General features: G+C 37.4%; 2 protein-coding genes across 2 annotated transcripts; one reads left to right on the forward strand and one right to left on the reverse strand.

The window, feature by feature from the left end:
* Positions 1 to 13,559: 13,559 nt before the first annotated feature.
* Positions 13,560 to 91,844, reverse strand: LOC306885727 (ephrin-A3-like; the record flags this gene model as incomplete). Its single annotated transcript, XM_079442460.1, has 5 exons — positions 91,719 to 91,844; positions 21,602 to 21,903; positions 18,665 to 18,730; positions 16,837 to 16,908; positions 13,560 to 13,678 (listed from the first exon to the last, which is right to left on the reverse strand). Exons 1-5 carry the CDS (start codon positions 91,826 to 91,828, stop codon positions 13,560 to 13,562), a joined length of 669 nt encoding a protein of 222 aa, XP_079298586.1. The 5' UTR covers positions 91,829 to 91,844.
* A 30,135-nt stretch (positions 91,845 to 121,979) lies between these two features.
* On the forward strand, positions 121,980 to 124,644 carry LOC306885723 (1-phosphatidylinositol phosphodiesterase; the record flags this gene model as incomplete). The annotated part of the gene is made up of 3 exons (XM_079442455.1): positions 121,980 to 122,035; positions 122,388 to 122,958; positions 124,120 to 124,644. The coding sequence occupies 3 exons, from the start codon at positions 121,980 to 121,982 to the stop codon at positions 124,393 to 124,395; spliced, it is 903 nt and encodes a 300-aa protein (XP_079298581.1). The 3' UTR covers positions 124,396 to 124,644.
* Positions 124,645 to 144,179: the final 19,535 nt, after the last annotated feature.

Below are 144,179 nucleotides of genomic sequence, written 5' to 3' on the forward strand. Positions count from 1 at the left end.
ATGAGTGCTGGGGAGTTATAATAACCTAAAGCAACAACATTACCAACTTAAAGGGATAGTCAACTCCAAAAAAAATATTCTGTTGTCATTTACTTACCCTCATGTCTTTCCAAACTTGTATGACTTTCTTCATAACCAGAATGTTGGTAACCAAACAGATTTTGTTCCTATTGACTTCCATTGTATCAACAAAAATACAATTTAAGTCAATGGGAACCCAAACTGTGCAATTTCAAAAAACAAAGTCATACAGGTTTACGACAACACAAGATTGAGTAAATGACAATTTAGATTTTTGGGTGGACTATCCCTTTAAATTTATTCATAAGTAGTATAAAGGTGCATTAGTGAAATTTATATTGTAATTAATGCAGCAATGAAGCTCAGCTCACACAGAAGTAGCTCTCAAAATTTCTGCTGGTTAGCGTATAGCAAATCCACGTGACCAACTAAAATACATCGCAAAATTAGCAATTAATATTCAAAAACGGGTAAATGGTAAGGTAAACGGTCTAGAGTGATGTCCGGTTCATGAACGAATCACTCTTTTGAACTGGTTCTTTTTGGTGAACTAATAGTTAAACTGAACTGTGTGAAACAGTTCGCAACTCAAGCAGCACAGATCTACAAGTTACTCAATCAAATTCACTTTTCGACGTGCCTGACAGTCACTCCAACTCAAAATGAGCCAATATACTAGCGTACATTATCCTATGGTGCTGGTTTTTGCCTCATTCAGCACTCCAGTTACAGAAAACACTGAAGAAACTATGGATTAGAGGTGATAATGTTGTTCAGTTTCTTGAACACACCAAATGTTTCGCTTCATAAGACCTCAATACATCATCAGAAATCACGAGTATTAATTTTGTCTTGCCTGTATATGCTTTTTTTTGACTCTCAAGTGCTAGTAGCCACTGACTTGCATTTTATGAATCACCAAGGACCACAGTTTCAGCTGAAAATCTTCTTTACTGTTCAACTGAAGAAAAAATGTCACCTACATCTTGGATGGGCGAGTAAATGAACACCAAATAATTTTTTTTTCAGGTAAACTATCCCTTTAAGTAACAGCGTAGAACAAAAAACTGCTAATTGCTAAAACTTTTTTTTTTTTTTTTTGTAATCAACTTTTTTAATAGTAGCTTTTCCACCTTATTTAAAAGCGGGCACAGCCATTTGTAACAAATGTGAGAGTCTTCTAGTGCGACAGTACAAGACGAATGTGGATGAATGTGAGTCTTCTCATTCTCTTGCAGTTATTTTAGCTGTACAAAAGACCATTATGCTGCTAGATATTGCAAACTGATATTTATCATCATATTATTTTAATTTCTTATCACAACAAAAGCACACTGGTTTGCAGCACAAAGCTTTTTGCCATTTACTGCACTTTTCTGTTCTTCTACCAATTCATCTCTAGTGCCTAATGAACTGTAAGTCTCACACATTCACAAAAAATAGCATACTTCCATGTGTCAAAATAAAGTGGATATTTTTGCTGGTTTTTCTAAATGTCAGTGTAACTGCTTTAAATTATAACTATATTTAAGCTTGACAAGCTGCAGTTTTGAAGTAGCTCTTCAACACTGGTTAGCATGTGTGCTTAGAGAGCAAAATGTGGACAAATGTTTACAGGGGTATGTGGGTTTCCAGAGGCTTGTGTGTGTGTTTACTGGGGTGTGTACATGTTTGTGTGTTTATAGCGGTGTGTGAGAGTTTGTGGGTGTGGATCGTTGCGTAAATTCAGCCCCAGCTGTTGAGCGCAGTACAGATGCGGAAACAAAAATAGGGTATTACGACTAAATATAGGGTAAAAGATGGAGAGAGAAGGAGAGCAGGGTGAAAGCAGAAGAGAAGAGGGATGGAGAGAGAAGAAGGGATGACTAAAAAAGAACAAAGACACTGAAGGATGGTAAAGGATTAACAGCAGAACGAGGATTAACAGACGTTTAAGGGATAGAGAATGAAGAAGAATGACAAGATGAAATGAGACAGAAAGGGTAAAAGTAATTCTTAAGCACTAAGCAAACAAAATGGATATTAACACTTACTGAGAAGGGCCGTCAGATTAAGAGAGCGATGACAAGCACTAAAAAAAGATCAAAGTTTACAAGAGGCATGCACGTCCTTCTGATGGATTATTTTCTGTGATTACGCAAGAGATGTTACTCTACGGTTTTCCGTGAAACAAGGCTTTGCAGATATAATGTTGTAGCATCTTATTCTTCACAAATATATGCTTTGTAAAGGAAATGGAGGCGTTTAGCAGACGGGTGTAGAGCTTCTCTGTAATTTATGGCCAAATGAAAATGTATAGTGCAAAGATTATGGCCTGTATAATGTATAGTATAGTATAGTAACCACACCCATTTTAAACTTGTATACTTGTATATTTTGGGCTCAAGGAAACCAGATCCTATTTGAAGACTTTTGTAAACAAAACCACAAAAAAATACATTTTTAAAATTTTCTGGAGAAAGTCCAGACTTACAACAGTTTTTAATGAAACCTGAGATGGTTCTGTCCCTCCTTAAACAATCCAAGTAATCAAAACTTTAAAGGCCATCAAGATGCTGTAAAATGAAACCATATAAATCAATCAGTTTGAGTAGGGTAAACACATAAGCTCAAATGTGCGTAACATATATTATGTGCTCTATATGTATATGCATGCCAATCATCATTTATAAATGAATAAATGTCTAAATTAAATCTGTTCATCATATAAAGACTCTCTGCACAAGACACCACAATGATGCACTATGGGAATGTTTTTCCTTTGTATTTTTTTAAAGTTTTGCGTATAGAAGGCAACATTGTCAAAACGATTCCTGTTCACAAGGACAGCAAAAACCAGTAAAACACTGTATTATTCATGCCAGGCCAGAAGTTGGCAATGTCACTTTGTGTTGTATAAAAACTCGAGTATACCTTTACATTGAAGCGAATGACGTCTAGCAAATTTCTACCAAATTCACATTTTTGTAGTTTACATGTAGACAATATTGATACTGTTTTCAAAAACTTGCACTTAGAAAGACGTTTTCAAAGTTTTAAGCACCCCAAAAGCCATTGTCATGTACATGAATGACCAAAACGCAAAAAAAAATTTCATTTTAGTTGAAAATGGTGTTGTGTAAATGGCCCACAACACCATTAGTTTTACAATGTCTTTATGATCTTTTTAGATTTTCACACTTTCAATAGATGCACAGAAAACTCTCATTAAAAATATTTTATTTTTTGTTTCAAAGATGAACGAAAGTTTTAGAGAGTTTGAAGTGACATGGAGATGAGGGTCCCACTTTATATTAGGTGGCCTTAACTACTGTGTATTTAATTAATTACTGTGCAATTAATCACTTGATACAATGCACTTATTGTGTACATACATGTTTTTACATTGAACAATTTTAAAAATACCTGTATGTCGTTAAATCTGTAATTAATTTCTGTAATTACATTTATAATTACACTGTTGACCTATCCCTTACACCTTAACCCACCCTTAAACCTACCTATACCACCAAACCTGTTCCTAACCTTACCCGTATACCACCTCAATAGCAGTAAAAGTGTTTTACAATACAATATGACCACAATTGTGCATATTCTTTAATGTAAGTACATAGTAGTTAAGGCCACCTAATATAAAGTGTGACCGGGATGAGTTACTAATGAAAGAATTGTGTGGGTTTCTGGGTAAACTAACCTTTAAAGAACAATAAGCCATAAGAAAATAATGAAAAATGTGACACACCCAAAGTACACCAAATGTTCTGCCAAATTATGGACAAAATCAGTTATTTTGATCACAAAGGTATCATTCATGTTCATAGCACAAACATATTAAAGTTTAATACTAAGTTGTAAAAAGGTAGACTTTTTCCTCTCTGCACTCTCTGTTTTTTCTTGCAGTAAATTTAGCTCAGTCTCTCATCATAGAAGTTCATTTCTTTTGTTTCTTATGCTTGTCAGCTTGCTGGGCCATGCGAATCACAGAGGCCTGGCTGGGCCCCAAATTAGCGCTTGCTGAAAAACCCTTGAGGAACCAGGAGCTTCACGCTGCTCCCGCTCATGCACACTGACACTTTCCCCACCTCCAGCCGTGCTGCTTTTCAAAAACAAAGACTCTAATTGCGGGATGTGTTTCGACCCGTCTGCGCGCCAGCAGCGACTCAACCTCATAGCGGCCAGCAGCAATTTTGGACTTTTCAACTTGAATTGAAGTAGTTTGTGGTGTGGCCAAGTAAGTGAGAAGTAAATTATTCAGAACCGAGCTAGTTCCACCTCAGCTAAAGTTTGGATCACCCCTGTTTAGTTTATGAGAACGATGTGCAAGAACAGTCCAAGAAATAAAAACATACGCACAGCATCCAAAAGTCTGAGACCACCGATAAACATCTGTCTTTTGCAAAACCTGATGATCATGTGTCTGCAAAAGAGTGCTAATTTCTTCATCACATTTTAAATTCTTCAAAATCCTAATACACATTCACAATTTAAAATATAAAAAAATCCCAGATTTTTCATGTGGTCTCAGACTTTTGAACCCCACTAAGTAACATACTAAGTGCTTGAACGTGAAATATTAAAGGCACAAACATTATTCCCCAGAAAAAGTTCCAGTAAGATTATCTCATACTGACATGCTCAATGTTATCAGCCCTTTTAGACGTTTTGTTATATGTCTTTATTATCCAACACCCTGTCTGACTGATCTTGCAACACAGGCCCAAACCTGCTGGCCTGAAACGATTCTCTGAGTGTGTGTTCAGTTCAGTTCTAACTGCACTGTGACACTTTCATGATAAGCCTTTTTGTTTCCATCCTGCCAGTCGGCTTTGGTTTAGCATTTCTTTTCTTTTGTTAACTTACTTTACAAGAATTGCCAAGTAGTTCATGCTACTGAATAGGGGATATTTCACCTTCCAGTATAGAAAACATCTTAATCCCTTTCTCAGTTTCACTCTGGTCACATAATCGTGATTGAAAGAAAGCTTCCCACGAGCCATCTGAAATATGACAACAACAACAAACAAAGAATAAGGTTCTTCTTCACTTAAAATATTAATGGATCTGCATCTCTCACCTCTGAGCTGTGGGGGAAGGTGAAGATGCAAAAATAGATGAATATAAATCACAGATTTCATCTCTAGAACAAATGTTCACTCCACATATAGGAACAGTATGTGATATTCAGTGCCCACTCGGTTTCAAACAATACCTATTAAAAAAATGCATATTAAAAATGTTGCTCGCTCACTTTAAAAATACTAAGCGACACATAAATACAATATACAGTGGGATCAAAATATCTGAGACCAATAACTTAGACCAAGTATAACAGTAGTTGTTCCACCTTTGCTTTATTGACAGCAAGCTGTTTCTTTGGTTTCTTTTTTTTATTTCTAGGATTAAATCAGATTTTGTAGCCCAGATTTTCAATAAGGTCTTAGACCTTTGGACGCCACTGTATGTCTGGCATTTCATGTCTTTGAGTGCTTACCGAGTATGAGATATATGTCAACCAACTTACATAAATGTAAAGAAAATTTTTGTGGTGGGTCATGCGGTCGTCCACTATCTACGGCAAATAAATACATGGAAATTATATCACAAGCATCTGATGTGTTGGTTTGTACTCTTAAGCTTATTGCGTAATACACATTGTTGTTAAGCATTTGGACAGTGGTTTATATAACAGCCCTTGCCAAGGGCTTTTGAGTGGGAGACTGTATGATATGGCGCACCCTGTGGGCAAAAGGGCTGACCTGAATTTAATCAGTAAACACACACTGGAAACATATAATGTGGAATACATAGCAGCTCAACATTACATGTGTTAAAACATTTTACTTTTATTGTTCAATAGATTACTGTACATTAACCTATGGAAAAGATCCATGTCAACTCTGCAAGCTGGAAACTTCAATATCCTGTGCGAAATAGATTTTTTTACAATAATATAAGCCTAATAAAGAATTCCTCTGTCTGAATTATTCCACAGGAGAATGTGGGAAGACACTCTCTAGAACACCTTTAACCATCAATATTTGTATTGTATAATATATCTATCACACATATACTGTAGCCTATCTGATGGCTTTAAATAGTAGATTGCACCACAAATCTAGTCAAAAACCTTTTTACTCTAGAAATAAATTAATCAGAGCTGACTGCGAACAGAGCATTTCTATGATGGCAATAGCAGCACAAAAACAGTTTTGCTGCATAGAGTAGAAGTACAAGACTATAATGGCCTTTGCTAGAGCGATGGCTGTTGAATGGTGTTACAAGACAAGTATTCTGATATGATCCTCCTTCAGTGCAAGACTTTGAGGGTTTTTCGTCTCTTTTATCGTCTGGCAGAAGCAAATCAGAGTATCAGATTAAGTCAGATTTCTTGGACAAGTAATAGCACACATCTTCAACATGCTGCTCAGTTTCAAAAATGTAATACTTTAGGTCATCTAAAAAAATCCCCTAACCCTAAGAGCAAGCTTTTAAAAATAGAGACTTTTATATAATCAATTTATGATCAGGTTGTTGCTCAAATGATTGCTTATTAAACTGGAAAATGTTAAACTCACATCATTTTGGGAATAGAGTATATTAAATGAATGCATCCAATCACATTTCTTTTTAAAACTTTTTGATAACTGCTTATCCTCATTTAAAACCAAAATGGTGAAATGGTGAAAATGATAGATAGTTTCATCTTAACTATAATTACATTAAACACTCATATAGCTAGATCTGAATTAATGGGATAATCTATGCCATCGTTATATACATATCACCAAAACCTACTGCAAAATAGCTCTGTTAAAGCATTTAGATACTATAGATGTGACATAAAGCTGCTTTGAAATTAATTGTATAATGAAAAGTGCTATACAAATACATTTGACTTGACTTGTGTTTCCAGATTTCCAGATTTAAGGGCTGGCAGCTCATAAAGAGCCCAATAACTTTGCTTTGACACATTTCACATTCTAATTCCATAGACATTTTCTTTAAAAGCCAAAAACAACTTACAAGACTCGACATAATTGTTGCAACTAAGGCTCATTCCTTAAATTACCCATCAACACACTTCCAGTAAAAAAAAAGAAAAAAAAAAAGGGATTGTTTTTACAAGGAAACATCTGAGTGTATTTTGATGACCTGAATACATTTCTGTGAAGTTCTGAGGAAACGAGAGAGAGAGAATGAAAAGTAACAGCAGGAGAGTGATAAAAAAGATTTAGAGTTGATGAGAAAAAGATGACAAACAGATCAGGATGCAACAGAGGGAGGGAAAGAGATAGAGAGAAAAAGAGAAATAGAGAGACAGATCATGAGATCTGGCAAGTTTCTGGGCTGCATCTGTATCTGTGACGAGTCCAGACGGTGTAGCTAGACTGGGGAATCACCCGACCCCACACACACACACACACACACAGATGGTTTATCTCTGCACTAATTATGCTGAAAATGTCGAATGAACCCAAAGTGACTGCTAAACAAAACGTCCCACTTCCAATTTATGACTTTGTCTTCTTTCAATCAAACTAACAGTTCAGCAGTGATATGAGAACACTAAACAATCAACGGTTGTTTGGTGCGCACCCGAGTGTGATTGCTGTATTCACACCTGCCCAAAAGATCCGCACCAAGGGAGGAAACGAACTTGAGTTTGATTCAGTCGAACCACACAAGACAGGTGTGAATACACCCAAAGTTTCACACATTCTTTATTTTAGGTTCAGCAACCATCTTTTTTTTAATCAAGAATCATGGGTAACAATTTCAGTGAGGTAACAGTAGTTATTGTAACAGGCATCATGAATGAACAATTTACAATTTTAGAGCATTTATTATTCTATATTTATGTTAACTGGTAAATATACTATTGTTCATTCATGTTAGTCCATTAACTAATGTTAAAAATGCATTTGTAATAAAATTTACAAAATACAAATAAAAATCTATCTATCTATCTATCTATCTATCTATCTATCTATCTATCTATCTATCTATCTATCTATCTATCTATCTATCTATCTATCTTCAACAGAGATGAGCAAATACAAAAATTCTTTACCTTGAAAAATAGTATATTTATATACTGTATAAAAAACAGATAAAATTATGATTGATTATCATTATCCTATGATAAATGACCACATATAATTCAAAAATTGTCTAGCGTTAAAAAAAAAAAAAATCCAAGTGCCCTGAAGTTATGATATCTTTGTACGAACAACAAATTGAAAATTAGGATCAATTAAATTTTTTTTTCCCCTCCGCTGAAACTTTTTGTGTGACCTGTTGCTTTAAGGATGATTTGATTTACAATGTGATCAAAACTTCTATCAGACCACAAATCAGACCACATACCGTAATTCTAGAAGTGATTCATATTGTGTTCCTCAAGTTCCTCATCTTTAAGCTCATAATGAGCGAGACAGGGAGGAGCACTGGAACACCTGATCCTGGGCTGCAGTTTGGAGCCAAGTGTCAGCCAGAGGGAATTTAATACTGACACTTTCAGATGGAGTGATCTAGGAGAGAGAATGGGGTTTATCTTCACCTCAGGAACATGCCAGCAGCTACATTCAAACAGATTTACACCTTACAGCTTCAATAAGTGATTTATATTCTCACAGAGAACTGCTTAAGACTAAATAGTCTTGGATTTTCAGAAAATGTGTTCACTCTAAATCCATTTTGTAGGTTGTTTCGCTGAAGTCAAATTCCACAAGACGTCTTCATGAGGATACCAGTCAATTAGCATGCAATACGAACACTTTGAAACTTGTCGTACCCCTCGCTACCAAAAATCAGGCCACACAAATGATTAGCTAAAACTCTGAGTCAGGCTTAGCTCTTTCTGAATACAACAATAGGACAATAACAGAGGGAATTAGCAAGTTAGCATTAAGCTCTGCAAAAACAACTAACAGGCTGCCTTTAAAAACAGCTCATAAGCGAACAACAATAAAGTTCAACTCTTTGTTCCCTAAACCTTGTCTGACTGAAAATGGTTGGCAAAACAAATCTAGCATTATGGTTTTATCTTAGCTCACTACACAATAGTGCCAATATTGCCAACAATCATTGTGGTACATTGTCATTAGCATTTAACATTAACTGACGAACAAAGCATTGCCAAAGTCAATATGGGCAAAATCTGGAAGCCATCTTGGTGTAATTAGGGCTGCTGCTCCAAACTGGACCTTGCTCCATATCTAAATGAACAACAGGATCCCTGTTAGTGGCCATTGGTAGTTGCACCATCTGTCCAAGTGATACAGTCTGCAGCAAGCGATACAATGGTGACATTGTACCATTTAATGTCAGACATAATTAGTATTATTGTTGTTAATGGTACAAGATAATTGGGAGCTGGAGGCCGCAGATGAACCTGACACCCTCTGGTGGTGCACCACAGGCTAATGAAGCTCTCCGTGCCCGGGACCGATGCCAGGCCAAAGACTGAAATCATCAGCTCATTCATGGCTGCTGATTGCACAACCAGACTTTTAGTTTCAGGAGTGAAGTTTTGAAGGGTATTGAAACGCACTATTGAAAGTTAATGGTAAACCAAATTGAATGGGTCAAAAGATGAAAATTCTGTCATGATTGACTCACCCTTGTGTTGTTCCAAACCCATATGCAGTTTTTTCCCCCGCAGTGATACACAAAATGAGAATTTAGTAGAGTCTTCACACAGTTCTTTTTTAAACATGAAAAAAGGTGTCAACAAAAATCAATGCCAAATGCCTCGCTTCACTCATATTTCCATGTGCACCTGATATTTGATTCGACAGCTACAGTAGATGGATTTTGACTTAAATTCTGATCTATTCCTCACAAATAGCCATCGCGTGACTTTGAATGGGTTGTGTGGAATATTTTTGTAATGGTGCGTTTTAGAGTTCACATTCATTAGATGGAAACTGGTCAGGATATGCTGCAAAAATTCATTTTGTGCTCCACAAAAACAATTACAGTATAAGCAGAGGATGAGTACTGGCAAATAATGTCAGAATTTCACTATTCCTTTAACACTTTATGAACTTTTTAACAGTAGAATTGATTGATGGTGTAAATGGTTATGTATTAAACTGTTTTATCATTATACCTGCATTCTACATTTTATTTATAATTGACAAATTACATAAAAAACGTTTTCTTTCATATAGCTTGAAATTAAAATATTAAAAATGCATATTTATGAAATTTTACTACATTTGAATATTAAATGTGTTCATATATAAATTATAAAATTGAACAAACATTTAATATTAAAAATATTTCATTATAAATACAAAAGTTTAACCCCCTGCCCCCCAACCAATTTCAAGTGTTTAGTCAGTGAAAATCATTCCCTCTGCAACTTATCCTTTCATATATTTTGACTTTTTATTCTTACTATTTAATGAATTCCTGCTAACTCTGCAAGACAAAGCACTCACAATGACGAGATGCCACCACAATCTGGGAGGTCGAGGAGCAGCATATGTGTCGCCTGAAGGAAGTCAGCTGTGAGCTCCTTTACACAAATTGCTTAAAGGCATTTCACCACGATTTTCCCTCAACATCAGCAACAAGTAATGCTATTACACAGATTCTGTCTGGTCATGCTTACAGGCCTCAGAACAGGCATCTCATCAACATTACAACTATTAACAAATTGGATCATCCACACAAATACACAGCCAATAATGGCTTCAATGAAATGCGCAACCATGTTATTAGTTAAAATGGTTAATTGCACAATTACTATGTGCAGCCGAGTTGGATCAAAACGGGCATGTTTGATGTGAGATTTAATCTTGCTTACCCTTGATCACCCTTGAATCGCGAGGGTCTTGATTATCTTCGCTTGTACGTGGAGTGTCCTTGGAACTGAACAACACTTAACAGCGGAGACAGAGAACGACATAATGAAAAAAGCACAGACAGATGTGCACAAACATGTTTTGCTCCGAGGCATTCTCTCCTTAGATGGAAGGGCCGAAATTGAGAAGAACAACTGCATCTTCCCAGGACTGTCAGTGGAGTGTTTTATGTTGTGTTTGTGACTATGTGTGTGTTCTCTAATGATGGGCACCTTGAAGGTTTTGATTTGAGTGTCGTAAGAGAAGTAGCGTTCATAGGTGCAGGTGTTTCTGAGGTCAGATTCTCATCAGGAACCTTTTACCTGAGGAGACAGACGAGTGTTTGGTCTAGCTGAATGTGAATGAGTACGTTTGGGTGTGAAACAGAGAAGATTAAATAACAGACAGAGACAAAGAGCAGAACACAGATGGAGAGATAAAAAACGAGACAGATGTACCTTCTAGAGACTCAGTTGTGAGGACTAAATTCTAATTAAAGTAAAAGCTTACACAAGAAACATCTTACATAATTGCTATTCTACCAATAAAAGTAACTAATTATGCTAAATAATTACTTTGAACAACAAGCACTGAGTTGTTTTATTGGAAATAGAAAAACAATTATATATACAGTAAATTATATATACAGTATGTTACCTTATTTTATATCTCAGGATATACAATTTTATATTATTTGAATATTTTATAGCCGCCCGTCACTACAGGTCAGATTCAATCCAAGTTGCCACTCAAGTAGCAAATGTGGATTGACAACCAGCGAAAGGAGTGGCTACAAATAGTAATGAAACAAAACTCTAAAAGCACAAACTAAATATTTGGATGAGTCAGTCAGTGCATACTCATTTACACGAAACATCATGTCATGCCGATTACGATTCAGAAATTCTCTGCAGGCAACCTGCGGACAATAAGAAAAACAGTAAGACTGTTAAAATAAGAATGGTTTATTAAGTTTCATTCTGGTAATTGTCATTCATGATTCGTTTACATGTTTGTAATCATTCTAAGGTAAACACGATTGGTACTGTTGTTTCCAACAATGATAAATGCTTTCGTTCTCGCGCGCCCCATTCTCACCAGCTGAAACTCTCACGCAAGCTTGAGTATTTAAATCCTACAAATGTGTATCTAAATGCATATGAAAATGCCAAAACGCGCACGCTTTCATACGATCGCCTGTAAAGTGCACACTCATAAGACACATACGCAGACACATTTACATAGACATTCACTCTTGACATTGTCTGCAGCCGTCTGAGGAATGCTTATTCATTCCATTACTGCACTGAAGCCCCACCCCTTTTGAGAAACCCCTCCCTAAACACCCTCCCAGCCCCGTCCACCAATATAGACTACAACAATCTCACACTGTCCTATAATAATGGCTCTCCTTTTGAAGATAATGCACCTATTTCAACAGAGGATTTTTTTTTTGTAACTACTGTATGAGCTGTGACTCAATTTGCTGGCACATGAACAGAAATAAAGGCCATGAAACAAAGAAAAACAAACAAAATAATTTGGCATTAGCAAAGATGAGGAAAGATCCCTCAAGAAAGCAGACAAAAACTCACAAGGTCTCAAAAAAGTATCAAGTGATCAATAAATAACTCAATAAATTAAGTATATAAAGTAAAATACTCAAAGAGCAGTTAAATATGTATCGTACGGTAAAAACTAATTCTGCATCGCAATTCTTTGATATAAAACAGCGAATTGCAGTTTACGACTCGACCGCTCTTACAAAAGTGGCCACTATGCTAATCAGTGGCAATCCAGTACCTTCCCATGATGACATGTACGTACTATAGCAAATATCTATCTATCATCTACCGTTCATTCGGTTCGATTCTCTTTTGTTATGTGCGCTGCTTGATTTTTTCGGTCACACAATGTACAAAAGTGATGATCTCTGACCGATAATGTGTCTCTAATTTCCAAGTTCAGCAATGGAACTAGGAAACTAGATGGAAAGTGTTTGCATTACAGCTCGCAGACGAGACTCTAGCTTGGCAACTAGCAGAAACAGCAGCCGTGCCTTTCTGTGATCGATTCATAAGCCTAACACCTGAACTTAGTGACTGGCAAATGAGTTTTATTGATCTCTGCTGCAACACTATCAATGACTGACACATATCGCAGTCACATAGGTATGGGTTGTGACAGAATGTTAAGACAGGATCAAAGGTCTCCAATACTCCTCGAGTCCCTCAGCTGGGATCCAGCGCTCAAAGCACTGGCCACTGTGATGCTCGTCATATCCATTTGAGCTCATGTCAATCCCAAAATGTCCACCTCAAGAGCTGCCCCAGTCTGGATAGGTTCATTGAAGATGAGAACCGACGTAGCTAGAGGTAGAGACCTCACTGTCTAACCGGATTCGCTTTTTTTTGTTGTTGTTTGAGAAGAGTGGACGTTCCATCACAAAGGCAAATTCTGAAATCGATGCATGTCTTCCTTATTCGTAAGGTTCAAAATTGTGGAGACAAAGGCCACTATTTGGGTGCGGTAGATCTACAATTAGCTCCCACGTTTAGGGCTCAACTAGTGGTTAATCTGTTCTGATTGGATAATCTCCCGCACAGGTTAAATGAAAGGCGATCTTTTTCTCGGAGCGCTCGGGACTGCTGGCTCAGAAATGTCAGAGAGAAGGAGAGACGGTTGCTAGGACACGAGGAGAGCAGCGAGGAGAAGCGTCGCCACAGTGATTAACAGTCGGTCTCCAGACGGACTGCTGCCGCTGACGCTCTTCTCCAGTTTAGGGATCTCAGGGTTAAACTCATCTGAGAGAGAGGAAGACAGATCAAAGAAAGAAAGGAAGAAAGAAGTTAGTGAGCATCTCAAACCTTTTTTATACTGATAAAAAGTTTATAAAACTATATAAGTTGCCTCAGAGTAAAATATAAAAAAATATATAAAAGTTAATACATTAAGTGCAGCTGTTTATTTCTATTTCCATCATGTTAGGCTAATCATATCAGCATGTTATTCAAGAGAAAGGTTGGAAGTTATTGAAAACAAAAGAGTGAGGGAATGAGAATGTGATGGGAACATCACTCTAGGCTGGAATCAAACCTGCATACCTCACATGAGCACCATGGCTCAGTGTCAAGAACACATGCATTTACCATTAAGCAACAGCAACTAAAGGAAAAAAAGTTGTACCTAAAAGTTAGACGTTGACATAGATGCTAAATTATCACCTACTAAACATCAGCAAACGACAAAAGGGAGCAGGGGAAATAATGATTCCTCTTTGAGTAATGTCATTACCTACAGCAACTGTAATGGTTTCCCCACAGCCTTCTCCAAATATAAAGAAGATAAAACTCATCCATTCATTTTCTGTATTATTACTGGCCCCAAAGCTCTATAACATTCTACAAGGGTTATTGATGATGAAAATAATCACTTAGAAAGAGAGAGACAGAGAAAGGAGGAAATAAAAGCAGCAGTGAGGAGGAGAGATAGAGAGAGAGAAATCTTATCTATTAAAACAGGAGATATAATTGTAGAGAGAAGACTGGGAAGGATATCAGACAGAAATAAACAAACAATGTGTGACATTTCTTATCTGCAGCAGACGCGAGTGAACATAGACACACAGCTCAATGGACGTATCAGCGGAGCCATGTCAACACATCATGGAAATGTCTGCGATTTATCATTGTTGATGCTCGCAGGTAAAAATCCAACTGGACTAGTTCTGCTCTCTGTGTGACAATGTAGGACGTGTTTCTGGATCAACATCTTTTGGTGGGCCTGGAACAACTTTGGTGTCAAACAAATATAGTCTTATACCCTTGTGGTTCTCAGCTAGTTTTGCTTAAGGACACAGAGTTAGCGTTGGACAACATGTGCTGATCCAACACTGTACCAGAATTGTTTAAATTGCAAAAGTAAACAAAAGTGTTCTAGCTGTGAATACAAACTACACTGTAAAAAATGATTGTAATTTTTTTTTTAAGGTCATATTTATTACATTGTACGCCTTTTATCGGGATAGGACTGGTTATGTTAATTCAGCAGAAAATGGCTGATGGATTGACTCATCTAATTTTTTGTAAAAAGGTTTACATTTTTACTGCATTTTTCACAGCTGCCAGTTTTATTTTGTAAAAACAACAGTATTTATTTAAAGTGTAAGAATTTCAGTTGAAAAACTGCAATATTGCTAAATGCATGTTCTATGCATCTGAGAGAATTGTCACTATATAAAATACATAAAATAAAAAAACTATGGAAAAATGCACATTGGTGTCCATCCAGCATTTTTGTATGCAATATCACAAGATTTGCACAAAAATTAGGAAAACTGGCTACTGAAATATATTTCAACTTCCATGACCACACAACAATATGCAAAATCAATAATGTGGCATAGGCTGTATAGGAAAATGTGCTATTTTATCAATAAAATAGCAGAAGCATAATTTACCAGTGTAAAACCGTAATTAATTGGGCTCACAACGATGGTCAACAGGGTGAAAAAATAGACTAAAACCTCTACTGGATTCCTGGTCTGATTACACTCACTAGGGCATCTTCTTTTGTTTCTTGGACAGTCCTGGCCAGTATTTCTAAACTCTCTAAAATGTCTGGGTTTTGCTATTGTTTTCATACTTGCTGAAAGTAATGACTGAAAAGTTGTTTGAAAAATAGTGTGCAGTCTTTTTACATACTTGACCAATGGAGGTGTCCAAGAAGGTGGGATCTACAGAGAATGAACAAAGCAATACAAATATGTGCAAATATAATGTATGAGGATTGTATAGAGCATATCAATAAAAAAAACAAAACAAAAAAAACAAAGCCAAAACCCATACATTTGCTGCAATTTAGATATCCCAATCAGGCCATGTCTGGGCAAAAGAAGCAGTATGGTCACCCAACCACTGGCTAATCATTTATAGATATGTCTACAGTAGCCTTTTAGCCAAATAAAGAGGAAAAAGCAAACAAATTCTTTAACTGTTAGCTGTTTCACCTTTTTGGCTGAAACTAGCACATAACTTCTTTCCCTGTGATTTGGCAAGCTGAAATAAGAAACATCAGGTCTCCTGGGTCTCTAAGCTGTGTTAAACTTTGGAAGTCTTTTCAGAATAGTGATTAGCCATTTCTTTTTGACATCCGTAACCCCATTTTATCATATCCATTTCATCGAGGATAATCCCTGAGTGGAACGCACTATATAATGTGTGCAGCGCACAGACTTAAGCAGAATGAATGTTTTAATGCAGCGTCAGCACAAATGATGGTATTATGGAGCTGTTGACAGAAAACAAAGTAAAACTTGCTCTCAAGAGTGCTACACATGCCATTTTTTTTTTCTTATAATAGGGGGGTTGACCTGTCAGCAATGTGTTTTTTTATTATATATACGGTTTGGGAAAGCTAACAGGATGTTGACAGCTTGAGAAGTACAGTAGGAGGGTCTGCGTACAAACAGAGGGTCATTTGTTCATGTGGTTTATGTGTTTGATAAATGGATACAAGAATCAGTTTCCATTTGAACGGCCTGTGCATTACAAACTCACACTCACACACACACACACACACACACACACACACACACACACACAGAGACCTACTGCTAGAGTGCTTTTGGATGCCTGGGGTGGTGTAAAGTGCGAGCTATGCGTTTTAGCAAGGGCATGTTGGCGTTGAGCCAAGCTGTGCATCCCGCAGTGTGTCCCGATGGTCCTTCCTGTGAACCTGATGTGAACTTGGGTTTCTGGGTATTCGCTTGACGTACATTTCAGATGCATTCATAATGCGTCTCACTGCACATTTACAGCTCGATTTCTCAGAATAAAAATAATATTTGAGTGAGCATGAGGAAGCATGCATTCATTTGTTTGTTATTGGCCACCCCCTAGTCACAGGACGTTATAAAGCCAATGTGTGTGCAGGCTTCACGTGTTTGTGTGTGTTTACTTACCAATGTCATGCAGTTTGGGTCTGACAGTGTAGTCAGGTGGACTCTGGTTTGAGTCGTCATCTGCATTAGAGACTGGAGAGAAAACACATGATCTGAGTGTAGACAGTGGCCCCAAAGACCATTTGGACACTTAAGGTATTTTTCACCGCAAAATGAAAATTTGCTTAACATTTACTCAACTTCAGGCCATTCAAGATATACATGAATTTGTTTCTTTATCATAGCATTACATCACTTGTTCACCAATCGATTCTCAGCAGTGAATGGGTACTGTCAGAATGAGAGATTAAACAGCTGATAAAAACATCACAATAATCCACAAGTAATCCCACAACTCCAGTCCATCAATTAACCTTGTGAAATAAAGCTGCGTTTGTAATAAACAAATTCAAAGGAGTCCTCTATTCGTAATATTGCTCTCTCCAGTGGAAGTCATTTAATCTGAATCAGGAGAAAAATAATGTACAAATCAAGCACGTTTTACATGTGAAAAACAGTCCTAAATCAGTTCTAAACAAATATGCCAGTGGGTTTTGATGGTTTGAGAGCAACAGGGGATGCACTTTTTTCCACTGGAGGAAGCGTTATTACGAATTACAGTCAGAAGCAATTGTTTAATATTAAAAAGCCTTAATGATGGATTTGTTTATTTCAAACAAGTAGACTTCACCAGACATCAATTGCTTGACTGGAATCATGTGGATTATTGTGATGTTTTTATCAGATGTTTGGACACTCATTCTGACGGAACCCATTCACTACAAAGGATTCATTTGTGAGCAAGTGATGTAATGATAAATTTCTTCAAATCTCTTTTGATAACGAAACTGTTCAGGTCACACTTTATTTTAAGGTCCAATTTTCGCTATTAATTAACTATTAACTGCGACTTTTGCCTTAATAAACTCCTAATTACTGTTTAGTAAGGCAGTTGTTAAGTTTTGGGGGTTGTAGAATATGGTCATGCAGGATATGTTCTTTATAAGTACTAATAAATAGCCAATATGCATGCTAATAAGCAACTTGTTAGTGTGAATTGGTCCCTATAATAAAGTGTTACCAATTGAAATTTTTGGATGAACAATTCTTTTAAAAATTAATGAATGTCCTCGTATTAAATAAAACAACAACAATAAAATCATGGTAAATTGCAGAAGCTCGAACAAGTGATGCGTAAACTGTATTAAGATAATAAATTAGATGCACTTTGCATTAAAAAAGTATTATAAATAAATAAATACATGCATTAATGAATATTTGTGACACTCATATAGAGGGAATTAGGGTAAAGATTTAAAACTTTCAGTCTATGCATTATTTGCATTTTTTCATGTATAGTGTTTTTATAATACTCCAAAATAAAAAGCTGCTATGGCATAGCATGCTTTTGTTTATTGCAAAATGCATATATTGAGTTTACATTTTTAAATTGAATTTACAATATCCCTTATTTATACACATCACTCATTCAAACTTGAAATGATAATTATGTACAGTATGTAAACACAAAGCATTTACAAAAACACACACGTAACTGAGAATTATCAGTGATTAATATAAATAAACTTGTGTTGAAGAGATGAATGAGTTATGATATCCAAGTAAAAGAGAGCTAAGAGTGACAAGACAAATTGAAAGAGAGAGAAGCAGGGGATGATAGGAGCACTCCACACATGGCTGTGATCAAAGCGGCCACAGAACGTGTTCAAGCATTAAGTTCTGAAAATAGTTTGCTCACACACAAACACACATTAAACCCATCATCATGACCTTCACTTGTGGTTTGCATGCTTTTTGTTTCTATGTGTGTGTGTGTGATGTTGCTCACCTGTAGAACAGCAGACAAAAACCCGCAGTCTTAAACAGCTGTGTCCGTGGTGATGGATTGGTGAAGCTGCAAAAACACATGACAGCACAAACATTAACCTACTGCCACCTACTGGACAATAACATGCACTGACATCACCTTCGGGATCTGGATGTAACACTAACTTACTACCTACTACCTCAAATTGTTCCAACCTGTACGAGTCTCTTTCTTCTGTTGAACCCAAAAAGAAGATATTTTAAAGAATGTTGTTAACCAAACACTTGCTGGTAGCCATTGACTTCAATAGTATATTTCCCTACTATTTAAGTCAATGGCTACCAGAAACATTTAGGCACAACTTCAGTGTAAATGATGACAAAATGATGACAAATTGAGGGTAAATGATGACAGAAATATTTTGTTACCATTTCCGTCCCTACTCTGACCATTAGAATTAAACAAGTTGTTTTTGCTACTGTACCTTTAAATCTTCCTTACGTAAATGAGCACAGAATAACTAACTTTGCACAAGAAACGAGTAGCTATTTTGAAATAAACGCTTTATTTCAAAAGAGCAAAGCAAATTATATAGTCCCTTTAAGGTATCCAAGGCAAAGCTCCTTCTGCTGAGATAAAAAAAAAAAAAAAAAAAAACGAACTAAATAACATTGATCTAAACAGATATGGTGTACGTTTATTAAATTATCCATTTCCACAAGCTTCAGATACCATCTGTGATTGATGAATTGGCCCCAAATGAACTCCCCTGAGCTCAAACAAAGATAACATTTCCTGTTTTCAGGTTGATGAACATATGGGCCATGTTATTATAGAAATGTTTTAGTGCGATACCATTTTTCAATACCAAATAGTTGTCATGCTATCGCTAATAACCTGCCTACAGACCGCACTAATGAAGACGACTATTAGCATTAGGTGGGACATGCATCAGAAAATCATCATTAGCAATGCTCTATTAACACTCGGTTTATAGCCTGCATTAAAAAAGTTTTCAATCAAAACGGGTGCGCTCTAATTGTTAGCAATTGACCCAAATGCCAGAAAGACTGATGATCGGCGGCCGCCCATAACGTCCGTATCCCGATAACAAGCTCCTCTGAATGACGAAGCCATCCCTTTTTCACCAACAAGGCAGTTTTGAGTGCAAATGGACTGCTGGGAGAGATGCATTTGAGCCTGTCCTCAGGAGCTTTCTTTTATTCTCAGTTGTGATTTGGTAAAACGAATAAAACATGGTTGTGTTTGAAATAACTCTCCACCTTGCTTCAAAACACCGCTTCGTAACAATAAAGCCTTTTAAAGACGATCACTGGAGTCGCAAATTGTTTTCTTCACAAGTTTCTTTTGTTAACCGCATCTGTATGACTTATCTGTAACCCTGCACATAATGATGCTCACGCAGAAAGTTCTCACTTCTTTTATTCTCAACTCAAAAAACTCCATGACAGGAAGGGCCATGATTGGCTCGGCCACATCATGAAAGGGAGGATCCTGCCAAGGCACTTCTGCTAACAATGTCCCCTTGAACAAAGCACTAAACCTCCATCTGCTCAGCAGTATGCCTTTCCCTGTGTAATAACCTTTTCTGTCAGTGGAGTTTAGATAAAGTAAGCTTACTGCAACCTAGAACTTGCCAGCTAAAGAACACTTTTAAAGGATTATTATGTTAAATACAAGTTAAGCTCTATGGACAGCATCTGTGGCATGCTGTCAATGACAACAGAAATAATTTTGACTTGCACCTGAGTTTGTTGACAGAAATCCATTTGTAATTGTGCAACGTTTGCCCTAGAGACTTTCATTGTTAGCTTGTTTTTACAAACTGAGGAGCAAGTCTGAAGTATTTTCTGTGGTAGCGTGCAACCAGCGTTTCATCCACATACTCTTATGCAAATGTTGGGATGCTGCATAAAAAATTGTGAATGGAAAAATTAATTTTTCTTCTTTTTGCAGAATGTGCAGACTTGCTCGAGTATAAACTGTTATTTAGTTCGAAAACAATCCTCGTAAACTTTAACTGAAACACAATTACTGAATAAATTCCCAGATGTGTGTCAAAAATATCATGTGACTGATTAATTTAATCATAATTGGCTATAGTTTCACCTTCCAGAATGTTCTAGCATGCTGCTGTTTAAGGCATGAAGCATCTGCTGAAGATTGCTAGCAAAAATATAATTCTTCAATGTGTGATTTAATACGTTTAATAAAAATGGCTTCCCCACTGGCTCTAAATTGCATTTCTATTTTGAGCAAATTTCCCCAAAATGGGTGATTCTCTTGAAAGCAATGGAAAAGCTGCTTTACTTGCAAAACATTTTTGCAAAATTCCATTTTTTTTTTCTCACACAAATTATTATTTTTTCTTGGATGGACACTTAAGTACTTATGTTATTTATTTAGCTTAATTTGTTACGTTTAAGTTGAACTTAGTTATTTTCGTATTTGACTGGTCATGTGAACATACTAGCAGGTTTATATTATAATTATTAACTAAAAGTATAAAAAACTGAAATTAAATAAAATGTTAAACTTATTTTACTTCAAGTATTTGTCAAAGCATGATTAAGTTGATGCACTAAAATAACAATAACTAAAATAAAAATGAATAAAAACAATAACAAAAAAAAAGACAAAACACACTAAAACTTTAACAAAAATAATAATAAAAATGGAAAATACCAAAAATAAAAACTAATTTTAAATACTAAAAAACGATAATAGTATGTCAATGACACTATAATAACATTACATACGAACCTCCATGAGTCCATTTAATTTTTATTTTTTTTTAATTATCATTCCTTTTTGTAATCAACAGAACCTTAATACATCAGTGAACTTTTTGAGGTTTGTGACTCTGATACTCTGTCGATGAAACCTAAAAACTAACTAACTAACTAACTAACTAACTAACTAGCGTCAAATACTCACATATATAGTAGTACTCATGACCCACGTTGAATTCATAGCCTAGTGAGAAGGCGCTATAGCGCTGGAATTTCTCAGAGAACTTAATTGGCGCGTGGGGGGCGTGCGGCCGGTTGCACTCCCAGCGCTTGAAGCCCATCTGTGGGTCACAGGTGCGATAGCCTCGGTAACTGACCATGTAGAGAACGTACTGCTCAGCCACGCCACGCTCTAGCGCCCCCCGCTGACTCTGGTTGTAGTGTGGACAGTAGATGTCTAGGTAGTCGTTAACGCTGACCTGTACGGTGTAGCCCTCTCTCCGCAAGCTGAAAGAGAGAGAGAGGAAGGAAGGGGAAAAGAGAAAAACACAAAATATTGTTATAAGATTACAGTGTCTTTGCTATTCGAGTGGCATCAGTGTCATATTCTTTGGATTTTCTTATGGACACATAGGAAAATGGAAGAACAGGGAATATTTATCTCATTGGCCTTTTTAAAACGTATAAGTCCTGCTTGAACGGAAAAGCAGTTATATTTCAATGCTTTGCCACAGCACATTAAACCAGATCATTTTTCATGCTTAATGCATGCGAGGCACTGATCAAACAACAGGGGGCAGTGTTTCATTTCATGGCGGCCCTTCTCATTTGACTCCCTTTGTCTCGCACAAGCTCACACAGAAAAAAACGTGCTAATACACACACTCGCACGCTTCTAGGTCAGGTCCCGCAGGAGATTATTATTCAATTACAAAACGAGGATCAGAAATGTCACCCACTCCCTTCTCCGTTCCTCTTCCGCTAACCCATTTCTCCTCGGTTTCTGTCTTTCTTCACACTTCCTTTCTATTTTTTTTGTCTACACACTTTCTCTACTACTACACATGCAAGCTGTTTTTTTGCTTTCTAAAGTGCACATTATTCACGTGTCCTCTTTATAGCTCCGCTCCTCCTCTTTTACTCACTGCTTTCTTTTTTCCTACAGCTTTTTCCCCTCTTTTTTAATCAGTGTCTTTCTTAGCCTTTTATCAATACACAACAGATGGCAATCACATCCTTGATTAGGGCTTTCTCTCTCTCTTGCTCTCACACACGCAGACTGAATGAAAGATTTTTGTCATGCAGTGTGTTTTGGGGAGGGATGCTTCAAAGCTGCTATATTTAGGGAGAGGGAGCTGGCAGGGAGTGGAAAAGAGAAAGATAAAGGGAGAAGATGAAAGAGTGAGGAAAGATGAAATGAGAGTGCAGGAAAACAAAGGATGAGATGGGTATAGAGAGGCGCAGAATTGGGACGCTGATGTACTTGACACTCCTGAAGATGATGATGTTGAGAGGTGTGTGTGTGTGTGTGTGTGTGTGTGTGTGTGTTGGTCAGGTTTTATCTACACTGCAGAGACCAAATGTCCCCAAAAGGGGAATAAAGACTAAAATGTCAGTGTGAGCACCAGCCAATAGCTCCCATGAGGAAAATCGCTTAATAAAGATACTAAAATTATGTCTCAGGATGCATCTCATAGGGTTGGTTGGTTGATTGAATATCTAGACAAACAAAATTTAGAAAAAGACTTTTGATTTGTTGAACATTACATAATTCCAAACCTTCATTTGTTATTTCATAGCTGCAATGACTTTATTATGATTCTAAAATGTGAAAAATTGCCATGGTAAAGATTAAAAATGAATGAGCAGATGTGTCTACACTTTTGACTGGTAGTAAGAGCTAGGTTTGACCTAAGTTAAGGCTATTTTGCTAGCTTCCACTGAATTACACTTCTCTCCAAATCTCTGCCCTCTAATGACATGTCATCAAACTCAAACACATAAAAGGCAGCGAGTGTTTCTGATTGGCTAAAAATGGAGGGTCATTCACTTGACTCGTCATTTTGCCAAGTCTACAGCTGTTACAGAAATAAGTGTGATTTAACTATACAACTACGTGTGGTACATAAAAAAAGCAAAAATATGTATATGAGAGCCAAAACGGCATTTATTGTCTGAATTTCCTGAAAAAATGGAACGATTTGTTCGGTACACACACATACTGAACCGAAAGGTGTTGGAATGTTTGAAAACAGTATACCGTCGCACAGTCTTTTCGAACTTCTTTTTGCCTCCAAACGAAGAACAAAAACAAACTTAGTTTGAAGTACATCGGGGCCTTAACGCCTCAGTTCTGATGGCAGCGTGAAGCGTGAGTGAGCGCGATCATCCCTTCCTCTTTATTGCTAGTTTTAACGTGAAATAAACATGAATTAACATCTTACCCCTCATGTAATTGCTCACTTAGCGTTTTAACCACGGAAAGACGTCATTAAAACAGCTTGTAAACAAAATGTCACGTAGCATTTCATTTACCTCAGGCAAGTCATCAGTGTCTACAGCTCGTTATTTGCTAGAGAAATGACAATATTAGAGTACGTCATATTTTACTTTACCTGTTATTGATTTTTTCATTTATGTTTAAATAAATCTTTTATAAAACAAGTTATGACAGCCACTCTGTAAATTAAGTCTATTTCAACAACAAATAGAAATGGTTTAATTTAGAAGTTAATTTAAGTTAAGTTTTTGAGTGTTGATTATTATAGTTCAAAATAAATAGTAATTGAATTTAAGTTTGGGCTCTGTTAAGGGCTCCCTATTGTTTAGGGCAGAAACTGAGGCAGATTTTTATCCCTTAGAAAAATGTAATTATAAATGAATTTATTTAAAGAAAGAGCAGTTTGTTCAGTAAAACATCATTTAATTAAAAACAAACAAAAACAAAAACAAACAAACAATGTATTGTTTAGTTTTTTTCCTCCTGCTGTACTGAAACCATACTGAACTGTGATGTCAAAACCATATAAAAATATCATATAAAAACAAAAGCCTATGAGATGCTGGTAATTTTTCTTAAAACATGATTACTCTCTATGAAAACTGAAGCATTAAAAATGACAAAACTATCATAAAAAAAGGTCCATATGAGTCAGTCTAGCGTGTTGTTAACAGCAGTGACCGGATGAACGAGAACTCAAGATCTGGATCAGCCGATTCATTGAAAAGAATAAATTTGAGTCACCACTTCTTTCAAAAACTCACATGAACACTTACAGGAGAGCCAAGAAAGATGTCAAGGTTTCAACAGAACAATTTAAATTTGCCTGTTCCTCACACAAAGCTATCATGAAACTTTAGAAGACTTGTACAAGTCCACTTTTATGTTACTTTCCCATCCATTTTGAAGCTTGAAAGCTTCAGTTCCCTGTAATTACATGAAAGAGCGACCAGCACAATTCTTTAAAATTGTTGCATGGAAGAAAAAGAAGTGTTCCAAATAGGCACAACATGAAGGTGAGCAAATGACAAAATTTTCCTTTTTGGGTGAACTATCCATTTACATATGTGTGTGCAGTTCCTGCAATAAAAATAACCTCATGTGCATGTGTTCCTGGAGAAGTACAATACATTACAGTATCATTGTGTCTCACATCAGTGGGTGTATGCTCTTCAGTGTACATGCTCTATAGGTGAAGTTTTACGCAACTATATGTCTGCTCCATGACACCCACGTATTGATGGAGAGAGAGAGAGAGAGAGAGAGAGATGGAGCGCTCTCCAGGGATGTGCACATGTATTGAAGTGTGAAAACGGAGTAATGGTTTTCCCTCTTCCTCTCTTTTCTCACTTTCCCATTCTGCTGTCTCATCATCATTCTCTTTTCAGTGGGAAGGAAAACCTTGTTAGTTAGAAGGCAAAGCGTGAGGGAGGGAGAGATAGAGAAAGGCAGTAGATGAGGAATAAAAGTGATAGATAGAAGCAACGTAGCCAGCTAATAATCGTCTCAGTATACAATAAACAGCCGTCAGCATAAAATGCTTCAGGGCTAAAGTCTTCACACTAACCACTAAAGCAAATCTTCAATTTACACACTTTATTCACTGAGACACATGACAGATATATTCAAGTGGCATGACTTTTTTTTTTCGTTTTTTAATTGTGGGACTTTTTAATTTTTTGTTCATCTTTTATCCTTTTTTTTTTTTTTTTTTTTACTTTTCATTGTTTTCTAACATGATAAAATAAAATAAAAGAATAAAATAAAATAAAATTCCTGGTCATATTATTTTAGGTTTTTTTTTTTTTTTTTTTTTTTTTTAAAGATACAGTACAATGACATACGTAGAATAACAGAAAACTATTGGGAAGCATTGTAAAAAGAAATATAATTCAAACCTGGCACCTTATTGTTGATATTCATTACCCTGCTGTCTGTCTGTTAAATTACACTGTGGTTCACAAACAAGTACCACATACAATTACATGCTATACAACTACCAATTACAGTACAAACATGCTTCATACAGCTGAATGATTAGCTATACACTCCATCCCAAACTATTTCATTTAGCCCACGCCAGGCTCCACACATCATTATATGTTTTTATCACACAACTGCAGCTCTGTGCACAGTTTGCTTCTGAGCTTTAAACATTGCAAAAATGGTATCTGACGCAGTCTTGGCTGGCTATTACTGTGATGGATTCCCTGTAAAAGGTTAAAGCTATAACACAGAAAATTCACTCCCGGGGGCAATCCACGAATGATTCACATGGGTGGATAGAGAGACAGCGTGAGAGAGACAGTGAGATACAGAGACAGAGAGAGAGAGAGAGAGGGAGATTCTCAAGTATCTACCGTACATAATCTAAAGAATCCAAAAAAAGACTTACATCTTCAGTGATAATGGTTGAAATGTGAGAACCGCCTCTTTTGTGCTAAAACGCTTTGGGTATAAAGCCAAACACTCTGTTCAAATGTGCTTTTAACTGCACATAAATGTGTTTCTAAGTGTCGGCATTCACACTTAAAACGATCTGTAGCAACAAAGTGGCCCTAAATCATTCATTTTCAATGAGGGCTGGTGATTTGAGTGATAACAGCATTGTCAATTTAGTGTGGTTGATCTGAACTGTGTTTAACTATATGCAAATGGGTAGTGATGCAATGCAGTTACTACCAATGGTAAAAAAAACAAAAAAAACAACAACTTGTGACTACCAGTGAGAAATTAAAAGTATTACTTTTAAATTGACTTGTTCTGTCTTTACCAGTATTACAATGCCTAGAAGATGCCTAGAAGCATAACTTGAGTTCATATTCATTTGGTTTATGAAACAATATCATTATGCATTGCTGCAAATGTATAAATGGCATAAACATGTTTTGCCCTCCGGAATGTTAAGTTTTGGAAGCATTTGTTGTTCAAATGGAAAAAACATCTTGACATCTGCTAAAATAATAACAATAAATCATATATTTACAGCAATGTATCCTATTTGTGAGGACAACCAACAATACTGCGACCTCACGATAAAGCACCTGTCATTGCGATTGGCCCTTTCTTTCAAGTTAACCCAATGATTTTTCTCAGAACATTGTCAGATGGCTGGAATATCAAGGACGTTCTTCTTTTCTGCATTTACAATGCTCCTCTTCAGCAGGTTAAAGATTGCCTGTTGACACTATCTAGACTGTATTCACACATTATTCAGAAGACAGGGCTTTAGAGAACTGAAATAGAGGCACATACTATTGCTCACATTGGCCACTTAAATAAGTGAATAAGTATAGTTTCCTCATAATATCCACCCACACTCAACAGACTGAAAGTGTACGAGTATGTGACCTTTTCATGTTTGTTTGTGTGGACGATAGCTCGGGTTTCTAATCTCGACACGCTTCGTTCTAAAGAAATGGATGCAAAGCTTTTCATAGAGGCCATGGAAATACACATCTCCCACCCTCAACTTCTTCACCTTTTTTCCTCTTAGTGAAACTGAAAAGATCTGTGTACTCAGAGACGGCTTTTCAATAGGATGCATTTCAATTCATATCCAGCTGATTTTGTATCTTGTATTTATTTTGAAAAAGGACATAACGCATCTTATGCTGAATGGTGGATTTGTATAAAGAATGGGAAAATAAATCTTTTATAAGCACATACTGTATAAACAAGTAACAAACATCTTATGCACACATAAATCAATATAATACCAATTCTTGTAAACTAGAGATGTCATTATGAGAACAATTACATGCTAATCAATTGTATCAAACATTTATAAGTTTGTAAATTATTCATGCTTGAGAGACGTCTCATACCCAGCTGAGCTCTTACAGTAGCGCACATACACGCGTCGCTCTCCAAGAGCTTTATTTGGCAGACAAATTACAGTAGACCCACTTGTGTCTGTTCAAAGAGCATAGAGTGAGCAGCGCAGTCTTTGAAGTGAACAATGCGATGGGGAGCCGCCACTCTCTTCAGGAAGTCTGACACACGGAGGTGTTAGCTCTCACTTTCCTCTCCTCTTCTAGAGTGAGCGAGGAGGGGATAGAGAGACTGCCTGATTCAGATATTAAAGACAAGGCATTATGATGATGCTAAACTCTGCACCCTGAACAATGTGATTGCAAGGGATACACTAATATTAAAATGTTATTTTAATAACTGCTGATATGACTGATTGTATGCTAAAATTCTATACTATTTTGAAACTTTATATCGGAACGTTATCTGAATCAGCCGATAAAGGCTTGAAATGTAAACATCCGCATCGGCTGACTTGAAAACATTTTTGCCGATATGCCTTGCCAATATGACGGATAACTCACATGTGCTCAGAGTGTGCTAGCAATAAGATCACGTCAGCAGTGTGGTCATTCTTGAAGCTAAGGGGGCGCTGTTGGCCTACTTGTGATAAAATAAAAGTAAAGTACACAAATAACATTAAGATACTTTTGTTTCTGAATAAATAAAGCAGCAACTGATGTAAAAAAATCAGGAGTTTTGATTTAAAGGTCGGACGCTATAATGTACATGAATAAAATCACAAGCATGACACTTGTAAATTAAATAATTCAATGTTTACTGATTAAAAAAAAACTTTAATAATGTTTATTAGTTCTAACAAGCATGTTTTTGCTCAAAACTAACCAAAATTATATATTTATATGCAAATTGTTATTTGTGTGTATTTGGGTGTTATTTTAAAACAAAAAGGAAATATATATCGGTATTGGCATCGGTAATCGGCAAAAATGATTTGAAAATATTGGCATATCGGATATTGGCAAAAATCTAATATTGTGCATCTCTGTTAAAAATAAAACAACAAGGCATCACATCATTATAATGTACCGTATGAAAATCAGATATTAATTTTTAAATTCGTTGAAATTACAATAAATTAAATTGCTAGTATTTATTTTAAATGTACATATTTACAGATTTAAAGACTACATAAGCATTCGATGCAGGGAAAAATTAGCAAACATATGTGACCCTGGACCACAAAACGTCATAAGTGTAAATTTTTCGAATTCAAATCCTAATTGAAAATCTCGAATTTGAGGGTAAAAAAAAATAAAAAAAAATAAAATAAAATCACCTTTACATTTCTCCAAATGAAGCGCTTAGCAATGCATATTACTAATCAAAAATTAAGTTATATATTTACAGTAGGAAATTTACAAAATATCTTCACGGAACATGATCTTTTCTTAATGTCCTAATGATTTTTGGCATAAAAGAAAAATATATCATTTTGACCCATACAATGTATTTTTGGCTATTGCTATAAATATATCCCAGCGACTTAAGACAGGTTTTGTGGTCCAGGGTCACATATTTAAATGGGCAATATTGACAGATATTTCCAATATAGACAATAAATCAAAAACAAAACCTCTAATATTAGCTAATGACCATTATCATATCAATATATTGTGCATCCATAGTGAATGTCAAAGTCACATAGGAAATTGTTAATCATATTTTACCCAAAAATAAAAAGAATTCCCATATAAATTAATGAATTAAAAAATAAATAAATGAATTAAACAAGGAAATGAGGAAAATTACAGAAGACATATAATCTCTTATTTTTTTCTTCTGATATTGTGGCTTGAATTCGTTTTTGTGAGATTCCACAGTAAATGAATTGTTGAATTTCATACTCATTTCATAGTGAGGCGACATGAAATATTAGGCCTTGGTGGTCACATGGGAGAAGAAGATTTGAATCTGGCCTGCGTTGTAATCTGACTATTTCCCCCTAAATTAAAAATTCAGCTTAATGATGCTAGTGGCACAGAAATTACACACTCAACCTTTTAGAAAGTGTTTAAAACTACAGATTAACATGATTTAAACTAATGCGAAGTAATTCACACATATCTAATGTGCTTATACGTAAATGTCTTTGTTCATACACACACACGCACTTCCACGAATGGGTACGTCATTGTAAGGCCTCTATCCCCCATGAATATTTGACTGTATCATAAAAATAACCAACCTTTTAAAATAACTGTTCAAACCCCCCTGAGCTAGAGCAATCAACCAGATAGCTTGTGTCATTATTTACACTTTGTACACAATAACAATTTTGCATGCATACGCTCATACACACTGGTCTGATAGTGCTGTGGTGCGAGTCAGATGAGCCAGAGCGCGACTGCATGAGGGCAGGACACTGTGGCTGCCGTTAGACCAAATAAATAAAAAATTTACAACCATCTCCGACTCTCTCTCTCTCTGTCTGTCTGTCGTCACCTCCCTCTCTCTTAGCTCTGGAGAGAATGTGCATCTAACTTATATAACTCCCATTACATCAAACTGTCTCCCAAAGGCATTCTGGGAATAGAGGTGGGATCTGTCTGCTGGAAAGATGGTGCTATCAGGTTCACATCAAATAAGGCCCCCATCAGAAGGTCAGTGTCCTTCATCAAGTGAGCGGAGAGGGGGAGAGGCTATTTGTCTTAATGGCTCTTCAGAGGTAAGAAATGTCAGAGGGTGCAACTGTTCCTCTTAGTTCCCAGCTAAACTGGTAATGGCGCTGTAAATTAGCCATGGTTTGAAAGCTAGACACCTACAACTTTGAAAGTACGAGGTGTTTTTGGCTAGTTTGTAACTAGGACGGCTGGAGATACGAGGCTTCTGAAGACCCTGTGAAATCAAGTGAGAGCTTTGTAGCTTGATTGCAATGTTGGGAGTTAAATGCGAATCCTGTCCTATTATTGGAGATTTCTTTGGACGTATTGGGACGCCATCCAGGGATGCTTTGTTTTACATATCCCTGAGGATTCATTTGCTCTCTCTGTATGCTAACGAAGCTGTGGCATAACTAGGTTTCATGCCAAAAGTTAAGTGTGTGTTAGAAAATACCATGGAGAGACAAATGCGGTTAGTATGTGTGCTTTAGATTTAAAAGATTAAGTTTAGATTAAGAGTTTTTCTTGTAATTGGATCAGTATCTCTCATAAATGCAATTTTATTTCCCAAATTTATGACATTCCTATAGTTTCAACTTTATATATCACAATGTGACTGTATATACAATTACTTGTTAATGAATTATTAAAATTAATAAATTCAATAGTTTGAAGTCATTTTCTTGATGCTTAATATTTTTATGGAAAAAGTGATTAATTTTTTCAGGATTCTTTGATGAATCGAAAGATAACAAGAACAGAATTTATTTGAAATAGATTTATTTTGTAACAGTGTACTCATCACTGTCATTTTGATCAATTTATTGCTTGCTTAGAGATTTAAAATATTAATTTGCTAAAAAGTAGTGTATATACATAATATTTTTTACCTCACAAATGCAATTTTATTTCTTTTAAATTTAATTTAATTGTAGTTGTGATAGGTTCTATAAATTGACTTCACATCTAAAAATGCTGACTTTATATCTCACAACTGCAACTTTTACATTGTTTTGACTTTTTCACAAATGCACCTTGGTAGCCTATAACTTTTCTCTAAATTCTACCTATACATATATATACAGTGCCCTCCAAAAGTATTGGAACAGTAAAGACAAAATTGCTCTGTTGGCTGTGGAGTCAAGACATTTACAAATATGATTAAAAGATGAATATGAGACAAAACTACAGAAAGTTGTTTTTTATTATTGGGTGATTCAACTCATAGATGTTTTACCAGCTAAGAAGTTCAGCACTTTTAGAGTTTCATCTCTCTGTCTGATGTGAGCATAAGTATTAGAACAGTTGCCTCACAGGTCTTTCTAAGTGATCAGCTGTGTCCTGTTGCACTAATTCTTCAGATATTAAAAGCAGGGGATGTGTCGTATCAGTTATATCCATTACTTCTGCATTCTGAATCTTGCATTAGATGATGACACACACAAACCAGGATGAAGATGAGGGAGCTGACTTTGAGAGAAAAGCAAGCAATTTGGATGCTAAAAGAAAAGAGGAAGTCAGTTAGAGCTCTAGCAAAAACAAAGGGCATGGAGAAATCAAGAGTTTGGAAACCACCAGCGACACTAGCAACCAACAACTACCTGATCGGCTGAGAAAACAACAGTAGTTGATGACAGACAAATCATAAAAACGGTGAAAATGAACCCTAAAAGACGTGTCTGTAAAATCACCAACAACTTCCAGAAAGCTAGGGTGATGCTCTGACAATCTACTGTCCTCAGGAGACTTTGACAGAATTACAGATGCTACACAGCAAGATGCAAACCTCTGACCAGCACCAAAAATAGAAAGGCAAGATTAGAGTTTGCAACAAAGCACAAAGGTGAGCCAGAAGAGTTATGGAACTGTGTTTATGGACCGATGAGACAAAGATGAACCTTTATCTAAGTGATGGGAAAGCAAACATGTGGAGAAAAAAGGGAACTGCAATGATCCCAAGCATACAGCCTCATCTGTAAAGCATGGTGGAGGTGGAGGTGGTGTCATGGCATGGGCATGCATGGCTGTCTCTGGAACAGGTCCTCTCAACTTCACTGATGACTTAATGTATGATGACAGTAGCAGAAGGAATTTGGAAGGGTACAAAACCATCTTGCCTACCAATATTCAAGAAAATGCCACCAGATTCATTGGGAAGTGCTTCATATTGCATCAGGACAATGACCCAAAACACCCTGCCAGTTCAGTCAAGGAATTTATAAGGGCAAAGAAACGGAAAGTCTTAGATTGCCCAAGTCAATCTCCAGATTTAAATCCGATTGAACATGAATTTCACCAGCTGAAGAGGAGAGTAAAGGCAGAAACTCCCCAAAACAAGCAACAATTGGAATTGGCTGCATTAAAGGCTGGGAAAAGTATTTCAAAGAATGAGACCAAGAGTCTGGTGATGTCTATGGGTCACAGACTCACTGCTGTGATTGTGCGCAAGGGATCTGCAACTAAATAATAGCTTTTAATCTTTCATATCTGCCTTATGTTCAACTGTCCCAATACTTATGCTCACATCAATGAGTGGGATGAACTCTAAAAGTGCTGTTATTTTTATTTGGTAAAACGTGTGTTGAAACGGCAAATAATAAAATGTGACATTCTGTAGTTTTGTCTCATATTCATCTTTTAATCATATTTGCAAATGTCTTGACTCCACAGCCAACAGAGCAATTTTGTCTTTACTGTTCCAATACTTATGGAGGGCACTGTATGTATGTATATGAATATATATATATGTATATGTATATGAATATATATATATATATATATATATATATATATATATATATATATGTGTGTGTGTATATGTGTATATCTTACACAATGTGACTTTATTTTATATTTTAAACTCTCACAATCACTCTTATTCTATTTAGTTTCCGCTCTACATTACAAAAAAAGTGACACGATTTTAGAATAAAACCCTTCTGCAGAATTAGCATTTGACATGCAAGCCTCATTTCTGCGAGAACAACACTGAAGAAACAAAAGCAAACAGAACACTGGCGGAATCCCTTCGAATCACATTTGCGATGATTAATGCAACATACTGCTTTCCTGTGTCGATGTGTGTGAGTGGGAGCCGACAGTGAATCCTTGTCTGGTGTGCTGTCATCCACCCACACCCTAGGGTGAACCTCAGGGGCCGGAGCGTTACTTGCCAGGAGCATTAGTGCTAGGATTTCACAATGAATCAAGCTACTAAACCATAAATGGTCCATAAATTCAGCTGTATCAGGCAGGAAGTAAACCTTGTCGCTCGCATGGGCCGTTTTATACGAGCAGCTGCTGCAATGCGCAATATGTTTGTTTGCTCGTGGCAAATGACTGCCGCCCCCTGAGCGCATACGTTCACATCAAACAGCAGCCTCTGTGCACGCTGGGCGTTTGGGATATATTTGGATGACAATTACAGTTTGAGAAAGCACGCATGCACCTGTGTGTATAGACATTTATATATATACACACACCCTAGGATCCAACAAATGGGTTATTAGTTCAGGAGCCAATAGAAACCCCACAGCAATTCCAGTTCAGTCTCTGCCCAAGGGCTAATCAGCAAGTAACTCCAGTAGCAAAAGCCTTGCTAGAGACCCTTGAGAAGCTCACCAGCGGTTCCTGCCTGTTTGAGTGAAGAATCACACGGGTGATACTCCACGCAGAAACACATGTAATCCGGGTGCTTTGTGTTTGTATGGCTACTTCTGAAGCACTGTATCAGGCAGGAAGACATAAATCAAGGTGTTAGTGGGTTGTTGAGTTAGTGTTGTGCTGGGCTTGGTGTCTTCATACCCCCCCCCCCCCCATCTGTCTGCTCAGCTCCACTGTCGGGATCTTGCTTTGGGTGTCTGTGTAAGTATAACATCATCTGCTTGAATTTAAAGAAATAGTTCAACTCAAAAATAAGCATCGTGCCATCATTTACTCACCCTCATGTGGTTCCAAACCTGTATGACTTTAGCTCTTTCGCGGAAGTTCAAAGGCAGCAGATGAGGGAAAACATTTGCATTACAAAAAGTCAAATCATACAGGTTTGGAACCACACGAGAGTGAGTGTGTGATGACAATGTTCATTTTTGGGTGAACTGTCCCTTTAAGAAATACAGGTACATTAGATGTGTCTGTTACTTAATGCCACAGTATAAACTATAAATACACAAATAAATTAAAAAGAAGACTGTTGTAGATTTTTAGATACGTTGCACAAATACACTTTCTGCGAGTTTCTTTGTTTTGCCTGCCACAGCTGTTTCTTCCTCATTTTCAACTTTTGCACAAAAGAACAAATGATAATCCTCCTCACATGTGCTAAACACACACACACACACGATGTGTGAAAGCATCGTTAGCTCATCTAATCAGTGTTAATTACTCTACTTACCGACAGTCCCACCTGTCAAACAATAGTCTTGTCAAAAACCTAATGAGCTGCCTACCTAGACAACATCATAGTGCTCACGACGTAAAGGCTGTTCCAAATGGCACCATCTAAGACAGTGGTGCTCAGCTGCTTTTGACATCCAAAATAGTTTTTTTTGTTTTGTTTTGGTTACTATCACTTTGTCTCTACTGTACTGTCAAAAGGCAAAAATGCAGAAATATTTATAAAAGGCAAAGAAAAAAAATTCTATGTTCTTCAGGATTAAGAATATTTTATAGTTTACATTGGTTGCACTAATATACCTGTTGCTGTTCTGACTGACCATAACCCACTCACTGTTTTGTCCTGTATGTACAACATGAACCAGTTTCTCGTGCATTGGTCGCTGCTTGTGCACAATTATAACCTAGAGATTTTTCATAAGGAAGGTGCAGAAAGCATTGTGGCTGATGGGACCCTGATGCCCCTTTTTCTTTTGGCCAGAATGTAAGGCAGCATCATGTCCATATCCATTCTTGATAGATGAAACAATCCCAAAATGCACTGCATATTTGTGAATGTGAAAAGTGAATGTAAAATACTACTACTACTGCTACTAATAAATTAATGAATTAATTAAATACCAAAAACTATGACAAAAAATGGATTTTCACTCCACATTTGTTTATAAGAGTATCATGTTGTTGGCTACAGCTACTGCACTGCAGCATTTAACCAATATCAAACAAATGGAATAAATAGTGAGTCGAGTCTCCATAGTGCTTTATGTGAGGAGCGCTATTTGTGTGCTGACTTGCTGCCTATGTAGAGCGTTCCAATTCAGTCATTTATGAGCATGCCCTTATGGAATCTAAACACACAGAAATAGAACAGCCATCGTTTACGCAATGGAATATTTAGTATAATTATGCTATGGCTTTGTCTGCTGATAAGAATGAAGTGCAACTGGCTTCATTTAACATTCTAACATGATAAAATCTCATTTTCCCAAGAAAAAAAAAATCTGAGAAAATTCAGCAGATACTTATGAGATTTCATTTTAGTTGGATGCTTCCCTAAAAGACACCTGCCAATGTACTAGATAGCAGACAGCAAGGTAGCTCACTGGGATTTGGAACAGAGCTAATGACACCAAGTTAAAGAAAGGCTCCTTCTGTGAGAAGTGTGTTGTGTTTGCCTCTGGCTACACTGATATATACATAGGTGTTCGTTTCAGCCACAGGAAGCTGTTTTCTTGAGCGTTTGTATATGTCTGTGAGTTGGCATGCAGGTTAACCTTTCCCGTTCTCTCACTTTATGTGTGTGTGTGTGTGTGTGTGTGTGAGCCTGCAGTCGACACTCAATCTGTGGGACCTGCAGAATGTGAAATAGTGATCTAAAAATACCCAGACTGCCCAGTGTGCACTGAGGATACTATGGTTTGATGTGCCTAATCTCCCTTTCCTAACTCCGCTATACTGCTTCTCAAAGAGAGAGATAGAGAGAGAGGCGCTGACCCGGCCCAACACAGCCATCTCATTACACCGGGGAATACGGAACACAGCAGAGGGACAGGGTGAGAGAGAGAAAGTGACAAAGAGAGATACAGGAACACAGGGAAACAGCAACTGGGAAAAGACAGAAGGGGGAAGATGAAGGGATTCAGGGATAAGACCAGGGATGGATGGAAATGAGGAAGTCAGAGGTAAAAAAGAGCTGTGTGTGTCCAGATATGGACAACATGGAAGGAAAGGTGAAGAAAAAGAGAGAAAAAGGAGGAAAGTGAAAGATAATGGTCCTATTTAGACATACTGTTTAAACACAGCAGAGCTGCAGAAAGGGAATTTCAGAAAAGATCCTTTTATTAAACATATAATGCAAAAAAATGATAAATGTATTACTTGTTCCAGATATTAAATTTTTTCTTTCTAAAGAACACTCTGAATTTGATGAAACAATAAAAGAAAAGAAAAAGAAGAAAAAAACAAGAAAAAGTTTAATATACAATTAAAAAATTATTATAACAAATAATACATGTAAAAAAAGTTTTGAATCAGAAAGATTTATTTATTTTTTAAAGAAGTCTCATAGTTGTCTCAAGGCTGTTTTTATTTGAACAAAAATACAGTAAAAACTGTAATATTAGAAAATATTGTTACAATTTAAAATAACTTTTCAATTTTAATATACTTTTAAATGTAGCTTAATTTATTCCTGTGACAAAGCTGACTTTTCAGCAGCCGTTACTCAAGTCAGTGTCACATGATCCTTCAGAAATCAATCTGATTGGCTGATTTGGTACTCAGTGACATTTTGTTTTACATAAAATGGATTTTAAAAGTATTTTGAATGCATTAATCATGCATTGTATAATCTCATGATAATTGTTATAATACATTTATAATACTTATCTATTTATTGGCATACCTTAAGAAAGCATAATGAATTATTAACACACAAGACAAAACTTCAAATATTATAATGCATTTTAACTTTGGTTACAATCATTTATGAAAAGAACAGCATCACAATGCACATTATGAATACCTTCATAATGCACTATACATAAAGGCTTTAAGTTTAAATGTTGCTAAACAGTATTTCTCTAAAATAGTATCAGTTTAAGGCATCCTTTCTCAATAAGCGTATTGAAGTACTGAACTGTAACGAGGGAAAGTGTCACATAAGAGAAGGCAATGCTTCTGTAAAAGGGTCAGCGGTCAATGATGTTCAGAATTGGTCCAAAAAGCAGCTTGGTCATACAGGTGGAAACGGTCGGACTCAACATTTTAAGAACCGAGAACTCATTCACTCAGACATCAGCGCTTTCGCCCACGATTCAATATAAACCAAAAGCCTGTCAGAGAGCCGGTTTTGAGGGTGAACGCACTTCTTGTAAATAAAAGCTGCAGCTCTCCTGTCAGGGAGCAGCTTTACAACAACCACTTTGCTTGTATAAATGCCACATCGGCACATCAATGGTCTGTTGGACATGGAGACATGGCAGAAAGAGGAAAAGTGAGGGTGGTTTTAAGTTTTCAGAGACAACAAAAGAGACAAAAACTCTGCAGAAGAGTGAAGCGAGCAAGGATAAGAACAGAAAACACAAAAACGATGAAGACCGAGAGAGCGAGGGTGAGGAGGGGAATGTTAATAATGAACGTGTGTGCCATGTAATGGCCATGACCTTCACCAAGAGAGATCCTACCAGCATGGTGAGATCTTCAGCGCAGGTGTATGGAGCGATTATATTGCAGAGAGGGAGAAGGAAAGAAGATGGAAGGAGCGAGAGGAAAAGAAGCCAGATCTACTCCTGTATGCAGGAGGGTGCATGAAGTCTAAAGGAGACTGTCTGGGCAGTGATGCATGCAGAGTCACCCCCTGTTTGAGGTTACGTGTCTTACGTTAGATAACACCCATCCATTTTAATGCATGTGAGGGAGGGAAGGAGAGCTCTGAGCCTGTAAATTGAAACATTAAAACTGAAAGGCAGTCAAATGTAACACACTAAATGCTGTGAGCTGGACAACATGTAATTTCTCTCCAGTGCCACGCTGCTTTCTTGCTTATAGACTTAATTGGTCAAGATCAGCCTTATGACACTTCATGTTTCAAACAGTTTATGGTCCAAAAGGTCACACTCGGTGAGCACCAAACGTGAATGGAAATTGACTTTGGTGAATAAATAAAGCAATTTCCAGCCAGATGGAATACAAATAATGGCTTAAGTGTTTTTTTTTTTTTTAAATCTGACATAAACGTTGACAAAATCACAACAAATATACAAAAGCAAAACTAAGGTGATTGATTTTTAGTGTAGTTTAGCCAAGCATGTTCAATGTGTGAACAAAAAGTCAATGTGTGCTTAATGAATTGCATATTTTCCAAGGCAAATAAAATACAATAATATTGGTGGAAATATATATTTACACACACACACACACACGTATACATATATATATATATATATATATATATACACACATACACGTATGCATATACATCTTTAGTAGACCATTTGTATCTTCTGAGTAATAAATGTAGGGAAAACGCAGACAGAATTGAGGAATCTAGTCATAAAAACAGAATTTACTGTAAAACTTGGAATGTCACGGTTTTGCCAAATTTTGGGTGGATACATTAAAAGTAGGTCAGTACACTTAAATCAAAATGCAACATTGACTAGTGTATGTGAATATTATGCTGTAAAAATACCATTTAAATATGAATCCTTTATGTTCTGCGTATCTCTGTGTGAATGATTGATGCAGACACATGGGTTTATTTACTAAACACATACTGTGAAGAGCAAGTGACACTAGCAATGTTTTCAGCCTCGGCTGTCTCAATATATGCGTATATGAACACATGAACATCATCTCTAGAACTGCTCTGAGTCACTCCATGAGCATTTTACGCTTATTTTAAGTAAAACGACAGAAATATTACTTAAAGGGCATGCACATGCACTTTTATAAGTTGTTTGAACTAAAATGTGTTTTTTTAATCTTGTTAAATCATTTCCCCTTTCTCAAATTGAGCTGATCTCAGATGCCTGTCTGTGTGACGATTTTAACCAAACTATGTTACAGACTTTTCATTAAGACCCTAAAGAATCATATCAACTTGTGGAAAAGGGGCATCCGATGACCCATTTAATGTAATGATAGCACTACTTCTAATAATACAATTATGATCAAAACATTATTTTGAAAGGAATAATTAGCAGAATAATTATTTACCAGAAAAATTTAAATACACAACACTGTATTTCTGGACAGAAAGAAATAAAATAGTAATAAATTAGTATTTTTCTTCTAAAATCAATTAAATAGAGATGCTTTTGATTATTAGAAAATGAATGGAAAACAGAATTTGGTAAAAAATAAAACTTGAATTTGAGAAAAATATTACATTTACGTTTTTTTTTCCATCTCAACTTTTAATAAATTGCTGTTTAAATGTTATAAGTTTCATGATTTCAATTAATTAGACAGGCCTTTTGATACGTAAAATTAAATAACCATTAAAACAGAGGAATTAAAACAGAAAAAATTAAATCCAAATGGAAATTAAAATGGAATTTGGAAAATAGTAAAGCTGATTGTTTTAAAGCTATGTTAAAGCTAATATATATATATAAATATATTATAATACAGCATTAATTTATACCTGACAATTAAACATTTTTTAAATTGCAACTATTTATTTTTAACACTGAGACAAAAATAGGCTTCTATACTTTAATAATCTTATTTTTATAACCAAAACTTCACTGGAAAAAAAGGGGGGCAACTTACCCAGGTCTCCCCGATAAAGGACAATTTGAGGTTAAATCATTCAAAAACACTTTGGTATAATCAGAAAAGGCATGATTTGGATGGATATGGTGGCGATCTGGAGTCCATGCTGAACTGTACTCGGTCTTGGCCGACCTTGTTCAAACCTAGTTCTCACTTCCAAGTCAGTCTGAGGATTAAAAAAAGGACTGAATCCATGAAGGGAGGTGGTGGTAATTTGCATTTTCCAGGTGTGCAGAGACGATTGGAAATGATTGTTTGCTAGTTTAGATGAGGAAAGCAGTGGTTTAACGTCTGGGGTTGTTTGTGATGAGCTGAGTGAATGGGAGCAGCTGCCCAGGCGAGCAGACATCATCTGTGCCAGCGGACGCGCTAACGCCAGGTTTTTACAGAGCTTCATGACCGAGTGATTGTGAGGACAGGACATTGACTCAAAGTCGCTACAGTTTTTGGAAATTATAATTTTTTTCAAGTGCTTCTATCCATTTATGTCCCAAACTGGCATTCCAGATATAAAGCGATTGATATGAATAGTCACAAAAACTTGTGATTTGTCGATAGGCCTTATCAGTACCTCTTCTTCCAAGCAGTGGAATAGTGCACTAAAACTGAAATATGCTTTCCATTCCCTAATGTACCATAATACATGCCACAGAGGGTGTATGTTTGTTATTGATTTCATCAACTTTGAATGGCTTTTTAATGCAACAATTTTTTCTTGCACTCCAAGCCTTATTACTGAGTATTACCACAACAGAAAAGCAGGCATCACGTAATTTATTAAGGTGAGAGCCACTCTTTTCTGAAACAAATTGAGAGTAATGTAAACCAGCGCTTTATTTAATTGCTTTGTGCTGGGTGCCGGTATCCATCGACTGCAAGAAAATTACTAGAACATTTCTATATTTTTATATTTAAAGCAATAGTTCATCTTAAAATTAACATTCAACCATTATTTACTCACCCTCATGTTATTCCAAAACTGTAAGCCGAATGAATAAAAATGAGATAATTTGAACAACTTTCACGCAGGTCTTTTCAATATAACAACAATTCATAGCTATCACGGCTGTTAATTTCTAAAAAACTATTAGCAACCCTAACTAAGAACCATAAATGTACCCAATATGACAGTCCTATATTCCTGTATACCCCTTTGAAGTCATGATGAAAAGACTTTAGTTGAAGTAATTATTCCAGCGAGGTCAACAGGTTCAATGAAAAGAACCAGCTCAAAAGAATGATTCACTCATTGATCCAGTTCTTCAGTTTGACTCATTGACTCAATTACAGTGGTATTTAGTTAATTAGTCACAACTTTGATCTGTTCCTCACACAAAGACTTTTACAGCACGAGTCTCACTTTGGTGTCTTGTCATTGTTATTCTTAAAAAATGATCCTATAGTGATTCACAGACAGAACAACAACATACAGGTTTGGAACTACATGTGAGTAATAAATCACTGAATCTTCTACTGGTTTTTGGTAAACTCTTCCTTTACACGTGACACTTGAAAGACACCCACGCTCTCTCTCAGCACCTAATTCATGGGTCATTGCTGGCTCAGTGTTTGACAGCTGTCACCCTTCCCTTCAGGTGCATCATAACGCTCCAGATGATGAGAGAGAGAGAGAAAGAATGACAGGGATATGGCAAAAAGAAAGATGCAGAGAGGTGTGCATGTGCAGCTGGAGGGATGAAGATAGAGGAGGAGGAGGTAGAGATCCAGGCCTCTCTGTCACTCCGTGCGGTCATCTTTCCGCTCTCTTGTTTTCTTCATCCTTCCATCCTGTGCCAGTAACCTTCACCGGGAGGCCACAGCAGAGATGATGAATGGAATCAGAGACAGGAGAGAGGACAAAGATTAGGATGAGAGAGACAGATGAAAAATGACAAACTCATGGGGAGGAAAACAGAAAGAGAGAGAGAACAAGAAAGAGCAGGATAAAGCTAAACATAGGGTTCAAAATAAACTATTTTATGCAAAACAAATTATCTATCTATCTATAATTTGCTTTTATATTGTTTTACATGGAATATTTCATGTCGTTTCTCATTTCAAAACACACATGTTGTATTAATACATTTCATGCCCAGTTTATTTATTTGTACTCACTTTTCATTAGGCTTGTATGTACTGAATGCAACATTTCATTATATACTCTATTTTTTTTGTAATACTGAATTGCTTCATACTGTGTGCGATATTTTATTTCATAGTGCATTTCAATTCATATTTTATGAGGTTATTCTTTTAAGGCATATTTCAGGCAGTAATTCACATCCTTTTTCATGTTACATTAAACATTGTATTCCATTTATTTACCACAGCTTCATTTTATGTCATATTTTATAGTCTCATTATATGTTTAATATAGTCTGCTAAATCACTCCATATATTTATATATATATGACCCTGGACCACAAAACCAGTCATAAGGGTCAATTTTTTGAAATTGAAATTTATACATCATCTGAAAGCTGAATAAATAAGCTTTCCATGCTTTCTACGGTTTGTTATGATAGGACAATATTTGGCCGAGATACAACTATATGAATATCTGGAATCTGAGGGTGCAAAAAAATCAAAATACTGAGAAAATAGCCTTTAAAGTTGTTCAAAAGAAGTTCTTAGCAATGCATATTACTAATCAAAAATTTACGTTAGCATATTTACAGTAGGAAATTTACAAAATATGTTCATACAACATGATCTTCACTTAATATCCTAATGATTTTTGGCATAAAAGAAAAATCGGTAATTTTGACCCATACAATGTATTTTTGACTATGGCTACAAATATACCCCAGCAACTTAAGACTGGTTTTGTGGTCCAGGGTCACATATACAAATACATATATACATATATATACATATACATATAGATATAGATATATATATATACATAAACACACAAATTTTATTATATGTGTATACCACAAATTTTATTATGTGTGTGTGTTTTATATATTCATTGTATTGAAGGAAAAATACAAATATTTTTATATTTATGGGATTATTTTTCAACTCTATATAGGCCAAGGTGGAAAAAAGCCAATTTGACGACAGCTGGTAAAGTTGAAAAAAGAGCATCAGAAATAGAGAGAGACAGGAGAAATATGGGAAAAGAGTATAAGGTGTAATGAGATGGGAAGAGCGGGTGAGAGGGCAGAGGGTGAAAGAGAAGATAGAGGGAGAGAGAGTGAAGGTGACTGAGACACTGAAGGGTGATTCTCCATGAGCCTGGTGGACGTCTGATGATGACCAACACCAGATAATAACACTCACTCACACACACACAGCATGCCCTCTGAGCTTCTGCTTCCTCACATAGAGAACAATTTTGGTTTTAAAGGAATAGTTCACCTCAAAATGTAATCTCTGTCGATCCTAATCCACACGACTTTCTTCTGTAGAGCACAAAAGATGATGTTAGGCAGAATATTCATGCACTTTTCTTTTCATACAATGAAAAGTGAGCCAAGACGGGCACTGTCGAGTGACAAAAAAGCACTATGCCATTTTCCAATGGAAGATATTATTGGCTCACCCTTAAGGGTTATATTTCACCCCCTAAAAACATTAAACATTTTTTAGGACCGCTCAGATTTGATCTTGGAAAAAAAAAAAAAAAAAAAAAAAAAATTATGTGATTAAAACAAGTCTTATATATTTATATTGTGTGTGTGTGTGTGTGTGTATATATATATATATATATATATATAATTTATATTATATAAAAATATAGTATAATGTATATATATTTAATATATACTTATATTAAATATTGAAAAATATTACTTTTTAAAAAAGTGCTACATATTGTGGTTCCCTTAATGTGTAGTTTTAGACTTTTTCATGACCATTTTCCACATTCTATTCTATTGAATCATAAATCTGTCTCTCCAACTCTCTCATTACTTCTACATGTAAATGAATCCTGTTATGACTGGCTAAACTCCATGTACTGGCATAGCTCTTATTGTTGTTCATCAGGGTCAGCCAAGTGGTGGAATTCCAAATAAGTGTTGATGTGTAAATGTGGGTAGTATGTTCATGTGTTTACAGTTCTGTTGCCAATACCTTGCCAATTTCTGAATGAGTAGTTTCTTTAGTCATTCATCAAGCTCACGTTCGAACCCTATACACAAAGGGCACACATTAAGGTGCTGTTGTTTTGCTAGCTTTAGCTCATTATAAAAACCTTTATTGCATGAGTTCTTCACAGCACTGTCAACTTTAATCTCACACATTTCACTTTCGTATAGTTCTTATATAGTAGAACTCTTGCAATTAGCCAGCGACTGCATGCCAAAGTAGTAAACAGCATATTCCCAACAGAAATGGGAACAATAGTTGCCAAATTCGCTCCAGCATTCCCAGAAAACCACACGTCGAAATAATTCTGAAAGCAAAGGCCCGTGCCTTCAGTCGTCCGTCCCCCTCTCTCGCTCTGCAGACGAGTGGAATGACAGACAGAGAAAGGCAGCAGGCCTCCTCCCCAGAGAGAGGGAATGCATTCATCCGTACTGATCTTAAAACAACAGCCTCCTCCTCTTCTCGCTCTCCTTTTCACCCCTTGCTCTCTTCCTCCTTCCCTTGACAACACACCCTCTCCCTCTCTCTTACATGATTGGTTCGCCCTCCATGCGTTTCCCTTTTTCTCCCCACCAGCCCGTGTATCGCCCGTGTCTTTCACCTCGTGTTCCGCTCCTCATTTCATTCTTTCTCTTCATCCATGCTGACTTGTATTCCGTGCCATTTCCTCCCTCCACCAATCCTTTCCAGCTGCTTCTCTGGATTTCTGCTAAGCTCTTCCTGCTGTCCTCTCACCTTGAATCAATTGTTGCTTTTCGACATCATTTTATTGGATTGCATGAACTGTATTAAATCATATTGTATAAATCACAAAGGGGTCCATATATTACAAACAATGTTAATGTCAAACTAACTTTTTGTCATACAGTTCCTGTCAAATGCTAGTGGACTGGTCATAAATATTTAATGCTGTCTATTTTGCACCATTTCATTAAAACGCTTTTGTATCAGTGACAATGACATTGCTTAGGGCTTTTCCCACTGAATCTTAGAAAACATGTCAAGAACTTTTTCTGACAAAAATTGCTTAAAGAAGCCCATTTTTAGGGCCATTCAGATTTAGTTTATGAAAAAAAAGTTGAGCAATGTATTAAAATAAAATACAACATGATATATGTTGCACTTTAATATATGATTAATTAAAAATGAGCAATTTTATTGTTCTACAATCAGAATAATTGTTGAGAAAAATGAGGCGGGGGTTTTTTTTGGGAGGGGGGGGGGGGGGGGCTTTTAATATAACCCTCAAGTATAACCATGACATTTTCTTGACCAGTTTGGTGAGATTTACCCAGAAAACAGTGCATGCCATTGTCATTCAAGGAAGCATGCATTAGCCAGTCTCTCACCACCTGTTATAAAACATTGAAAATGTGTTCATTATGTTGGAAATGTGTCTCCAAATGGAGTTCTGCAGTTATGACATTTAAAAATGCATTTCCTAGTTACATTTATGATGGGTAAATTTTCCACTGAGGTAAAAGTCACTGAGCTTTAGTTTTTTTGCATTGGGATTTAAAGCCTACATTTTGCTGGAACCTTGTATCGCTGCTAGTTGCTGCCTGTATTTAATTGATTTTAGTAGTAAAAATGGTTAACATTCAACAATTAAAAACTAGCTTTAGTAAATGGTATTTTCAGAGCCTTTTTGAAAAAGAATGTGAACGAATAGCAGGAGAGTTTCATGAAAGTATGTTTTAGTCTACATGAAACAGTGAGGATGTGTGTTTGATACAGTATGTTCATGCACGGCAAGAGAGAATTTTTAAGTCTGCCAAGTCTAAATATTTTTAAAAGTTTATAATAAACTTCTCTTTTCTACTAAGTCCCCTCTGCGGAGAGCACTCTCGTCTTATCTGTCTCCAGAATTCATTTGGGAAATTTTCAAAACATTTTAACATACGAAACAAGGAGGAACTAAATCAAGTGGGGCTTTTTAGTAGCTTTTAAGACCAAGGCCAGAATTAAATAGAAAAGGTAGGGGAATAAAAAATCATAACAGAAATTTACACATTAAAACATGCCCATGGGCTGATATGGTGGATAGTGGCATCCATGCTGAAATCTATAAAAATGAGCCTAGATAAACTCTACAAAAAGCAATCAGAAGATAAAGAGATTGAACCGGAGGTGGCGATGGAAGAAGCGCACATCAACGTGCTCCGGGTCTGCCGAAAATGAACAAAAGATTAGCTAATTTACATGAGCAACCCCATGGCTTTAGAGACCACGGCGTTTGAGGTTTTCAGAACAAGTGTGCAAATTGAGCAGCTGTGAGGTTTTGCAGCCACCGTCTACGTGAGAATCTAGAGGTGACACAGGCAAGATATGATTGATGTGAAAGCAGGCAGGGTTTGCGCTGCTGCTCTCTCTGAATAATTAATTAAAACCCCACATACAAAAGCAAAATGATGTCAAAGGTGCGCTTCTGTTTTCTGCTTCCTTTGAACCCCGCTTGGTTTGCCAGTTCTCTTTTTCCTCCTTCACCTCACTCCATCGCCCTCCCTCACCTGTCTTTTGCTTTTTTCTCTACCGATTTCCCTCCGATCAAACTCAATCAGCGGCCTGCATGCTCTGCGCCGGCTGTTATTGTAGCTCACAGGTGCGATGGAACCCCCGCTCAGTGGGTCTGACCTCCTCTGCGTTCTCCTCCACTCTTCTAGAGCCAAATAAAGACATTTTCTTTCCTTCTCTCCTCGTCTGCTCTCATGCTTTCACTCTGTCCGGCCCTTCCAACACCAGACAACCATGTCACGTTGCTAACATGCTGCGGACAAGACCCTGAAATGATTTTGTGCCGCACCGCAAGTGTGCTATATACAAGTGGAAAGTAAACTCCATCAAAAAACACCCTGTAATGAATAGATGCCTCCAGCTGGGGTAAAAACCCGAAATGTGAAAACCAAAAAGAATACAGTATGCACAGGGTGGTGATGGCGCAGTGGATAAGACACATGCCTTTGGTGTGAGAGACCCGGGTTCGAATCCACTGTGAGACACCAATGTGTCCCTGAGCAAGACACTTAACCCCTAGTTGCTCCAGAGGCGTGCAACCTCTGACATATACAGCAATTGTAAGTCGCTTTGGATAAAATCGTCAGCTAAATGAATAAATGTAAATGTAAATGTATGCAGGTGTAGCTATTGTTCAACACAGAAAATGTAAAAATGCAGTGGGAAGACAAAAATTAAATACATTAACAACAATAATATTTTCTTCACTACACTGTGGCAATATTCTCATGACACAATCTGCTGTTTTTATATTTATTTACTTTTCACCTGAATATTTTGGGAAAAACATGACTTAAATGTAGGCAAAACATCCTAACAATTATGTCAATGCACATTATTTCTATTCAAATAAAAAACAAAAACTCCGAACAAAGCTATAATATAATTGCACGAGCCACCTTCCATATATACAGCATACACCTTCCATACAACAGCAGAGAACCTATTTATTATTGTCACACTATACATCTTGGATATCTCCAAAATGGGACAAATGGCACATAAAAACAAAACCATCTGTAGTTGGTCACTTTACATGTCTGTTCCTGTTTAAGTGGCCTGTTCCTAACCACAATAAGCTGCAATGAAGACCAGATTGTATGCCGTTTGGTCAAATGTCTAATTCCCATCGATATTAAAGTTCACTTCAAAGGGCTGCTCCTAAGGCATTTCCAACCTTTTCCCTCTGTAATGATCCATGATTTGTAAAATGTCTGCCTTATTGCTTCCAATTTCTCTACTAACAAATTCAGTGTTATTCTTTGGTGTAATACTAATATTCTCCCTCGCACACACTCTTCCCTGAAGACACCTCTTCTCCAGATGCACATTGACCCTGCTGCTCTAGGGCTGGTAGGAGGGCTTGTTCCTCAGAGTCGCTCCAATGAACATGACTGACATAAACCACAAAGACTGTAGGAAGGAGACGAGCGGGAGAGAGAGAGACTGAACAAGCGAGACCTGAGATATTAAACGCTGTAGTTGAGAGAGAGAGCTAGAGCAGAGTGGGTGTAATTTATGAACAATAGCGTTCCTCAAATTCCATTCTAATTAGAGCTCTATTTACAGTGCTGCTGATTCTTACAGCTGTACGAGTGAAATATGCCATAAACAACACACAGGTCATTAAAACTGCACACACACACACACACACACAACTCATTGACAGTGATACTAGATACCCATACAAACACTATAGACACTGAGCAAGATAAATATAGAGTGAGGAAGAGATAGATGGAACGACAGAAAGTATGAACAAATACAGAACAATACAACAACAGATAGACAGACAAGATAGAACAATTTATAGAATGGCAGAAAGACAAATAGTTAGAACTAGAGAATGACAAATGCATAGACAAAATGATACATAGAATGAGAGAACAACAGAGAAGGACAGAATGATCGATAGATGGTTAGATAGAACAACAATATGACAGATAGAACGATAGACAGAACAATCAATAGATGGATTGATAGAACAATAGAGATAGAACGCGAGAATGACAAATAGAATGATGGATTTATAGAAGGATAGACAGAAGGATAGATAGGATGAGAGAACGATAAATGAAAGAACAATAATACAACAGAACAAAAGACAGACAGCCAGAATGACAGAACGATAGACAGATAGATAAACACAGAATAAGAAATCAACTAATAGAGAGAGAATGAATGATAGGATAGACATAATGAGAGAATGACAGAAGGAAAGAACAATAATATGAGAAACGATCGATAGACAGATAGACAGACAGACAGATAGGTAGAATAAGAAAACGAAAAATAGCGAGAGAATGATTGAAGGATAGATAGAACAAGAGAATGACAGAAGGATAGAACAATAATATGACAGAACGATCAATAAATATAGACAGAAAGATAGATAGATGTTCTCAATTAATGCACCCTTAATGGGGACAAAAAAAATGTATTTACTGAACCAAACAGACATGACAACATATGAACTAAACTGACAATGTCGTGTGTGTGTGTGTGCGCGTGTGTGAGAGAGAGAGAGAGAGAGAGATGGAGAGATGGTGAAATCCACCTTGTCAATGCTGCAGTGTAAGTTTATTACAGTAAGATTAACGGCGGTTCAGGAGGCTAATGCCTACTAATACATCAGCACTGTTTTAGCACAACCCAACACTCTCCCAGTCAATACAGAGCCTGAGAAATGGAGAGAGGGCAGCCAACCACAACCACAGAAACAGGCAAAGGAGAAAGACAGGTGTGAGAGCAATTGGAAAAAATAGGTAGAGAACAACATAGTATGGCACAGTACAGTAGTGTATAGGAGTCAAGCTGTCAAGCTCCAAAAAACATAAGAAATATCATAAAAATACGACATGCGCTATACTATTTCTACAGCCATATGATAGCTTTATGTGAGGAGCAGACAACAGTCGACCACATTATGTCTTCCGCTCCGCCATTCAAATCTAGCGCATTAATTATACATGCCAGAGCGTCTTTGCTTACATAAGTGAAGCACATTGATCGTTCTAGACACTATATCAGGAGAAGAGGAGACAGCACAAAGTACTTGTAGGTTTGAATATGAAAAACTGAAAGAGATTTAAAAATGAATCTGTCATTTACAAACATACCCCATTTTTTTATGAACATATCTGCTAAATGATTCTGTAGTATACTATAGTTTAGCATAGAAAATTGCATAGTATCTAGTGAATATAGTCAACTTCATTCCTGTCAAGAACCAAATTGTGCTCATAAAATGACTACAAATACAACTCTTAAGGCACAGTTTTAAACACGGCCGTGAATCAAGTACACATTGTTGCATACTAATAAGACATTAATGGAGTTTGTTCATTTCCACAGTGCAAAGCCCGTAGAGCCTGAGCGGTGCATTGAATCCGGATAGGAAATGGGAGCCAGTTCCAGCTGGCTGGACACAGTTGAGTTCTGTATTGATTTTCAGGGGGAGTTTGAAGCCCTCAGACACCCCCCGCACAGTAATCCTGGCTCAGGAAAGCATCTACCATCAGTGGGCCACTGAAGTGTGTGTGTGAGCACGGGGCCCGTGGGATCTCTGACCACAAACATGGGGAGCTCACTCACCATCTGCATGGGTTGCTGGGAAGATTTCTCAGCTTTCTGTCAAAAATGTTCCGCACAAATTGAATAGTCCAGTTACAACGTTTCCCGCTCTGCTCCCTGGATACTGGGAAGCAAGCACTAAGAATCATTCAGCCAAAAGCCCTATTTGGATGGGATTAGTTTTCAGGACACATGTCTGTAAAGCAATAGTTACTGTTGACATCTGTTTAATGTCAATTCATACAGGATAAGCAATGGGGGTAGAAAATCAAAACTAAAGCATACAAAATTTATTTAGCTGTGCCAATTAGCTATGCTAAATATCAAATCAATACTGTATATACAGTATCTAGGGAGCTCGATTTGAAATTGAGTAGAACTTCAAGCAAAAAGTAACAGAATTTTTGATTTTAGTAATATTGTATGTCACTTAAAGGACGAACAATCGGTTTAGGAGCTTTTCCAGTTTTTCTAGTATGCAATTACAAACATTTCCATCGTTTTTGGTCTCTTTTTATTTTCTGGAAAAACTGTTCTGAATCGCTTTAGTTTTTTCCCCTTCACCATGAATGTTTGTGTGATATTTATTTAGCTAAATTCGAACAAAAATACCACTAATAATGCCCAAGTCTTTTCTAAATCTGTGTCGCTCTTTGATATGCTATTGGTCATATCAAAGCCCTATTTTTTCATATTTTTTCTAGTTCGACAACTTTTAAATAACCGAGGGTCAAAGTCATACACTATGCACCATCTTTTCAATATAAAAAACAAAACACTTTACATTCAAATATAGATCACCTAGAAATGACAATTCTGTCTTAATTTACTGACCCTTATGTTGTTTTAAACCTGTATGACTGACTTTACTGTGTTTAACACAAAGGCCCGATTTCAAAGACAGGGTTTAGCCTAAGCAAGGATTAGGCCATAGTTCAATTAGGACATTTAAGTAATTTTTATAAACATGCTTTAGAAAAAAAGCATTACTGGTGTGCATCTTAAGACAAAAAAAAAAAAACACTGGCATGATTTAAGATCAGTTAGTGTAAGCTTCTTTCAGTTGAAACAGCTCAGATTTACATTTTAGACTAGGACTAGGCCTAAGCCTTGTCTGTGAAACCGGGGGTAAAGATATTTTGGAAAAGGTTTTAACTGTTTACTGGACCACACCGACTTCCATTTTATAGACAAAAATGATTGAGACATTTTTCAAAATATCGTCTTTTGTGTCCTGATGTTTTGGAATGACATAAGGGAAATTCAAGTTTTGGGAGTAGTATCCCTTTTAAGTCCAAACGTGAAATGCGTACTCTCATCGTTCCATTTTCTGGTGTTAATTCAGATATGACTACTATTATCTTTTCAGGTCATTTTATAGAAGGACAAAATGTCTTGAAAATCACTGACATGGTCAATTTGCCCAGAAAAGCTCTGATAATTATTGCATTACCCCATGTTCTATAAAACTAATCTGGTCCGAATAAGACTGAAGATCAATTTCAGCTTAATTTTAGCTTTTAGCTAAAGCTTTAAAGTGATGAAGAGCTGCCTTAGATGATGACAGACGTGACCTGTGAAAGGACTGACAAGAAATAAAAGAACAAACCACAGACTTTTCTTAGCCACGATCATCATTGCATCACTGAGTTAGCAAACAGACAGAAATGGGTCATTGTAATGTACTTTATCAAGAGACTCCAGGCAGCTCCTCCTTTCCCTCTCTATTTTCTGCAGCTGATTTTAGTACATCTGTTTTCATTTGAAAGCACAACCACTTAATATCAATGATTATTAAGGTAAAGCTAAGAACACATCTTTGAGTGTTGCTAATATGAAGCAGTGTGAACAGAAAAGGCCTTTTTCTTAGAGCGCGGCCTAATACAATCTTGGTTTTATCTTGATGTAATGATACGCAGTAGACCCAAAGAGCACCAAATATAATTCTTCCAAGAAGAGCCCTGCGGGGATACTTTCTCAGCATATAGTTCAAACCCATGCTTCTGCCGAGGTTTTTTCACCCTCTCAGCGTCATAACTGCTCTGCACTATTCCTGCACTGGTTTGGCTTCGCTTCCCACACAGAACATGTTCTCACACTTGATTTCAGGGGAGTGAGAGAAGCGTTTGCAATAATTTAGGCTTGTATATGAATGCTCCATATATGAGTTTGTGCCCTTCTTGATGAATAAAATAAAAAAGGTATAGTTTTATCTAATGGTATGATTCAGAGAATAAGGAGTCCTGTGATCAAATCTCAGAGTTTTTTTTTTTAAGATATAAAATAGATTAAATACATAAAAAAAATAAGTAAATAAATAAAATGGGTCAAAAGGTCAAAATGTGCTGCATCTGCTGCATGGTGAAATTAACATTACCGTATATTTTTCCTTTTGGCTTCAAGCTGGTGAGGAGAGAGCAATGGAGACAGAAGATCTAGCACAGGGTTGCACAGAAAAAGGACATTTCATGTTCAGCAATTCACCTCTACTTTAAAATAAATCAATAAAAATACTACTACTAATAGTAAAATCATATGGCTGATAATATTCTGTGAAAAACAATGCATCAATTAAATATCCCATTCACAAAAGTCTTGCTGACTGAATAAAGCACACTGATTTTGTCATTATCTTCACCACTATAAAAAATATTTGGGGATGCCACAAGTCTATTATTTTTTATGGACACCCCTCCAGGGATCTTTTTGAATTCTTTAAAATGATACGATACATGTAGACTAAGATTCAGATTCACAGCACTTAGGTGTTTGTTATTCCTTTGTATTCTGTCTTCGATCACCCGTTGTTTCAATTTTCCGCCTCTTTAGTTTAAGATCACCCCCTACACTCTAAATTAAATCTATTTCATTTGAATCCAAATAGTTTCATTCGGCATGACAATGAATTTCTTTCTTTTCGTCGGCAAGCCGTGAACGCAAACAAACAAATTGAGCAAGGAAACAACGAGTGAGAACAATAAGTGGTAATTATGAGGAATAATTACGCAGCTAATCCGATGAATAAGTGTATGACAATTAGCGTGGGGAGATGAATGGCTGCGTTGAGTTAGCGTCGTGCGGCCCCGCTGCGAGGTAGGTCATGACAGGTGGCTGGTGAAACAGGCCTGTCATTACAGCACACCTCCGTACCTCTCTCGGGAGGGGGCAGATTACTGGTAAAATCACACCACATTTGTTTGCAGTGTGAAAACAGCTAGCAGCGAACAGGTTAGCGGAGAACGTGTGACTGAGCACGGAAAAAAACAGGTTTTCGTGCATGTTAATGATGAGGGTATCCACTTCCAGCCAAGAGAGATCCGCATCAATATGGATGATCCATATGGTTCAAACTATATCAACATCAACATGATGACTTAACTTAATTTCTGAAAATAACTACTGACAATGAGGCGTATTTCATTAAACTATCAGTGTCAGTGCCTGTTTTTTCCTTTACAACCAAGCCACAAAAACAAACAATCAGGTTGTGACGCTCAGGGAAATATCAACGTAGCTACACCACCAAAGACATAAAATCTCACCGAACGCCCACTGTGACCTGTAAACAAATGAGTGAATTTATTGCACACTCTGCCAAAGACAAATTCAACGAAAACAAAGCTTGCCATGGGAAAAGACAGCTAACTTTAGCAGACCGCTAAAATAAGCAAAACATCACAAAACAAAGGTGGCGAGCAGATGGGCGGTTTGAGTGCTACATAATAGATCAAGCTAGCTCACAGAGCAGCAATGAAATGCACAATAAAGCCACTCTTACCCTCAATGTTCCTACCCTCGACAAGCCAGCGAACTCTAGCTATCTTACTAGTCTCAAGGGCCTCTGGTGCAGTTTAACCACTGTTAACAATGCTAGCACAAACACGAGTCTCAAATTAATCTTAGAAATTCATTTTTGTTGTTAACGTTAAGACTTTATGCTTGCTCTTGTGTCTTGTATAGATGTAGGGCAACTGCAAGCAGGAAGATAAAACGTTGCCGGCTCCCCTGCCATCCTGAGCACAAATGGCTCTATGCTTCCTTTAGTGCCTCTAAAAAGACAAGAGGCAGCGCTCCAGTAGGTTGGCAGACCTTTATGTTGTGTCAGCCAATGAGGGTGAGATGCAAAATGCTATAGGTGACAAAATTTTTGCCAAAGCTAGGGGTTGCCAATTGCATGCAATGATTATGCCAACAGGGAAAACCCTGTGCCCCCTGTAGTCAGATCAATGTCAGAAATGCAGAGGAAAGGATATCCAGTTGGCGTGAGATTAATGTTGCCTTCTTGGAAGTTTCTGCTTAGAGTTCAAAACTTGTTTGCAGTGTTCAAGAGACTAGTAACTACTGCCAATATGGCTCATTAAACTACACTGCCAGTGGCTACATACTTCTTTATGTAGCTAAATGAGTAGTATTTTCATTTTATAAATCAAAAATGAAACTGCGAAAAGCTTGTGAAGTGACTCTCAGAGTTCAATGTGGACTAACCTCATATATCGAGATGGAAACCGTGTCATTCATTCACAGACACACAGACTTATAGTGACATGTACTGACTGACTGTTGTCATGTTTATTTCCTCTGAGTGACAGACTGATTCATTTATACAGAGCAAAAATGCCCAGAGCTTGTCAACATTAATTTTATTTTGATCTTAATGTGATATCAATTTATTGGCCAACCCTAGTGCAAGTACCAGTGGTAGTAAGTTGCCATTTCCTAGGTCACCTCCAGATGGGACTAAACCAGGGGTGTCCAAACTCGGTCCTGGAGGGCCGGTGTCCTGCAGAGTTTAGCTCCAACTTGCCTCAATACACCTGCATGGAAGCTTCTAGTATGCCTAGTAAGACCTTGATTAGCTGCTTCAGGTGTGTTTAATTAGGGTCGGAGCTAAACTCTGCAGGACACCGGCCCTGGACTAAACTTCCAAAGTTTTTGTTGGCAGCTCAGATATTTGTAAGATTAACCCTTACCATGCCATTGATGGAAATTTCCAGCTTTTTTTCACTGGTGTACAGTAGGAGGTACTATTATGCATCAAGTGAAGTGACATATTGCCAAGTATGGTGACCCATACTCGGAATTCGTGCTCTGCATTTAACCCATCCAACATGCACACACACACAGCAGTGAACACACACACACCGTGAACACACACCCGGAGCAGTGGGGAGCCAATGTTGCGGCGCCCGGGGAGCAGTTGGGAGTTCGGTGCCTTGCTCAAGGGTCTCACCTCAGTCATGGTATTGAGGGTGGAGAGAGTGTTGGTTATTCACTCCCACCTACAATCCCTGCCGGACCTGAGACTCGAACCCACAACCTTCAGGTTTCAAGTCCAACTCTCTATCCATTAGGCTACGACTTCCCCAAGATCAACTGAAAGAGTATTAAACAATTGACTGTAGATCCAAAGCCATGTCTTCAACGCTCATGATATTGTTAAACTTTGTTACAACTCTGAGTGAGAACCGCTTTAGACGACTCAGCGTGTGCGGCAGTAAACTGAACGAATCATTCAAACTGATTCGTGAACCGATTCACTGGTTTGCCATCTGGTTTGATCAAGCCTTCAAACAGAATTGACTCAGAAGAATGAATCATTCACGAATGGGCATCGCTCATTGCCCAGAGAAAAGTAGATTGCGCGTTTGGAATAAACTGAAGGATTTTTTAAAAGATAAAGTACCGAGAGGAGCATCGCCCACAGTAAAGAAGTAAAAGTACCGTTTTTCCACTAAAACGTACTTGAGTAAAAGTACCCATTTTTAAATATACTCTAAAAGTATTAGTTACCCAGCAAATTTACTCAAGTAAATGTAACTCGTTACTACCCACCTCATGTTCAGATATTCACACAACAAAATATTCTGGGTCCCATTAAACTTTTGTGAAAATGTTCAAAAATGCTGATGGTGGTTGTCAACTTAAAAAACAAAACAACAACAAAAAAACACACTGGTGGGGAAAGAGTTATTTATTAAAAGTGTTTGACTGGCGCCGATAGCCTTGTGGGCAGCATGCCGACATACAGTGCCGCTGCGCTACGGGTGCAAGTTCGAATCCCAACTTGAGGACCTTTCCCGATCCCGCCCTCCTCTCTCTCTCCCACTTCACCTCCTGTTAGCTCTGATCTGTCCTATGAAAATGCAGAAAATGCCAAAAGTAAATCTAAAAAAAAAAAAAAAAAAAAGTCTGACTTTCCTCATTGGAAAACAAAAGATATCATGATGAAATATGCGGAGCAAGCTTTTCCCTGCACTTGCACTGAAAGAGGACCGGATATTTCAAGCTATAAAAGGAGCTAAGTATCATAAAAGTGGTCCATACAATTTGCAGACTACATTTAAAGTACATTTAAAGCCAATAGGTCAAAATTTAAGTACGTGTATATTGACTATTTTGAAAAAGAGAGTCAATCAAACGACTTTAGAACATAATGAGGGATATATTATATAGGTTGGTTGTTAGCTGCCAACATTGTCCTGTTATCTTGAATATCAAGGTTAACAGGGTTAATTGGTTCTACTGCATCCTACAACTTTTGGTCACACTGTGTTAGATTGAAGTGATGGGTCCACTGGGTCATGTTTTTTTTTGGCACAGACTAGCTACTTTCATGGCCGTCAATTAGATACCATTAAAGATGCAGAGATTGTGTGGACTATTACCAGTTCATGCTTCTCAAATGTGCTATGCTATGCTCTACCAGAGTGTGTAATTAGAGGAAGCGCTTCAGTCCACAGATTTTTCTTTCCTAGATGCACAGCGAGCCGCTCAGCATGTTGTCGGTTTATTCATACAGGAATTAAGCAATGCTGTCTTTTATACTCCTCAGCTTGCCTTGTTCTCTGCATGGACATGCATTACAATTCTTGCTTGTAACCTCCTCCTTCCTCTGCCGCTATGGCCGTGATTCTTTGATCAGTGAATAGCACCGTGATGGGTACATTTCACAGCTGGCTCGATTCTTAATTCTGCCATAATTCTTTCAGTAACGTTGTTGTTTTGGTTGATCAACCCTCTCTGGAGTTTCTCTAATAAGCATTCAATAGTCTGCCTTGAAATACAGATTCTCTCAAACTAGCATGAAAAAGAAACTGCCTGCTTAATACAAATATCATCACAGACCAATGGCACACATTAGGTCTCATTCACTAACCGTGTGTATGCACATACTTTGGAAGCATAACCTGTGTGTGCAACGTTTTACAGTTTAGCTGAAATATTTTGTTCAAAATTCTGGACAAAATTTCAAGGCAACTCAAACCACATGTATGCAAAAGGGTCTAAAAGGTCTAAAGGGCTTATATACACATTCAGCAATGGAAGGTATCAGAAGGCTGACAGTCTGAATCCCCAGCAACCCTTGACCATTTTGCCCTTGAACACCCCAGGACGAAATCCATCTATCAGACACAGTCTACTTAACTCTGTATGCTCTAAAGAAAGTCGACTACTGTTCTTATTAAGGATATCAAAAGAACCAGTACTTAAGTACCAAGTGGGTTTTTTCAGTGGTATCATAGAGCATTTTTCACAGTTCGCAGTGATTGGAGCAGTTTTTGTTGTATGTCGTGGGTTTCATGATAATGGAGATGGATTGAAACGCGATCGAAAGAGTAGGGGTGTAAGAAAATATCGATACACCTGAGTATCGCGATATTTTGTTTGGCAATACTGTATCGATTCTCAAAAACGGAATATCGATATTTAAAAAAAAAAAAAAAAATCATACAGGATTCCTGGCAGCTGTTTCGTTTTGAGTTCATATCCTGACCGCTAGAGAGCAGTCTTCATCTCTGAACTTAAACAGTGACAGGAAATACTAGCATTAGAGCACACCACTAATGTTAGAATTAATATAGTTCGTTGCCAGTAATGGAGGATGAAAGAATTGTTCCAGCTCTCGTTTCGGTGTACAAAGCTGAAGTGTGGCGTTATTTGGGCTTTTGTGGTAACGTCCGCTCCGGGACCGTGGCGCGGGTGCCACCTCGGTCCCTCCGCTTGCCGCGTCCCGTGTAAAAAGCCTTTGCGCGGGGCGCGGCGGGCAGCAGGGTCGCTGCTGCAGCTTTCTCTCGTGTTGGGGGCGTTTTGTGCAGTTGGGGTGGTGCTCGTGTCGCGGTCTCGGCGATTCCACGTGGAACATAAATACAAAATGGAAAAACCTGTGAAATCCAAGTTGAAAGGTTCTGAGAATGCTCAACATCTGTATTTATTTTATTGTTTTACAATTGTTTTGTTTTCTTTAAGTCTCCAGCAAGCACTTTATTTTTCATTAATACTAAGCAGATGTAATTTTTTGTTCAGATCAAAATGTTATGACATTGTATATTACAATTGTAAACTTAAACTGTGAACCTTTAAAGCAGGGTCTAAAAATATATATGGTCATTTTTATAAAATACATTTTATACATACATTTAACTAAATGATCCTGAGCAAGCACTTTCATTTTTCCCCCTTGACTCGTACTGCACAAAAAGTGGTTCAATAATGTTGAATGTTACAGGGACTGATTATTGTAAATGCAGATCCAAGTGTGTTCTGGTTAAACAATTTTTATTTATTGCTAAGGTTTGCATAAGTGGTGTGCTCTTAATGACAGCTTTCCTAAAAATATATCCTATTCCTAAATTAAGAAATATCCCAATATATCACCTTGCTTACAGTATCGCGATGTATCGCAATATATCTTATCGCAACCCCTGTATCGTGATGCATATCGTATCGCCAGATTCTTGCCAATACACAGCCCTACGAAAGAGCATCTGACTAAATCTCCTATGACAACTTTCAGTGGTACATATCAATTAGGGATGTAACGATTACCGGTTTGACGATAAATCATGATAAAATTCCCCACGGTTAGTATTACCGTTTCATATTTTATTTATCATTAAAACTGTATTTTATTACCACGATTTGAACAACTCACGATAAATATTGTCCAGAATAAAGCACAGTTTTAATTAACATTCTCACGCACACACAGCCTGCAGAGTAGTTTTCCTTTGAGTGAAAACAGGGCGGAAAAGCTGGGAGGTTTTAAAAGAGTGCTGAGGGAATTATACAAATTAATATATTAATTAATTATATGAATATACCTCTGAAGGTTCTGACTGTCTTCAGAAACGATTCGATGGCATTTTGCTCCATGTAATACCTAAAGCAGCGTTTCCCAATCCCAGTCCTCGTGTCCCCCTCCCACCCCCATATTTTGTATGCATCTCTTATCACGTAAAATGTTTTGTTCTATTCAACCGTAAGTGGGAAGTGGACATCACCAGATATTCTGCCATGATTCCAGTTCGAAGTATATATTCCATTCAAAGGTCATTAAAGTGTGCGAGACGTGAATTTAAATTGTATTTATTTACAGAGGTATATGATGTTACACTCTTGTTGCTTGTCTGTGTCCGCAGTGCACAGGACGCTGACCTAAAGGAAGTGTTCATAATCGCAATACTGCATTGTCCACGGAGTTTACGGGAAACAGTTGTAATTCAGCTTTTCCATAAGCGCCACTTAGTGTCAGAGAGTGGATTTACAGAGGCCTATATTTACATCCAGCCTGAGTGCAGTTTCTGTCTGGCCAAAAATGGGCCGAATTTGCATGCCCTGCTGTAAATTTTGACCGGTTGATGAAAAAGAAGCTTATGTGGATTCTACACATTTAAACAATTCAGATAAGTTATCTAGAATTATTTATGGAACAGATAAAATACATATAATCATTTATTAATCAATTATCATTTTGACTTAACCTTTTCTTAAAAAGGCTGAAATGTGAGGTTTATATTTTTATGAAACTTTTTCAAGGCTTTATTTGAACATTTAAGTTCGATATTTCAACATGCTATTAAACTGTTGTCAGTCAAGTTATCATTTAAAATCCGAATATGATCGGTAATGTTATTGTTTTAGTTGTTTGTTGATTTTTAAATATAAAACTTAGTGAAGTGATTTATGTGTTGGTACTTTTTGAACATCTCCAGCACATTTTAACAAAACCGATAACCGTAAATTAATAATAACCGATAATACTGATAACCTTGATAATTTGTCACTATAATCGTGATAAGATATTTTCATACCGTTTTTCATAGAAAAAGTTGTGTACCCGCTATTATACAATATTTAAGGGTATTCTATTCATTAGGTTATCAATATAGGATGTGTCGTTGTCATTCATAACATTTCCATTCAAAACCGGTATCAAATTTAATACGTTTTCACACACAGGCCTGTTGAAATCTTAATTGTTACATGCCAGTTTGACATAGCCCACACTCACCTCGCTTGCTTGACTCTATATTTTTACTAAAGCTGTGTACATTATTTTGAAAAGTGTATAAAGCAAAAACAAAAGTGCAAAAAAAAAAAAAAAAAGTTATGTAGGCTAAATGTCTATTTTTTCCAGTTATTTAGTGGAGTAGTTTTGCACATCCCTATCAACTACTGTAATATTCATACTGTGAGAATCCCAGCTACAATTAAGCATTTGACAGCAGCTTTAATGCAAAATGACTCTCTGTGCATTTGGGAGAAACATTTTGTAAGGGAATTGAACCCATGACCTTGCTGTCCTACGCATAGCAGTCAACTTCAACATGAACTTGTAACAAAGTTATAATAGTGAATATGGATGATGATATGTTCACCAAATAGTTTGGATCCCCTCGGCGCACATTTCCTTACTTTGAGTGCAGTCTTGGCATCTTGCGGGAGCTAGAGTAGGGAAAATGAATGTAATTACAGTTAAACTGCGGCGCCCCACTATTCCAAAAGCGCCACGAGCAGCTAAAATTATTCTAGGCGGCCTGAAGCATCACGGACGCTGCGGCGTGAGTTATTGTTGCAGTGTCACTCAGGCCCGTGGAACGCCGATGGGATCTCAGGGGTGAGCGCTCTTATTCAAGTCTGCTCTCTGCTCATGTCCGCCTTTGAGTCATGAAGAAAGCCCCCCGCCCCCACCTGACGTCCTCCCATCAGCAATTCCGGGCCACTTTTCCTCACACAGTAAGAGCCTGGGCTTTATTAGCATGGCGATGGTGCCCCTGGGCCCTGGCGCTTTTAGAGAAACGGTGGGCAGCGCTAATTCAATTCCGCTCCATTCAGCACTAATAGCTGCCACTGTTTGGAAGGAGTTGAAGAGAAAGAGAGGGATATGAGGGAGGGAGAGAGGTTATTATAGCATACCAGATAATGCGTCTTGTAGTTTCACAGCCACGATCTCACCTTTCGTTCTCCCTGCTTGACTGTGTCACTATCGGAGACTTTCAGGCTTCATCCGTGAAACTGTAATTGTCCTTCGTTCGCTACATTTTTTTTTTTGCCTATATATGACTTAACAACAACAAAAATCTGAAAAAAAAAAAAAAAAAAAAGAATCAGAACACCAAAATAACTTGCCTAACAATTTGGGCAGTGAATAAACAAATAATGGAAGCAAACCAAGAAAATGGCCTTCCAGACTTATTTTAGCATCTCACCTATCGCAAGTTTGCTTTATGATGCTTTCAAGTGAGCTGCTTGGTTTAGAGATAATAATACATTTTAATAAAACCAGTCTTAATCAAGTTTTAAGTGCAAAGTCCCATCTACAGAGTATTTTCTGGAGGTGGATTCAGTTTTATTGTGCAAAGGCAGTGAGGCATATTACAATGCATAATATAGTGCATTTGTTATGCTAGATGCAATGTTCTTCCCTTTGTTATGAGAGAGCTCTCAAATGGCTTTCTTGTGGGCAGGGAGGCTTTTAAAACATTAATCAAAAAGCATCAAGCATAAGGTTAGGATACAGTCACACTGGAAGGCAGAGCGGAGCATTTCAAGTGTTACAATTAGCTTTGCAAATATCTCATCTGTTCAATTGAGTCTTTTAGCTCTCCATCTCTTCCACAATCATAAATGAGTCTGGAATAGCCAATCATCAAAACGTTCCCACTCTCAAACACTAACCCTTTGCCTCTCTTTCCTGACTTTTTCCCTCTTTTATTGTCTAAATATTCTTAAACCTGAAACGTCTGAAATACAAAACAATCAGAAAAATCTTTTTTTTCTTCTTTATTGAACAGTTTATTGAAACTTTAGACATATATACATATACATATACATATACACATATATATATATATATATATATATATATATATATATATATATACACATACATACATACATACATTATAATGTATGTATGTATGTATGTATGTATGTATATATATATATATATATATATACATACATATACATATATATATATATATATATATATATATATACATACACACATACATTATAATGTATGTATGTATGTATGTATGTATATATATATATATATATATATATATATATATATATATATACAGTATATTAAAATTTTAAATGCGTTAATATTTTTTTAACGCAAATTAATCATTTGATAAGGGTTGTTATTTTGAAGATACAGTCACGGGAAAAATTACAGAGCCGTGGGTTGCGGTTTTTTTGGGCTACTTTTATAATATACCACGGCCGCCCAAAGTGTATATACACACACGTGATCGCAAAAGGAAGTTATTACAAACACTTGATGGTGGTTTAAAGTGAGTTCTGAGTAAAAGTGTACTATTAATCTCATAAATTCTTATGTAGCATGATGCTAATGTTAGCTCTAAAGCACCAGCAGAACAGGCCCAATTCTCCTTCATAATGCATTTTGTCATAACATTTTCTTGCAACCTTACATGAAGTATTTTGTTGTATTTATTTAGAAATACTTTTGATAATAGTTGGGTAAATGTGTTCTGAGATTGAAGCGATGTGGCTTGGTAAACGTTTTATTGCCAGTATAAAGGCTGATAATGGCTGAATAAAAACAAAAGAATAATAAGGATTATGTCTCATATCTGGCAGAGGTGTGAAAGGTTCTGTTTCCTTAAACTAGTTTGTCATATATATAATTTTTTGTTTATTGTATATATATAAATAAATCTAAAACAAAGTGTGCACGTGTCTTTCATGGTTCATATAGTATCATTTTTGAGAGGAAAATTATTTTTTCTGTAAAAGCTTTAATGAAAACTTCTGTAAAATTGTTATAGCACTTTATTTCAATTAAGGTTTTACTGTAATTTTAAGTTTTTTTTGGCAGCCGTAGCCGTAGTTTTTTTTACAATTTTTAATTTTTTATTTTTTTTACAGTGTGGGTTAAAGCAGGTTAGTGCCACTAAAAGTCATTTTACCATCAATCAGACGACAGAAGGCGGGTACAAAAGATTTTTCAAGTTTTGATCTTGTTTATAATTCAGAGGCCTTAGAAATGTGCAAATCAAATGTGATAAAGTAGGCTTTACAGGGTTAATTTTTTAACTACAATAGTCAAGTCAAGTCACCTTACTTATATAGCGCTTTTTACAATGCAAATTGTGTCAAAGCACTGCACAATATCAAAAAAAGGAAAATAAAGTGTCAATAAGTTTGAATAGTGTCTTTGCAATAAGGTCGGCGATATCGCTGGAAATGAAGCGTCCCCAACTAAGCAAGCCAGAGGCGACAGCGGCAAGGAACCAAAACTCCATCGGTGACAGAATAGAGAAAAAAAAAAAAAAAAAAACAATAGTTCAAGCATACGTGTTGATTGTTTCTAAATGGTACATTCAATATTGGACAAAATACTGAGATGAAGATGTCATTTGCGTGTCTGTCTGTATGAAAGCTGTATGGCTTTCTTCTTGGGGAAAAAAAATAATTGTGTGTCCCTGGAAAAATAAAGCCATACGGGTGTGGAATGGCATGAAGGAGATAAATGATGACTGAATTTTCACATATGGGTGAACTGTTCCTTGGAAACCCTCAAAGAATTTTCATGACAGAGGAGCTACAAGTCTCTCTCTCTCATTACGAGATCTTGTCAAATCAGACTTTTTTTTCTGATTAGTGTCTGAATGTGGTCAGGCATGTGGTCACCTTGCTGTCTGTCTTCAGACTTGTGAAAGTGTCAGTGGTGGCAGCTAGCATGCTGTGTTGTTACTGCCTTCTCTTCCATCACTGTATCCCCATCAACCCTCATTACTACACTACCTGGATTTCTAGGACAGATGCCATGTTTACTGAAGGTTGCCAGGTGTACACTAGTTGTCATTTTCCCTATCCTCTTCAACTTGGTGCTGCACCTTTTTATGCTTCCTCTTTTTTAACATCTCTCAAATGTAATGAGTATAGATTATGGTTTAGATTAGTTTCTTAGCAGTTTAACTCTTTTTAAGCTTGTTAAATTCTACAAAACGTACAAGCCTATTTATCTTTCTGCAGTTAAGAAGCTTTTATTCAAGCAAGCTTACGACCTATATACAGAATAAATTATGTAATAATGCTGTTAGGATTATTTTTACGTCTCAGTTCCAGCTGAAAGGCACTGCAGCTCCAAAGACTGGAGAAGAAAAGTTTAGAAATGCCAGTAAACAAAGAGTAGCATTCTGCACGACCTGTGCTGTGGCAAAAAGCAAATGTCTAATCCAATCAATTAATTAACTAATCCTCTTAATCTTATTATTCTTATTTATGCTCTCACAGCCCATTGACTTTCAGGGAGATAAATGCAGCTCAATTAAATCGGGATTTCATTTTACTATGTCAAGGAAAGTCGATCTGGCTAGTCTACAGTATAATATAGAGCAAATCTCACCCAAAAAATAAATAAATAAAAATAAAAAATACACTGACATTATACAGTTTTATTCTATTGATATTTACGCAGGAGCACAGTTTTCTCATGTGCCTGTACTGGTGCAGATATAAAAATAAAGAGCTCATATATGCTGTACATATATGCTAATGAATCAATAATGTCAATGCACCCAAGATATTGAGCTTTAGCCTTCACCACTCTGTGTCTACTTAACAACCTGTCCATCAAATCTCCAGCAAGGTCTCAGCTCACCCGTCCTCGAGAATATTGAGGAATATCAATCACGCCAGATCAGCACATACTCCTCTCCGGATAGTTCGCATGAAGACCGGGACAGAGCACAACCAATCAATCTGGGGACCACTGGATGGGGCCAAATCGTGACATCATGTGCAGATGCCACACTAACGTGCCACAGCCAGACGCGGCTGTTTTGGGATGAGAACCCTCCTTCGGTACTTATCCTCTCTGTCACAGCAAAGATGGCCGTCCGTGTCTGTTCCTGACTGTAATTTGGAATTAATGGGATGGTAAAACTTTTAATTCAAAAGCGCTGCCTTGGGGACAAAAGCATTTGCATACAAATTAACACAATTTCCTGTTTGTTCCATTTGCAAATGCAGGAAAGGAGATGCTTAACGAGCATGAGAGTGTGTTTATGTATGTGCAGGGGGCGGTGCTTGGCAGCTCAAGCTGAGCGGCATGCGAACGCCCAACGGAGCACTTCAAAAACAAAAAGAAAGCGAGTCTGAGCTATCAGGCCAGGGCAGGAGGTGAGCCGAGCTCATCCCTGAAGAGATGCGGATCCTAGGGGAGAACTTTTTACTGGTGACCTTTCCCTCCACTGCTCACACCTGAACACAACAGGAGGGATGGCTGTTTGTGCTTCCATCCCATTTTGAATACAATTATAGACCGTGACTCTGGGGTGGTGCGGTGGAAGTCAATGGTGCCAACCCAAGGGTAGAGGACGCGGTGTCAAATCGCTCTATAAGAAATCAAAACATTAAGTGGCAGCATTAATATTCCTGCATCATTAGCGGTTTGGTGTTGAAGTTTGCCCTTCTCTAAACATCTGTGGGTCTGTCCTCCTTCCAACAGCCTCAGAAAGCTGCAATGAAATCAATCACAACACAAAGTGGCTCTTCCTTCAATTGAAGTTGTCTACAAAAATATATTCTATATGTGTGTGTGTGTGTGTGTGTGTGTGTGTGTGTTTTTGTATAATGACACAGGTATGACACAGGTATTACAAGGTGAAGGTGACTTATGAAGACATTGCTCCATGTCCCCACTTTTCAAAATGCTTATAAATCATACAGAGTGTAGGGCAATAGCACATACAGTTTACCATTACGCCTATGGGATGTCCCCACTTTTCACAAAAACAAACGTGTGTGTGTGTGTGTGTGTGTGTGTGTGTATGTGTATATCTCAACACATCAGTCTAACGCTTTTTGTTCTCTTATGCTCACCAAGGCTTTAAAAGAATTGCTGCTCAAGAAACATTTCTTATTACCAAAAACAGTGATGAAGATGCTGCTCACTGGCTCACTGAGAGCTCAATGACATTTAATAAAATTTCTCCAATAATTGTTTCACTTGAGGGCAAAAATTAAGCACTCTGAATGTGCTTTGTGTCATTTTCTTCAAGAAAGAGGACCTGAGGGACCACGAGAACTGAGCACTTTTAAAAGACTGAGCCCTTAACTTAAAAATACACGGAAGGGGACTGACTCTGAATTTTGAGTAAAATGAATGCTTCCTTTCCGACAGAAGGGCACACACCCAGTTAAGGCTATACAGACACACAATGAACAAGAGCTGAAGGGTTCACCAAACTTTTGCAATTTTAAAAGAGTTTCCTCAAATTCCATACAAGTTGCAAGATCATTACATTTCGCTCTACAAATCATGTCATCTTTCCATTGTTTTCTGGTCTGGTTTAATCACCACAAGACTACATAAAGTCCATACTACATCCATAAATACAGATGGCACTAAAAGAAGAACTCTCTAAACTGCTTACACTCATATAGCAGATACTCTAATTAAGTCCAGTGTGGTTACATTGGCCTGTCATGATTGATGATCTCACAGAATTGAGGGCGAGCCGAAATATGATCTCAACATTCAGCCATTTAAAGGAACAGTTCACCCAGAAATCATTTACTCACCCTCACATTGTTTTAAACCTATACGAACCCTATGAATTTTATGGTTGACAGAAGGAAATTATACAGTTAGAGAGAGTAAACGCAAACAAATTTTATTTAGGGGGAAATATCCCTTTAAATCACTCAACCTTCATTAATGAGACACCCCGTCCAGAAACCATAAAGGTGACGCTGCACTTTTAGTAGAGACAGAAAGCAACTGAAAGATGTGCCACCAGGGAGCCATATTTCAAACAGCGATGCAGTTTCTCCTTTGAGAAGCTCACAGGCCCTCCGTAACTCGCCACAACTGTTAGCAATACCTCACACACAAACGTGTCTCTTCTTTCTGTGCTCAATTACAAAGGCTTGTATTCGCCGCCTGTAATGAAAGATGAGCCGCTCCTTTGTCTTCTCGCTGCCAGTTTGGCCGATAATTCAATCGTTTCATTATTTAAATAATCGAGTGTTTGTGTCAACATAGAAATTGTGCTCGTCTCTCTCTTTTTGCATAATCACCCGCTGTGTTTAGATATGCTAACTCAGGCGAAGAGAGTCAGGCGATAACACGCTTTATCATTCCCATGCTCCTTCTCTCTACAAAATTAAAGGGTTAGCAAGACTTTTCTTTTTTTGCTGGAATAGCCAAAGTGGGAGATTGGATATTGCTTGCTAAGTGAATTAGGTTAATTTCCACTCAGAACTAAAAAAAGAAAGAAAATTACAGGGGTCATTTCCTGGCTGCTCCTGCCATTCACATTTCAATCATACAACTCACAATGCTTCTACATCCTCCTCTCAAGTTCAGCTCTGTCCAACAACCTCATTAATTACATCTGAAAAAGATGCCTAAAGTCTCAGAGTATTTGTCTGATGTTTTGATTTCCTTAGCAGTAACGAAGAAAACACAAAAGATCTAACAATATTTCTTGACAAAAAAAGTAAAATATTTTGATTCAATCCAGTCAAAGTACCGTATATTGGGACTGGCCTGACTGAGATAAACTGGACCATGTTTGATAAATGCATCAAATTGATCATACTGTGTTAGGGGTGTAATGGTACACAAACATGACAGTTCAGTGTGTAACTTGGTTTTGACTTATTCGGTATGGTTTGGTTAAAAAAAAACTTTTGTAAATTGCACATAATGCAGATTTTAAATTAACTTCTAAATTCAAAAATTTCTATTTGTTGTTGAAATATATTTTCGAACAGTGGCTTTCCTAACTTGTTTCATAAATTTATTTAAACGTACATTAAATAATTAAGACGTCACTAACAGGTAAAGTAAAATAATGAGTATATAGTCTAATATTTTGCGAAATGCTCTTCTCTAGACTTAGCAAACTAACAAACTCTGGTCACTTGATGACTTGCTTGAGGTAAATGAAATGTAAATTGATTACAAGATGTTTTACTGACGTCTTTCCGCAGCTGAAACACTGATTGAGGGATTAAATGAGATATTAATTCATGTTTATTTTGTGTTAAAACTACTAGTAGTACTGGCTGCCATTTGAGCTGAGACGTTTATACATCGATCTGTTGCACCACATCGAAGAGCGCCAAAACAGCATTATTTGAATTTCCTAGAAAAAAAAGTGTCATAATTTGTAAAATGAGACTGTGTTTCTTATCAAAAGTAACAATATATAAAACAGTAAGTTTCCAATGAAGTCCCACTCATGCAGTGGTTAAAACAATGCAGTATTTATTGAGTACACCTGCGCACCGAACCGAAAGACCTGTACTGAAAATTTTTGCTATGAATACCTGTACCATTACACCCCTATCCTGTATATAGAATCTATTATAAATAATTGTACTTTTAATAGTTGTTTTTTTTTAAGTACATTTGCCAAAAAGTTTCAAAAACTGTAACTAAAGAAAACAACAAAAGTAGAAACGAACAGTGAACCACACACCATCCCGTAATCTCAGCCAGTCCCCGTGGCAAACTGAGCCGGAAAGCCCAAGCGGAGGAGTCTGCAGTTACCGTGCAGATCACATTGCACATTCACCTCCTGAAACACAAGGCCTGATTAAATCTATACTTAATTGGATCAAATCTAGTCGTGATGGAGCGTTCCCCCTTGCGTTTAACCTGCAGTCCTCTGTGAAGTGGGGAGTGGGAGGTTGAGTAAGACTGGGGAATTAAGAGCTGGAAATGAATACCAATGATAGCTAATGCTAATCACCCCACTTCATAGGTCAGGACCACACGTGCCAGATCTAGGTAAGGAAGACGAACAAGGAGAAAGAACTGCAGAGGTCCTGCTGGATTTACACCTACTCATGCATTAGTATATTGCGAGGTACATGCACCCCTTACAATCTGCTTGCAATATGCTCTCTGCAGGGGAGATGAATGAGCTTGCAGGTTGATGAAATACTCAAGCTATGGGTTGTAATTCTTCACCTCTGTGTTCTGCTGCAGGTGCAGAAGCCTTATGTAAAAGTGGGTTTAGACTTGAGCTGTGGCCTAGAGGTTAGCGCACATACTCGCATACATTGGCAGCACAGGTTTGAGTGCGATTTGGACTTTTCCTGTTCTGTCCTCACTCTACTGTCCACAGTATATTTCCATAACTTTGTTTTTATGCGCATTTAGAAACATCGCATCAGAAATGAGTAATGGAAATGCCAAATTTTGAAAAGAAAAGAAAAAAAATCCTGTAAGTTGCAAAAAAGTTTTTATGCCTACTTGAGGTGGTTTTTGACTTGTGCAAAAAAGAGTTAATGCCAATAATAGGGGACAGAAGGGCATTTGCAGAATAAATTCTGACATAGAAAATATTAAAACCAAGTGACTAATCAGCTGTTTCCACTGATGGCGTCTTTCCGGATTCTCCATAACTGTTGGTTAGTAGGTTATCAATACCAATACCATCCACTCAAACAACTTGATGGAAACACACTAAATTCACTTTTTTTTTTTTTTTCTGTCTTTGTGAACTTTGAAAAGACTCACTTCATGTTTGGATGGAAACCTAAAGGGTGCAAAAAGGCCAACAAAGTAGTTCTAGAGTTTACCTTCAAAATCCGACTGAATATTTACTTAAAGTATATTCATAAATTATACTGTGACTTTAGTTGTATTTAATTAAGTGTGCAGCCCCGTTTCTTTAATTTTATATTCCGTTTTATGAATTACTAGCTTTATCAACTCGTGAACCCCATTTGGGAAACTCTGCTTTAAGGAAACAACCTAAAAATTCTTACTTATAAGTTGCCTTTGCATACTGTTTTACATTAAGTCAGGAAAAATATTTTATCATTTACCCAATCATTCACCCAAAAATTTTAATTGTAATCATTTAATTACTCTGTCATTCCAAACAAGCACTTTTTAGCCAGACGAAAATGTTTACATATTTTAAAAAGATAAATTATTTCTTCAGTACATCTGAAATTAACTTGTAAAAGTACAAGTTATTTTATTTAGTGGTTGTTAAGATTCGATTCAATATCGGTTATTCTGGATGTACTGTACTCTTTTAACATGCCTTTGGATGTTTATTCATGTTTATTATTAAAGCGGAGGAGATGATCGGTTAACGTGCAATGATCAGTTCACTCCACATTAAACCGCGGCAAAATGGTAACAGTAACAAAGCACAACGCTTATTGCGACTTTTTGGATGCGATGTTTATTAACTGAAACTGATCGATATTGTTTCATAAAAATGAGAATCAAATAAAATCGATTTTTGTTTTTTTTTATATATATTTTGCCTTTTGTGTTCCACTGAATTAATAAAGTCAGGCTTGAAACAAACTGAGGGTGAATAAAAGATGACAAAATAGTCATTTATTATTGAACTAAAACCTTAAATGCAAGGATTAGTGTACTTTCTTATCTGTAAAACCATTTCAGCACTGTTCACCTGACTGTCACAGAAAAGCATCTTTGGTAGCGGCGCTGTGCGGGGTGAGCAGAGCATTGTGGTTTGTTAGTATCAAGTCTCCTTTTCCCGACACTGATCCACTCAGCCAATCACCAGTCTATCCAGACACTCTCAACAGGAGTGCAATGATTAAAGGCGTGATTGTTAACAGGGTTACCCTGTGGGTCAGTGGAAAGCTGGATAAATCATTTAGTAACCCGGTGGCTTACCGAATCCTGCTAAAGGTTGTTTAGAAATGTGCATCTTGGAGCAATCAAGCACCCGAGACTAAACCTCGTCAGTATCTGTTGGGATTGACTTTATATTCTAAATGGCACTGTTGCTCAGGGCTGTAAAATCAGAGCAGACAATGAGCTAATGCTAACCTCCCCTGTGTGGCACGAGAGCTAAAGAGCAAACCTGTGCTGCCTGCGAAATTAACCAAAACGCCGCACTCATAAATTATCCATGAGACGACTGACTGCTGATGAGATGTCTAATGAGGGGAGAGGGTGGGGCTGCTGACAACAGTTCATTTCGTGTTGGGTTTAAAAAGTGAGACTACGCAGGCAATCTGTGCAATGGGAATGCTAATCTCTCTCCATCGCTCATACTGCACTGTCATTATCCACATGCTAAAAATCTATGGAAAATAATGCAATTCTGACACTCTGAACGGGGATTTCTGCAAACTCCAGTCATTCAGAAGTAATTTGGAATTTACCTACACAAATTACAGCCAAACGGGAGCCAATTAGTTAATAAAATCAGCCAATTAAAGCATAATGCCTCAGGTTATCACATTTTAAATGGATAATAGCTGCACCTTTGGTTAGTTAAGAGCTTTGGGCAGTAATGTGTAGAAATGCAAAAATCCTGTAGAGTTGAAAAAAAGAAACTTTGGATTGCCTGGGAGAAAACGTCCAGAATTTTGTGGAACCAATTTAAATATGGTCAAATGTTTTCAGATGAACTGAGATTAGTTGAGAGAGGGCAGCACTAAATTTCTCCATTCACAAACGAGATGGTGTGAAGGCGCATTCACTGCAAATTCCAATTGTTCTCCTTCTGCTTGAGGACGAAATACAGAGGAGCAAACAAGTCACTTAGAGAGAAAAGCATTTTGTGGATATCCAGTATTTTTCTTTAGCGGTCTAAAGTTTTAATGCCCTTAAATTTAATCTTGTAGTTTTTTTTTTTTTTAAATCGCTAGGCTGTTGGCTCAAAACTGACATGAAGGACAATTGCTAATATTGTTGCTAATATCAGCAACCAAGTAGAGGTATTTTAACTAGTTAAAAATACTGAATTGAATTCTTCTTTAAACAGAAGCTATTGCTGGCAGCTAAAATAATTAGTACCATATAAAGGAGAAACAATTCCCTTTTTATTTAAAGTAATAAAACATTAATTAAAAATAAAAACTGCCGTAATTACAGCATCATCCTTTCAAGAGCACAATCAATCACTCAAAATAGACTTCAAGAACAAATTAGTATTCTTTTAATATGATGTTTTTTCATGTTTCTCAATAGGGATTTAAAATGTCAACCCAATAACATTACTAATAATTGATAATATAAAGAAAGGTATACATGTGGAAATATCAGAATTAAATTTCCTTACAAGGTTTTACTACCTTGAGCACAAGGCTTGTAATGCCAAATAAAACCACCAACCCTGTTAGCTGTCTGAAGGCATAATTATTTCCCAACATAAATTGAAATTTATGAGACGGCACAATGCAATTTAGTAACACGTAAAGAGTAAACACAGAGCATTTTATTCTTACAAAACCACAATTTAGAAATCATCTTAACCATTGGGCCGTGCTGAAAATCCTTTACCTAATTTGGTGTTCCCGGTCAAAAAATTACTTTTAAAAATTGCTTGCAAATCTTTCATTATACTACATCACAACCACATCATGGATTCAATCTTTTTTGTCATCTTGTTTTCTTTCAAATAGCACAGGTTTTGTATTTCTGTTTGAACTGACTGAACACAGGCATCAATGATCTGAACTTATGCATCTTAGTTTTTAAGTGAAAAAAAAAAACATTATTTGTGGATAATTTTGGTGCATAGGCTCAGCTCAATGAGGCCTACGATCAATCACGTCTAAAGTTCAAACTTCAACAGTCTCAACAATTTTAGCAATCCTATAAGATCATTGCAAATCACATATGTGAGCCTGGACCAAAAAAAAAAAAACAACTGTCTTAAGTCACTGGTAGCAATATCCAAAAATGCATTGCATGGGTCAAAATTATTGATTTTTCTTTTATGCCAAAAATCAATAGGGTATTATGTAGATCATGTTCCATGAAGATATTTAGTAAATTTCCTACTGTAAATATCAAAACTTATTTTTTGATTAGTATTATGCATTGCTAAGAACTTCATTTGGACAACTTTACAGGTGATTTTCTCAATATTTCAAGATTTTCAAGTATTTGCACCCTCACATTCCAAATTGTTGTATCTCGGCCAAAAATTGTGAGATCCTAACAAACTTATTTATTCAGCTTTTAGATTTCGAAAAATTGACCCTTATGACTGGTTTTGCGGTCCAGGGTCACATTTGTGCAACATGGATCTAATAAACTTGGGTACGACAGCATGTAGACTGTACTGATGACACCCATTGACTCGTACGCTATACGTAACTATAAAAGAATAAAACATCATCATCATGCACTAGTGGTAAACAAAAAGAGCATGATGAATCACACTTTGGCAGTTGTAGTATTTATGTGCTTTGGAAAAAAAGTGGAAGCGGCGAAAGAGAAGGATAAGAGCTTGAGGTAAGCATTTTTATGTATTAATGCCATGTCGTGTTGATTTCATCAGTAAACGTGGGTCGTAGCAGCAAGCACACTGTGCGATGATCATGATGAATTTCTGAAATTATCATAGGCTATCTCTGGTCACAAGACCATGACAACGGCCATCTTTGAACCTCTCTCACTGTACGACACCAATTAGAAGTTCAACAAAATCGCCACGATTGTTTCATGATGCCAATCATTCATCTGGGATAGCCGTAAATTGTGCAAGGTCTCTCTCGAGCTTGACAATAAATACAAACCCTGTGCTGATTGAAAGAAAACAAGTTGATAAAGAGATTTAATTTAATGTTTGGTAATAATACAACATTTTTTTTGTAGGACAGACATTTTTGACCAGGACCACCACAAGTGTAATGAGGTGTGGGGAGGGGGGCCTAAAAAAGTACAAAAACTACATTTTGATCGGTTGTTATACCCTGTGTAGTTCTATGTAATAACACTAACTAGGATTTTTTGGAAGAAGAAACTACTATAACACCTGAAAAAAAGCATTTTCTAGAATGCCCCAATGTTGAATTTCAGGAATACAATCCACATAGGCCAACTGATGATTCATAGCTTGACGTTTTATTGTTAAGATATCCTCAGTATTCTTTCCAACAGTCTTTTTTTTTTTTTTTTTTTTTTAAGTTTAGTATTCCCCATGATGTGATATCCACATTCCCCTCCTGTTCCATTATTCTATATTTGCTTTATTCCCTCTCTCCTCTATGGATATAACCTTAGCTGTCATTGTCCATTCACACAGCTATATATGAACAATGGGACACATTCTCTCTCTTCTTACAATCATGAACATCTAAAAATCTCCTTTTTCTTACCCTCCTCTCTCTCTCTCCCCCGCCTCCTATTTCTCCTGCTTGTCTTCTTTATTCTGTCTGTAAGATGAATGTGCCCTGTGACAGGTCTTGTCAGAGACTTCACAATCCTGACATAGCATTAACTTGGAAAGCACCTGTAAGAATGGATGTGTGCGTATGTCATAACAAAATTGCGTTTGAGCAGGTTTGCGTGATGGAAGCGTAACAGGCTATAGACAACCATCAAGGCTTGATTACAATGATCCACAATCAGTGAAGGGCACCCAGAGTTTTAGATGCTGATGAATTCAGATTGAAGACTACTGCAGTGGCGATGCAACTAAAATATTCCATAATTGTGCATTAGGCAGAGTACACTTTATCGTTACATGTGTGTGTGTGTGTCTCGTGATTTATTCTACAATGTGAAACTGGCAGGTCTGTCTCTGAATGCATGAGGATAGGTGGCCCTTGTTGTCTGAGTACCTCTCAGTGTGTGTGTTGTGGATGTCTTGAGGGAGAAATGCTCGTGGCCTATGAAGAATCTCAACTGTCTGACACAACATTAATATTCTCAGTGCCTGCGTTGTCTCTTTCTCTCCCCGCTCTGTCTGTCTCGCCATCAATCTTTGTATCTCCCCTCTATCCCTCTTATCGGAAATCCTACCACCTCCTGCCTCTCATTATTTAAAAAAATGTGTTTATAGCTCCCTTTAGTATTCTTTCTCTCAATTTCTCTTTCTTCCCCTACTTTTATTTATATGTTATCCTGTCTGTCTCACTCAGCCTCTCTCAGGAAGTTGGTTTGAATATCTAAGTTGCTGTAAAAGCAAATCTATGCATCATAACCCTGCATGTAAATGTAATGCTCTGAATTACATTTAAATGTACTGGGTTTGGAACGGCACACTGCCTACTATTTTTGAAAGCAGGCACTATGCAAAATGCATACGGTGCATGGTATGTAAATGATCTGTAAGCATCTGTAAGTAATACCCTGATGAATTAGTACATTCCCCAAAATGTTCAGTATTCAACCTGGGTACTCTGCATTGCATTCTGAGATGTCTGCAGCACCTAGAGAGAGCCATCTGTTAGCATTCCCATTCTCATCTCAATTTAACAATCCACAATATATGTATAAAATTCTGACTTGAGCTACTTCTAAATGGTTGTCAATGAAGAAAGATGCTATTTGCTAACAGAATGATGCATGGCAGTTGTGAATGGACCACGTTTACTAGCCTTGAATGCAAAAAGCTATTTCTAATTCCATAAATATAATAAAATGTCACATTTAAAAAATGCTAAATAATTATAATTTAAAGATGATATCACCTGAATTTAACACGTAAAACTGTAAGGTCATGTGACAATGTAGCAATGTTTGAAATGTTTATCCTTGCATACTGTACGGTTTCACATACTTTAAGAAAAGTAGACAGAAAAAGTAGCATGCAGTAAGCAGTATGCCATTCTGCATGCACGGAAAAGCCAGATTACCCTTTTGCTAAAACTTGCAGTGTACAATCTAAGCAAACTATGTGGGATAGTGCATCCCACAATGCAATGCACTCAACTGGACTGTCCATTTCCAAGATGACAAATGAACCAGTAGCAACAGCAACTGTACATTTTAAAATCTACTTGGATTATTTAATTGCTAAATATCTGTATTAATTAATTAAAAAAATGATTTCCTGAATTAGACATGGAATGTGGATTCAACACGCAACAATGTAGCATGCTACAGTCTAAAATGTTTACTGTTACATATTTTCCAGAAATGGTACACAAGGACAATGATCAACCATTTCAAACAGTAGTAAGCCACACTTGTCACATTGCAGCCACCTTGCATGTGAGTGGCATGCAGCAAGCGGTATGCTAATATTTCATTCTGAACATAGCCTTTTGTAGTGTCCATAAAAGCCAATTCCCAACACACAAACACTCATAAAACACACACCTCCCACATCCATGCCCTTTCCTCTGGGACTTTCCATTGACGCAGGGCTTCAGCAGTACTATTCTAAAAGGCTGCATAAACCACTTCCTGTCTCTCATACCCACACAGAATTGCTCATTAGGTGTCCAGTATCAAGTGTGTATTTTAACGGGAAACACTCACACATATTTATCTGTGGGCAGCGGACGACTACAAAGACCAAGAGCTAAATGACTCCCTGACATTGCGTACAAACTACCTCACCCACACAGGCAACTGTAAACACTCGACTCGGTGATGCATCCACCTACTCGCACACCAACACACATCCTGCTCGAGGCACCTACATGGTCTGCGCCGCAAAAACCCACAATAAGCAACAAAATAAGCAATAAATCCATGTATGCTTAATAAACAAAGAGACTGCATATGCTACCTATGTGTGAGAATACACAAACACCAATGGACACGCACACGTTCCCTCTCGCTCGCTTTCAGGGGCGAACGAGAAGAGAGCACAGCAGGACATTGATATTCAGAACACCCACACACAGTGTGGTTGGGATCTGAGATTTGGACTCTCCGAGAGTTTCCTAGTTAACACACACACACACACACGCCGCAGTCCTCCACAGTAACATCATTAGGCAGACTCGCTCGCAATGTACACAAATTTACTCAAGCGCGCACGGCATTATTCCCAACTAAATTGCTCTGCGCATTGTAAACACAAACAGGTTTCGCTCCCCCCCCAAAAAAAAATATTGGGATAAACCCATGAACGATGCTCTATTATGCAAAAAACGACCAAATTTTCGAGATGCGCTGCATGCATGCCGCAAGCCATATAAGCTAAATGATTGGTCAGACACGTATGGCAAAGGCGGCATCAATGGAAATAGCAGAGATTAAAATTTGTGAATGTTTGTAAAGGGTAGCCAGATGATGCCTAAGCTCATGTATTAACCATAAAGAAATTTACACATCAAGGCGGCCAAATGGATTTCTGATGCAGGCCTACACGAGACAAGAGTAAATGATGAGGCTGAAACGTGCAGGGAGCATCGGCCGCAACAATCCCGAGCTGCCCATGTCGATGTCTGGAGGGGAGGGGGTTAGTATCGATCCCCGTTTGTGCTTTCTGGTCCAAGTTTAGCCGTGAAATGGGGCGACACTGAGAGACTCAAGGCAGCTTGAGCTTAATCAATGGAGATGAAGGTTTCGTTTCCCGTTTCGCTCGCTCAAGGATGACACATTGAGGATAATTGCAGTCTTGTTTTTCAATCACCGAACAAATGTAGGGTGATAAGAGCGATGGAGTGAGCACTGATGAAGGCTCCTTAGACCTAAGAAATGAAGTAGGCATTAGTTCCACCAACTTGTCTTTGAGACTTCCTACTCTGTTGCCCTTCAGTAGTAACATTGTATGTAATTTCCTATGTAATGACGTCCCGTCCACACCACTTAATCTGAGCGTCTGGAGTTGAACTACGTCGCGCCTCGCGCTGTAATGAAATGGATTCGCTTCGCTTGGAAGTTTCCACTGATTTTAACTTTCCTGGACGTTTGAAGTAGTTGCATTTAACTTCTGGTCGCCCCCAACTGCCACTGAAGGGACGTCGAATTACATTTTTGCATGAGTGAATGTGCAAAACACTGGAGAGAGATTTCAATTTCCCTCTGATGTTCTCATTACTGTGCTGATGGCAGCCAAAGGGTCTGAGATCTTATAATTACTGCATCAATAGGCAAATTCTCAATTATAACAGAATAACTAATTATTACGTCCAGATTCAAAATAGCCTTTTCTTGATGAATTGTCTGAAGTGCCTCATTTTAACTGCGCTCAAGGGAGAGTCAGAGGTGGTTGTCTCTTTATTAAAATCAAACGTTTTAGACTTAAGGAGAAAGAAACTCTGAAACATGGCACCCAGTGGTATAGTCGTTTAAGTCAAGCTCTGACAACGCAAGACTCAAGCAAATGAAAGCCCTATATTACTGATATGCCCTAAAAGTTGATGCCTCACACGGTCCTGATTGAACAGTGACAATATATCTGGAATGATTTTGCTGGTGATGTAAAAAAGAAAAAATGTAAATATGTGATTCTAAATGTGCATTTTATTTACCCATCAGATTTGCTAAAGACATTTCACAATCCTGCCTTATCTTGTCAAATGTTAAATCAGAGCTCTCAAAGAAAAATACATAAATATTAGTGATCCACTAATATTAAAATTCTTAAATATTTTTAAAACTTAAAAATTTAAACTTTAATTTTAAATGCTACAAGAGAATTTCAGCATCACAACATAATAATGTACAGGTTAAATAGAGATTAAAAGATTACACTAAAAATTAAAAAGCATATTAGACCACAGCAAAGATAATCTACAAATGAAATGAAAACCCTTTAATTTAACTGAAATGAACATGCACAATTAAATACTCAATATATTAAAAAATATGAAATAAAAAAGGCCTCTTGACTTATGTTACTGATATATTGTGCATCCCTAACAAATGTGCATAATTTATATCGTGAAAAAGAGATTCTGCTACTTCCATGCTTACACAAACACAGAATAAAAGAAAATTAATATACATACAGAATGTATTAAAATATTATATTGTGTTTTCCTCAAGTGTACCTAACCGATTAGAATCGACATACCGGTGACTTCCATCACATTACAACGTATGAACATTTGCATCTTGAGAACAAAAGCAATTTATCTAGCCAGCGAATAGGTACCTCTTCAGTGTCACAGACATACTGTACAATAATGCAATGGGACTTGAAGTTGGTGTGGCTCTCCACTACAACATTTGCATTCAAATCATTGAGTCTGGAATTGGCTTTACCTGTCAGGAGTGGGAAACCCATCTCTACAGGATTTGGTGCTTCGGTTAAGTGAACACTCCATAACCTTGGAGCTGATGGAATACTAATGGCTTGTGATGGCGATTGAAGTCAAATGCGCACTCGTGTGCACTCTCGCTCGCCTTGTTCTAGAGAGACGTTGCGTTGCTGTTCTTCCACCATTAACGTCCCATGGCACTTCCGTGTCAGACTTTTTCCAAGCATTCCACTGCACTTATAGCTGAGTAGTGGAATACAGTGCCTTTACAGTTGTCAGATGACTAAGATGACAAGTGCAAGGCATGTGTGACTCTTTTGTTATTTTGTGGTCACTATGGTAGCTGCATACAGATCACCTGACCTTGTGACAAGTTCAGTGATTAGGTCAGAGTGCTGACAGGGACTCTCCAGGGAGGCAATCAGGAGTACTCAAGGGAGTGATGTCACACACACGGGTACCTTTCATTCAACAAACAGAGCCCACTGGAACATGTGTTTCTCTTTCACACGACCCACCTGAAGTGAAACAAAAGATATGGTTCAAAACAATCCTTAACACTTTGACTTGTTTTTGTAATTGAAATAGACCCCAGCGGGAAATCGGAAAGAGAAATAAAATTGTTTCTTTTAGTCCATTTCTGTTTGCTTTGAGGTCATTTACATTCTATTGTACGTTTAGAAGTTAATAGAAATATATTTTAGCAAATATGCGTCTATAATAAGCAGTTCTTCTCTTTAGGACCAGAAATATTGATGACTCATCCTGCACCCCTGTATCCAAATTTATGTAAAATAAAATGCTCTTTAAAATGAGAGTGTTCCTCCAGCCAATACCAGCAAGTTCTGACTAGCAATAGTAAGAAAGCTCATACACAGCTGTGATGTAAATTAAAAACAAATAAATATGTGAATAAAAGCACTTTGATATATGTTAACCCAAATTTCTGTTTGAATAGGAAATTTGTCAACACAGGGCAGAAAATGAAGCTTGTCAAGCTAATTCAGAGTGTTTAACACTTTTAGATTCATTACTGTAAATGTTTAATTGAGCCAATTATCCCATAGCCAGGTAAACGACGCATCAGTAAACGCTGGAGAAATACCTTCTTAATAACGACTCTAAATCCTCACAAACTGCCAAAACTTAGTCTTAAACACTTTGTTTTTCTTGCCTTAAACTAAACTTTCATCATCAGTATTGACTTTGTTGTTAAAAATGCATTTTCAATCATTTGTGGTATGAAAGATCAACACTCAGGTACACAAGACTGCAACAAAATGCATTTCTATCCCTTGCAGATTAGATTTTGTTCACATAAAATTAAGTATGACAAATAACCATAAGACAGTGTTTGTAAAGAGGTATACAGGTATTGGTGGACCGCAGCATAAATACAGCAAAATATTTCAGACAACAAAATACTGGTTATGAGCTCATATATTTGAGCCTACACAAATTCCACTTGGCTTTCCTGTAAGTTTATAGCAACATGAAGTGGAAAGCAACAGTGATTTTATTAAATGGACTTGTACAACTACCCGACAGAAGCACTTGAAGTGATGTGAGGCCAATGCAAACAGTCCATTTAAGTGTTACATATTATCCATAGGCACCATCTGAAGATCAGTCTCAGCCTCAGATGTTACGCCCACGGACCGTTGGCTGAACGTCTGATGCATACGGCACACGAAATTGGAAACACTTTACGAGTTTCGAAGTCATTGTTAGATTGGTTGAATTATACAGGACTTGTCGCGGTCTTTAACAACGTTGCCATGACACCAAATCCACTTAACCTCAGCACATGATAAAAAAAATTATAAAAAAAAAAAAATGATAAAATCAATGGGCCTCATTCATGAAACACGAGCAGAAATAATTTGTGTGTAAATCGTTGATAAAGCCATTCTGACAAACTTTCGAATTCATGAAAATGTTCGTATTCTCAAAATGTTAGTTGGTGAGTACAATGAATTTTGATGCACTGCCATTTTAATATTTTACAAGTTCATTTGCCCTTGCCCTCTTAGTAATTTTTTATTTTTTGCAGTCGAGTTGATAACTAAACGCAGCACTCGTCACTGTCACTATTTACCCAGCCGTAAATAGAAGAGGACAAATAGGGACCAACCATCCTACTGCCTACAACAATGGAGAAGTCAATATTACTGGTTACTGCTTTTTTATAATTAGTAAAATTCTTAAAAATTAGATACTATTAATACGTTGCCGTCTGCCGTGGATATTCCAAATCATAGGCAACTATGCTGGTCATTTTAAGAAGAATGCCTGACATTTTTTCAGCTGGCATAAAGTCACACTCCACTTTTTTTTGGAAATAGGCTCATTTTACAACTCCTAAACAGTTGAGTTTTACCGTTTTTGAATCCATTCAGCCGATCTCCGAGTCTGGCGGTAGCACTTTTAGCTTAGCTTAGCATAGATCATTGAATCGGATTAGACCATTAGCATCTCGGTCAAAAATGACCAAAGAGTTTCGATAATTTTCCTTTTTAAAGCTTGACTCTTCTATAGTTACATCGTGTACTAAGACCGAAGGAAAATTAAAAGTTGCGATTTTCTAGGCCGATATGACTAGGAACTATACTCTCATTCCGGTGTAATAATCAAGGAACTTTGCTGCCGTACCATGGGTGCAGCAGACGCAATGATATGGTGCAGCGCCTGAAAGTAGTCCCCAGCTATATCATAACTAGTTACTTAGCTGGGGAATACTTTCAGGCGCTGTGTAATATCATTGCGCCTGAGCGGCGGGCTGAGCGCACAGCCTTGTGGGGCACCTGTGCTCAGTGTGGTAGTGCTGGAGGAGTTGCGGCCGACACGGACTGACTGAGGTCTTGCAGTTAAAAAGTCCAGGATCCAATTACGGAGGGGGGTGTTAAGGCCCAGCAAGTTTAGTTTGTGTATGAGCTGTTGTGGGATTATAGTGTTGAATGCTGAGCTGAAGTCGATGAACAGCGTTCTTACACAAGCGTCTTTCTGTTCCAGGTGAGTAAGAGCTAGGTGGAGAGTGGTGGATATTACATCGTCCGTGGAATGGTTTGGACGGTATGCAAACTGGAATGGGTGTGTTTGGGAGACTGGACTTGATGTGATGCATGACTAACCTCTCAAAGCACTTCATCATGATTGGGGTCAGTGCTATGGGACGATAGTCATTCAGACAGGACACGGGTGACTTCTTTGATACTGGAATTATGGAGGTGGATTTGAGACACGTGGGGAAGACTGCCTGGCTCAGCGAGGTGTTGAAGATGTCTGTTAGGACATCCGTCAGCTGTGTAGCACAGTCTCTCAGTACACGTCCAGGTATGTTGTCAGGGCCCGCAGCCTTTCGTGGGTTCATGCATGTAGCTCTTTTCTAACGAGCTGGTTATCTGAATCGGGTGTGTTAACCAAGCGAGACATGCAAAATATGCAGAACGGGGGACGCGAGGACTGGAACTGGGAACCGCTGGGCTACAAAATGTGTCATTCACCGGTGAGAAAACTTTATAGCATATTTAGTAAAAGTACTACAATACCAGGAAGGAAGACTGGGTTGTTGATGTTTGCCTGCCATTCTGCTCTGTCTGCACAGCATCCGTGAACCCGCTGATTACGTATCCTGTCTGTGCGAAATGGGTGCACAGAGGTATGCAAATACATATGTTGACAGGCAGGTAGGAAAGCCAATTACAACGCTCGGACTGAACGTTTTGATTGGATGAACATTTCTTGGTCCTACACCTTCCACAGAATATATAAATACAGATAAATACATTTAGACCACTTAACTTAATGATTGCTATCAAGATGTGAAGAGACTTTCAACCAGAATAACAAAAAATGTTTCTGAAGACCTATTAACAAATCTTTGGTGGACATACGTTATTGAATATTTATTGTTAGGCATATGGCCTATAAATCTTTTTTTGCATTTATGCAATATACTGGAGCCAAACCTGAGAAAGTAGACCAGAATATTCCACTGCGTTCCTGGACACACTGCAATTCATAGGCGGGGATTATGCTAATTGTGAACTTAAGTTTTTAAATTGAAATATGTTTTACAGTGCATCTTTTAAAAAAAAAAAAAAAAAAGGTTTTTCACATTTAAGAAAACACGAGTGGTGCTTGCCTGTACAACACCCACAAAACCAAACTCTCAGTGCTTGAGGCACTGCTATAATGTAGCCAAGTTTTCAACATTTTATTGTCTGGCAGGCAAAAATTGTCAGATCACTTAGGAAAGTAACAGCACACTTCTCAAGCTGCATTATTTGAGATATCATTCATGTTCATAGCACAAACAACGGAGGCTGAGTTACACACTGAATTTACTGTAATACCTAGGTTTAGAGATTTGTTCAAATCCTTAACCTAAAGTATGAGTGATCGTAATAGTGATGCTTGACTTGGCAAACACTCGTAATAAATGTAAAAACCTTACACTTTCAATGCATTCACTCCTCCGATGATTTCCATTTGACCATCATTTCCAGCTTTCCATTTCTCGTGCATTCTCACTTTCTGTTCCTTAGGTGTCTGAAAGGGGTGACCTCAGGGTAGAGGGTTTGAGAGAGCCAAGCTTTACACCCTCTCCCCTCAAATTCAAATCAATTCCTCCCCTCTTCACACTCTCAATTCTAATTGGTATTTCTCACACTGTCACATTCAAGCAAAAATTATCACAAGGCCTGAAATTGACCTTTGTTCAGGCACCAAAGGCCTTGTATTTAATGGATATATATTCATTTGGAGGCTAGAGGCCGTTCCTGCATTCAGTCCAGATCGATCACCTTCCCTTTCCTCAATCTGACTTTCCCAAGGGAACGCCAAGAAATTACGCAGCGAGCCTTTGGTTTTACTTGGCAAAGGCTGTAGGCATGAGTCACACCGTGGCAGGGAATTCACCCAGGTCCTTACGGACTGTCATCCTCCTTGCCGAAAATAAAGAGAAGGAACAGGTCGGACAGATACATCCACCGAAGCGCTCTGCTTCCGCTCTTTCAGACAGCAGAGGCAGTCTTTCTCTTTATGCATGCAGCAGGCACAGGACCAGGGGGATGTTAAGCACAGATGTGTCATTTCTAAAGGAATGATCCAGCCTTGTTGGGGGCAACGGGAAAACAGGTTATCATGCTTCCAGCTCATTAAAGCTTTACTCAAGTACATCACACATTGATTAGCATTGCGATTGACTGGGCTTTTAAGGAATTTTGATAGCAAGCAAGAGAAAACCTCATTTGTACACATACACATGTACAAATCATTTTAAAAATAGCATTTCCTACTTCCTCTGTATCCGTAGTAATTGACTGGCAATGAATGACTGAATACTGAATGCTGGAATAAGGTGCATTTGATATGCAGAATCACAGAGACTTTGCCATCATGCCAAGCCAGATGGACAGGCTTGCATGTAATCAGCTGGCAAATCCACTTGTCTTTTTCTTTTCTTGAGAGCGTAGCCGGCGAATAACGGCGACAGACTAGCACAGCACATGTTCGCTTGCCTCAGTGCATCAATCCACATGACTAAAACCATGTGGTTCAATAACCATCCTCAATTTAACCTTCTTTTCCAGGGGAACAATACTTCTAAACTTCACCTTCAATAGCCCCCATTTCCAATTAATTTTCTAATCTTCATTGTTGCTCCTAATTTCTCTGTGTTAATTAATTTGCGAGTCTCAGTTTCTTTTAACACCTTTTGAGTAACTTCTTGCTCCAGTAATATTTTTATTCCTAGTTCCATTCCATCAATAACTGACTTTCCTCTTGTTCTTGGGCAAAGAAAAAATTACTCAAAGACTGAAATAGATTTTATCTACCTGCACAAATTAAGTCCCTTGGCATGAGGACTGACCTGGTGAGCCAGGGTTTGAATTCATTAAATTTTTTACATCCAAGTAAGACATTCGAGGGCATAAGATTACAAATACATACTTTTTTTGATGTTACATGTGTTAAATCCAAGTCATCCAAAGCAGCAAATCACAGTATTGAACAAGCGGTCATATAATAAAAGCAAAAATGCCCATACACAATGATAAACCATGAAAACACAATAGCTACACAGCTTCATAACATTTATTAATTTTGTGTCTGATTATGGTGGTATTTTGTGTGGCCAGCAACAATACATTGACACTCTACATGGTGACTTTCAGTCTGGGATGGTCACAGCACTAAAGACTCAATTTGGAGAGACATGTGACAACAGCTAAATAGTTAATGAAGTAAAATTTATGAAATGGAAGGCATGCGGGGATCTTGAGACATGCTTTTATAATTGAACCATTTTAACTTAACACAGTGTCTTCAATATGCAATACCCCTGGTGTTAGAACTAAGCGTGCATTTGACGCAAATCTACATTGACCAACAATATAAAAATAGCTCAGGCAGAACTTGCTCTTTTGCCCAACGTCCCACTGCAGCGGATGTGTCTGTCCGGAACTCAAGCAGTCAAAATTACCAAAATACACATTCCTAAAATCACTTTTGAACTCTTCCCTGAACCGGAATATATTCTTGACCTGTGTCTGAGGGTATTGTAAAGGAAAGCATTCAACCAAATTGACATCTTAGAAGAATGTTAATGCATACAAATTATTCAGGAAACTTAGCAAAGCTACAATCAGAATAACACAAGTGCTCATATGCATTGCTTACCAGAGCAGACATTTTTAGTTGTCAGCAACTGTACTCTGCATGTGACCTTGTTTTTCTGTGTGAGTTTTGTCTGTTTTTTTCATTAATAGGATATATGTGACTGTAATGAGCTGCAGGAGGAAGCCTCCTGCTCGGCTGGTCATTGATCACTCCACCCAATGCCTCCATTTCCCAGGAAAGCCATTTGTCAAGATGATAATTTGCTCTGTAGCACAGAAGATTGTGCACTAAATATAAAATCTTTCCTAGTCTTTCCCACCCCCTAGTCCTGTTTCATCTAGTAGAAAAGAATAATACATTTGGTCTGGTCTAATAAAAAAAAATCCATAATGGTAGCATCATCGCAGTGTCACCTGTATAATTTGATTTTATGCTTTTAAAAATCATATCACCTGGAATCTTACCACCATTACAGAAAAACATGAGAACACTGTGGTCGCTCAAATACATCAACTGCCAATTGAGTGGGAGTAATTTAACACTTCCAAGTTAACTACCTCAGTATGCTTGTCAATCATTTTCAAATGAATAATCAAAAAAAGAAAAAAAATTAAATTAGCACAGTCATTTAGCACGATGTTGCTCAACAGTTATGGGTACTTCCAACACCACATTTTGTATTTCCTATATTTACACAACCGATTTAAAAAATCAGCTTGTTAGCAGAGAGCTGCATGATCTGAACTTGGCCTGTCAGATAAGGGAGACATACAAAATGGGCAAAACCACTGATTTAGCAGACACTTATCCAAAGCGACTTACAAATGTGAAATACAACAAAGCCATTCATCTTAAGTAGGCAGTAACATGAGAAGTGCTGTAATAAAGTTACAAGGTTATTCAGAGGAGTACAGGTTAGAATATAGAATACCAGGATAAAATATAGTTCAAAGAAAGTTGCAAGGAAATACAAGCTTGCCACCATTTGTCGTGTGTCATTGCATCATGTCTGTAAACATGAAGGAGTCCCGGCTAGCAGGCTATATCGCATGTGAGAATGCTGCAGGTGATGGATCATTTATTGCCTTTTCTCACAGCTACTTGATGGTGAATTGTAATCCAGAAAGGTACAAATGACAATCATCAGTAGTCTACATGTAATGCTAATACACATTAAATACACAGTCACGCTATGCGGTGAAAACTCTTATTTGGGTTATACATCCAAGACGTAGAATCTGTGTTTCCAAAGTACAGGATCCATACTGGTGCGGTGACTAACAGCCACCCATTCTCCTCAAAACAAATGCAGAGGAGTCATGTCGAAGCACAACCCATGTAAAGATGATAATTCCGCAAATAACTGCAATTGCAGGTTTCAAACAGAGATGGCGACTGAGGCAAAACTCACAGACTGCAGCTGTAAATATAGTATTTTAGGGTTTAAATCTGACAATAATGTATAAGCCATAGTGACACTTTGGTCATACCTAAAAATGCATTAACGAATATCACTCAGTTAAAAATATCAAACCAAGTGGCATCTGCAAACAAGTGCATCTACAAATGTTGATATTCAAACCTGTCATTTCTTAGCCCCTTTAAAGCAACTGATGTCAAAGTGATTTATATTGTGTGAAGTTTCTCAAGGTCACACGGGTGTAGTTTATCACTATAAACAAGTTTTGACAACCAGAAAGTAACTAAATATTTTAGTCTTCATTCGTTTCAACATTAACATGAACCATTTTAAAAAGTGTGCTAAATATAAAATATTCATTCATTTTTAAGTGTGACTTAAGCGTTCAAATTTTCATGGAAAATTAATTGCATTTCAGATTTTGCGTTAGAAAATAATTTGACCTTGCTTTTCTCTACTTGGATCTTTAGTAAATCAGGACAATAGCTGGTTTGGCTGAAACAATCAAGTCATCAAGTCTCACAGCTACTTCAGGGGTAAACAATTACAGGAAGAAAAAAAAAAACAATTTAGCAACACACCACAGGCGAGTATAAATTCACTACAAGCAAGTTTCAAATTCATTTGAACAAGCTCTTAAAGGTTGCAATGCGTTTTAGACTGCATGTTCATTCTTTCACAGTACATTTACATTTCATTTGGTCCTTCTTCTAAGGTAAATCTCCCCTTGCATAAGCCCTTCACTGTGGCCTAGAGCTCTGAGAGCAGGGCTCTCTTTTGTTATCATCATGTTGACAGAGGATGACCAATTAAAGGGCCCTGCTCTGATACTGGGCTGTGACACCAACCTGGTGCGGGGTGTAAGAGGCCACGGTGCCACAGGAAATGTACACTACGGCCACCTTGCTCAGCTACACATGTTCCACATCAAACTTCGCTAATTAGCAGAGAATCTGGGAGCAGCAATGATGTGTGGGTGTGTGTGTGTGTGTGTATGTATAAAAAGGTTGGATTTTTCCTGTCATATGAGTGCATGAATGTTCTTCTCATTCTGCTTACAAGTGAGTTGATCCGCATAAAGTACATTAGTATGCATACTTGTTTGCGAGGGACTTTGCGTGTGCGTTGGACAGAACGCAACTAAATGACTTTGTGTGTGAGTGTGTGTTCCATTAGCTGGGACAGCTGTAATGGGCTTGGGTTGCAGTGCCAGTGCCAGCAGAAGCTGAGAGCATTGCCTCCTAATGGGGCCGTGCAGATGCAATCAAAGCCCAGCCGTGTGCTACTGACTCATCCTCGCCATCCGAATCAACACCCCATACGTGTTCGTTTTGGTTGTTTATACATATCTCAGGCACTCCATGCAAATTTCTGTCAGGAGTCGCGTTCTTTCTGGCTTCTTCAGATTTGGCATTTTCCCCAGACACATCATCTCACATGATTGACGATCCTCTATTCACTTGACTTTACAGTGAAATTTCAAACAGATTCCGTGAGCAAGGTTCTCACAGCATCCATGAAAGCGCTTTTATCAGCCTGTGCTTTTATCCGTCTTGGTGATGTGAGCATCGGGGATGCGGCGTGAGAATGAGCCCAGTTACATTAGCCCACATAAAGCGTTCCACCGCTAACTCATCTACCTCAGCTGGACCAAGCGTTCGGCTCCCGGACAGAGCGAAAGGAGGGTCTCACCTAGAACTGTGACAACCCACTGGGCCATAAACACTCTCATGCCCTTGAGGGGCTCATGGGAACCGGTTGGTTGGGAGATTGTTGCTCCAGTTTGTACCATGCCTGCATGCGCTTCTGAGTAGTGTGTGGCCCGAAGCTTTAAGCCTCTCAGGACTGATCTAGGATCAGTATTCATGCCGTAAGACCTCAGAGAGTTCCTCGGCTACCTGCAATCTGGGTCAGTTTACGCATTATTTTACAGATCTTCTCCCAGTGTGGGTGTAGAAATAGACTCTGTACTAACCGAGACATGCAGGTACAAACGCCCTGACACTAAGTTTGAACAAGTACAACTCTTAAAAACATTCATACACAACAACAGCAAAAACACCACTAGTTCTCATAAATAACTATTTTTTAAAAATGTGCAAGACTCAAAGGCCACATACACACTATGAGACTTCAGGAGTGACAACTGCATTTAAAAAAAAAAAAAAGTGTGAATCCCATAAAATACTGTTCCATGCATTTACTGAACACAGCTCACTCCTGAATTTGCCAAATACTTATGTTCAGCGATTTTAATAAACTACAGAGGCGCTGTGTTTCTTTTAATTTCAGAAATCTGCTTCACAAAGCATGTTCTTGACCTTTGAGTCTGAAATAAAGTACATCTTTAAATGTACACGTATAAGTACCTTTGGTCTTGCCTCAAAGCAAGTTCATGGATTTGTTAAAGTGGCCAGGTACAAGTCAATATTTTGGTATTATTTCCAAAATAAAGCATTTGGATTTATTTAGGTTTATTATAGGCTTGTTCTTGTTCTAACAAGACCTGGCAAACCCAAATGGGTCAAGCCAAGAAGCGAGAACACATCTCTGAAACACATTTAAATACGCCATTAGCTTCAATTCGGTTCCATCCCCACTGCATAGAATTTTCATTGATGCAGTTGTCACTACCTGTGTTTTTCAAGAGTTAGCCTAATTCAGTTGTAGAATGCAGTTTTCACTCCTGTAAATTACTGAACTGTATGTGTGCACAACAGAATTAAGCACTAAATGGTGAACTGACACCCAGATTCAGCTACAGTGTAAGTGTGGTTAAACCCCCCCTCAAAAGTACATTTTGCTCTTTTTCTTTCATACCTGACATCCCATGCACAAACCTTTCACTCTTCTCCATTTCATATTTCATGAACCATACATACTTATCACCGATGTAACAAAACCATAGTCTACTTTTTATCTTGCTGTATAAATGCAGAGAAGCAGACATCTGTAGAAATCTAACCAAAACTTGTGTTCAAACACAAAGGATAGTTAAAGGTAATAGATAACAGTATCAACAGAATGTGACACGCAGGGAAACGTGTGACTGCGGTGCACTTTGAAGATGCTGTGGTTAAGATAATGAGGACCTGAGTATTAATGAGGCTCTCTTCTCATCTTTTCCACACACACACACACACACACACACACACACACACAAACTCTCTTACACATTTAATTGCTGTTGCAGCTGGTGCTTGTTGGGCCCATAGCTTGCTCCAGAGGCTTTTGAGTAATGCTAAAGCCATGTCTGGAGTGCAATGCTCGCTGACATTCATGCCACATACTCTGAGCCTCAGTTTGAATAGGAGTAAGATTTCCATACCATTTCCATGACATATAGTGATGCATATCAATAGCAAGATGAAAGAGGGGAAATACAGCAAAAATAACCACTGAAAGAGATACAGAAAATGAGAGGAGAACGGGTAAGCAGAATATAGCCAGGAGATAAGTGGATGAGATGAATACAAATAGACATGAGGGGGGAGGGGGGTTGCTCTCCCTCCCTTTTATCAGAGGAGAGATAAATGTGATTAATCTTTAGATAATAACACTAAAGGCACAAGACTTCTCATTCATCACCACTACAGTTCATGTAATTACAGACAAAAGAAATTAAACTGAAGAAAGCTACAGTATAGAAGCACTTCTAGACAAGAGAACAGGGCAGCAGAGGAGGAGAAGAAAAAAGATCTATAGAGAGATAGAAAAAAGTGAAGAAAAGCACACTGATTGTTCTCACAGATTGTTTAGCTATCCAGTCTCGGCTGTCAGGTAATATGAATTATCACCTGTCAGGACACAATCAAGTCCTGTGACAGTAAAAGAAATCAATCAATCTGGAGGCTGAAGCAAACACGTCTCAATCAGGAGCCACTTCATCAACTTCTTCCTCAGCGGTCGAAATGTGCAGCACGTGACCAGACAATTGTCACTTAAATCAAAACTCTCAGGTGAATCTCATGCAACCTGTCAAGAGCGTGTTCGGGTTATGCATCACCCCAAAATTAACAAATGAACCATTTTCATTTTGAAAAAAAAAGTATGAAAACAGACAAATTTCGTTAGAATCTAGTTAGAAAATGTGCTCAGTTTTCATTAAAATAATGTCATTTTACACCAAATCTTAATTGTGATTAAACAGCTTCAAGTAAAAAACAATTACTAGTTTTTTCTCCTTGTCATTTTCTGGTGAAATATGACCCGGACATGTTATCCGCGAGATTCACCGGTCTTTTCTCCATCGCAGGAGAGCTAAATCTCCCCAGACCCGCTGTAGAAAACTTACGAGCCCACTTACTGGATGTTTGAGCTGTTCCAGTAAACGGCGTGACGGTTGTTCCCGTGAACCGGGCGCAAGTTCGTCCAGGCGAGCGCGAGGAGGTAGAGGGAAACCGCCGCGAGAGCCATTATAATATTCCTGCGTTCACGTGCACCTGCTGTGGTCTCTTCGCCTTCTTCGACTCTCAGTCCCGCGCAAAACCGGCGGTTTTTACAACATTTCTGCGACTCAGCAAGTGGACTGACAGTCGCAAAGCGTTTATTTGGCGAAGCCGTGCCGCAGTACGGCTAGTTTGTTCAGTCACAGAGCTTCGCGCTTTCCCGAATGCAACTCCATGGCAGAGAGACAGACGCTCATCCAAGGCATCCTGGGCAGGTCTGTTGGAATTTACTGAAACAAGTTACTGAATAATTCCTTTCTGAGACAAAATCCTCCTCAAAAGAAAAATGGTAGGATGGACGGTCGAGATTACAAAAGGAGAGAGTAGGCTGCGTCGACAGCGGCAGGTGTCTCTTTGGGCAGGTGACTGCGTCGACTGGAGAGAAGAAAAAAAAAACCGACTCAATAAGTGTAAAAGACGATTTTGTTAACTTACACTGCCATATATTGCGGTCACTGAACTTTTGTGAGATCCTCTATGCGTTTCATCCAAACGCACACATGATGTCAAACAGTAATAGGAAAAGTAAGGCAATCATAGGCGTCCTCACTGACACTCGTTTTCTGCTCCCGCCACAGTTTATGATTGACAGGCTGCGGTTGCCTGAGTAGTGGCCACGCCCCCACCGCCCACTCACTTAATAAGATATGTATTTTAATAAACCTAAATAATTCTGGTTTGTTTAACTGTTTGGTAGAGCTGATTTTAATGTTGTGGATTAATGTTGCCCTTTTTGAGCTTTTCTCCCCCCACTACATTTCTAGTCCGAGTGTGGATTTGATAAATAATGACAAATAATGGATCTTTGAAAAAAATACAAATAAATAAAGTGTGCCAATTTCTTAGAAATGTAGTATTTGTATCCATTTAATGCATTATTTACCATTTTCTACAAATACTTGATTTGGTTACATCACACGTTTTCAAATATTATTAATATTTTTTTTTTAAACTGGATCACTGCTTTTTTCCCTATTTGTAATCTCCGGACAGTTACACCACCAAATTTTTTATTTTATTTTTTCGCAAGAAAATATCAAAATGACATGTAATTTCTTTGGTTACGCAATATTTTCCCAGTTAGGGGAGTCTTTCTTAGACTCATAGCAGACAATACATAAGTTAACAAACACAACCATATAATAAAACATATACAAAACAGCTTCATTTAAAATAAACACAATTTCAAAGGACCCAAAGGGTGAACTTATTCAAAAGTCTGACTGAGATTGGCACAAAAGAGTAGGATGCTAAACCATCAGCCTGAGAGTAAGTTAAAATTCATCATTCAAAATATGAGTCTCATCGGCTACAATTTTTTGGGCTTCCCTTGATACAGAATATTCAAAGTCTCTGAATAGATCAGTTTACTCCAATCCTATTATATTCGTGGACACATGTTCTGTGACTGCTGTATTCATCAAAGAGGTGTAATCAAGTCATTATTTGTATGATTTTACACAAAGGCATGGATGTGCGTTCAGATCCAATGTTTGCTTGAAATTTTAGATGAAAGATACCTTAACCTGGGTTGTGTTTCCCAAAACCATCATTATCTATATGGCCGCAAGTTCCATTGAGCTCTATTGGTAGCGGTGCAACTTGTGACTAGTTGCTATTGGGAAACGCACCTATGGTTGGTTTTTAAAGACCGATTGTACCTTTTGCCTATGATATTATATAAGATTTACAGAACTGATCTGTTGAGGTGACTGCTAGAAGAAAATTAGACTATATTTAACTTAGATTCAGTTTCTGCTGAAAAATGGGTATTGTATTCATTAAATATTTTCTTGGTTCTTTATAAATATCATTTGAATTTGTTGTTGTATTAATAGACATAATGGGCCAGTTGCATAAACTGTATCTTAAGAACTAGTTTGAACAACTAGCAGTTGCCAAGGGGTAATTAGTCGTTCTTTTCCAATACAAATAAGACCAATCTACCTTTTCATAACTGAATTAAAAAAGTTATGACCAGTCATGAAGAAAAAAAAAATAGATGACTAACTTTTTAAGACTAGTCTAAACAGTTTATGCAACTGGCCCAATGTTACAGTACAGTGAGTTGGAAGTCACACTGTACTTTGCACACTGTATTTATCCAATCATGGTTGTTGATACCACAAATAAAATATACAGTGTGACGCATCAGATTATGAATACCCAGGATTAATTGTTAAGTATGGACAGTATGCAATGTGAAACAAGATAACAAATATGTGAAAAGCCCTTCTGTTTTCTTTATGAGGTACTTTCAAACAAAAATGCTTGTTTGCCATATTGAAGTGTGTACTAATGTATGTACTGTACTGTACTCTATGTACTCTAGTGAATGACATTTAGACTGGTAGTTTGCTATCCAGCATTGGAGCCTGTCCACCTCCACTAAATGCGACCGTTAAGTTTTTTCAGTGTAACCTCATGCTACTTATACTACAAAATGGCATAAAATGGTGCATAAGTATGCAAATTGGGATGCACCCACGCTACTGGCAAAAAATTTGAATAATTTAAGTTTTTATGGAATAATGAACTCTTTTATGCTCACTTAGGCTGCATTTATTTGATCAAAAATGCAGTAAAAATATAGAAAAAATATTACAATTATTACAATTTAAAATATCTGTTTTCTATTTAAATATATTTTAAAATATAATGAATTCCTGTACTGCAAAGCTAAATTTTTAGCATCATTACTTCAGTCTTCCGTGTCACATGATCCTTCAGAATTCATTTTAATTTTGCTGTTCAAGAAACATTTCTTCTTATTATCAATGTTGAAAACAGTTGTGCTGCTTAATATTTTTAACTGTGATGCACGACCATTCAAAATTTTAGGGTGAATAAATTGTTTTAAAAAAAGCTAAATTAATACTTTAATTCAACAAGAATGCATAAATTCGTCAAAAGTGATTGAAAAGGCATTTATAATGCTACAACAGATTTCTAAACGATACAAGTAAAAGATATAAGTAATGAATAAAAAATAAGATTAAACACTCAATTTTCAGTTAAGGCATTTCATTATTGAATTCAGAGATGTCATTGTCTAGCTCTGTTTAGTTTAAATAGTATCTGCGAAATCAAATTGAGGAAAATCACTAGAAATTAAGTGTCCCCAACTGAGCAAGCCAGAGGCGACAGCGGCAAGGAACCAAAACTCCCACTGTGACAGAAAGGAGAAAAATAAAACCTTGGGAAAAACCAGGCTCAGTTGGGGGGCCAGTTCTCCTCTGGCCAGGAGATTATTGTTTATTTATTGTTTACTTATTGTTTTAATTCAAATTAAAAATGAATAAATCTATTATAGTTCTATTTTATATTGTTGCAATTTCTAACAATAACAGTATTATGTACAAACCAGATTCCAAAAAAGTTGGGACACTTTTCAAATTACGAATAAAAAAAGAATACAATAATTTACAAATCTCATAAACATATATTTTATTCACAATAGAATATAGATAACATATCAAATGTTGAAAGTGAGACATTTTGAAATGTCATGCCAAATATTGGCTCATTTTGGATTTCATGAGAGCTACACATTCCAAAAAAGTTGGGACAGGTAGCAATAAGAGGCCGGAAAAGTTAAATGTACATATAAGGAACAGCTGGAGGACCAATTTGCAACTTATTAGGTCAATTGGCAACATGATTAGGTATAAAAAGAGCCTCTCAGAGTGGCAGTGTCTCTCAGAAGTCAAGATGGCAAGAGCATCACCAATTCCCCCAATGCTGCGGCGAAAAATAGTGGAGCAATATCAGAAAGGAGTTTCTCAGAGAAAAATTGCAAAGAGTTTGAAGTTATCATCATCTACAGTGCATAATATCATCCAAAGATTCAGAGAATCTGGAACAATCTCTGTGCGTAAGGGTCAAGGCCGGAAAACCATACTGGATGCCCGTGATCTTCGGGCCCTTAGACGGCACTGCATCACATACAGGAATGCTACTGTAATGGAAATCACAACATGGGCTCAGAAATACTTCCAGAAAACATTGTCGGTGAACACAATCCACCGTGCCATTCGCCGTTGCCGGCTAAAACTCTATAGGTCAAAAAAGAAGCCATATCTAAACATGATCCAGAAGCGCAGGCGTTTTCTCTGGGCCAAGGCTTATTTAAAATGGACTGTGGCAAAGTGGAAAACTGTTCTGTGGTCAGACGAATCAAAATTTGAATTTCTTTTTGGAAAATTGGGACGCCATGTCATCCGGACTAAAGAGGACAAGGACAACCCAAGTTGTTATCAGCGCTCAGTTCAGAAGCCTGCATCTCTGATGGTATGGGGTTGCATGAGTGCGTGTGGCATGGGCAGCTTACACATCTGGAAAGGCACCATCAATGCTGAAAGGTATATCCAAGTTCTAGAACAAACATGTGCTCCCATCCAGACGTTGTCTCTTTCAGGGAAGACCTTGCATTTTCCAACATGACAATGCCAGACCACATACTGCATCAATTACAACATCATGGCTGCGTAGAAGGAGGATCCGGGTACTGAAATGGCCAGCCTGCAGTCCAGATCTTTCACCCATAGAAAACATTTGGCGCATCATAAAGAGGAAGATTGTTCTAAGACAGTTGAGCAACTAGAAGCCTGTATTAGACAAGAATGGGACAACATTCCTATTCCTAAACTTGAGCAACTTGTCTCCTCAGTCCCCAGACGTTTGCAGACTGTTATAAAAAGAAGATGGGATGCCACACAGTGGTAAACATGGCCTTGTCCCAACTTTTTTGAGATGTGTTGATGCCATGAAATTTAAAATAAACTTATTTTTCCCTTAAAATGATACATTTTCTCAGTTTAAACATTTGATATGTCATCTATGTTGTATTCTGAATAAAATATTGAAATTTGAAACTTCCACATCATTGCATTGTTTTTATTCACAATTTGTACAGTGTCCCAACTTTTTTGGAATCGGGTTTGTAGTTAGGTATTTTATGTTTAGTTATTTTCTATTCTTTTTATTGTATTTAAGTCGAGGTCCCCGGGGCTCATCCAGGTGTCCCGGCCTCCGCTGACGATCAGGGCCGCTGATATCCCGGCTCCCGGCGCAGATCCACCATCTGATCCGGACACAGAATGAGAAACAGAATAAGAAAGAAACAGACAAATATTAGCGTAGATACCATTCTTCTTACGATGTAACGAGTACATCGTGTGTTATGGGGAGTGTTCCCGGTTCCGGTTGATCTATTTAATGCAGCCTAACAATCCTTTAATGGATTTGAATAATAGAAGCGTACTAGTGTGTTATGTGTGAGCCAGGTTAATGAAATGTGTCTTTAATCTAGATTTAAACTGACAGTGTGTCTGCCTCCCGAACAGTGTTTGGTAGATTGTTCCAGAGTTTGGGTGCTAAATAGGAAAAGGATCTGCCGCCGGCAGTAGATTTTGATATTCTAGGTATTATCAAACGGCCAGAGTTTTGAGAACGCAGTGGACGTGGAGGACTATAATGTGATGAGAGCTCGCTCAGGTACTGAGGAGGTAAGCCATTCAGGGCTTTATAAGTAGTTAACAAGATTTTAAAATCTATACGATGTTTGATAGGGAGCCAGTGCAGTGTTGACAGAACCTGGCTAATATGGTCATACTTCCTGGTTCTAGTAAGAGCTCTAGCTGCTGCATTTTGGACCAGCTGTAGTTTGTTGATCAAGCATGCAGAACAACCACCCAATAAAGCCAATAGTCTAACCTTGAGGTCATAAACGCAAGAATTAGCATTTCTGCATTTGACGTTGAGAGCATAAGTCACAATTTAGATTTTTTTAGATGGAAAAACGCAGTTTTACAGATGCTAGAAACATGGCTTTCAAATGAAAGATTGCTATCAAACAGCTCACCTAGGTTCCTAACTGATGAAGAAATGACAGAGCAGCCGTCAAGTGTTAGTGTTCTAGGTTATTACATGTGGGGTTTTTAGGTCTGATAATTAACACCTGTTTTTTCAGAATTTAGCAGTAAGAAGTTACTCATCATCCAGTTTTTTATGTCGACTATGCATTCCGTTAGTTTTTCAATTTGGTGTGTTTCACCGGGCCGCAAAGAGATATAGAGCTGAGTATCATCAGCATAACAGTGAAAGCTAACACCATGTCTCCTGATAATATCTCCCAAGGGTAACATGTAAAGCGTGAAAAGTATCGGCCCTATAGTACTGAGCCTTGAGGTGCTCCATACTGCACTTGTGATCGATATGATACCTCTTCATTCACTGCTACGAATTGATGGCGGTCAGATAAGTATGATTTGAACCATGCTAAAGCACTTGTCAACAAAGTGTTCTAGTCTATTCAAAAGAATGCCGTGGTCAATAGTGTCGAATGCAGCGCTAAGATCCAGTAGCACTAATAAAGAGATACAACCACGATCAGATGATAGAAGCAGGTCATTTGTAACTCTAATGAGAGCAGTCTCAGTACTATGATACGGTTTAAAGTCATGTTTTAGCCATGTTTCTGTCAAACAGAGCAAATCTAGGTTATGATCATTGATCAAATCATTTACAACAAGTGCTTTTGTAGAAAGGGACCTGATATTCAGTAAGCCAAGTTTTATCAATTGTTTCTCTGTATTGTAAACATGTTTTTATTTGTTGAACATCAATTAGATTGTTACTCTTAATTTGGTTTGGACGTTTTCTAGTTCGGGGAACAGACATAGTCTCTATAGTGTGATATCTAGGTGAAGGAGTCTCTATGTGCTGAGAATTAACTGACTTCTGTGACGTGAGGCGGCCAGCAGACGGTCGGTTTAGCCATTCTGTCTGCTTCCTGACCTGGGCCCCAGTTAGTCAAGTACGAACTCTAAGACTATGTGCCATATTTCTAGAGAGAAGAGTGGCACCACCCCAGGGGGGATGAACACCATCTCTTTTCAACGGTTCAGGTCTGCCCCAAAAACTCGTCCAATTGTCTATAAAACCTATGTTATTCTGCGGGCACCACGTAGACATCCAGCCATTGAGTGACAGCAATCTGCTATGAATCTCGTCACCCCGGTAAGCAGGAAGGGGACCAGAGCATATTACAGTGTCTGACATCGTACTTGCTTAACTATTCCAAACTTTTGTCTGGTAGTCTAAAGTCTTTTATTGACTAGGTAGCAAAGACATACATAAATGCCCATGTGTATACATTGTGTAGGCCTACTTTAATATATTATAAATTTAGACTTTGACAAAAGTTATTGCCATCACACACAAATTGAATTTCTTATGGTATTTCTTTAAACCTCTAGGTTTATACATTTGAAAATGAACCAGTGATGTATGCCTAATTGGACTATCCTCTTTCTCTCGTCTCGTATGTTGGCCTATTGTCATTCCCAGCATCACTCTTCTCCGCTCCGCCTTTCTTTCTTTCTTTCCTGTGTTCTCCCTCTTTCAATCCCTGCTCCCGTTCTCTGTTGTTTTTGTCAGGGATGCTGCCTCTCTTGTGTCCCCTCCAGGCATGTTGCTGTGGTGACAGCAGTAAAGGGGATGAGAGAGAGGGAGAACTATCACTTCTTTAACTCTCTGTATCTACCGTCCTTGCACTTGGCTGTGCATACTATGCCATGTCAATTGCCTCTGTTGTCAATCACATTCTTTTTTCTCCCTCCAGAGTCCATTTCTCATCCAGTATTAAACTGTTTCACTCACCGTAGCCATATCTTTGTATCTCAAGACTCTCTCACTTTATCGTCTTGTCCCAAAATCAAAGTTTCTCTCAAACACTTGTGTTTGAGGAATGTCTGTTCTAAGTCTGACCCTTCAAATGGTTTTGTATCTATTGATAAGAAGTAAGCTGTCCTTTTATATGCCTCAGCATTATGTTTGTCGTGCATGTTTACATGTCTTTTATGTGTCTTCTGTAATCAGATACATTTGGCTGGGGTTTTGAGTGATGGTGATGTGCACAATGTGGCTGAGATGTTGCTAGGCAGCGGGAGACATTAGTAAAACTAGGCTGTTTCTGTTTGCTTTCACGTGTTGGTTGTGATTAATTCATGAGTAGCCCTGCTATGGGCACATTGATTATCCAGATAATCCATTATCATCAATGTGACTAGCTGCAGTCATGTATCCTTGTTTGGTGTTTAATTGCTTTTCCCAAGGTTTTTATTCACGGGGCATGCGAGATCACATGGAGATGGGTGCGTTCTGTTCTCTGTTCTCCTCCCCCTCTGTTACCCGTCCCTCATCCATCTCGTTTTCTGTGTCAACTAATTCATTCTTCCTCCCATATTCTCCCCGTCTGCTGTCACACCATTTATCTGAACATTTCAATCTTGGTCACGAGTTTTATTTGCATCGTCTTATTATAGCAATGATTTATTTATTGTTAAAATCTTAAGTTTGTATATGCAACAGACTCAAATGCGAAAAAAAAAGAGTTTCTGTCAGTGCAAGAGATGTTGTTTAAATAGCAGTTTATTGTCTTGTTTGCTGGTTAGCAAAGCCTATAGCTGTTTATGTTTGTACACAATGCAAAGAACATCACCTTGCTGCTTACATTTTCTAGACAGTGGGTTAAATATGAAAAGTATTCTGAAAAGAATGAAAATAAATATTTTCATTAAAAAAAAATACTTGGAATATTAATTGCTTATTATGGCATAGTACCCACCAAAAGCTAGGAAATACTCTAGGTAGGTTCTGATATCATGGTGACTTTTTGATAAGGGGCAAAAAAAAAAAAAAAAAACATTTGATTAAATAAAGAAAGATAGAAAACTGAATGAGTTCAGAACATAGAAATATACTGGAGCTATTTATAAGCTATCTCTAAACTGTGTTCTGATTGGTCCATTATTCTGTCAATCAATCAGGTAAACTCTAAAGGTGGCTGACCCAATAATTAATAAAAAAAAAAAAAAAAAAAATGGATAAATGTACTGTAGCATTACATCACTTGCTCACCAATGGATCCTCTGCAGTGAATGGGTACCGTCAGAATTAGAATCCAAGCAGCTGATAAAAACATCACAATAATCCATAACTAGTCAGCAAAACTCATGACCATCAATTAATGTCTTGTGAAGCGAAAATATATGTGTTAACTGTTGTTTCTGGGTAAAATTCTGGGCAAAATACAAGTATAATAATGCTTCCTCCAGTAAAAATGTCAAGACGAAACAGTTAACAGAGATTTCATATTTTAGCTAGGAGCAACAGTTTTTTGGTAGTTTAGTTTGCTTGTTTGTACTCTCATTCTGACGGCACCCGTTCACTGCAGAGGATCCATTGGTGACCAATTGATGTAATGCTAAATTTCTCCAAATTTTTTTCCGATGAAGAAACAAACTCATCTACATCTCAGATGGCCTGAGGGTGAGTACACTTTAAGCAAATTTTAATTTTTTTGGTGAACGATTCCTTTATAAAGTAAAGTAAAAAAAGTAAAGTCGTGACGTATTGTCAAGTATGGTGACCCATACTCGAAATTGGTGCTCTGCGTTTAACCCATCCAAGTGCACACACACAGCAGTGAGTAGTGAACAAATGCACACACACACACACACACACACACCGTGAACACACACCCGGAGCAGTGGGCAGCCATGCTGCAGCGCCCGGGGAGCAGTTGGGGGTTCGGTGCCTTGCTCAAGGGCACCTCAGTCGTGGTATTGAGGGTGGAGAGAGCGCTGGACATTCACTCCCCCCACCTACAATCCCTGCCGGCCGGGGACTCGAACCCGCAACCTTTCGATTACGAGTCCGACTCTCTAACCATTAGGCCACGACTTCCCCCCACGATTATTGTTGTAATCAAAATATAGGTGTAATAAAAATAAATCATTATCACTGGTCTTCAGTGTAAGTAATTAGTTGACCCAAAAATTCTGTCAATTACTACAATTACTTTATTTTTAATAAAATAAATTATATTTTTGGGTGAACTATCTCTTTAAGAAGGATATATGTTGTCCAAAACTTTTATCTAATGCATTTCCAAGTTTTTGGAAAAACTGTATGTTGAATTCTCAATCTGTGAATTGTGCAGCATAAACAGGCAACAAGACAGAAAGTGTGTCTCAATACAGGATTCATCCAGTTCATCTGATCTGAGCTAGTTTAGAGAGCTGTCCGTGGGCCTGAATTTTCCTCTATTTTCCATGGTGCTGAACTTTGTGTTGACCTTTGAAGGATGCTTTTTTAGAAGAAACTAAGATAGCTATTCAGTGCAGCTGAAATGCTATAGACAAAGGGGGTTTTCATTCTCCTCTTCACTCTGTCATGTTCAAGGTTATATAAGTGTATACAGTGCCACCTCGGCAGCTACGTTCCATTCAGTCCAGTCTTTCTCTCCTTTACTGTCCAACTACTTTCTCACCCAGGCAGTCTGATATGAATTAGCAAATGTCTGCGTGCATGAGTGTGCATATCTAAGCATGTAAATGCACAAGTGTGGGAGTATGTGTACTTTTAAGTGATTCAGGCAGGCCTGAACTCCAGGTGGGCCTCTACTGTTTGTACCCTTGAGCAGCTACTTAACCTGATTCGCTCCAGTGCCTCCCCAGCTGTACTAATGGCTAATGTGATTGTGGAAACAAGAGGCCGTGGATAAAGGCATCTGCCAGGCAAATCGCTGGCAATATTGTGCAGTGTCATGACTTAAAGACTGATTTAGAGCGTGGAGCGAAGGATGAAGAAAGGAGACGGTGAAAAAGAAATATGTAGCGAGACATTAAAAATTGAATCACAAAGAAGGATGACAAAGGTGAATAAAAGGAGAGGCGAAGGAATAGACCACGTCTGTAAAAGCAAATAAGATAAAGAAGAATATGAAAAGAAACCAAAATGAAATTCAGTCTTTGGCAGGTTGCTCAGATTATTCAGTAAGAGATGACTGAGGCAGTTTTGCAAAAAGCTGACTCAATGTGGATGATGATGCAGTGCAATGGCATATAATTTTTCAACGGTCAGAAGTGTCAGTGCATAAGATGGCAAGGCCAAGAATAAATGCTTTTTCAAAGACTTGACATTGAACATTTTGGAGAGAGCAGAGAGATGGAAAGGTGTTTGGATTGGTGTATCCGAGGCTGTAAAGAGTTGTAAAGTGTGTTTTTATAGTCTGAAGGGCAATGTTGACACATGAATACCGACATATTTAAAATGAAGAGTTCTTAAACACTTTTAATGAGGACTGCATCTGTATGAAGGTTGCATAATACTATTACCAATACTAAATTTACCACAGTTAAATTTGTGTGCCGATTTTTTTTTTTGTTTGTTTGTTTTTCCGGAAAACAAGTTGCACCTATTAAAATAGCTTTGAAACACCTTTTTCTTATTTTGACTTAACTGCGTTTTAGTTGAGTACGGTCATGAGTTGACTATGATACAAAAACTGTCTAGATAACAATGTTAGAGATGGTATGCTGGTGTGTTTTGGAAGAGATCAACATTAAAGCCATTTCACTTGGATATACATCACAACAGGGAAGAAAAAATCACAACTTCTGTTTCATGCCAACATTAAGAATTGCCCACAGAGATTTTGAGACCAGTGCTGTGTTGCACTTGCACTGAAAACTTAAAATGTTATGCCTTGCAAACTTAATCATTGGTTTTCTGTGACGTACTGTATTTTACATTGTTGTTTCAAAGATTTATTTTGGTTAAATTTACAAAACAATTACTGGTCTTGAAAGCATCTTTGATATTATAAGAAACTACAAACCTTTCAGTAATGTTTTTCATCGTATGCTATCAGTTTCCAGAAAAAGTTACATTACAGCTGTATATATATATTGTTTTTTTTGTTTGTTTTTTTTTTACCTTGCTGCATATTTTTTTTTGTCAAGAAAAAAAAGTAAAGCACTTATATATAATGTTTCATCAAATGAAATGAAATGAAAATAAATGTTTCAGCAAATTTAAATTTTTTTTTTTTTTTGCAAAAAAAACCTATGCAAACCTTCGAGGATTACATGAAAATCTTATTATATAAGCTTATATAAGATAAGATCCTGTTTTAACAGTATAAATAAAAAGGCAGCGGCTAAATAGCAATAGATACTATTTACACCAAGGGAAAATAGCAGTATTTTTTTTAAAGATATGCTATTTACACTAAGTAGATTTTCTGCTATTTATACTACTTATTGCAAATACTGGCAATTATCTGCACCTCAGTATTGTCGTACATTATAAAACAGTACGCAATAATAACGTATTGAGTGCTAATTATAGTTTTAATTCAAATGATTAAATGCATGCCACCTTATTGGGACAATAAATCCCTCCCTACACCTACCATAACCCTACCGGATACTCTTAAAACAGTTTATACATAGAAAAAAAATAATTTTTTGATTAATCAAAATATCCACCATTAGCAGCTATTACAGCTCTGAATAATCTGGACATCTGAGCTGTCAGTTTATTCAAACATTGACTTTGAATTGCAATCAATTGTTGAAGCTATTAAGCTGTGCTGACCCCAAAATCTTTTAAAAACCTGGGCCAAGTTTAAACCAGTAACCAGGCATCACAGCTGCAAAGGGGCATGTCTGACTTTGACATGTATATATTGCCATTATTATGTTTTATTGCTGGTCTTCAATGATAATGTCAAGTTACTCTAATGTATTTGCACCAAAAATTATAAGGATTTATGCTGATATCAACCAAAACCACACTTTGCCAGGGCTGTTTCCAAACTTTTGGAGGGCAGTGTATGTATATATGTATATATGTATTTTTTTTTTTTTTTTGGGGTGAGGCCAGTGAAAATGTTGGCAAGGCAGGTAAAGTGGCCAGCAGATAGATAGATAAACTCTCCATTTTACATTTTCTGTGAATTTGCTTTAATTTACTGAATTGGTTACAATGTAATTTTACCTTCAGCATCACAATATGTTTGCTACTCTATTAAATTTACTAACTCTCACCTCACAAAGCTTTTTTTAAATAGTTCATTGTTCATTTATTTTTCATTTGTTTACAGCTATTTTGTATATTGCTAGTGTTTGCCCTTTTTTGACGGTTCTTGATAGTGTCACCTATAGCATCTTGATGGTAGAACACTTGGTGGGTGTTAACTATGATCAGTCTGGAAGTACTTGGTGGCAGATATTATTTTGTAACACTTTTGCTGTATTTCATAGAATGTTCAGACCCTCAAGTATAGCCAACTCTTCAAATCCGCTGTATTATAGAGTTTCCATGGGGCCATGTCTTTTCCCCAGCTTCTCTTTTAAGTCATAAGGTTTCATTGTCTACAGCAAAGCAAATGCACAATCAACATGCAGGTCAATAAATGGCCACGTACCAGCCGTCTCTACTGACCAAGCAGCAACGAGCACGATCGATTAAGGAAGTAATTAAGTAAGACTCCCAATGAATCCATGGGTGGTCATACCTTGTTTTGTTGTTCCTGGGATGTCTTTGTCTTTCTCCCTACCTTTTTCATTATCTCTTACACTGAGTTTGCTCCTTTTGCCTGCTTTGATAAGATAAGCAGAGTTGTCCTAAAGGATTTAAAGACATTTGAGTCTGGCCTTGTCTCAGACACCAGCCTGGTATGACTTTGCTGAACTTGGTTCAGCGTTTAGTCTGAGATGTGTTTGAGGGTGACTGATGGCTCGCGCTGATTGATAAGGTCACGCTATTGTACTACAATGCACTGATTTGTCCGCTCAGGAAGATGTGAACACTCGAAGGAAAATGCCCTCCGTTGATTTCAGACCAAAAGTAGATCTGCCAACTTTGAACGAATCACTTATTTTCAAGTGATTTTTCCTTGATTTTTGAAAGAAAATTTCCAGAGTTTAAAGCTCAAAGCTTCACAATATGTGAAACTTAACTAAAGTTAACTGCTCTCTGTTTTGTATGTGTCCTTGGGCCCTCAAAATTATCGCTGTAGAAATAAAAGTAATATGATTTTAAAAATAATTTGTATGTAGACTCTTAAAAATAAAGGTTCGTTGTTGGCATCGACAATTTCATGAAGAATCTTTAACATCCAACTTTTGCATTGCACTAAATGTCTTGATAATGGAAAAAAATCTTAAAAATCTCATTGTTACAATTTTTTTTTTTTTACCTCATTAAGAAAAAAATGGTTATTGTCAAAGAAAAGTTTTTTTGGGTGAACCAAACATTCTTCTTATATAGCATCACTGCAAAAACACAGCTTTATATTTAAGAGTGTATCTGAGTATATTTGACTGATTTTGGGCCATTTTAATCATTCTATAAAATCTGAACCAATCTTTTTACAAATTATATAAAACTGTCATAATTCTGTCATTGTACTATTCAATGTGGCTCAATGCTATTATGGCTTCTTCAGTTTTAGTAATGTTTTTTTTTTATGTTTCCTGGAACTATTTATATTTTTCATTAATGTTTTCATTTACTATTTTCATTATTGTTTTCTGTTTTGTTAGAAATGAGTAACTCCATAAATTCAAACAAACTTTTGCTGAAAAACAATGCAGAACATTACTTATTGATTTGAAGGTTTTTTGTGCATGCTATTGTGCATTTTTTATTTGCATATAAGAACTCATTTGCAAAAACAGATTTCAGGTTTCATGTTTAACAATTGTCAAAAATCATGTTTTTTTCATGTGAATTTCCAATTAATCTCAATCAAACTGCAGTTGGGGTCTTTTGATTAAGTAAAAATAACTAAAAAGAAATACAGCTAACTAACACAGTAAATCACAACAAAAACATGATAATAAAAAAAAACAAAAAAAAAACAGAGTTATCTGTTTTTGCAAATAAACTCTTTATATCACATAAAGCCCAAACATTTATGTTTGCAAGGGATAAAATTAATGCACAAGATCAATTAATGTACATTTTTCAGTGCCAGCTCTCTTACACATGGGCCCAGACCAGCAGACCACCCTTGCTGAATACCGATTAGATGTTGTACTGACAAAATATAATGTTATAACCCTTTTTAGTGTTTTATTTTCAATAAAATGTCAAAAAAAAGTTTCAGACCTGATTTCCAATTATATTCAGTGTTTCAAAGCAATTGTCAGACAGCACGGTGAGCTTTTGAACTCTTTAGCTCCAGCTTCAAAGCTTCAGTTGGCCTTAACCAATAGTGCTCTCTTATTGTTTGCCCTCCCTTCATATTTCACTTTGGTGGATATTTTTTGCCTTCAGTATAAATGTTATGCCAAAGGTTCAGGATAAAATAATGGTGCGGTTGACCTTTTTTCCCTGGTATGGATAGATGAAGGCAGAAGAAGGGGAGAGAGAGACACTCCTGCGTAAGAGGCAGAGGTAACAAAACGGATCAACAGAACCCTGAGGGAGAATAGATGAAATGTCACATGGGCGATCACAGAGAGGGTTCACTTTATGTGGAAGACGTGTTCCCTTAGACAATACTTTTTCTTTCTTTTTATAAGTCTGAGAGATGATATTAATGTCTGAGTTTGGGTGAACTAGAAACCCCATTTGTTCACTTGGTGTGTGTGTGGTCATTTGGGTGTGTTTTCAAAAATTGCATTCAGTTACGCCAACACATTGTGCGAAGGGCAACTCATCCGGCCTTCCTGAAAGGAGTAGGAGAATTCAATAGGTGCTGATTGAGGTGGGCATGGCGGGTTGCCCCCTACTGACTCAATCAGTGTGGGTGGGTGTGTGTGTGTACTTGTATTGTATGTGAATGCTGGTGCAGGGTCACCAGCCTCTTTTATCCTGTATACTTGTGTAACACCTCATTATCGAAGAGGTATGGCAGCCGTTTGGGCCTTTTGTGGTTTGAAGCCAATATGAAGTGACATCCACAATCTGTTTTACTTCTGTCAGTAAGTTAAAGCATGAACTGCTAATACGTATATTAGGGTTTAAAACCTATATATTTATGAGTTCTCAAATATTTATTTCAAGTTGCACAGATTTTAGTAAACGTCAAATGTATAAATCAAGTAAAATCTACTACGCTTTACAATGAAGGTGCTCCCAGCATGCAGCGGGACATGAATTATTAATAAGGTTGCATATTTTCAATGTTTGCCAGGTTTGTTTGCACTGTTGCTATTGTTGATGTTGTTATCAGGTTTTTAAAGTTGATTTTCTATGCTGAATTATTATTTGCTTTCCTCTTTGATTTACATGACATTTACATTTATGCATTTGGCAGATGCCAAAGCGAGTTACACTGCATTCAAGATATATATTTCATTGGTTCTTGCGTTGTCTGGGAATCAAAACTATGACCTTGGCATTGTTGTCTCTACTGTTTGTGTTGCAGTACAGAAATTAAAAAATGATCCAGTTATTGTTAACGTTATTGTGTATAGGTTTCCTAAATTTAGCATATAGAAAAAATATAATAATAAATATTAAAGGTTAAGGTAAATATTGATTTCATAAGCTCCTGAAATTTATGAAAAATTCCTGATTGATTTATCTAGGATTAATCAAATTAATCAAATGTTTAACTGCACAATATGAGTATTAGATCTCGCTCCAAAGTTCCAGAAGGTTCCAGAAGCTTCCCGGTATTTATAGCGAATACCGACTGACGACCACCTCAGGAGTTTTCTGTGGCTGGCACATCCACCTCTGAGGTAAGCACTGGAGCAATCATGGATTCTGTTGTTGAGCTTTGGGCCAGGAGGGTCAGTGGGTCAGTCTGTAGCGTCTCATACCTCTGCACTGTCTGGGCCTGAAGGAGGCAAATGACCTAATTAGCTGTCTGAATAATTGCCTGAAAGTCTGCATGAGGTCTAGTGAGGTCAGTTATGTGTGTGTATGTGTGTGTGGCTAGTTAAAAGACTGAAAGAAGTTTATCTCTCTTATCATCAGGTAGAGAGATCATAAAACCTTATATAATCACTTATACTTAAACTACCGATCAAAAGTTTAGGAAATTTTTTGTAAGAAGTCTCTTATGCTTAACAAGGCTGCATTTATTTAGTTTAGGTAAGCATTTACTCTAATAAGCATAAAATGGCTTGCCATAAACAGATCTTGGGTAAAAGTGTTAATTTGTTATTTAAATTAAATTATTTTATTGGATTTGTTTTTTGTTATTGATTCAGTTATATTCAAAATAAAAAAAATTCTTATTTTACCCACCATTTTGGGTGGATTTCAGTTGTTTTCTCCATGAAGGATTCATGTCAGGCTGGCTTAGAATTTGACCAAAAGTGCAATGCTTAGTCTATGTCGGCAGCTCACTAGGTTTTGGAACGGAGCCATGATGTCCACCTCCATTTAGATCTCTCTTTCAGCCTGGTAGACAGCTGTGTTTGAGAAAGCAGCAGGAGCTATCCAACCGTCCAGGCCTAAGGAAGCATGTCAGAGTAGTGAGATGCTACGCATAAGTCCATTTTTTTAACCGGATTCTAGTGCAGAAACAAACATCAGCTTCAGGCTGTGTGGCTGATCCAATTCTGCTATTGTGGAACCGCACAGATTTTATGGTATAATTTCTCATGGCTTCATTCTTAAAACTGCTTTGCTATTGCATCAGAAAAGTAAGCCTACAGCCCACCTGTTGAGATTGTCCAGCTTCCCGAGCCGTGTCTCTCACGGGAGTTTAGTTGAAATTTTAGAATCAGATTGTGACTTTAGGCTGTTTTTCAAAACCTTGTGTGTACTGCTTACCTAACCACAATTTTTGAGCATTAGACATGCTTCTCAGAGACCTTATTTTGGCCAAGGCAAGATTGCATATATATTCTTTGTGGATAAGGCAATCCCACAATGCATTGTGACTCCATCTATTCCAACTAGAATCCATCTATTATTCAATGCTAAACGGTATTGTTATGAAATACAATGGCAAGTATAATGTTTGACTCAATATTTATGTATACATACTTCTGTGTTTCAAGTTTAGCTACTTGCTAACTCCAAAATTAGTTGTGTGCTAGTTAAGCATCTTGTCCTGCTCACAAAGATTGAAAATGAGTGGCCGTTTACAAAGTTCTCCAATTGTCATAGCGATGTTTTATATCAAATAAATATAATAATATACTTTTTAACAAATTAAAAAAAAAATAATTCAGTTGCAATACAATATGTATTAGAAATATATATAAATAAAAATGTGTGTGTGTGTGTGTGCATGTTTATGTGGTTTATGAGGACACAAATTTGTATAATGACATGGGTATGACAGAGGTTTTACAATATGAAGGTGGTTTATGAGGACACTGCCTATGTCCCCGTAATTCAAAAGGCTTAAAAAACATACTAAATGGTGTTTTTTTTTTTATCTAAAAATGCACAAAGTCTCCTGTGAGGGCTATGTTTAGGTGTAGGGTTGGTGTAGGGCAATAGCACACACAGTTTGTTCAGTATAAAAACCATTACGCCTATGGAGAGTCCCCTTAAACCACAAAAACCAACGTGTGTGTGTGTGTGCGTGCGTGTGTGTGTGTGTGCATACACATATATATATATATGTGACTCTGGACCACAAAACCAGTCATAAGGGTAAATTGTTCAATTGATTATTGACAATTGTCAATAATCATTTGAAAGCTGAATAAATAAGCTTTCCATTGATGCATGGTTTGTTATGATAGGACAATATTTGGCCGAGATACAACTATTTGAAAATCTGTAATCTGAGGGTGCAAAAAAATCTAAATATTGAGAAAATCTCCTTTAAAGTTGTCCAAAAGAAGATCTTAGCAATGCAAAAATTACGTTTTGATATATTTACAGTAGGAAAATTACAAAATATCTTCATGGAACATGATCTTTACTTAATGTCCTAATGATTTTTGGCATAACAGAAAAATCAATAATTTTGACCCATACAATGTATTTTTGGCTATTGCTACAAATATACCCCAGCGACTTAAGACTGGTTTTGTGGTCCAGTGTCACACACACATATATGTATATATATATGTGTAAATGTCAGTAATTCACCCAGGAAAACACACTATATACATACATATATTTGTCAAAAACCTCAGTGCCTCACAGAAAAATATTATAATGTATCATATTTGACAGTCAGTGAGTATCATGCATTTTCTTTGAATGGAAAAGAACAGTTTTGACATTTTGACATCCTCTACGAGAGAAAAGCATACACGTTTGGAGCAACATGAGGGTGGGCAGATGATGACAGATTTTTCGGTTTAAAACAAATGATCTGTGGAGAGTGCGCAGATGGGGCTGATCAGATTTAGACAAGTAAAAGATGATTTCCACCACAACATTTGAGAAAAGTAACATGCTTTTGTAACTGTATTTTTGGAAGTAGCATTCAGAATAAACTTGGCTCATAAATCTGAGGGGGTGCGTTTGAATGGGCATGATGCTTCTGGTGGTGAGAAAAGCAGCAATTAGGTTTGTGCAATGTTTTGACATTAGACTTAATATCAGATTAGTCGCATAGCAGAGCTTGTGTGTTTTCCTGGGTGAATTACTGACATTTACACACTTGTTAGTGCAGCAGGAAAGTTGCAATGTAGTGAATTTGTGCTACCTCATGAGGGATTCATCCAGAAATACACATTTTGTAATGCATAGCTTCATTCAGTGATGTGTCGTGTGATCCAAGGGTGGTTAAAATATTTTTCACATACTAAGGGACTTAGCTGGTAAATTTAAAAAAGATGAGCCAGGGTATTTCTCATTGACACATGATTTTGACCAAGTGAGTTGATAGACCCTTTTTACGGGCACAAGTCCCATGCAGTGAAATGCCGCTGTGACTATTGTATACCAACACGAGAATAATTTCCTCATTTTAGCAATCAAGTCATGTGTTTTCTGTCAGCTGTTTGGTATCAGAACTAGCAATGATTCTCAAATGAGTCTTTTGATCTATGTCAAACTGATTTTCAAAAAGGCCTGATATTGTTCACAACTCAGTTTGATTCGTTAGGACAGTTCACTCACAGACTGAATCGATTGCAGCAAATTCTCACATAGAAATATTGGGATGTTTTTTAAGACAGAAAACAAAAAGAGTTCCGGATGAGATCGATATTTACCTTCAGTCAAGGAAGTAGGAAACAAAACTTGCAGAAGTCTTCTATCTTTTTATCATTGACGAAGCAGCTTTTTATTGCATGAACATCTCTATGAAGGTAAAGATGATAAATTTCCATTTATATCCAAAACAATATTTAAAAAATAGTTTCAAAATACATGCTTTATTGATGGGGCGGGGGGCTGTGCCCAAGTACTGATGAAAGTCTAGAAACCGCCACCAGCATAAGCAGCATTCAAGACCAAACGTTGTTGTGATCCATCATATTGATCATATTGGTTTGAGGCTTGAGATCTGTCTCTCTGTAATTAGAAAGCCACATTCTGTATCCATCCTGAATTTGCAAACTGTCAATTCCCAGGTTTTTTTTAAAAAAAACCTTAACATCACCAGCTTTAATGCTTCTTGTGCTGAGATTGTGTGGTTTTATCATTGCCTTCATTGCACTTCCTCAATTGCTTACGCTGCTTATTAGCAGAGCTCTGATCTGTAGGAGTGTCACTCTAGCCTTATGGGAAATCAATGGCTAATCGGAATGAGGGTCATCCAAATCTACCACAGTGATTCTGCCACGGTGGCTCTGGAGCCAAATGAAAACGCGACGTAAAGACATAAGGGCTCAGACCTTAATCACATAAACAGCCAGGGATAAACAGTTCTGCTTAGCAAAGAAGTAATGTGAGAGAAACCGGCCCGACAACGAAACCCAGAACAATTCCGTCGAGAATTTGGTGTTTGTTTGGGTTTAATGAGGTTTTGAGTGTGGTGTGACACAGGGAAAGTGCTTCTGTTGAGACTGCTTATCTCTGCTTTATCTGAGATATAGAGAGATGGAGGAAGAAGCAGCCGAGATGTGAAGAGTGGAGAGGTTCGCTCATGCACTTGGCAAATCCGAAGCAGTTCGATCGCAAATCGCAACGGATACCTCAACACTCAACGTTGTCATAGGGACACACTGAGAAAACAAAATCTGTTTAATTTAACTGAGTGGGTTATGCAGCGATAGCAAAAGCCTCACAACGGCTGCTTATTACTACAAGGAGCGCTCGATGGCACAGAGGAGGACGATGTTTTCCATGCTATGTTGTACCATGCTATTGATTGGCCTGTGAAGAGGTCCTTGTGCAACGAGAGCCGGTGCTCAGTCCTCCATTACGATAATTGCGTTGTGTATCACATCTGTCGCATCAACTCTGGCATTGGCGATGAATAAACAGTGACAGTAATGTCTCTCCTTTGTTTTAAACCGTCTTCTGTCCTTTTTTAATGCTGATGATGGTGCATAGCAAAAAGATCCAGCAGGCCTAATGGTGCCCTCGGGGCAACATAAACAGAATTCATTACCGGATAAAAATGCAAATGTTTGATCAGAAATTCTTTAAAAAAAAAACAACAACAACAATGAAACACTGAGGTCCATATCTATCCACTGTTAATTTAACAGTTCTAGAAAATTTCATTTTGTCTGTATTTACTCGTCGTCATGTTGTTTTAAACCTAAATGGGGCTATTCTTTTAGAGGAACAAAAAAGGAGAGTTTTTAATGCAGATTTTATCAAACAATTATGGTTCATTGTGACCAAGACTATCAAGTAAGAGGTTAGAAAAAACAAAACAACAACAACATAAATAAAAGCACCATACGTGTACATTACATATGACAACATTCCATGTCTTCTGAAGTTGTACGATAACTTTGTTTAATGAACAATCTGATAATTAAGTCATTATTGCTCTCCTCAAAAGCTTCAGAAGTGTGGGGTTGGTAAGATTTTGAAATATTTTCGAAACAAGTCTCATGCTCACCAATTTCTATTTATTTAATCAACAATACAGTGAAAACAAATTATATGATAATTTACAACACATTTTCAATCGTAGTATTTTTTTACTATTACTATTATTACTTTTGACAGCTGAATTATTCAGCATCATTACTCCAGTCTTCAGTGTCTCATGATCCTTCAGAAATCATTCAGAAATCAACTTTTCTTATTATTGTTGAAATATTAATGTTTTGTGGAAACATGATTTTTTTATTTTTATTATTTCATGATTATTTTGTTATTTTTGACAAACAGGCAATTTTTTTAACACAGTATTTTAGCACTAAAATGGTATTGCAAGTTACAACGTATGCCAGAACCAATGCTGTTTTGGTATCTGTTAGGTTGACATGCCATTTTAATTACACAATATCATTTTAATTGCACTTTTGATCATTTTGATTATTTTAGTTGTGTAGTATGCAGTTAGCACATATTAAAAACTATTTTTGACCTTTTCACTGACCTGTTTTGAAGATGAATAGCAATATAACAACTATTGAATTTCACTCATTATAAATGAACATTTTTGTTCTTTATTCCCAAATTTTCATCCTTTTCATCAAACCGTTTTGCATTTAATTATAGCAAACTGATTCTAATTAAAAGGTCAAACACAAACATTGCTGCAAATATCACTTTAGAAGCAGACATGTAAATAAGGCCAGTGGTACACAAACACAGTGACAAACGCGTGCGATCACACAACACTTCACGCTGAGGACCAATCAGACAGCCGATCTCATTTGCCACTGGGGCTTTGCTCCTGCCTCCGTTCGACATGCTGGGCCTGTCCCAGAGTAACCTGCTTTTATAAGGCAAACGTTTGGAATTAGCATTTTCACAAAAGGGCAGCAAAGTCCTCTTGTCAGGAACGTGGAAAGGTCACCAGGTTTCCTGCTGCATCGAGACTCCCCGAATGCTGTGATATCACTCCTCTCTCTCAGTCAGCGAGGGCAGCAGAAATTGAGAGATGACTCGGGCTCTATCTCCAGTGACATTACGAGGGTCATTTAGCACTCGAGATTGAGAGCCATAATTGGTTATGTGGGTCCGACACTGAAATATGGCCAGTGTCGCCGAAACCATGAAGCATGGACTACATCCACCCAGACACACTCAGGCAGTGACTCTGAGAGGAAAAGCCGAGAGGGCGGGCGCTGAGGCATGCAGACTCAACTTCACTGGGTCTGCCTGCCATCCTGCTGAGGCTGGTAGAGCGCGGCACGGATGTCTCTCTGAGAACCAGCCAGATGGGGTCTCCGCAGAGACCACCTCGGCTTGGGTGGGAGGTGTGCGTCTCTGTGCTTGTGTTGAGGGGGGAGGTGGGTGGTGCCTGATGGGCTACATGCTTACACGGATGAGTTAGCTAAGCCGAGAGATAACAGAGACATGGAGTGGCTTTAAGAAATAGGCGAGGGTTCAGTGGAGGAGATCTCCGGCTATTGTGAGTGTAATCATTGATAGAGAGGGCAAAGTCATACTTCAGAAAGGCTTCCAGGCTTAACTTCAATTTCAGCTTGCTTTTTTTCTCCCTGAATGGAGACATCACCCTACTGCACGTGTGAATGAATATGGACTTGAAATGAACTATTTAGGGAAACATTTATTTTGAATGGTCATTTGCACACCTTTGTGCCATCCTAAGTATGACTGTTTATATTCAGTAAAATGCAAATTAAGATAGCAAAGCCAAGATCATGAGTTCAATTCCCAGGGAACACATTCCGATAAAATGCACCTTTTAGTTGCTTTAGATAACAAAATACATAAAAATGATAATAATATACACTAATTAATAGGTAATACTAATAAATATTACACATACTGTATACTAACATTCAAAAGTATCATTTTGGTTGATAAGAAGTCTTTTATGCTCACCAAGGCTGCATTTATTTGATTAAAAATTACAGTCAAACAGTAATACTGTGAAATGTTACAATAGTTTTTAGTTTTACTTGAATATATTTTAAAATGTAATTTAATCCTGTGATGGCAAAGCTTTTTACAGCAGCCTTTTCTCTGGTTTTAAGTGTCGGAAATCTAATATGCTGATTTTATGCTCAGGAAACATGTCATTTATTGTTGCAAACAGATGTTCTGTAATGCATTTTTCTTCAGGATGCCTTGACAAGTATAATGTTTCAAAAGATTTCAATTTCAGATAAATGCTGTTCTTTTGAACTTTGTATATGTTTGTACAGTTATTTTTGGTCAATTTATTGCATCCTTACTGAATAAAAGTATTAATTTAAAAAAAAAAAAAATCTTACTGATCCCAAATTATATTGCATATTGTTGTAATGACAAACTTTATTATGGTACATAAATGATTATCATTAATTATACATGTACTTGTGATTATACTATACATGTGCAGTGTATCTCTTTGACTTCTGTTTAGCTGTTCATGCAAGCTCTTTCTTCCCTGCTGTTGTTTTTTCTTGAGCTCATACACTTAATAATTTGATGTTCAGTACTGACAGTTCTTTTGGGAGTTTCATCTTGCAAAAATTACGAGTGGCTTGTGCTTTTGATTGATTTTACCAAACTGCTTTGTTTAAATAATAAATAATATACAGTTGTAACTGTAAAATAATAACACTCTTATGATTTTATAAATATGTCTTGACAGTCAAACCGCGCAGGTTTTTAATAACTTATAAGCCAGAGGAATGCATCCTGATGTATTCCTACTCTATTATATACCTGCACATCTTATGTATCACTACGATGTAGATGTCTCACATCACTTGCAAACGCATGTCAAATCTCTAATTCCACAGTGGGAGCTACAAGCACAGCTCAGCATGGAGCTTCAACGCATTAAGTGTATTAGATTTCAATCTGACATCTGGTCATTATCATCTCCTCTATCTCTCTCGCACTTTCTCTCCCTCTCTCTGTCTTTCACATACTCCATCTCCATAAACAATTCCATTTGAGAAGCTCTGCTGCTGCTGTCAGCTACTTACATTTTCCAACATCTCCTCTCCTCTCACCCCCCCCGTTCGTCCTGTAGTTTGCGTGACGTACATCGAAGCAGGTGAGTAAATCATAGAGGTACTGAGTGTATGATAACGAGGCGATGGGGGATTCTCACTGTTGCAGATGTATCACCCAAGGCTGAATGTAAGGCTGGAGTAAACCAGCACCAGCACAGATGTTCAAATGATGCACCATGATAGGGGTCATGGATACCAGTGAAGACCCTTGGAGTCTTGGACCTTTTTTAAAGGTAAAATGTAAAATTGCAAGATGTAATTGGAAGTAAAATGACTTGGTTTCCCAAACCCTCCCCATCACATCCCCTGCCATTGGTCATCTAATAGATAGTCCCACCCTAAACACACACCACTGGTTACAATGTTGATATTGCTGGTTAGGATGCTCAAAAAAATGATATTCTCCCTTCAGCCAGCTGTGGTTACTGAAGGAGCAGTGCCTTGTTGTTCCTTCAGAAGGCTTTCTAGAACCTATCCACCCGAACTGCAGAAACCATCACAATTTTCCAAAAGCAACTGAAGACACACTTTCCGCTAGCACTTAAAGGATTAATTACTCCTGGAACGCTCCTGTCGTTCCAAACGCGTAAGACCTTCGTTCATCTTCAGAACACAAATTAAGATATTTTTGATGAAATCTGAGAGCTTTCTGACCCTCCATAGACACAACTACCACGACACAACTACCACGTTCAAGGCCCAGAAAGGTAGGACATTGTTAAAATAGTCCATGTAACTTCAGTGATTCAACCATAATTTTATGAAGCTATGAGAATACTTTTTGTGCACAAAGAAAACAAAAATAACTTAATTTGAGTACCACGGCTCACAACACTAAACCAAAATTCCTCTGCTCTAGCTTGTTTCTTAATCCAGCAGTCGAATAAATGCTGCACTGTATATTGCTAATATTGCTGGCTTTGTGACAAATTGCATATGCTTCTCTACGCTTTGAATAAATGCATCTGTTAAATGCATAAATGTAAACCAAATGGTCAAGGTTTGCCTGATTAGCACAAACCATACCCATAATCTTTCTACTATATGCATTTATACCAGTGCATATCATTTTTCATTTTGGAGGTTATCTAAAGTGACTTACTGTTCATTGCAGGTGCATTTTTATCAGAATGTGTTCAACATATGACCTTGCTTGTTGTTATTGCTCCTGGAGCTGATATACAGGAACCTGCCTGCATCACACCTGACCGAACTCAGGTGCTACGTTAGTATTTTCAGATCAGGACCCAAATTTAAACATGCTTGTTTTTCATAATGTACATTCAAGGAACAAATGCAACTCTTTGTTTCCTGAAATATAATGATGCGCATATGATACTTGCCCTTAAAGTCTTATGTTTGAAAAGAAAAAATGATAAGACAAGGAGAGCTAGAGCATCCGATGCCCTTGCATTGTCTCAGACTCCCAAGACACTTGCTCATTTCCCAGCAGGCCTAAAAGGAGAACAGAATAAAAACAGGATTTTATATAAGATTCAAACAGATTCCACAACTTTAATAAACATAAACCGACATAAAATCAACCTTTGAGCTACATCGGTCCTTCTGGGAATGCAGCTATGTTTTATTTAGATTTGTATTGACCTTCAGCGTTATTGTTGGTTCTTAAAGCAGGGTTGTTATAGTTAACGAAAGAAAAAAAAAAAAAAAAAAAAACCTTGAGCATTTTTGAGCATGAAACACTGTAATAATAATAATAATAATAATTGGCAGTTTCATTTAAAGTTTACTAAAATAATTAAAACTAAATCCTTAATATAATTAAAAACTATATAGACATTGCAAAAGTAAAATCTAAAATCCACAATCATTTAGGAGTCTATGAAAAGTGTGTGACTGTAAAATATTTGGCTGCATTTTTGTATCTCAAACAGTCGATCATGCCCCTAGCAATGGCAAAATCATGAGTTTGATTCGCAAGGAATGCATACATTTAATGTATATCTTGAATGCAGTGAGCATCTGCCAGATGCATGAATGTAAATGCATCAAAACAGTACACAGTCAATAAAGACATCCTATGATTATTTCCAAATGTAAATGTATTATACTTTTTAATGAAAGTGTGCAATACACATTTAAAATCTGAATGAAACATGTACAGTAACAATACGAATTATGCTCTGAATCCCCCAGAAACCCCCAGTATCAGCAGATTTTCACTGACTTCGCCTCTCAACGACGGGTGACTGGTATTTATAGCATTTTTGTCTCTTTAACTGCTGTCAATCTCACAATCCCACCGCTCAGTTTTCCTAGAGAATGAATTGAAAATGAACATTCATCTCCACTCGCTTTGCACCACATATGTTTAAGCAAAGAGAGCGATGGATAGAGCGGTAAAATCAAGTTTTAATAAAGGTTGTTTGAAGGATTGAATGTGCAGGACCAAATACACTGAAAGACAGCTACACTTTAAACTTGTAATTACTCCACCATAGACAGACAGATTAGAATCATCAACCAATAGAAAACGACTGTTTCCCTGTAATTAATAAACAGACAGAGACAAAACGAAACAAAGGACATAAAGCATCACAATACATATTCTGTCACCACAGACACGAATGGGAAACAGATAGAGAGAACATGGGGACAGGAAAGATAAATGGGGAAAACGCAAGTCTGTTCATTTAGAAAAGCACCAAACGAAGAAAAAAATATTATCAGCATTCGTTATAAAACTCACAGCTTTCGTGGATTGTATTATGTCTTCATAATTGGTGTCAGAGTCCAGTTTGGATTTGAAAAGAAATCCTAATTGACTAATGTGATGAGGGATTTTGTGTGCAACAGGTTGGACAAAAGACTTTGTAGAGATGATATTTGTTGAAATATCAAAACACCACTTTGCACATCCAACGCAGATTGGCATAGACTGTGTTAAATATTGTTTACTCAGGTGAAGTCAAAATCAGTGTATTAAGATTTGCTTTGTTGAATGCTTGATGGCCTCAAAACAATAACATATTTATGTATGCCGCTGCATACAAGCAAAGCTAATAGAAGCACAATTACAGAGAATACATTAGGATTAAAGGAGAAACAAGGCACATTTTCATTTTAATTAAATATGTTTATTATTTATTTCAGAAGATATGGCTCAGGGAGCGTGGGGGTTGAAGTAACCAGCTGATTTTAAAAGCGTGATGGGAATAGAAGAAGCAGAAGTGAGATGCATAGATAGCGTCATGCTGGGCATTATTTCAGTGTTTCACAGTTAATTGCATTTTAGCTTTTAAACTTGAAAAATAGTTTTCTATTGAGAAGTGTGATAGTGATTTTTGTGGAAATAATGTTAATAACTTCTTTATTTGAGAGTGTTTACATGCACATCAAAATTAAATTAAGCTAGTTAGAACCTTATTATGCTAGAAATGTGTTTACATGAGATTACATGTTTTTCCCTCCAATGTTGATGCCAGTTTATTAAGCAAATCACTTGCTTTGAATAAAAAGGGTCTGTTAAATACATGTAACTGCTCATTTTTCAGTTTTGCTTTATTTGTTTATTTACTTGTTCACTGAAAAAAAAAAAAATCTGATTGTAATAGTTACTTGAAAATGAAGTTGAAACTGGTTAAATTATTTTGATGAGCTCAAATAAGGGAAAACATATATTGTTATTAAAAGTGTTGTCATTAGAGATCAGGAATTTTTTTTTTTTAAATTTTTTTTTTTAATACTACCACGGTCCACATTTATGGATAAACAGAAACAGACATGTATTATATTTCAATGATTTTGCGTTCACTCACCAAGTTTTGCATTCTTACAAGAAACTTTGCAAAGGTTTTGTGAGCCAATGCAAAAGCACTGAAATATAATTTTTCCACCTACAGTAACTTCCATCATCATGTCCCTTTAGGGGCATTCGCTGGTTGGACACATAAACTATCCATTATACATGGCAAGATTAAAGATAGCAACTCTGTGGAAAACAAATGACACTTTTACATTCAAATGACAAATGCAGAATGCTAAGGCTGTTTTGTTTCTCAGGAAATTAAACTCACTTTCCAAGGTTTAACGCTATACTGTACTCAACAACAAAGATGGAAGTAAGTGAACTTTTTTTTGCTTCACCCCTGGGAAAAAACAGAACTGTAGATAGCTCACAGAAAAAGTAAACTTACATTTTCCCACAAACCCTGGAAAAAAGGTAACTTTGACCATGTTTATTGTAGGTTCAGGCTTATATTTATTCACACTATACCTAGATGTTTATTCTGGTAGATAATGTATCTTTAAAATACATAGTATACAGCTGAAGGGTATTATTTTATTTTAGCTATTTTATTCCATATAGAACTTTTCTATTTCTGCCTAACTTTTTCTTTGTTTGCTCATTAATAAACATATAAATAAACTTTAAGGGAACCTTAACATAGTGTACTGAAGATTTTGAAATATTATATAGCTACATCTGGTATGCAGGGCAACTGAGTTCGCATGAGCATTTTGTCCACTCTCATTGAGTCAGCTTTTTACTGTACTCTATTAATAGGCACAATGACCCCTCAAACAAAAGGGTCAGTTTGTATTGGTGCCTCCAACAAGCTCAAGCCAGAACGGTACTCACTGAAAAAAGTACAAAAACAGCAGCAGGCTTTTCTGCTAACCTGACTAGTTGGTTCTTTGCGCACTGGCATCTCAGACCTCTTCTGGTTCACCGGCAAACCTAACTTACACGGTAAGAGATGACTTCTCCAGCTGGGATTGAGATGAATTTGCATATAAGAGTTGTATTTAGCAACACAAAGTATGAGAATGTCATGAGAATTTTTGAAGAATGAAAGTGTTTTCTTGTAAAATGTGAATTTTTACAGTGTAGACTCTTTTTCAGACTCTGCACTAAATAACTAATTAAACAAGTTTGCGACATTGATTATGTGAACATTTGTAGGAGGTCAGATATTTTTGCTCCAACTGAAGTGCAAAATGTTCTTTGGAACATCTGAAATCATGCTGAAGAACATGATCATCAGATTTTGCTCATGCATTTTGAAGCAAAAGGGTGACAAACCAAATCCTGGAAATCCTGGAATTCATACAAATGTTCATCTCTTTTTAAAATTCAATTATATTTTCTGGATAATATCATTTGTATTGAAGAAAAATGATTACATTACAAAAGACTGCAAAGAGAAGCAGACTTTTGGACCCCATAAAATAATTACCAAATGTCTGGTTTTTATGTAGGGTGATGTCATTCCACAAAAAAAAAAAACATATCACAAGTGTCAGTGAAATTCTAATTGAATTATTCGAATGATTATCTTTATAGTAAAGGATCAGTGGCCATTGAAAAGGCTTATTATGGAAGGCACCAGAGGACACATTTTGCAGCTAATGGTGATAGGCGTTTTGCTGGGGTAAGATTCTTAATACCCATAATTCCAAAACCTCTTTCATAGTATCTTATATAACAAATTACAGTTCTTATTCCATTTATAGTAAAGCAAAATCTATTTCACTGAAAAGAAAAGTTCTCCATCTATTATCCATTATTTTAACAAGTGCTTTTATCTCAGACTGGCCAAATGGATCTGTGTCTCTTGTCTACCTGGTATTATCGTGAGCAAATTAACCAATTATCTATTCATTATATCCATCCATTATAGATAAGCGCGAGTGTTTTCACAGTAATCTTGTATCTTTTTAGCAAGACAGATAAAGATGTATTTTTTTGTCTGATGATGATCTGACTTCTGTTTGACCTTATAGTGCAACCGTCCCAGGACACAGGGCCATCCAGACCCCTGACTATGATGACACCTCCACGCCTGAGATCCTGAACCCTTCCTGGATGGCCACCATCCCTGACATCTACTCCCTATCCGACGTGACGATGCCCGGGACACACAACACCATGGCCCTGTACGGCGGCACACTGGCCGAATGCAACTCCTGGTCCCTCGCCCTCCAGCTCCGTGCCGGAATCCGCTTTCTGGATATCCGTGTTCGCCACGCCAAAGGCAACCTGACCATCCACCACGGCATCTCGTATCAGTATGCTCACTTTGGGGATGTGTTAATGGACGTGGTGGCTTTCCTAAGGGAGTATCCTTCGGAAACGGTGTTGATGAGGCTCAGAGAGGAGTTGAGCGACACGCAGGATATTTACAACACAGTGGTGCGCTATATTAAAGAGTACGCACACTGGGACCTGCTGTGGCATAGTCGTGAGATGCCAAGCATGGGAGCGGCGCGAGGAAAGCTGATCGTATTGCAAGACTTCACCGGCCCTGACCTGGGAATACGCTACAACTCACTGGACATAGCAGATGACTGGAAGGTAAGGACACACTGATGGTGATTTGTGAGTATGGGAGGGACTTTTCAGCTTGTGGAGAAAATAAACTCTCTTAAAAGACACTTTCACACTTTTACTGATCCAACTAATGTTGTTTCAACCTTTGAAATTCAATAAACAATGATAATGGAAATGCATTTTAAACACTTTTGGAATAAAATTGCTGACAGTTGCTTTGTGCATTTTAGATAATTTAATATTTTTACACGTTTTTGCATAATTTAATAAAATTACAGCTTGACTGGAAATGACATAAAATATTCTATTAACAAGTGATACTGACTACAAGAGATTTTTCATTATTTTCTTCACACATCATGTTTCATATCTTAATGTGTATAAAAAATGTAAATAAATATATTACCATTCATTAATAATAACTAATTATCAATAATTCATAATTAAATCAATATAATAATAATAATACATATTTTTATATTTTTAATTATATAATATATAATATTAATATTTTTTTAATATTTAAAAAAAAGTAGCACATCCGCATATAGAATGATTTCTGAAGGATCATTTGACACTGAAGACTGGAGTAATGGCTGCTGAAAACGTAGCTTTTTCATCACAGGAATAAATTATATTTTAATATATATTCAAATAGAAAACATTTATTTTAAATTGTAATAATATTTCACAACATTACTGTTTTTACTGTATTTTTAATCAAATAAATGCAGCCTTAGTGAGCATAAAAGATTCATTTCAAAACCATAAAATCGTACCAATCCCAAACTATTTAACACAATAATGTTTATGATTTAAATAACAATATTACAATTTATTATTTCAATATTTTTATTTGCCACAAAAGGTAGCTTCCATGCTTTCAAGACAGTTTTAATGTTTAGTATGTTCATGTTCATATAACCAAAAAATAAATAAAAAATAACAAAAGTATCCAAACCCTGGAAAACAAGCAATGGGGTGGGAGACAAAATATTACATTAAATGTTTGAGTCAAAGGGTTCTGGAAAACAGACTTACTGAGATCCTTAGGAGACTCTTTATATTTAGTTTCCAGAGTGTAATCTTCATCTGTCAGCTGTCTTTAAAAATCCATCAGAGCGAGTTTTTGCTCCCTCACCACATTTTTGAAATTGTACTGATAAAAACTTTTTCTCGCCCCAGGTGTCCTCTCTGCAGCCAGAGGAAGTGGAGAAGAAATGGAGAAGTGTCTCCACTCATCTGGAGGCAGCTGCTGTTGGTAACAAAAACCAAATGTTCCTCACCTACAGCAGTGGTGCCAGTATCCTGGCACATCCCAATGCCCTGGCCCGGCAAATAAACCCCCGCCTGCATGAATATCTGACAGGCTATGTCGGTCATAGGAAGCGGTTTGGTATTGTAGCAATGGACTTTCCTGGTGCCAAGTTAGTGCAAGCTATTATAGGCTTCAATTATTGAGAGACAACGGCAGGACGTCAGGACCAATACACCTGCAACTCACCAAAATACTTCATTAATTGACACAAATCCCAGGTATAACTGTGACTCAAATTACCCATACCCTTGAAATTTCCATAACCGTGACAGCAAAAGTTTGAGCTTGCTGGCAAATTTTGCAATATCTGACTTAATAAAGCACTTCGACAAATTTCTGTCATAACACCATGTCATGACAAAATTTGAAATAAAATGCTCTCCTGTCACTTCATAAGGACTTTAATAAGATCTTTTTTAATAAGTCTGCATTTTCATGGCACTCAAAATAGAACACTCTGTCCTCTTTTCTGTGTACAACACAAAGGAATGGTGTTAACTGACATCCTTCTCAGAACAGTCTTCAGCAAGCTGAGTTCACACAAAGTACAACAAAAGTTGTCTTTCTGTACTATTACATAAGCCTCAGATGTTACAAATGGAAATTTTCTCAACTAACACTATTTGTTTTATTTTCTGTTCTATTTCAAGAACAAGTTCAAGTTTAATTCAAGTTAAATTTCTATTATGATTCACTGACAAGAAAGGTCTCATAAGAGCCATTCGCTCTAAAATCAGACTTAACTGGTTGCGCGGACACACTGAAGAATATTACAAGGAACACTTTCACTTTCAGAGTTTTAGGATGATGTTCCGTCCACATCGGTGGACGAATGTGTAACAAAAATAACGTCATAAATCATTTGGTTCTGGTATTCTAGTATTAGTCCATTCACACCAAGTATGACAACTTATGGAAGTCTGATTCCATAAAAAGGTGAATTGTGATTTATTTGATCTCATAAAGATCAATCAATCAATTTTTTCACAGAATTCTGAGCATTTATAAGGAAAAATCAGAATTGCAAGACATAAAATCAGAGTTGCGAGACTCATGCTGCCTTAATGTGCTATCAGAATTATCGTAAATATGAGTTTCCTAATCTGAAATTGGACATGAACGGACGTATAGAGGCCTTATATGTCCAATTTCCGACTAGGAAACTCGTATTTATGATATATTATGATAGCATGTGAAGGCATCAGAATTGTAAGATATAAAATCAGAATTGCGAGATGTAAACTCAGAATGGAATGACATAAACTTTACTTTCTCACAGTTCCGAACAGATCACAATTCTTACATCTCACAATTGCTTTTTTGTTAATAACTCTGAGTTTATCCACCTTTTTCCTTCAACACGGAAGTAAGCCTATGGCTGAGACTTCTGGTTCATTAGCCGTTATAGATAAATAATGAGGAGAAAAACAACGTGCAGTAAATGGTAAAACTGTTAATTAAGATATATATTATATATATATAAGAATACATTAAAATAATATTGTAAAACACACATTTTCAATATCAAGCAGCAAAACGAACTGTTTTGTACAGCTAAAAATAGCAGGACACGGATGAGACCGGAAGCTAGACCCATATAATTTACAAATGGCCATGCCCATTTTTACGGCAAGAAAAAGGTGGATATCTTGCAAGAAAGAAAGAGATTTAAACTCAATTGAATTGCAAGAAAAAAGTCTGAATTGTGAGATAAAAAGTTGCAATTACCTTTATTTTTTATCCTGTGGCAGAAACAAGCTTCCGTAATAAATAGCTAAAACAATAGCTATACATTTTTAGTAGTTATTCTAATTCAGTGAGAACAGGAAAGTCTACCCCACAGCTATAACAATAAACAGCTCTTATAATAAACAGACCATTTTTGTCCGTTGGTGCAACTGACATCCATCTAGTAAGTTGAGTTAACACAAAGTAGGAGAGAAGTTTGTTTTTCAGTAGCATTACATAAGTTGCAGATGTTACAAATGGAAACTTTCTCACGCTAACACTATTGGTCTATTTCAAGGACAAGTTCAGGTTTTAAATCACATCTCTGCCACAGCGGTGGAGCGCTGTTGTTTGCCCCCGATGCTTATCTCAATGACAGGGTCTGCAATGAGTCATCTGTGCAAAAGCAAATGTTTAATGCGTGCAACATCTGCAGGTAATATATAATAATATAGCCTTCAAAAGCACCTAAACAAACATATATTGAACTTAATCTGACCGAACCATTCAAGGAAATCTGTATTTGTTCAAGGTGATTCATTAGCTCTTATTTCATGCTACATGCATGTTTAATGAATTTATACCTGGTAAGCACTCATGCATCACCAAGGCTTTTTAGAAGAGCATTTGACTGAAATTACTGTTATGTTAACCTAGAATGAAGGCCACACAAACATAAGATTCAAACTGTACATCCGCAGTGTGCTTGCATGAATTCTGGTCTACAGAAAGCCTCGGCCGTATACGATGCACTTGACAGTTAACCGGCGCCGGAACGCAGCAGGAGGTAACTAGCTTTACATCTTCAGTGTCACGCTTCTGCGTCCCATCATCTCTTTCCCCATGTTTATGACATCACATGAGCGTTCCTGTCCCTGGCTCTGCACGCCCAGGTAACAAGACACGGAGAACGACACCCCATGAGAGGAACAGAAGGATGACAGAAGCTGTGTGAATGTGTTTAGCTCTGCGTCCAAATCGTTTTTCCTCCCTCTGCTGCATGCAGATTGAGACAATGAAAAAGTGGGCTGCGAAATTGATGCAAGACAGGCTGTGACTGAAGGCAGCAACAAGGCCGTCAAACAGGCTTTGAGTGAAAGACACCAGTGTTGTTACTTGGGGTGGGAATCATAAGTTTAACAATCCTTTGGTTACTTAACAGTTCTATTTAACTATACTTTATAAATTAAGAACAGTTTGAGATACAGAAATGCAATTCGTTGCCAAAAGCTGGAATTATTTAATAACAAACGTAAAATGACAAATTATGGTAACAATTCATTCATCCCTTTATTAATATATGATGAAATTAATGACTTACTTTAGTTCATTAAGTGTCTCTGATTAGCTGCTCTAACTGATTCATAAGTGTTTGTCACTCAAAAGAACCGGTTCATGAGAGTCTTTCACTCGGGAATCAGACTTTACTGGTTGACCTATATGTTTTGATTCACTGATAAGAACTGACTCATAACCGTCTTTTGCTCATATTCACTGGTCTGGCTGTATGATTTACTAACAAAAAAGGCTCATATGAATCATTTACCTTAACTTTTCATGCAATTAGTAGAATAGTATTGCTGGAAAGTGTTTTAGTGTGATTTTCTGTCCACATTAGTGGACGAATGCATGCGCAAGAATGAAAAGAATTTATTCTGGCTGTATAATATTAGTACTATATCACTGAGATACTGTTATAGATTTTGTATATAGTTAAATTTTTTTATTTTAGCTTTTTTGTAGTTATTTGAGTATTTTTGCAAACTAAATGAAAATAGCTAATCATTCTAATCGCTTTCAGAATTATTATTAAATATATATATATTTTTTTTAAATATTGATGAACATTGAAAACATTGACAGTCATTCAGACTTTAAAATGCTCCAACATTTAATGTGGCAGACAAAATCGTCCTTGGTGGATGATAAAATAGTTATCTTAATCGTAATCATTTAATTGCGAACAGGCCTTTATTCAGAACCGATTCCCAGTTCCCAACACTAGTTGATACAATATTGCGAGACTGTTGGTTTGTTCGATTAATGGCTGACATGAGCAGAAACCTGTTAGAAAACAATGTTTACTTTTGCAATTCAGCTGCACAGAAATGACTTTTTCTGTTACTTTTCTCTTATCCAGAGTGGAAGCGCTATCTCTATTTCTCCTAGTATGTAAAAGGGAATCATTTTCAACTGCATTTGTCAGGAAAGAATAGAATTAATTATATAGAATGATTATATTATTATATAAATTACCTTTTTAATTGTCTGGTATTATGGTATGCATTCAAAAAGTAACCTGATTGCATAGCATGAAAAAAACAATTTTACTTGAATTTTAGATGCCCTGCTGCACAAAGTAAATAACGCCAATTACAACCGTCAGAACACATTTCAATAGAGTGCGTCATGGTGCTTAAATCAATCTGTCTTTTAGCCTGAATGGCCTTTAATGACAAGTCATTTGTGCAGTGCAACCCTTGCTGGTCTGAATACGTCGTGCTCAGTGTGCATTAGCTTGGCTGAATTGATTTTCCCATGTAAAAAATAATAATCTTAGAGGGTGTTAAGCCTGGTGCGGTCATTTACCTGTTCCCTGCTTTGTCCTTGAATATTTCTGGTCTGATTTGTTCAAATTCATCATCGACTTTCTTTGCATCATCCAGTCATAAGACCTAATTGTAATGCACTTACAAAAAGTGCCTACTGTAGGTACTAAATTAAACTGCCATTAGCACAAATTAAACTTCCTTGCGTAATGAGGCAAAACTAGTTCATCAGGTCCAGTGCTATAGACTTTTGCTAAGGTACGTCATTTCTAACAGCATTTGAACTAATAACCTTACTGGCTAACGTTTCCTTCTTTTACAAGAATCAAAGGCAATTATACTTTGTTCCTAGCTAGTTAACTAGAAATAGCAAACAGACAGAATATTTATCCTTGTGCTGTGCTGAAAATCCTTTACCTAAAAATGACTGGCCTTTTAAAAATTGCTTATAAAGCTGTCATTATGGTATATTATCATCAAATCTTGGATTCAATATTTTTGTCAACTTATTCTTTCAATTATCACAGGTTTCGTATTTTATTTCATTTATTTATTCATTTATTTATTGGAACAGATTGCCATTGATCTGAGTTTATGCACCTCAGTTCTTGAGTGGAAAAAAAAACATTATTTGTGAATAATTTTGGCAATGTTGAGATCAAAGCTCAGAACAATGAGGCCTACAATCAATCAGTCCCAAAAAGAAATGCAACACCTGTGCTAATTTTGAGAAAACGAGCTGACAAAAAGATTGAACCCAATATTTGGTGGTAATAATAATAATGCATATTGAACAATTTATAAGCAATTTTTTAAAGGCTGGTCATTTATGACTGGGAACAACACAAATGCAACAAGATGGGAAAAAAGAAAAAATAATTATCTTTTTTTTCCCTTATACCCTTAGTTATACCCTATTTCATTTCGTTTTGTTTTGTTTTTCAAATGGTTGTATATAATTTGGTCACAACTTTTGCTAAAATCATTTTAACGCATTTATTCATAACTTAATGTATTTTAGTTATGAATCTTTAACCAGCTAGTTCAAATAATAATAATAAAAAATACAATTTACTCAACTTTGTATTGTTTTAAAGCCATGTGATTTATTTGACTTTATTTCTTTTTAAGATTTAAGTCATCTTCCACAGACCTCAGATGCCATTTATGGTCACCTATATTTAAATACGCTGCATAAAGATGTGTGTCGTGACAATCACAGTCTACTTACATTGTAAAGAAAAGCATATTGATGTCAAATTCCTCAAAATATCATTTTTTTTTATAAAGGTTTGGAATGACATGAGGGTGAATAAATGCTGACTGAATTTACAGCAGATTGTAGCCTACTTGTCTCCCATGACACTTATGCGTTTTGCTGTTTTTAAATTGTTTTGACCTTTTGCTCTAAACATATTAAGCTGCATTTGAAATGTGCATTCTAGATCAGATTTGACTGATGGATGCAGTATTTGGTATTTATCATTTTTATTTCCTTCTTCCTAACTTGATTAGTGAAAAGGTCCCCTCAGCGTAATTTGATAAGTGATATACAGTCCAATTTGTAATCTCCCTCTAAGATCTTTAGCAAATATACAGTCTTCTTTTTTTTCAAGAGACCTGCGTCAGTACAGAAAGTCAGCTTGTGAGGTAAACATCTTATATTATTAGTCATTTGACGCAGCTGTTTAATTGAGATGGGACCGAGGGCTTCTCTGCAGTGAAAGACTGTGAGAGCTGCACAACAAATCAAAATGTGTCACAGAAGCCGATCGGTCTCGCCGGGAATTATGGGGAAGATTCGAGCGATGATGACAACTTATGAAAAACACTGTCCGAATAATGATAAAATGAACCGAGAAGGCAAAAAATAGAATGGAGATGGAAAAAAAGGATAATAAGACCCAAAAATGGAAAGCCGAAAGAGAACGCTAAGGAAAAAAGGGAAAGAATAGGCGCCTTGCACAGCAAGAAATGCTGGCAGAGAAAAGCAGGAGGGGAGGAGGAGAGAGAAAAAGGGGAGATTGGGAATCATAAAAAGAGGAAAGCGCATTTATAAACACGTCTCTATAGTAACCAACTGGTAATTTGGCTGGTGGGAGAGGGAGAGAGCAAGGGAGGGCATGAGGGAGCAGCATTTACCATAGGCCTGTTATTACGGAGAGAGAGGGGGAAGAGAGCCAGGGATAAAGGGATAAAAAGGCTAGAGAGACGGTAATATGAAAACGAGGGATAGAGAGAAGGGGCTGCATTAAGGAAAAGGGGAAGAGCATAGAATACCAAATGAAGGTGAGTAATAGGACACAAACAGATGAGATTTAAGGGTGGAAAAAACAAGGAGGATGAGATTATCAAACAAATTGCATTGGTCCTCAAGATCTGTCAGCGCTGAGCCCCGGAAAGCTCTTATCTGATTTTAAGTCACTCTGTAAAGGTTAGACCAATCAAATTGGTCAAATTTGACAATTTGAAGAAAGAAGAGCTATCAAGGGAGTGAAAAACACCGGTTTGGGTAAATAGTTTCTCTACTGCTCTCATCTAAGGAAATTCAAATGTTTATCTCAATACAAATCTAAATATTGGAGACAATAAAAAATCTTTTTTGTTTGTTTTTTTTGCGTTTTTGCACAAATGAAATTAAGTAAAGCACTTAAGTTAAGTAAAAATAACAAGGTGAACAAGTACATCACTGAAAAAAATGTAAAAACAATTTTCACTCATCAATTTTTAGGAAATGTAAAAATGTATTACAAAGAAATGTTAAAGTGAATTAGACTTAAATAGTATCTCTTGAAAACATACTAAAGCAATCTTTGTTTACATTATTAGGTTTTATAAAACTGCTATTAAATTTCACAAATAATAAGAAAGAAACAGCAAGTATGTCTCTGAATTAAACATGACATTTTGAAGTAGAAAGACAGAAATAATATTTTCTTGTAAAACATTTGAAAAATACAGTATATATATGTTTTATACTGTACTCATTTTAAGCCAAGTATTTACAGAAAATTCATTTATCTTGATTTTAGACAAACATTTGTATTCATTTCTTGTCACCGTACTGACATTAGCACATAAAACAAACATAAGGTGTCAACACTTTAGTTTGATTCATGAACAAGGTTCACCAATGAGTTATACAGGTGCATCTCAGAAAATTAGAATAGGGTGAAAAAGTTCATTTTTTCTTGTAACTTATTTCAAAAAGTGAAACTTTCATATATTTTAGATTCATTACATGTAAAGTAAAACACTTCAAAAGTTTTTTTTAGTTTTAATTTTGATGATTAGAGCTTACAGCTCATGAAAGTCAAAAATCAGTATCTCAAAATATTAGAATATTTACATTTGAGTTTCAATAAATGACCATCCATAAAGTATAAATTCTGGGTATCTCTTGTTCTTTGAAACCACAATAATGGGGAAGACTGCTGACTTGACAATGATCCAGAAGACGATCATTGACGCCCTCCACAAAGAGGGTAAGTCACAGAGGGTCATTACTGAAAAGTGTGGCTGTTTACAGAGTGCTGTATCAAAGCATATTAAATGCAAAGTTGACTGGAAGGAAGAATTTGGGTAGGAAAAGGTACGCAAGCAACAGGGATGACTGCAAGCTTGAGAATACTGTCAAGCAAAGCCGATTCAAACACTTGGACTTCACAAGGAGTGGACTGAAGCTGGAGTCAGTGCAGATAAAATTTAATTTTGCTTTTCATTTGGAAATCAATGTCTGGAGCCTGGAGGAAGACTGGAGAGGCAGAATCCAAGCTGCTTGAAGTTTCCGAAGTCAGTGATTATTTGTGGTGCCGTGACGTCTGCTGGTGTTAGTCCATTGTGTTTTATCAACTCCAAAGTCGATGCAGCCATCTACCAGGTGATTTTAGAGCATTTTATGTTGCTCTAAAATGCTGATTTCCTTTCCCAGCAGGACTTTAGCACCTGCTCACACTGCCAAAACCACTTCCAAGTGCTTTGCTGACCATCATATTACTGTGCTTGATTGGCCAGCCAACATGTCTGACCTGAACCCCATATGGAATCAATGGGATATTTTCAAGAGAAAGATGAGAAACAGTCAATCCAACAATACAGACGAGCTGAAGGTCAATAGTGCCTCAGTGCCACAGGCTGAACGCTTCTATGCCACACCTCACTGATGCTGGAATTTGTGCTAAAGGAGCCCCGACCAAGTACTGAGTGCATAAAATGAACATACTTTAAAGAACTTGAACTTTTCTGTTTTGCAGATCCTTTTTTTGATTGATCTTTGGAAATATTCTAATATTTTGAGATACTGGATTTTTGACTTTCATGAGCTGTAAACTCTAATCATCAAAGTTAAAACAAAAAAAAAACGTTTGAAATGTTTTACTTTACATGTAATGAAATTTAAAATATATGAAAGTTTCACTTTTTGAAATAAGTTACAAGAAAAAAATGAACTTTTTCACAATATCATTTTTTTTTTAGATGCACCAGTAGTTAAAGAGTTGTAGTCTGAATCAGCTCACTCAACACTATCATTATGTTTGGTAACGTAATATATACTAAAAATAAACTAAGAACGATTACTGTGTTTTGCTGTACTTGTGATACTTAAAGTAGTGCAATTAATGTTCATTTGACAACATGTAGTTAAAAATAAACACAGCCATGGTGCTTTTGATAAATATGGTAAATACTGAACAAAAAAATTACAATTGTTTTATTCAACACTGTGGCATTAAAATTTAGAGGGTATAATATAGTTAAGATATGATTCCCATCCCTGTCATTGGGAAGTTTTGCTGCGATCATGTCACCGAGAGTGAAGTAAATGACACATTTCCTGTGCTCTCTCTGCCTCAGTGTGAACAATCTCCAGCACTTATGACCAAGCTTTAGAGCGCTGATAATAGGACCTGCTCTGCTGAGACACCACTGAGGAGGGTTAGTGTTTGTGTGTGTGTGGTAGATCCTTTACGTGATAAACATACTCAAGTCTCACAAGCAAGTTGCATTCTGTGGCAGTTTTGGTTTCTGAATAGCCTTCCAGCTGGAGACGGGGATGGAATTGAAATGGTCCGTAATTTGGATTGTCTTTTGCTTCAATTTCCAAGCCAATTGCCACCCCAAATTTCAAAATTGTATTGGAATTGACCTTCTGTGCCAAAGTGATTTTATTTCATACTTTTGTGCACCATCACACACAGATACAAACACACACTTTGCTTTATTCCGGCATATTTTGTGTTTTGTGGGTTTGGATTTGATAACCACTTTGCCGCACTTTACAATAAGATTCTATTGCTTTAACATTAGTTAATGTGCTAGTTATCATAAAATAACAATGAAGATTCCTTACAGTATGGAAGTGAGTGCAGCTACCAGCAACTCTTTAGTTACCAACATTCTTTAAAATATCTTCTTTTTTGTTCAATATAAGAATGAAATTCATACAGGTTTGGAACAACATGAGGGTGAGTAAAAGATGACTATATTAATTTTTGGGTGAACTATTCGTATTTCTCTGCCCTTTGAAGGTGGAGTATCACAAAGTAGTCATAGTGTGCATGCACAACAGTACACTGTAAAAAAAATAAAAATAAAGTTGAGCCAACTTAATTTTAACCAGCTTCAGCAGATTTTTGAGTTCTCTGAACTTATTTTTGTAGGAGATTCTCAACTTTTAGTTGTATAAACTTAAAACAAGTTGAGAACTCAAAAATCTGCTGAAGCTGGTTGCCTTAAAATTTTAAGTTGGCTCAATTTTTTTTTTTTAACAGTGTATTTGGACGACTAGATCGCTCAACTTAAATGGTTATTTCACCCAAAAATGAAAATTCTGTCATTAATTACTCACCCTCATGTCGTTCCAAACCCGTAAGACCTTCAGAACAGAAATTAAGATATTTTTGATGGAATCTGAGAGCTCTCTGACCCTCCATAGACAGCAAGGATATATGTAAAATAGTCCATGTGACATCAGGAGTTCAACCGTAATCTTACGAAGCAACAAGACTATTTTTGTGCGCAAAGAAAACAATAATGATCAATGTAAGCAGCGCTGTTTACGTTCAACATGCACACGTTTTCTACTGAACGTAAACAATGCTGATTACATTGATCACTTTCTGGGGTACTCTTCAAAATGGCAGAACACAGTAACTCGGGGAGAAGAATTGTTGAATAAATATTAAAATATAAAAAAGAAAATTTGTTGTTTTTTTGCGCACAAAAAGTATTCTCGCAGCTTCGTAAAATTACGGTTGAACCCCTGATGTCACATGGACTATTTTACCAATGTCCTTGCTATGTTTCTGTGTGTTGATCGTGGTAATATCTTTGCTGTCTATGGAGGGTCAGAGAGCTCTCAGATTCCATCAAAAATATCTTAGTTTGTGTTCCGAAAATGAACGAAGGTCTTATGGGTTTGGAACGCATGAGGGTGAGTAATTAATGACAGAATCTTTATTTTTGGGTGAACTATCCCTTTAACGGCAGGCGGATTTGAAACGGGCTATGAAGCGGTATTAAACGGTACACTGTAGTCCTAACTGTGGCCAAGCATACTGAGGAAATAGCTGGATTTGTTTGAATAAATATACATTCATTCCCTGATACTGTCACGGTTAGTAGCATCCAGGCAGGCAAGAAGGCGCGGGGTTCACTCATAACCGGAGGTTTAATAATACAAATCAAAACACTAATACAAAAGGCACAGAATAACTAGACATAATCCACTCAACCTAACTTTAAGACACGACAATCTAGACAAGGGAACTCAAGACTTATAAAGACCAGGGAACACAAGAGCAAACGAGATAATTAACACAGAACAGGTGACAGGACTAAATGATGATTACTAATTAACTAAATCAGAACAGGAACTACCAAATAAGGTCAAAACAGAACAGGAACAGACATGCTACAGTATCTCCCCCTCCCATAACATCGGGGAGGGGGGGGGGGGGGGGGTGGGCGTCCTGGAGGCTGGAGCAGGACCAGGATACGACAGGGAAGCCTCCAGGGCGGATCTGGAGACTCGGGAGGCCATGGTGGATCTGGAGCCTCGGGAGGCCATGGCCGATCAGGAGACACGGGAGGCCATGGCGGATCAGGAGACACGGGAGGCCATGGCGGATCAGGAGACACGGGAGGCCATGGCGGATCAGGAGACACGGGAGGCCATGGCCGATCTGGAGATTCGGGAGGCCATGGCGGATCAGGAGACACGGGAGGCCATGGCGGGACTGGAGACACGGGAGGCCATGGCGGATCGGGGTCCTCGGGAGGCCATGGCGGATCTGGGTCCTTGGACGACCATGGCGGATCGGGGTCCTCGGACGGCCTTGGCGGATCGGGGTCCTCGGGAGGCCATGATGGATCTGGGTCCTTGGACGACCATGGCGGATCGGGGTCCTCAGGCGGCCTTGGCGGATCTGGGTCCTTTGTGGCCTTGGCCTTTGGCCTGGCCACACAAACTGAGGCTATATGGCCCCCCCCCCCCCAAAATTTCTTTGGGAAAGTTCCCCTCTGGGGGCCACATTGGAGGAGGGCGCTCTGGAGGAGCGGACTCTTGGGGGCGCTCTGGAGGAGCGGAGCTGGACGGAACCAGCGGAGACGAAGGAGAGCTGGACGGGACCAGCGTAGATACAGGAGGGCGCTCTTGCAGCGCGGACACTTGAGGGCGCTCTTGCAGCGCGGACACTTGAGGGCGCACGGGAGGCGCGAAGCTGGATAGAACCAGCAGAGACGAAGGAGAGCTGGACGGGACCAGCGGGAACTCAGGTGGGCTGGACGGGACCAGCGGGAACTCAGGTGGGCTGGACGGGACCCTCTTTCGAGGTGCAGGGATAGGAGGACACAGACGAGGAGCAGGCACTGGATGGCACTGGCGAGGAGCAGGCATCAGAGTGCGCTTGCGAGGAGCAGGCATTGGAGGGCACTGATGAGAAGACATTGGAGAAAGAACGGGAGCCGAGAACTCCGGGGGAAGAGCCTCATCCATTAGCCCCCTGTCCTGAATCTGAGGCGTGGGCGGCGGAATTTTTTTCACCGCTGCTGGCGCAACGTTCATCGCCCTTTTCGGCGGTTTCCTCCTCGCCGCGGGCGGAACATTCATCGCCGTGCACAGCGGGATCCTCTTCGTCACGAACGGCGCAACGTACATCGCCCTTTGCGGCGGTTTCCTCCTCGCCGCGGGCGGAACATTCATCGCCGTGCACGGCGGGATCCTCTTCGCCGCGGGCGGTGGACCTTTATGGTTGGGCAGGCGGGAGGAGTCGTTGGAGAGGTATGTGGAGGATCCTGGCGTGGGAAGAGCTGGGGAGACGCGGTGCGTTTCTGCTGGAGCGGGATGACGAGTTTGGGGAATTTCCTCGACTTCTTCGTCGATTCCATTAAGACAGAAAATTAGATTAATAAGCTCGATCAGGGGAAAACTACCTTTGGGAAGCTCGCAGCGAATGATCTCGTCATCCAACCCCAGCAGGAAATGTGCACCTAGAGCTGTGTCGCGCCAGCTCACCTGGTTGGCGAGCTCGAGGAAAACCTCCACATATCGCTCCAACCTCAGGCCGCCCTGCCGCAACCCATACAGAGCGACTTCAGCCGGAGTCATTTCGACGATCTGTTTAATCTTCTGTGTCGGTCGTGTCTTCTGTCACGGTTAGTAGCATCCAGGCAGGCAAGAAGGCGCGGGGTTCACTCATAACCGGAGGTTTAATAATACAAATCAAAACACTAATACAAAAGGCACAGAATAACTAGACATAATCCACTCAACCTAACTTTAAGACACGACAATCTAGACAAGGGAACTCAAGACTTATAAAGACCAGGGAACACAAGAGCAAACGAGATAATTAACACAGAACAGGTGTCAGGACTAAATGATGATTACTAATTAACTAAATCAGAACAGGAACTACCAAATAAGGTCAAAACAGAACTGAACAGGAACAGACATGTTACAGATACAACATAGTGGGGAGCCAGTTCATTTTAGTGAATCTGTTTGTTTGGACAGTTCGTTGAAATTATGTAATTCTCTGCGCAGATGTCTGTGGTTTGTTATTTTAATAAACAAAATATTATAGCACAGTATTTTTGCAAAGTTATATAGTATTTACTTTGCGCTGTTCGTCAGTATTGGCAATGTCTGCTTTGTGAATTGGGTTAAATCTTTTCCGTGATTTACTCATAAGCATCGTGAATGTTTCGATTTGTTAATGAAATAAACTGAATCAGTTGAAAGGATTCTTAAGTCAGCGACTCAAAGAACTAAGACGTAAAAGAATCCCCGAACCAGTTCTTTATACTGTTCGAATGAACCGATGCGCTTACTTGCAATACATCAGTATAATTATGACTTGTTTTCTAGTGCTTTGGTGGTATTTAGCGTAGATTGATCTGCTAAAACTGAATAGATACATTTTACTCAGTTGGGAAGAAATTAAGAGAAAAAAACTAATACAAATACTCAAATACAAATAGTTTTTTATCAGCAGTGGCTTTAAATTATGAGTAGCTTGTAGCTTCCCAACCCTGGTGTCAACGTTCTATGGCAACCACACTGGGGTAATACACTGAGGGTGCTGTTTCTCCTGGGTGTCTTACGTATGGGACATCTGAGAATAACGGTAGAGAACACAGTTTCACCCACACCAGCTAGACCCCCAGAGACTGGTTCCCTTGATAGGGGGAAAATGAAAACTCCCAGCCTAGAATGCTACATTAATCACATATGCAGTCCCACAGGACTAGCCAGGTCGCACTGCTAGGTTTGAACCACAGTGAGTAGAGTATTAACAGCCGTGTACCACTGTCTCTGGGAGTGATGGTGGAACCCTCTAAAGGGAGTTTTCTCCTTAATTCATAAGCTGGAGAAGGTGGAATGGGACCCAATGTCAGACTAATATCGCTAACAGTGAGCAAAACAAAACACAGCCCAGCCCAGCAGGTACCATGGACCTATAAAAGCATGTTGTCAAGATTAATGGGAAGAACAAATCTACTTATATGCAGCCTGCATGTGCCCTGACCAGAGTTAGCCTTGAGGTACCACATTTCTTATATGTTTTGACTGTTGCATTGTAGGAAAGGCCCATAGGGAAATATATGGGAAACTAATGGTTGTCTGATATGACACTCATAGTGACTGCAACTGCTATATTTATAAAGCTGTCATGTAGAGCCAGTGTTTAAGTATAGACTTGTTGTTCCTTCAAAGAAGGCAGCACTAATGATACTAAAAGTGTGGAGAAAGTGTTTTATCCTCGGATTTAAGGAACATATTCTCTGTATCACTTTACAATTGTTCAATTTGTTCAAAAAGTTTGATTTGTTAACTTTGGTTAATGCATTAGATATTATGAACAAACAATGAACAATACTTTTACAAACTAGGTTATGTTTCATTTGCATTTTTAACATTGGATACATTGTTTACAGTTTTTATTTATTCTATTAACTTTATTTAATCTGAGAGACATTTTTGTAAAATTTAAATGTTTTTCTGTATTTTTTTTTGTAGCACATGATGAAAATTATAGTTTTTTTTTATAATATGAATCCATATAATTATTTTTACATATCTGCTAAAATTGTAGCTTCTGTTTTTCCCACATTTGAACATATCGAATTAATAAGTGTAACTGATGTGGGAATTATACTTAATATTTTAAGTAAATTCTTTTCTAATTTTAATGTGTATTTTAATGTAGTAGAGTATATTTACAAATTAACATGAAAAAATTACTAAATTACTAATTGCTGTGATTCTTCTGTTCAATTTTAGTTCATGAAATCTAATGCACTTACTGTTAATAAAGTGTTACCATATCTTTTTTCTCCTGTTTTTGTCTAATATGTATTAGCTAAATTAACAAATGTAATTGATGTTGTTTTGTTTAATAAATTAACATTTACCTAGATGAATATATTAGTAAACTTTTTTTTTTGTTCATTTTTAGTTCATGAAATCTAACGCATTAACTAGTGCTAATGAATTGATTTTTAGTGTAAAGTGTTATCACAGTTCTTTTTCCTGAGCAAGAGATTAGCAGGTTTCAATTCAAAAACAATCAATAACACTTTATAGAGCAACAGCAGTAGTTTATGTAGGTATCTGTTCGCTTTTGTAGCAGATGAAATGCCAACTCTTGTTCCTGCAGAACTAGGAGTGAACTTCCAGCCCAAATAGCTCCCAGTGATGCCAATCTTCGTGAAACACAACACTTAAATGTGTCCAGATAATGCTTCTAGCCTTTTCTCTCAAAGCGTTTGTTGCCTCGCAGAAATATTGCCATTATCTAGCCATTATCATTTCTAAATGCCCTCGTAGGCTTGTTACTCTATTCCTCGGGCAATTATGACTTGGTGGAATGGAAAAAATAAAGTGCCGTTTCACAGTTTTTATGTGTGTGTTTGTACATCGCTCTCATCCGTCTCAGCCAAATTTAAGAACCCTGTGATGGCTCGGATTGGCTTAGTGGCTGTCTCTGGAATGAGAAGAACAAAAGTGGAGACAGACCAAAAATGCAACAAAGAAAGAAAAGCAATACAATCATCTTTTCCCCAGAAGGAGGAAAAAAATAAACCAAACATAAGCACCGGAGAGCTGAGATAAAGCAAGATTTACATTGTCCCCTGCCAAACCGTGCCGTTTCGAGATGAAATTCACAGAGAAGGTGGCCCTGGCCCTGCCTGTTGGCTGGCCCCGGTGAGTTCAGGCTTCCCCGTTCGAGTCCTGAAGGAAGCGGTTCCCCAAGCAGTGGTGCGTTCCCACTTAATCCTGCTAATCCAGCATCTCTCCACATGCGGCTCTTGGAATCTCGTTACTTGACTTTGATCTGCTGCCTGCAGAGAAGCCGTCCCAACGTGTTCCCTGCCACTGAAGCTCAGCCTGGGGTTCCAAAACCCCTCCAATGATCCACACGGAGAGGCAGAAACTGGCAGACGGTGCCTTCCGGCTACAGAAGTATTTAAATCATGTTAGGAGAGCATTTGTTCGGGTCACATTCGCCATGACCTTGGAATATTTCTTTCTTGGCAGGGACAAAAATAGTTATTTACTTCTAACTCTGGTGTGGAGTTTTAAATTCAGTGTGCTCGTATCAGCAACTGTTGCATTCGCTCAAATATTCACTTTCCACTTTGTTCTGATTGGCCTAATATCAAGCACTTGATTGGAAATCCCATTTGTTTTCGAATATGCAAATGCAGCCGCAAGTTGAGGTGAAGTATGTAAATGAAGACAAAACGCTTGCAGGCGTACTTCCAACACTCAATAATCCACCCACTCACACGCTTACTCAAATACCCCCCTTATATGCAAAAATATAAATGTAAGATTTATTAAGATTAAGATGCTGCAGTTGCTGCAGTTAAGATGCTGCACTTTAACTTCAGATGATTTCTTGGATACTTTTTTTCACTGTCGTTCTTTGAATAGTTATTAATTAAACAACTCATTAATATTTCAGAGTAATGAAATAAGTTTTTCAAAATCTTTTTCATCTTCTTCACGGCCTATTTAAATATGCAAGTGAAATTAGTGTGTTTGGTTTATAATTTTCTCTTTTCAGCTCAGTCCACTAAATTTAGCCTCTGGATCATTTGCCTAATAAGCAGACATTATGTTTTTTAATTAGTGGCAAAGGCTACTGCATCTCAGGAGTGTAACTGCAAACCATTCTTTTGCTAAATGAAATTGTTTACAAGACTTGTGAGTATAAAGACATGGTTTGACCATAAAGAAAGGCCCAGTTTGTGGTGGTGAGGTATGCGTGTTATTTTACTTAGCTTTAGGCCTAAATTTGTCCCTTCATTGCAATACAAAAAAGTAATTTTCTTCTGTATTTGTGTCTTGTTATTGAGTAAAAATATGTAAACAAACCTAAAGCAAGATGCTTGATTGCATGAGATATTAAGACAAAATTTAGTGGACTTGTTTAAAAGAAGATAACAGTTTGCCAATGGGCCAACAAAAACTAAAATAATTCAAAATGTGTTCTCACATTCTCAAGTAAACTGATCTTGATTCAAGGATGTTTTATAGGACAACAAGAAAGAGTACAGATAAAATTGGTTTATGCAGGGCAGAAGTTTCACTTCCTTTGGTCATCCTTTGGAAAAACATGTTTTTTCGAAAATTAGAAAAATGCTAAATATGGTAACATCTAATTTAACTGGTTTTATTCCAGTCATAAATATTGTCTAATAATGTGGAATCAACCTAAATACATTACTTTATATAAACAAAACTGCACCTTTAAATCGGGAAGAAATAGCTCTTTAAGGTAACAATTGCAGGTTGTTTTTCATTGCTTTTTCAAGCATATACACAATATAGTCCCCGTTTACAGTAGATGGCTAAGTACACAAATGCGTGCAAGCTTGTTTAGGTGTTTTTGTGTCATTTTCAAGTTGCATGAATACAGATTCTTGTTTCCATAGAAGTGAAAAGTTTGACACCAACTTTCTAGAGGGAAGAGATAGCTACTCTCTTCTGTTTTATTCTGCTCTCACTTTTTTTTTTTTTTCAGTTTCTGTCCCTGTTCCAGGGGCGTTTTCTCTGAGGAGGCAAGTGAGACAGTGCTTTAACTCAAAATTCGGATGGGAAAATAGTCTACAGGACAAAAATAAAAAGAAGGGAGCAGTGGCGAAAAGTCAGGTGTTTGGTTAAATAATTCTTGTCTCTCATTCCTGCAACAGGCTCACTGACTGACCTGAATTCATCAAACTGGTGGAAACAGATGGACAAATGAACAATTAAACACAAATATTTTAATATTTGTAGCTTTGTTAGCAGATATACAGTTCGAATATACGGATATGAATACATATCGACTAAAAAAACCTATCCCAGACCCTTCAGCTCAGATTTAGTGCCCATGTTTTTTCATTCCTGTAGTAAAATAGGTGTTAAAACAATAATTTCCCACAATGTAGGTCACTGAATTCTCTCCCCAGTCTGGTAATTGTGAATATGTGTGCTTGTGTATGTGTGTCTGAGCTGTACTATCCGCTTCACTTAAAAACATGAGTATGTGACTCCATTAGCATATTGTAGTCATGAGTACTGCTGCTGAAGAAGCACTCCATGAACTTGTTGTTCCTCCAAATGAGCGCTCAAGACGTCAAGATCTGTCTGCTGAACAACTGAAGGATCTCCTCAGTTCTGACTCACTGGAATCTCATTAGTGACACAACTGCTCAGAGTCATTAGCTAAACGGATGCTGGTAATCATTCTTAAAGCGGTAGGACACTATTTAAGACTTCTTTATGGATTCAGGTGTTAATAACTACGTTGTTGGTGATGATGTTAATTTGAAGTTAATTAGTTTGTCCACCTTTCTGCTATTTTTTCTATGTATTTTCCTAATATAGCCCTCTAAACTAAATGAAATCCAGTTTATGTAAAACGTGATATATATATATATATATATATATATATATATATATATAGTATATATATATATAATTATAATTTTAAACAACAACCATTACTCAAGTCCTCAGGGTCACATGATCCCCCAGAAATCATTCTAATATGCTTATTTGGTGTGTGTTTGTGTGTGTGTATAGATAAATATCTATAATAGATAGACATTGGTTGGATAGCATAGAACAAATAGAAATCTTTTGTAACATTTTAAATGTCTTTACTGTCAATTTTGATCATTTTAAATATTAATTTATTTAAATATTTTTAGTTTTAGTAACTTTATGACAATTTTTTTCCACGTTTAAGCAGTCTTCTACAAAAATTACTGCCTTTACGAATATTATTCAGTTTTTCTTTTCTTTTTTTTCTTTTTTTTAAAGAGGAACAGATGCACTACCTACAAAAAAATTATGAGCTTTTAGATGATTAAAAATTCCAATTAGCTGCCATACTTGCACACATTTGTAATATCAATAATTATAATAAATCAGCAGGAAGCAGAACCTCCTCCCACTAGAGTGAAGTTTGTTTCTCTGTCAACTAACGGTACATCGAATCTCCAAATTATGGCTCCAATACTTTGTACAAAATCAACAATGCTGGAATATAACGGTCTGCCGCAGATTTTCACATTTTATCCATAAACCCAGAGACTAAAATATGAAAATGACATGTGCAGTGTTGTGACAGAGGGAACACCTGGGCCGCGCTGGTGCAGGTGTAGCAGTAATAAATACTGAGCGCTGCAGCGCGGGCTCTGACTGTTGGTTGTAATTGTGGGCGTCCTCCCTTAGTAATTGTGCGGATAATGAAGACACAGAGGAGCCACAGAAAACCATCTGTGCAGCTTTCAGAGGTAATGTCCACCAGGAGGGAGGGAGAGATTGGCTAGATGCTGCTTTTTGGAGGCGTTTAGAGATGTTATGGTGTTTTTTTGAGATGCACTCAACTGTTGGTTGGAAACGTAACCAAACCCTCTGGCTGTTTGCAGGTTCCTGTCTTTAAAAAAAAAAAAAAAAAAAAGCCTTGACATGGATCTGGGAATACTTTGACTAACATTTGGTGAAGCTGAGATAGTGAGAGAAGGAAGAGAGAGTCCGCTCTGTGTTTGTGTGTGTGTAGTTGTAAGATCCCCCTCAGGTACGAGTGTGTGCCTTTGCAAAACATATTTCAGAAACGCAGATGGTCTCAGAATAATGGACTAAAGCCGTC

This window comes from Barbus barbus, assembly GCF_936440315.1.
Source record: "Barbus barbus genome assembly, chromosome: 19".
In the NCBI taxonomy this organism is placed as follows: domain Eukaryota; kingdom Metazoa; phylum Chordata; class Actinopteri; order Cypriniformes; family Cyprinidae; genus Barbus; species Barbus barbus.